Genomic DNA, 144,179 nt, shown 5'->3' with positions numbered 1-144,179 from the left:
TCTACTCCATCTCCTCCAGAGGATATTAGAAGGCACCCAGCGCCTCCAGTTCCTCCGTCTGGCACTCCAGACCAGGATATGCGGAGTGCTTTGTAGTTATTGACTAGCTTGGTAGTTGCTCATGCTCAGAGGCAGAATACATGTGCTGCTGAGAAACCAGTTAGTACAAGAGTTCGTGATTTTATTAATTTAGACCCTCCAGTGTTTACCGGATCAGACCCACATGAAAAGAATTATCCAACCCATGATTTGGAATTGGCTGCAGTAATATATGCTTTGAAGATATGGCGGCACTACTTATACGGCGTCCATGTTGACATATACACAGATCACAAGAGTTTACAATACATCTTCAAGCAGAAAGAGTTGAATTTGAGCAGCGTAGGTTGCTTGAATTATTGAAAGACTACGACGTCGATATATTGTATCATCCCGGTAAAGCCAATGTTGTGGCAGACGCTCTCAGCCGTAAATCAATGGGAAGCTTAGTACATATTGAGGCAGGTAGATGGGGGTTGATTAAAGAGCTTCATCAGCTAGCCAATATGAGAATCAGATTGTTAGACTCTGATGACGGAGGTGTTACTGTACAGAATACATCAGAATCATCTTTGGTAGCCGAGGTAAAAGCACGACAATATGAAGATCCTACCTTGGTACGATTAAGAGAAAGCATTCAATAGTGTAAAAGTATGGCTTTTGGGATCGGAAAAGACGGGGCACTGAGATACCAGAGCCGATTGTGTGTGCCTAATGTGACAGGGTTGCGAGAGAAGATTATGAATGAGATTCATCAATCCCGATATTCCATCTATCCCGGCTCGACAAAGATGTATCATGATGTCAAGGAGCAGTATTGGGGGGATAATATGAAGAAGTCTATTGCAGAATTTGTAGCCCAGTGTCCCAATTGTCAACAAGTAAAGACAGAACATCAGAAACCCGGTGGATTGCTTCAAAATACAGATATTCCGACCTGGAAGTGGGAGGTGATTAATATGGACTTCACTATTGGATTACCTCGCTCTTATCATAAGTTTGACTCCATCTGGGTGATAATTGATCGACTTACAAAATGTGCCCATTTTCTGCCAGTGAAGACAACTTACACAGCTGAAGATTATGCAAAGTTGTATATCAAGGAGATTGTTAGGCTTCATGGTGTGCCCATATCTATTATATCAGACCGAGGAGCTCAATTTACGGCTAACTTTTGGAGGTCTTTCCAGAAGGGTTTAGGTACACAGGTAAATCTCAGTACTGCATTTCATCCGCAGACTGACGGACAGGCTGAACGTACCATTCAGACACTGGAAGATATGCTACAAGCATGTGTTCTAGATTTTAAGGGGAATTGGGATGATCATCTTCCACTCATAGAATTCTCCTATAATAATAGCTACCATTCCAGTATTAAAATGGCCACATACGAGGCACTATACGGGAGGAGATGTAGATCACCAGTTGGATGGTTCGAAGTCGGTGAAACAGAATTATATGGGCCAGATTTGATTCACCAAGCTATTAAGAAGGTGAAAGTGATACAGAAGCGATTGAGGACGGCACAAAGCAGGCAAAAATCTTATTCTGATGTCCGACGTCGTGATCTAGAGTTTAAGGTTGGTGATTGGGTTTTCCTGAGGATCTCACCAATAAAGGGTATTATGCGTTTTGGGAAGAAAGGTAAGTTGAGTCCAAGGTATATCGGGCCGTATAAAATTCTTCGACGGATTGGACAGGTTGCTTATGAGTTAGAATTGCCATCCGAATTGGAATTTGTCCACCCGGTATTCCATGTATCTATGTTGAGAAAATGTATTGGAGACCCTTTTCGAGTCGTCCCTATCAAAGATGTACAAGTTACAGAGGACCTATCATATGAAGAAGTGCCAGTGGCAATATTAGATCGGCAAGTCCGTAAGCTGAGAACAAAAGATGTAGCTTCCATCAAAGTATTGTGGAGGAACAAAAATATGGAAGAAATGACATGGGAAGCAGAAGAGGAGATGAAGTCTAAATACCCTTACTCATTCCAGAATGAAGATAACAAGGATGCTGGTGGAAGACAGGATACATTGGAAGGTGAAACGGCTCTATGAGGTAAGCAATAATTTGAGAATACTCCTCCTTAATACAAAATGGTGATATGTAGATAATGTAAATACGCATAATGCTTTGTGTAGCCTTGTGAAGCCATATGTTGGGCTTAATTACTTGCAAGTTTTGCTAGTGACCATTTTATAGGGGAAAATTGATCGGAAATTTCCATTGGAATCCACGATGATTTAAACTCCCCATAAACCCTTACATTCGAGGACGAATGTTCCTAAGGGGGAGGGTGTTACAACCCATAACCACATGTGTTAGTTCATGCCATATATTAGTTAACATAAATCCAAGAAGGAATTATCTTTGAGATGATAAGAAGTCAATCCTATTGGTCTTAAGTGATACAAGAGTGTATAAGGGTGATTAACCAGTATTAGAAGTTAAACGAATCAAGGATGTTGTAACTCGTATTTTCAGGTAATCTAGCGGTGCTTAATACACTCAAGAGGTCATTTATTAAAGTATTTTAATCATATAATATCCGTATCATAAGTCTTGAAGTCAAACGAGTTATGAAACAAAAGTCGACAAAAGTTGTCGCAACTTAGGTTCATAATTTTACTTAAACATTAGGTCAAATGTTTCTAATATTTTCTCATAATTTACAAGGAATTACAGGGTGATCTACCAACCAAATTAAATATCTATGAGTCTAGCTTCCAACGCATTAAACCGTTCATCAATACGATCTCGTAGTAGAGAGATATTCACGTTTTCGCGAGACTGCGCCAAGCACCTCTCTATGGGGCCCACTAAGGCGGTTTAAGATATTTGGACCTATATAGGATGCCTCCAACCCATTTTAAGTCATTTATTCTCACTATTTTCAGACCTTAGAACCCTAGGAACATCCTCTCAAGGTTCTCTCAAGATTCAAGACCCAAAAAAGGGGCAAACAATACAAATCAAGTGTCGGGAATTCCGTGACGCTAGTAAGTCTCTTGTTCTTCTTGTTGTTGCTCATTTTTGTGTCGTTCCAGCTCGTGTGGAAGGTTGTTTTAAAGGTTTTATGTTCTGTAAATACTCCTTCATGTTCTTAATATCAATCCTAGGTGATTTCAAGCCTTCTAAAGTGATTCTAGTGCCGAAAAACACTAATTGATCGCTAGTTTCACTTTTTTGTTGTTGTGGCAGCATTGGTGGGATATTTCATGGAAATTTAAGGTCAAATTGGAGTTGTTCTTTCTGTATAAAGTAAGGGACCTCTTACTCTATATGTATTTAAGATTATCCAAGTTGCGGCTAAGCCATTGAAGCTAGAACTTGTGAGATATATATCGAAAGGCTTGGTAGTAATGTTATTGTTTTGTGGACTGTTTTGCGTTGTTGTTGGGCTGCGTATTTTACTACTATCTTGTGGAGTTTTGGAGGAGGAAGGGTGTGGAGAAACACCATATATATGTAGGGTTATGGGCTGATAGTTATTCGTAACATTTCCAGGTTGTTTGACACGACTACGGTGGTCGTCGTATGTATGGAGTGATTAGGCTGTGTGTGGACTATTTTGGGTGGCTCAATATGTTTATTATTGATGTTGTTTGGGCTGTTTGGTGACTTTTTTGAATGGTGTGAGGTCTAATATATAGGGGAGGTACTGTCCGTTTCATCGTAAAATAGGTTGTGGTCAATACATAATAGTTATGACACTTAAATGATAACGATAGTATCGTTTCTCTTATTGTAGACTAAGGAGTTTTGACAATTGCATAGCTTGAGATTGGGGCAGTATATACAAGGTATGTGAGGCTATCCCTTTCCTTCTTTTGCACGACTCCAATTGTACATAATGTAATGAACGAGCTTCCAAGATACTCTGCTCTTAGAAGCTAGCAATACTTACATTGTTTTCCCTCTTATGGAACGATTGATGTTAAAGTTGCTTCTCTTATTCTTATGTTATCAATGTTGTTGGTACTTCCTGATTCTTATAAGGTTCATAGTGAAGAGTTAGTCCTAATAACGTGTACAGAGGATACCGACCTTACGTCACTCCGAAAGGTTTAGAATGTGATTCCATGAGTCGAGCATGCATTATATATATGTATCTATTTTACTCTACCGAGCCACGCTATAGTTGGCCGGGTACGACACCTATTGTGCAACCACTGATCAATTGGGTTTTACCGAGCTCCACGTGGCCGGGTACGATTCTACCGAGCCTTATGATGGCCGGGTACATTTTTTACCGAGCCTATTATGGCCAGGTACGATATGATGATGATGATGCCCACAGAGGCGAATGCTTTAAAGGTTTATGTATTTATACATATGTATCATGCATTTCATGTAAGTAGCCCTCAGAGGTACTAAGATGTTACAGGTTGTATATTTTCTATCCTTGCTTACATTACTGATCGTATTTATGGTTCCTTGCCTTACATACTCAGTACTTTATTCGTATTGACGTCTTTTTATTTGTGGACGCTGCATGTCGTGCTGCAGGTCCTGATAGACAGGCAGGTGCAGCTCCCCCACCACAGTAGACTATCCAGTTCAGCGGTGATTGGCGAGATCCCTTCTCCGGACTTGCCTTGGTCTTGGTATGCAATTTTTGTTATAGACATTATGGGTATGTCGGGGCCATGTTCCGGCTATGTTGCAACACTTATGTTCTTTTAGAGGCTCATAGACAGGTGTCGGCTCATGTATAGTTTGGTATGCCTTGTCGGCTAGTTTTTGTTATATAGTCTTTCATAGTAGCGTGGTAGCTCATACCTTATATGTAGTTTATTGATTGTCTGGTCATCCCCTGCTATGTATGTTCATGCCGTCATATTTTATTGCTGGTTGTCCATGATATAGGTCTACCATTTATATTGATCTCGTCAGCCCTAAAAGATAATAATGAAGGTTAGATGAAATGTACGTTGGTGCTCGGCAAGTGTGGTCGGGTGCTAGTCATGGCCCTTCAGTTTGGGTCGTGACAAACTTGGTATCAGAGCAAGTCTGTCCTAGGGGTTGTCTATGAGCCGTGTCTAGTAGAGTCTTGATTATCGATGTGTAGCGCGCCACATTTATAATCAGGAGGCTACATGACATCTAGGGTTGTTACCTTCTTCCTGAATCTAGATCGTGCGTAGAGTTGAGTCGTAAGTGTTCGTCTCTAACATTCACCTTGTCTTTTTTCAGTGATGCTTTCGACTAGGAAGCAAACGATTAGTAGACGGCTTGATACAACAGCGGGAGAGGGTACCAGTCAGGTGCCCCAAGTCAGAGCAGGACAAAGTGAGGCTCAAAGTGAGATGCCCTCTCATACCTCATCTACTCCATCTCCTCCAGAGGATATTAGAAGGCACCCAGCGCCTCCAGTTCCTCCGTCTGGCACTCCAGACCAGGATATGCGGAGTGCTTTGTAGTTATTGACTAGCTTGGTAGTTGCTCATGCTCAGAGGCAGAATACATGTGCTGCTGAGAAACCAGTTAGTACAAGAGTTCGTGATTTTATTAATTTAGACCCTCCAGTGTTTACCGGATCAGACCCACATGAAAAGAATTATCCAACCCATGATTTGGAATTGGCTGCAGTAATATATGCTTTGAAGATATGGCGGCACTACTTATACGGCGTCCATGTTGACATATACACAGATCACAAGAGTTTACAATACATCTTCAAGCAGAAAGAGTTGAATTTGAGCAGCGTAGGTTGCTTGAATTATTGAAAGACTACGACGTCGATATATTGTATCATCCCGGTAAAGCCAATGTTGTGGCAGACGCTCTCAGCCGTAAATCAATGGGAAGCTTAGTACATATTGAGGCAGGTAGATGGGGGTTGATTAAAGAGCTTCATCAGCTAGCCAATATGAGAATCAGATTGTTAGACTCTGATGACGGAGGTGTTACTGTACAGAATACATCAGAATCATCTTTGGTAGCCGAGGTAAAAGCACGACAATATGAAGATCCTACCTTGGTACGATTAAGAGAAAGCATTCAATAGTGTAAAAGTATGGCTTTTGGGATCGGAAAAGACGGGGCACTGAGATACCAGAGCCGATTGTGTGTGCCTAATGTGACAGGGTTGCGAGAGAAGATTATGAATGAGATTCATCAATCCCGATATTCCATCTATCCCGGCTCGACAAAGATGTATCATGATGTCAAGGAGCAGTATTGGGGGGATAATATGAAGAAGTCTATTGCAGAATTTGTAGCCCAGTGTCCCAATTGTCAACAAGTAAAGACAGAACATCAGAAACCCGGTGGATTGCTTCAAAATACAGATATTCCGACCTGGAAGTGGGAGGTGATTAATATGGACTTCACTATTGGATTACCTCGCTCTTATCATAAGTTTGACTCCATCTGGGTGATAATTGATCGACTTACAAAATGTGCCCATTTTCTGCCAGTGAAGACAACTTACACAGCTGAAGATTATGCAAAGTTGTATATCAAGGAGATTGTTAGGCTTCATGGTGTGCCCATATCTATTATATCAGACCGAGGAGCTCAATTTACGGCTAACTTTTGGAGGTCTTTCCAGAAGGGTTTAGGTACACAGGTAAATCTCAGTACTGCATTTCATCCGCAGACTGACGGACAGGCTGAACGTACCATTCAGACACTGGAAGATATGCTACAAGCATGTGTTCTAGATTTTAAGGGGAATTGGGATGATCATCTTCCACTCATAGAATTCTCCTATAATAATAGCTACCATTCCAGTATTAAAATGGCCACATACGAGGCACTATACGGGAGGAGATGTAGATCACCAGTTGGATGGTTCGAAGTCGGTGAAACAGAATTATATGGGCCAGATTTGATTCACCAAGCTATTAAGAAGGTGAAAGTGATACAGAAGCGATTGAGGACGGCACAAAGCAGGCAAAAATCTTATTCTGATGTCCGACGTCGTGATCTAGAGTTTAAGGTTGGTGATTGGGTTTTCCTGAGGATCTCACCAATAAAGGGTATTATGCGTTTTGGGAAGAAAGGTAAGTTGAGTCCAAGGTATATCGGGCCGTATAAAATTCTTCGACGGATTGGACAGGTTGCTTATGAGTTAGAATTGCCATCCGAATTGGAATTTGTCCACCCGGTATTCCATGTATCTATGTTGAGAAAATGTATTGGAGACCCTTTTCGAGTCGTCCCTATCAAAGATGTACAAGTTACAGAGGACCTATCATATGAAGAAGTGCCAGTGGCAATATTAGATCGGCAAGTCCGTAAGCTGAGAACAAAAGATGTAGCTTCCGTCAAAGTATTGTGGAGGAACAAAAATATGGAAGAAATGACATGGGAAGCAGAAGAGGAGATGAAGTCTAAATACCCTTACTCATTCCAGAATGAAGATAACAAGGATGCTGGTGGAAGACAGGATACATTGGAAGGTGAAACGGCTCTATGAGGTAAGCAATAATTTGAGAATACTCCTCCTTAATACAAAATGGTGATATGTAGATAATGTAAATACGCATAATGCTTTGTGTAGCCTTGTGAAGCCATATGTTGGGCTTAATTACTTGCAAGTTTTGCTAGTGACCATTTTATAGGAGAAAATTGATCGGAAATTTCCATTGGAATCCACGATGATTTAAACTCCCCATAAACCCTTACATTCGAGGACGAATGTTCCTAAGGGGGAGGGTGTTACAACCCATAACCACATGTGTTAGTTCATGCCATATATTAGTTAACATAAATCCAAGAAGGAATTATCTTTGAGATGATAAGAAGTCAATCCTATTGGTCTTAAGTGATACAAGAGTGTATAAGGGTGATTAACCAGTATTAGAAGTTAAACGAATCAAGGATGTTGTAACTCGTATTTTCAGGTAATCTAGCGGTGCTTAATACACTCAAGAGGTCATTTATTAAAGTATTTTAATCATATAATATCCGTATCATAAGTCTTGAAGTCAAACGAGTTATGAAACAAAAGTCGACAAAAGTTGTCGCAACTTAGGTTCATAATTTTACTTAAACATTAGGTCAAATGTTTCTAATATTTTCTCATAATTTACAAGGAATTACGGGGTGATCTACCAACCAAATTAAATATCTATGAGTCTAGCTTCCAACGCATTAAACCGTTCATCAATACGATCTCGTAGTAGAGAGATATTCACGTTTTCGCGAGACTGCGCCAAGCACCTCTCTATGGGGCCCACTAAGGCGGTTTAAGATATTTGGACCTATATAGGATGCCTCCAACCCATTTTAAGTCATTTATTCTCACTATTTTCAGACCTTAGAACCCTAGGAACATCCTCTCAAGGTTCTCTCAAGATTCAAGACCCAAAAAAGGGGCAAACAATACAAATCAAGTGTCGGGAATTCCGTGACGCTAGTAAGTCTCTTGTTCTTCTTGTTGTTGCTCATTTTTGTGTCGTTCCAGCTCGTGTGGGAGGTTGTTTTAAAGGTTTTATGTTCTGTAAATACTCCTTCATGTTCTTAATATCAATCCTAGGTGATTTCAAGCCTTCTAAAGTGATTCTAGTGCCGAAAAACACTAATTGATCGCTAGTTTCACTTTTTTGTTGTTGTGGCAGCATTGGTGGGATATTTCATGGAAATTTAAGGTCAAATTGGAGTTGTTCTTTCTGTATAAAGTAAGGGACCTCTTACTCTATATGTATTTAAGATTATCCAAGTTGCGGCTAAGCCATTGAAGCTAGAACTTGTGAGATATATATCGAAAGGCTTGGTAGTAATGTTATTGTTTTGTGGACTGTTTTGCGTTGTTGTTGGGCTGCGTATTTTACTACTATCTTGTGGAGTTTTGGAGGAGGAAGGGTGTGGAGAAACACCATATATATTTAGGGTTATGGGCTGATAGTTATTCGTAACATTTCCAGGTTGTTTGACACGACTACGGTGGTCGTCGTATGTATGGAGTGATTAGGCTGTGTGTGGACTATTTTGGGTGGCTCAATATGTTTATTATTGATGTTGTTTGGGCTGTTTGGTGACTTTTTTGAATGGTGTGAGGTCTAATATATAGGGGAGGTACTGTCCGTTTCATCGTAAAATAGGTTGTGGTCAATACATAATAGTTATGACACTTAAATGATAACGATAGTATCGTTTCTCTTATTGTAGACTAAGGAGTTTTGACAATTGCATAGCTTGAGATTGGGGCAGTATATACAAGGTATGTGAGGCTATCCCTTTCCTTCTTTTGCACGACTCCAATTGTACATAATGTAATGAACGAGCTTCCAAGATACTCTGCTCTTAGAAGCTAGCAATACTTACATTGTTTTCCCTCTTATGGAACGATTGATGTTAAAGTTGCTTCTCTTATTCTTATGTTATCAATGTTGTTGGTACTTCCTGATTCTTATAAGGTTCATAGTGAAGAGTTAGTCCTAATAACGTGTACAGAGGATACCGACCTTACGTCACTCCGAAAGGTTTAGAATGTGATTCCATGAGTCGAGCATGCATTATATATATGTATCTATTTTACTCTACCGAGCCACGCTATAGTTGGCCGGGTACGACACCTATTGTGCAACCACTGATCAGTTGGGTTTTACCGAGCTCCACGTGGCCGGGTACGATTCTACCGAGCCTTATGATGGCCGGGTACATTTTTTTTACCGAGCCTATTATGGCCAGGTACGATATGATGATGATGATGCCCACAGAGGCGAATGCTTTAAAGGTTTATGTATTTATACATATGTATCATGCATTTCATGTAAGTAGCCCTCAGAGGTACTAAGATGTTACAGGTTGTATATTTTCTATCCTTGCTTACATTACTGATCGTATTTATGGTTCCTTGCCTTACATACTCAGTACTTTATTCGTATTGACGTCTTTTTATTTGTGGACGCTGCATGTCGTGCTGCAGGTCCTGATAGACAGGCAGGTGCAGCTCCCCCACCACAGTAGACTATCCAGTTCAGCGGTGATTGGCGAGATCCCTTCTCCGGGACTTGCCTTGGTCTTGGTATGCAATTTTTGTTATAGACATTATGGGTATGTCGGGGCCATGTTCCGGCTATGTTGCAACACTTATGTTCTTTTAGAGGCTCATAGACAGGTGTCGGCTCATGTATAGTTTGGTATGCCTTGTCGGCTAGTTTTTGTTATATAGTCTTTCATAGTAGCGTGGTAGCTCATACCTTATATGTAGTTTATTGATTGTCTGGTCATCCCCTGCTATGTATGTTCATGCCGTCATATTTTATTGTTGGTTGTCCATGATATAGGTCTACCATTTATATTGATCTCGTCAGCCCTAAAAGATAATAATGAAGGTTAGATGAAATGTATGTTGGTGCTCGGCAAGTGTGGTCGGGTGCTAGTCATGGCCCTTCAGTTTGGGTCATGACAATTTAGCATTCGAGACGAGCACCGCACCGCACAGGAATGCTATCGCATTGCCCAAGATTGCGCCCACACCTGATAACTCAAAGGGGCAAATGCGGAAGCATAGCAATCAGCGATGTTGGGAGCCAAACTTGACGAACGGACAGATGTTATCAAGGACCCCGACATCATGGAAGCATCCAGGTCAATGATAGAAAATCTCGATACCGTCCTACTAGACGGCAATGACAACACAAAAAGGCTTATATCGGGCACAACCTCTCGGAACCAGGTAAGTTTCACAAGTTCTTGACTGACAGTGCCGATCTTTTTGCCATCTCCCATGCAGATATGCCAGGCATCCCAAAGGATATCGCCACGCACAAGCTAAATGTCGACCCCCTATACCGGCCAGTACGACAAATAAGGAGGAGGTTCAATGCTGCGATCAACAAAGCTATCAGCGAAGAGGTCGATATGCTGCTCGCAAATAGCTCTGTCCGAGAGTCAAAGTACCCTTAGTGGATCGCCAATGTGGTCATGGTGAAAAATAAAAACGGAAAGTGGCGGATGTGTGTAGATTTCACGGACCTAAACAAGGCATGTCCAAAAGATTCCTTTCCACTGCCACACATCGACCAGCTCATCGACGCAATAGCAGGATATGAGTTGCTAAGCTTCCTGGATGCCTACTCGGGTTACAACCAGATCCTCATGGAAGAAGAAGACCGGGATAAAACCACTTTCATCACTCACCAGAGAACGTATTGCTATAAGGTTATGTCGTTCGGACTAAAGAATGCGGGAGCGATGTACCAAAGATTGTTCACCAAAATGTTCAAAAACCAACTCGGTAAAATAATGGAAGTCTACATCGATGATATGCCGGTTAAGTCAAAAATGAAAGAAGATTATATCGATCATCTAAAGTAAACCTTCGACATATTAAGACGGTACAACATTAAACTGAACCCCGAAAAATGTGCCTTCGGAGTAAGCTCAGGTAAGTTCCTCGGTTTCCTGGTATCACAAAGAGGCATCGAAGTCAACCCAGAACAGATTAAGGCCATTGAAGGAATACTCGAAACATTGAGCAGCAAAAAGCAGGTACAAAAATTGACGGGACAGATTGCCGCCTTATCAAGGTTCATCTCATGGTCATCAGACAGATGCCATAAATTCTTTAATGTATTAAGGAAAGAAACGGACTTTAGTGGAATTCAGAATGTGTCGATGCCCTAAAGGAAACTAAAAGCATACTTGTCTTCACCATCCTTACTCGCCAAGGCAGGTGAGTTCTTCCTAGTCTACCTAGTTGTATTTGAAGTTGTGGTAAGTGCAATTCTAGTCCGAGAAAACAAAGGTATGCAATCTCCAATTTACTATATCAGCAAAACCTTAATTGATGCAGAAACAAGGTATCCCCACCTTGAAAAACTGGCTCTAACATTAGTCGTAGCTTCACGAAAGCTTAGACTATATTTTCAGTGCCACACTATAAAGGTGGTGACAACCTTTCCTCTCAGGAGTATCTTGCACAAACCCGAATTATTGGGAAGGTTGGTCAAATGGGCCATAGAATTGAGAGAGCATGATATACCATATCAATTGCGAACTGCAATAAAGTCGCAAGTGCTCGCCGATTTTGTCGCTGATTTCAATGTAGAGACATTGCCCGAAGTCGAGCAAGAAGCGCTTCATGCTTCACTTGAACATCCCAACCTCTAGGTCCTCTATACCAATGGCGCATCCAACGCATCGGGATCGAGACTGGGACTCGTACTCGAAGTCCCAACTGGCAAAGTAATTCGCCAATCCATACGATGCCCTGAAATGACTAACAATGAGTTCGAGTATGAAGTCGTAATTGCAGGACTGAAATTGGCCCTCAAATATGGTTCTCGGCGAGTCATCCTCCGCTGCGACCCTCAACTTGTTGTGAATCAAGTTACTGGGACTTTCCAGATTAAGGAACAGAGGTTGCATAAATACCAGACCGAAATCCACAAGCTGCTGCCAAAATTCGATGAATGCCGACTCGACCAAATACCCCAAGCACAAAACATCGAAGCAGACGGTCTCGCCAAGCTGACGGCAGCAACTAAAAACATCACCAAGGAGAATGTGGTCACCCTCCTCCACTCATCAATAGACCAAGTCGAGGTACATTCTATAAATTTAACTTGGAACTAGCGTAATTGCATCATATCATATCTGCAGGAGGGAACGCTCCCACAAGATTAAAAGAAGCCAAAAAGCTCTGAATATAAGCGGCCAGATACAGCCTCGTAAACCACGACCTTTACAAAAGGACGTTCGGCGGACCTTTAGCCAAATTCCTTGGGCCGAATCAAACAAGGCGTGTGCTCAAAAAGGTACACAAAGGCCACTGCGGTGCCCATACAGGAAACCGAGCCCTCGTTAGGTGTCTTATCTGTGCAGGATACTAGTGGCCCACTATGAAAAAAGAGGCCATGAAGTACGTCAAGAAATGTGAGCAATGCCAGAAATACGCCCCTATGATATACCAGGCAAGGGAACTCCTACATTCTGTCACTTCTCCATGGCCGTTTATAAAATAGGGGATAGACATCGTCGGGCCCCTCCCAGCAGGGCGAGGTAAGATACGCTTCCTTTTGGTTCTAACTGACTACTTTTCCAAATAGGTGGAAGCAGGTGTGTTCACTCAAATACGCGAACAAGAAGTTATCGCGTTCATCTGGAAAAACATCATATGCCGTTTCGGCATCACCAAAGAAATCAGTTACGATAATGGACCCTAGTTCATTAGGAAGAAGATGACTGAGTTCTTCAAAAAATGGCACATCAAGCAGATACTCTCCACGCCATATCATCCTACCGGCAACGGTCAAGAGAAATCCTCTAATAAAACAATATTGAACATATTAAAGAAAAAGCGTGAGGACATCAAAGGGCTATGAATTGCTACCAGAAGTGCTATGGGCTTACCGCACAATGCCGAAAACTAGTATAGGTGAGACACAGTATTCACTGGTCTATGGTACTGACGCAGTCATACCCGTAGAGGTCGGGGAACCCAGCCTGAGATACTCCAATGAGAGCTGGCCAAGCAACGACAAAAGCAGATTACAAGACCTGGATAAGGTCAAAGAACGAAGGGATATGGCGCATATAAGGATGGTGGCCCAAAAACAACAAGCATAAAGGTACAATAACAAAAAGGCCAAAGTACAACAAACTCAAAGTCGGGGACTGTCGACGCCCCCTTTTCCTTTAACCGTGGGGTCAGAAATCGGGTATACGACATTGGGAGGATAACTCTATTCCCTTTCGAGAATTGGGTTTGGAAGTTGAAGAGTCTCCACCTAATGATTATAGTGCACTAGGACACTTTAAGAAGGGTTTGAGATGAAGAGACCAGAGATTAGGGTAAGGGCTAGAAATTATCCCGAGGGGAAGGTGTTAGGCACCCCTCAGGATCCACAAATGTGGTTCCCGGCCATGTTACAATTGTGACTTTACAAGTAAACAATCAAGACTCAAATAAGGACTTGCATACAATATTGTAATCAGGTTGAAAACTTTTGAAGGTAAATAGAGAGGGCAGAAATTTATTAAGAAAAAGATTTGAATAGTTTTACAAGAAGAGCTGAAAGCAATTAAAAGGGAGGGGGGTCTTAGGTTTATGATTAATATGGATCACTTTAATGCAATATCCAGCAATCACTCCTCAGAAGAGGGGTCGCACGTGATATTAGCACACTGGTCATCATATCCATATTCTACCCTTCCCACCCCGTTAAGATGTTAAAGAGCGTTTAGTCTCGTTTACTTATTGCATGCTAATACCCGTCCCGACCTATTAGTCCTGGGGTATTAGGACTTCTAATCCTAAGAGGGAAGAAAGGGATGGGGCCTTTATGGAGTTTAAAGGATAAAATTCTAGTTTCGACATTCAAAACAAATATCAAATAAAGGGATGAGTAAACAAGCAAACAAGGCTCAAATAAACCCCTTAAATCAGACAACACTTAGTTTAGCATGTCTTAGCATATACTGATTTGGTCTTAAGTTAAAAATTAAGCGGCGAGCGGACTGGTTCAACACATATATTTAAACAGAAAATCTGCATTAGGCAACTCGGATACAATTGTAAGAGATTAAGGCACTTAATTAACATGAGTGGGATTATTGATTCTTTTGAAAATAGACAGAAAAGTTTTGAAGAAAAGGCAAGCCGCAGACTTAACAAAACGACGTAGAATAGTTCCCAGAAGACAAACCATTGAATTGCAGATTATTAGAGAAAGAGCAATTTTAAACAAGTTTCAAAAGAGGCAGATTGTTTAAGGATAAAACGAGTTCGAGCTGCAGAACTTATTAAAAAATGATAAAATACAGAAAAGTGATATGTAACTGAGTTGGAATCGTTCATCAAACTACCAGAAAAGGCAGTAAGTTTCAGAAAGCATGCAAGTTTACCAGAAGATTAGGTTTTAGAAAGAGTTGAACTAATCTGAGAAGAGGCTCAATGGTTCGGAGAACCACTGGTTTTTGTCCGTTAGTCAATGAAATCATTACTGCTTTTAGACGAGTGAGGCAAGTTTGATTTTAAAAAATTCCTATAGATATGATCTCTACGAGTCATTTGTCTTAAACCATGTTACAAACTTGTAAATAGATGTTGATTTGATTAACCCTAAAAATTTGCCTAATATCGTGAACATGCACATTCCTATAGGCACGATATCTATATGCAAGATTGCAGAAAGTTAAATATTATCTCCTATAGGCATGATTTCTATGGGATTGGATCAGAAACATTAAAAAGAATTAAAACCCTAAAGCATGGTTTCTACCCTTTGATGCAGGAAAGTAAAATCCCTCCCACACCCTTTTACTAGATTCCCCAAGTTTGTACAAGTTATTACAGACCAAAAGAAAAGATAAAAATACATCAAAGACCAACAGATGCATCCGAGGAACCTAATTCAATCTTAATGTCTAATAATATATGATTAACCAATTCTGAATCCAGATTTCCAAAGCCTTCTCTTATCCAAAGTGTTTCAGAGTTCCAAGGAATCTCAAGGATTCTCGGCATTGCTTACACCCAGGATACCATTAAAAGAATAGTGCAGTGTGGAAGAGCCAGCCCTCAGGCATCCAAGTTCAGTGGGAACTCAAGGGTCCCAAAGCATGGCTTGCAAGAGGGGGGGCAGAACTTAATTGCTAAGAATGAGTGTAAGTGTGAAAAGGGGTTGGGGAAGTCATAACAGATTGGTGGTCATACCCAGCCAAAAGGCTGGCTGGCACACCCCCTGACCAACCTGTTTAGCCAAACAAATGAGAGCAAGACCTATTGAAGGTCAGACCAAGGTCTGGACAGTGATTAGGACACTGCCAGACTAAGGTCTTAGGCTCAAAGCACACATAAGGGGAAAGGGGAAGTGGGAATTGGTTTGAGTTAAGGGGTTCAAAGAACCCAGCTCAAAGTCATGAGCAGCAATAACAGAGTGCTGTCATGGCTAGAACCATACTCTCATACAAAGAGGAAAAAGGAGAGGGAATTCACATAAGAAAAGTAGCCACAAAGTTGCAGAAACATAGTAAAGAAGAACATAACAGACTAAGAAGTAAACACATAGTGGAGGAGCATTATTTAAATTAAGATTGACATACGAGTTGCAAAGTAAATAAACAGCAGAATAACAGAGTAAGCAGACAGCCAGAAATCAGCAGGAGCAGACTTAAGTCTTTAGCAAAAACACTTGAGAGTTCAAAAGAACTCAAGAATGTATCAGGCAGTAAAAGAGAAGAAGAGCAAAGTGCTCAGTATTAGAAGTAGAGAAAACAATAGTAGAGAAAGTATTGAACTTGTGTCGTGTTCCCTGAAGTTTGAAGTGTGTGTCCCTTTTTATAGTGCAAAAACGAGTAAACAAAAAGGCAAGGAAATAAACTTTTTGCCAATCAAACAGAATCTCCCTTAGTCAACGGGATTTGATTTCAAACGGGAATGAGTAATTAAGGAAAGGAAAATAATGAAAACCTTTCAGAGTAGCATAATAAAGGGTAGGTTCATACAGAGTCTATTTAAGGTAAGAAACTATAGTACACGGTTTTGAAAGAATAAGGAAACAAAGTAATCAAACAGCCGGAAAGTTTTAAAAGCTTTGCATGAACTTAGTCAGGAAAATAGGGAAAAGGCTAAGTTGTAAAAAATCAGTAGCAAATCAATCGAGCCTCAGTAAAAGGAGATTGAAATCAATCACAAGCTAATAGTATCAATTCAAAAAGAACAAAACCCTCGTATATAAGCATGCTAGTATCAAGCAAGAAAGAAAGATTGGCATAAACAGTTTTAGAATCATAAGCAAAAAGGAAAGCAAGTTTCAGTTCAGTCTATGAACTCAGCACAAATTTGAGAGCCTAGGGTTTCTAGAGTAGAACCCTAGAACCAAAAGCTCGAAAAATCCCCAAATAGGGTTTCAGTCCGAGTAGGACACACAAAAAGAGAAGGCAAACTCAACAAGCCTGGGGAACTCTTTCAGAATTCCCTGAGGAAATACACAGACATACATAGCAATCGAAAGCAGTAGAGTGCAAACTAAAACTCAACCAGTTCAGAAGAGATGCCATAGAAGTTTAGGAAGTAGTAAAAGAAGCAAGTTCAATAACCCAAATAAATCCAGTAAGAGTAAACACTTTCAGTAGCAGAAATAGTAAAGGGAAAGGCAAGATAGGCGTATAAACATGCTTATAGAAAAATCAGTAGAAGCAGTAATAGAACAAAGGCAGAGAGACATGCATATTAACAGCAAATCATAAGAAACAAACGAAAACCCCTAAAGCATGGCATGAACACACAAATTCACATAAAGAAAGAAGACGAAGAAGAAGAATCGTTTTAGGATTTTTTGAAAACCCTAATTTGAACAGACTAATTTTAAAAAGGGAAAATTAGGGGAAATCGTTAAAACATCGAATAGAGCATAGATCTGCTACAGATCTAAGAAAATAAGGAAAGAAAAACCTCGAATCAAGCTTTTTAGGGTTTCTCGGAAACCCTAGAGACGAGAAGGCCTGGAATGGTTTGGTCTCTGAACGAGTCTAGGTCATGCTAAGCCTTGTCAAAGCTCAAACATGCCGGAACGGAGCCGCAGAAACCAAAGGAACTCAGGTCGGCGGAGGACCTGAACAAGCCTGTTGAAGATCGAATCCTCGAAGAACCTTGAATAATCATGGTTTGGGAGTGAAGGGAAGAGAGCACAGGCCGTCCATGGCCTGAGAAGCCATGGACTCCGGTGAGAACTAGTCGGAGACGACAACAAAGGCGGCTAGGGTTTCGAGTGTTAGAGAGCATTTAAGAGGATGAGAGAATTCGGGGGCGGCTACTTTGGAGAAATGATTAGGGTTAGGGGCTGGGACAGAATTAAAAAAGGAAAGAAAGAATGAGGATCGTTGATTAAAACAATCAACGGCCAGGATTTAAAGATGGAAAGCGGGCGGGTTAGATTAATTGTGTTTGGGTCGGGTTAAATGGGAATTGGGTCGTCTAATTGGGGATTGCAATTGGGTTTAAAATTGGGATCAATTTGGGCTAGAATTGAAATAAAAGGGGTCAGCTTTTAAATAGCCATTTTTCCCTTTTTTAATTAATAAAATAGCTAAAAATGATTTAAAAATAAATTTAAAACACAGAACTAATTAATAATATATAAATATTAATCCAAAAATATCAGAAATGATTTTATAATTATAAAATGCGGTTAATTGTAACATAGGCCATAATTGCAATTTCATGCAATTAAGCTTTAGAAATTCCGAATAAATTTGTAAAAATATGCAAAAATCATATTAATTATATTTTGGTGTAAATATGATAATGAAATAAGTTATTCGTCAAAAATAATAATTTTGGGAATGATTTTGGATTTTTGTGGTATTAAAATAGGTAGTAAATTGGTTTAAAAATCACAAAAAAAATACCAAAACTCTTGGGTGTGCTTATATATGCACATATATGCTATTTTGAAAATATTTTCGGTATAAAATACATAGGGAAAAATTGGGTATCAACATGGACTACGTACTAAAAGCCAAAACGCAAGTAGCGAACCACCCGAATAAAGGGAAATTAGGAACAAACTGGGAAGGGCCATATAAAATCACAGCAGCAGTAAGCAAAGGAGCATTTCAACTAGAAACAATGGAAGGAAAACTACTACAAAATAACTGGAATGTCGCCCACCTAAAATACTTCCACTTCCGAAAAGAGACGCCGCCCAAGTTGTACTATTTTTCCCTCGCCTGGGTTTTGTCCCAATCGGGTTTTCTCCAGGAGGTTTTTAATGAGACGACGAGGGGGACGTCTCGAGGTTTGAGGTATTGTTCACTACCCCGCCTGCTGATTATATCTCAAGGCCGAGCAATGAAGGGACTAGATATAAAGAATCTCTATTATATGTACAAAATCGACATGTACCGCCATTGTATGAGCAAAGTTGACATGTATCTCCGACATATGAATAAAATCACTCCATTATGTACACGAAATCAACACACGTCTCCAATGCATGAATAAAATCGGCACCTACAACACTCCAACAAATAAAATAGAATGCCACCCTCACGACGGGATACTACTTCGGCACCAGCTCGAAAGTAACATCCCAATGGCTAAGGCCATCGACAAAAGAATGAGTTCGACATAATTCGAACCACGACGTGATACTACTTTGGCACCAGCTCGAAAGTAACATCCCAATGGCTAAGGCCATCAACAAAAGAATGTGTTCGACATCATTCGAACTACGACGGGATACTACTTCGACAACAGCTCAAAAGTAACATCCTAATGGCTAAGGCCATCAACAAAAGAATGAGTTCGACATCATTCGAACCACAATGGGATACTACTTCGGCACCAACTCGAAAGTAACATCCCAATGGCTAAGGCAGTCAACAAAAGATGAAGTTCAACATCATTCGAACCACGACGGGATACTACTTCGGCACCAGCTCGAAAGTAACATCCCGATGGCTAAGGCCATCATCAAAGAAATTAGTTCGAATTCACTCGAAACACGACGAGCTTAAATATTTCTGCAAAGGTTCAGAATAACATGAATGCAGCAAAGGTTACCACCAAATAGACAAAATAATTTTTCATTATAGCAAAAATATTGCAAGTGCCTGTCTTTGCAAAGGGCTCAAAGACGCCCTTACAAAAAAATTGCGAAGAAAAAGCAAATGCAAACCAAATACTGCACATCATTTCCAGTGGCATATACGTCTTCGTACCAAGAGTCGAAGGCAAGTCTGTTCGCATCATCAGAATTAATATCATCCCCATCATACGTGAGAGGGTCGTACCCATATGCCTCACGAGTTGCACGTGCCTTGGCACGTACATCCTAAAGATCTACGCCAGACGCCTTCCCGCCAACATGAAGAGCCTTGTACACATCAAGCTGGGCTTCAGCGTGAACACACAACTCACAAAAATGTTGAGGCACGACAAAGTTAGCCAAAGCATGAGATATAGAAGGCTGCGACTGCCATTGTGCGTCCTCCATTTTCAAAGAAGCCACTTGCTCATTTAACGCGGACAGTTTCGCCTCCAACCCTTGAATATGCCCCTCAAGTCCTGCTATCTTAAGCGCAGACGCCTCCATCCCCTTGGTCCACTCCAACCTACAAACACGTAGGGAGTCTTCTAAAACCGTCACCTCAGAGATAGTAGTCGCCCTCTCCCTCTCGACGTGGGCCAACAATTTATCAGTTTCACACTCAATTCACCCTTAAGCTCATCGACCTCTGTTGTCTTCATATCCAGTTTGGCAGTTAAACTGGCCTCATTCGCTTGGAGGTTGGCATTTTCGGCCACTACCCCCTACTTAGCTCAAGCTCATCTTCCCTGACTTTAAGGGCTGCCTCAAGCTCACTACTACGAGCCACGGCCTTTATAAGGTCCTCATCTTGTTCCTTCAACTCTTTGACCTTACGCGCCAATTGATCCTCCCTCTGCTTGAGCCCTTCACCGAACAGTTGGAAGCCGCGATCTTGATTGTAGATGTCGACCATCGCACGGTGCTTGGTGCGATATTCTTGATACTTGGAAGACATCTTTCCATAGATGGTCGTCCTTCTCCTTTCCAAACGCTCAAGTTCGATCTCCATGATAAAGGTCTAGCACGAAAAATAAAGTTAAAACGAAAGGATAGGCCAAAAATAGTAACAGAAATCCAACGACGAAATGAAAAGAAAGATATTTACCCACAGAGCCATGCCAGAAATGCTCCGAGACAGCTCTGTATCACTCATTGATCTAAGTGCCTCGCTCTCAGGGGAAGCACATAAAGGGGAAAAACAGACGCCACCTGATCACAGGTCGACAACAAGTCGTAGTCCCTAGGAACGACTATGTGTTGATCATAACCCTCCATTCTGACCTCTACGTGAGTGTGACGCTCCAAAAACTCACGAACATCCCTTGGGTCGACGTCCGAGCCTGAGTCGTCGCCCTCAACACACAAGCCCCATCTGATAGTAGATGATGTGTCGCCCTCAGCAGAGCACACAGACTCCCCTCCTTGGTAGACCCCTTATATTCGGGGAGACCTCCCCGCCAAGATGACATCGGCCATAAACACGGGCACCGGTGCCGCCTCCGACGCACCCGTCCCACTCTTACCAGTATCAACAGTCACGCCTTTCACGAGCTCTACCATTCTCCTTTTTCTCAACAAGGATTTGTCCCCATTAGAGGACTCATCCACGAGGTGATGGACCGGTAAAGAAGAGATCTCTTCCCTCACGACCATATCCCGAGAGGAGTCTCTCACCTGTACCGGTTGAGCATGACCTTCACGGATGGACTCATCCAAAGTGAATTGGGTTCCTGCGGAGGCGACTGTCTGGCGAAATGCGGGGACTGGGGCCCTCCGCCTAGAAGCCCCACGGCCTATCATCACAGAGAGTCGTATCAATAGACAATGTCAAACAACCAAAGGGCGGTATAGAGGAAGATACTTACCAGATGATACCTTCGGCCCAAAGCTTTTCACAAAAGCGGACCAATCTCGAGTCTCCACTGCCTGAAGCAGCGAACGGGCTACCCAATCCCTTATACTGGTGATGGGATGGGGTGGACGCCTCATAGCTGCAAAAGAGAGCCACAAACGAATGCCAAGTTGGACACAAAAAAAAGAGAGGAAAAATAGTAAACAAGTTACAATACTTACGATTCTCATTCCACCGCTCCAGGAATCTAGCGGGGTCCAACACAATATGTTCAGTTCTAATGAAGAAATATTTGTGCCAAAATTTACGGCTCACCCGGTCATCAGTTCCAACCACCAGCCCTTTGGTCCCATGGTGCCTCAAGTGCACCATAATACCCCTGTGAAAACTAGGGGAAATAGGTGCAGGAGATGGTGAATATTAACTTCACACCCCGCCAGCTCTGCGTATTTTGTCAACACCAAAAGTATCTTATACGTGTACGGAGAAAGTTGTGCCGGGCAAACCTGGTAGAATCGACAGAATTCTTCTGCTAATGGGAGAAGGGGGAAGGAATGACCAATCAAAAAGGGGTACTCATAAAAAGCACAATACCCCGGTCTATGGACTTCCACGAAGTCCCTTCCCACCGGAACCATCTCGACATGAGGGGGAATGTTATATTTGGTACGGAGAGCGTCTATGTGGGCCTGCTCAGTTTCAGATACTACCGAAGCATGTTCTTTAAGAAAGTCACTTCGAGACATGGGGTTTCTCGGTAGTAACTCATCCACTGTGGGAAAGTTGTGCCATTCCTCCACCGCCATGTCCTCGCCACCGGAAGGGAGTGCCACGGATAGCGGAGTGGCGTCAGAAATCCCCTCACGTGATCAGTGTGTTCTAGGCATTTCTATGGAAGGAGATGTGCTAATGGAATGAGGGAGACCAAGAACAATGAACAAGAAAGAAGAGATGAAGAAAATCGCAGAAGCAAAGCTAAAAATACGAAAGGGGATGATCAGAAGAGAAATGGCCAAACGTTTTTGAAAAAACAAACCCTTCCTCTATTTATAGGGTTGGGTGGCACCAGAATCGAAGCGAAAAGGTTTCCCGTGGCAGCAAAATCAAAGCGACAGCCAACAATCTCTGCCTCGAGAAGATGCGCCATGATGACGCACGGGGAAGTGACGTCACTCCACAGATAGAACACACCGCCCAAGGTATATCAAAGTGCATCGTTCTTCCGTCATCAGCCGAAATCGTCATGGCTTGCAGATCAAATTTCTTCGTAAGCATGGGTGACGTCCGCTTATCAAGGAGCCCAGGTTGTGACCTCGACAAGCGGAGGGACTAACTGTATAGGTCAAAATTTGGGCGACTACGACCGTGACCAAGTGTAGTAGGGAGCGAGGTCCCTACGACGCTGCGTCTTAAGATCGTTATGATGGGTGACAACTAACAGTGGCTAGAGAATGCACGACATTATTAGTCGTACTATTATGATAGGAAACAATAGGAATATGCCTTTCGAATATTTCTTGTGTTGTACCTTTTTTTAGGGTAAAAAAGAGGATTGTCCCCTATAAAAGGGGATTGAACACTCTGTAAAAAAGGAGATTCGTGACTTATCACAATTCAGAGTACTATATATGATTTTTGCTTTTGGCTAAGAACATTTTATGAAATCTTTCTATATTAAAAGTTGTCATATTTACGCTTAATCGTTCGGTTTTGAGGTATTAAGAAACATCGTTCATCTTGTTCATTCTTTACATCTTTCAAGCTATATATGATTATACTTGGCAGAAATTTACTCCTTCAACTCCTTTAATTGATTTAATAAAAAATATTTCAATATCTTTTGGTCAAATACTATACATGGTCTATTTGGCAATTTTTGTTTGAAGAATTTCAAAATCAGTTTTCACATTGCTAAGAAAACTTAATTTCTACAATAAGGGTACAATTATGGGTTACTAGCTAGTCAAAATAACAAAATCTAATCAAAATCAATAGTGATTGACAAATAGTACATATCATTGCATTTATTGCCGTAAATCTAGTTGTGAGAACGTGAGATCATTTTTCTAAAGAAATGTAGTGTACATATATCATGGCATGTGGTCCATGAAATTCATGAATATTTTAATTTAAATATAAAGGGCCAACTAACTTTGTGGTGGGTGGTGAGTTTCGTCCGTTCTTAACTAAAGGTTTCGGATTTAAGCCTGGAAATAAAGTCTTCTTTGATAAAAAACTTTTTATCCTTCAAAATAAGTTGTCGCAACACAAACTCAGATTAGTTGGTCCCCAAAATGGATAAGAAACACTAATGGAAAATAAATAAATAAAAAAGAGTCTACTAACAATATAATGCAACTTTTTGTACATAGCCACCATATATTAATTATCAAAATATTAAAAGGACAAATGATACAAGTAGTCACAGTGCAGAACTTTAAACTTTAAAATCAGAACTGTATTTTATTTCACAAAATGGACTAATGAGGTACAATATCTATATATATAATCATTTACTATGCTTTGGAACAGAAAAAACAATAAGAAGGTGATAAGAAAAGGAAAAAAAATAAAATAAAAAGAAGAAGTTAAGTTGTAATATTCCACTTTGGCAAAAAGTTATCTGGTAAACTGGAGAAATAAATACCTCTTCAGACATTATTGCAACAAGATAAATGTTACTGTATATAATTGTTACTATATCAATAACAAATTAATAAGATTTGCAATGTTTATCTTCAAGCAATCCCATTTACTGTAATAGCCTCTGGTTGATGAATGCCATTATTGATAAGATGCTCGCCAGCACATGACTCAATTTTGCCAAATTTTGCCAAAATTGGAGTCAAGTCTCTAGGGGTCACATTCATAACTAGACCATACTTCATGAATAATGTTAGGGACATTTTCTGTTCCACCTTATGGCCTGGCGCCACCGCGAGGCGGTGGCGGAGTAGCACTGCTGCTGCTATTGATTTCATTTGCAAATAAGCCAAGTCTTTACCTAGACAAATTCTTGGTCCTGCATTGAATGCGACAAATCTAAATGCATCTTGAACTTGGTACTTGTTACCGTCTTGTGACATCCACCTTTCTGGCTTGAATTCTAAGCAATCTTCGCCCCATATGAATTTCATTCGACCAGTTGAGTATATGGAATATGTGATATTTGAACCTGCCGGTACAAATGTGCCATCGGGCAAATAATCGTCACAAATGACATGTTTTGAGTCCTCTGGCACGGATGGGTAAAGTCTTAGGGTTTCGGATAATGCTGCCTTGAGATATGTCAATCGGTCAACTTCCTCAAACACTAGAGGTTCTTCTAACCACTTTGACGTGTCGTTGCCACGTGTCTCTGCTAGGACGGTGCAGAGTTCGATGAGTATCTTTTCTTCCACCCTCGGATTCAAGCTGACCAACCAGAAGAACCAGCTCAGTGCGACGGATGATGTGTCACGTCCAGCTAGGATGAAGTTGAGCGCCACGTGTTGGAGGAATTTGTTCGAGTAGGATTCTTTTTTCTTCATGAACCTCGAGAGCAAATCGTCGTGCTTGGGCCCACCGTCCTGATGATTCAGCAGCTCTAGCTTACGTGTATTGATAACGTCAGTCATGTAATCGTCCACTTGTTTCAAGCTATGGCTTAGGCTCACCTCCATTCCAAGTCCAAGCATTTTCTTCAACTTCCAAACGAACTCGGGCATGATGAACCGGTGCAATGAGGCTTCAGTGGCTCGATCAAAAGACGTAGCAAAGTTATTTTCAGGTAATTCTGGAGAGAGCGTCTCTGGATCTTTGCCAAAAGCCAAGCCACAAATGTTATCAAAAGTGAGCCGAAGCAATAGGTCTTGAAGATCAACCGGCTTGCCCTGAACCTGAGCCATCTCAAGAATCGGGCAGAACCGATTCTTGATGGCTCGGTTAACCCATCGACCCATGGCTTGCCTCAAGGTTCGAGTGGTAAATTCCAGCGCAGCTGTCTTGCGCTGGAAGAGCCACGTGTCACCGTCCGAATTGAAGATACCCTCACCAAGCAAATCATGAAACACAGCTTGCCAAGTAGGACCCTTAGGATAATTATCAAACCTAACCTTCAATATATGCTCTAAATTTTTTGGATCGCACGTGACTGTCACGAGACCTTGCTTCCGGGCTAAAAATGGAATTGCAAATATGCAAGTTTGGTACGTACCGGCACAGGCCCGAAGGTTTTCCGCGATCCATTCATGCATTCGGGTCCCGTTTTCAAGCAGGCCGGGTAAACTTCCAACTATGGGCCACATTTTTGGGCCTTTGGGCCCTTTCATGGATTTTGTGATGGATTTGAACCATAGTAAGTAGGCCGCTACAATTGAAACAATCATCATGCCCGTTGACGCATCCATATCTTCTAACAACACTAATTTCCCTGTCCAAAACATAAAAAGAAAGAAAAATTTGTCAATATTTTTGGATATTTGCAAAAATGGCCTTTGTTTAGGCCACTTTTTTGAAGAATTAACCCAAATAGCCGCTCATTCAATCACTTAAACTCAAAATAGCTGGTGAAAGTATAATATATGCATAATTTATGTATTATATATGTATAATCAATGCATAATATATGTATATGGCTAGAAAAATAAACAATGAATATAGCCGGTTATTTGTGTAAAGATCCCCACTTTTAAATTATATGTTAGCTCAATGGGTTAAATTACGCCTTTAAAAGTAAATGAATTTTTGCAAACAAATTTAATCCATCGGCCTAGTGGAGACATAATTTAAATAATGACCACAAAGAACACAATGTGTGCAAATGCCCCAAAAAACTTTGGTGTTCATAGTTTTTGAAAAAAAAATGATTTTGGACAATGTTGGTGTTATTTTAATTTCCAAAAAACATTTTTATTTGTTTTTCAAGAACATCTTAAACCAAATGTCCTTAAAAAAGAGCAAAGAACTAGAAATGTCATATGCTTACCTGCAACAATGGCTGTCTAACTTGAGAGATCCTAACACTTGAGCTTCAAGAAGATTAATAAAAAAGATAATAACTTTATAAAGGAAATTAAAAAAGCAGAAAATTTATTAATAAAAGCTAAGTGGGGGTAGAAGGGAAAGAAAAGAAGAAAGGAGAAGACCTGTGAGTGACAGAGAAGAAAGAAAATAAAGTGATTTATAGAAGAAGAAGTTAAGTGGAAGAGGAGGTAATAAATGAAGGGGCCGGACTGTTGTTGAAAAAAAATAAACTCAAGAATATATAGACATATCACAGTACAAATATTAAATATATATATATATATATACGTTCATATGCATGATACATGTAAATGTAAGTGTGTGAATGTGAGAGAGGGAGTGTGTGTACTATGTGTATAATCTTTTGATCATATATTGTATGCTAAAACACGGCTTTAAAAGCAAAGAACAATAAATGCCAGCAGAGGTCGTTGGAGAGCCAAAAGAAGACTTACTTAAAACCAGCTAACACTCTAACACCATTAACTCAGAATCACATGCACATATAATTAGGGCGGAGCTACAATATTAGCTACGGGTTCAGACCAACATAGTAACTTTTACTGTAGATCATGTATTTGTATTATGAAGGGGAGCCTTGTTGGCATAACTGGTAAAGTTGTTGTCATGTGACTAGGAAATCACGGGTTCGAGCCGTAAAAATAATTTTTTGCAGAAATACAGGGTAAGACTGCGTACTATAAACCCTTGTTGTTCGGCCCTTCCCCGGATCCCGCACATAGCGGGAGCTTAGTGCACCCGAGCTGCCCTTTCCATATGTGTAAATATTTAATTGCGAACTGAATAACTAAAACGAGCTATATATCGGCTGACCTGATTTACCCCTTATCGTTGGATGACCGGCCCTTTCTTAGAATTGGAGAATTCGACAATACTTCAGAACCCATAAACTTTAAATTCTGACTCTCCGGATAATACAGAGTATTGAGGATGATGCAAATTTCTCCAAAATCCTATTGATACTTCTAATGGCTATTTCTTGAACTTCCCTCATAAATAGTCTCCATTATAGGAAACTGATAAAGATACCTTCTACGACTTTGCCGCTGAACAAATGATTAAAATACAGAGACTTTTTTTTATTATTTTTTATTCTCCTTTACAACTGCAATTGTTATATACAATTCCGGATTTTATGTAAGTTTTTCTTTTTGCTTTTTCTTTTTATGAAAACCAAGAGTAAGTTATTTTTTTTCTAAAATCTAGTGTTGTTGTACTAATCTCTCGCTATGCACGAGGTCCTAGAAACGGCCGGACCAAAAGGGTTTATAATACGCAATCTTACCCTGCATTTCTGCAAGAGGCTTTTTTCACGGCTGCACAAAATTATAAACAGTCTGATGAGAAATAAAAAGTCATTATGAAAAGAAATAAAAGGTAATTTAGTCAAATAACTCGTATAATTAATGCTATTAAGGGATTTTTAATGGGTGAATAAGAACCTAATTAAGACAAATAACATTCATAAAAGATATTTGACTAAATTACTATTATTCTTTCATGAAAAGAGTAATAATCATAATTATATGCCTTCATGGAGTAGTTATAATGCCAAATATGGAAAAACATAATTAATGCTTTCTTAATTTTCTAAAGTGAAAAATTAATATTTTGACAAAAAAAAAATGGACTAAAGTAGGATAACAAAAGCAAGTAAAACACTATGATTCAGCTTGTAAGTTGTAACATGCCAATCGAGTCGTGAAAGCAGTCACTAATGTTTGTATTAAGATAGACTATCTACATTATATCTTTTCCTAAATCATGTGTGACGCGAAATACTTTGTACATCGAATTGTCCTGTATATGCAAGAAATTAAAGAATAGAGAAATAAAATGCAGCATTCACCTAATTTGGCAGGAAAGAGTTTCTTTCTTTAAATTCTAGCATTAAATGAAGAAGAAGAAAAAGTAAATGAGATTAGTTGAGAAAAATATACAAAGACAAACTATATACTTAGAAAAAAAGAATTATTAGTGGTAGTTTTCTTTCTTATTTTATGGGGAAAGATACATGGACCACCGGCACATGTTAAGGAGAAAAAATCAGTTAGGTTTCAGTGAAGAATCCAACAATATATATATTTTTAACACTTTAATGCTTTAAACTCTTGATCCTATGCACTGCTCACATTTTACATTCTTCGTCAAACACACTCAAAATAGAATATTGACAGCGAAAATTAATTTATATCATATTAATTTGGATTTCATATTTTTTTTTCTAACGCAAAACTAGAGTGCATCTTGACGTATTTTTATATCGTTTAATTTCTATGCACTGACAGATAATTCTTTTACACTATAAGGGGTCGTTTGTTTGATGAAAAGTACCGAAATTATTGAGATGTGATTTTAATTAATATGGGGATTAAATAATGACTGTTATATTTAATACATGTGGATATACTTTTATTGATAGTTATTTGGTTCATTGGACTAGAAATGAGATATATGGGATATAATATAAACTACGTACATGTTTGATTTTATGCTAGATAAGTTGGGATAAACTTATATTTCAATTTTTAACCTTAGATTTTTTAATGGACTTTGGAGAAGAGCCTTGAGGAAGGGTATCTTGGTTATTTTTGGCGTTTTAACTCAACATTAGTAATTGCACGATTGTTATCCCATATTGAATTAAGTTGGTATAAAATAATACTACAATTGCGCGGTATAACTAATCCTGGATTGTTAATCATAAAAAAGAACACATGATGAAATAATTTAGTATTTAATCCCTGAATTGTTATCTTTTATCCACAAACCGAACGACTCCTCAAATTACCTAAAAGATAGCTATAGGTAATTGTCTACTATAAATAAGATCAATAAAATATAAGGTCAACAACTATATATAATAACAAGTTAAAATAAATTAATTGTGTAAACTTTTAGTTGAATACTCTTGATCACCATCTATTTTTTTAGGACTAGAATGCTAAAATTAAACAAATTTACAAGCTAAATAAACGAATATGAAAAGTTGAAGTGCACGAAACTTCTTATTAATTAAGAAAAGGCGCTTAATTGGAAATTAAACTTAGACTAGCCTTCTTGTTTAATGGATTAATTATTAGAGATGCTTCAGGAAAACTTAATATTTTTAAGCAAATCCTGATTTTTACCTGATTAAGATATGATTACACAGGCCTAAGACTGATCATTAATCATTGATTAGATTGGAATCCTAAAAGGTCAAAAGTAATCCAATGTTAGTAGGACCAAAACTTCCACGTTTTAACAATCTCAATTCTCAAATAATCTCTATAAGATTACAAATAATAGCAAATGGAGAGGGGGAGTTAGAAACAACCTGTAATAGTTAACCAGTACTATACTAATATGGATAAAAAATAGTGTATTATGATTTCCCAAGCATGCGATATGTACTAATTATTTATAGTAATATATTATCTTTTGAAAGGGAAAGAAAACAAGTAGAAGTATTGTATAGTAACTAATAAACACTCAGTCATTTTGAAGTTATTGAATGTGATTGACGAGATGTATATATGTCACTTTGCTTGTACTTGCAAAATTAAACATGTATATCTTATTATAAAAATGTGTCTCTTGAGTGAATTTAGCATAATCAGAGCTCAAATGTCTCATGTTTTAATCCTATATATGAAGTTATCTTTGTTTGGAATATTTTTTGGTGCAAATTCACATTTAATCTAGTTCGAATGTAGGTATCGAAATAACTAAATAAATAAAACTTAGCATAAGAAAGTGTTTGACTGAAGTTAATGAAGCAAGCTGATAAGTTAACCATAGTTAGAAGGGTTAGTATAGTTAGTATAGTGTTAGAAGGTAGTTATACTGTAGCTTTATAAATACACAATACACGCATGTACAGATAGACGATTGTATCATTTTCTTCTCAATAACGGATTCTATTTCTCTCATCCTCTGAGTGTTGCCTTCTCCTCGAGCTCAACCTTCAAATCCATGTAGCTATTAACGCATCAAATTCATCCCAGAGATCTCTCAATTTGGAGAAGTAGTCAGCAATAGACATGGTACCTTGAGTGAGGGTATGATCTCTCTATGTAGGAACAGAACCCTAGATCCATTTACCTTGTCGAATCTCTCCTTTATGTCGTCCCAAACTTTGTGAGCATTAGAAGCATAGACTACACTACTAAGTAAACATGCATTCATTATCCATGAGAGAACTACAACATTAACTTTCTCCCATTGATCATGAAGTTTAAACTCAAACTTAGACTTAGGAAATCGACCATCTACAAAACCTAACTTGCTCTTCCCTAACAAACGAATCCTCATAGATCTTCTCCATAGCGCATAATTATCTGAACCGGTGAGTTGAAGAGAAATCAGAGTACCCCTGAGTCTAAAAAATATGCCCAACAATTTGATTATCATAGGCTACTTCAATTTCTGATGGGATTAAATAAGTCCTACTCACAATCAAGGAGCCAGATCATGATGATGTCTCTAATTCCTAGTATTAACAAAGCCTACTCTCTACTGATTGATCAAGAGAGTCAAAAGAGTCTAGCTAATTTCACTTAGACCACTGAAACTACTGAAGGCATAGAAGGAGATATATTCTATTGTAATAAGGGCCCAACAAATGCAGGTGAAAACTTCAAGTATATAAAGAATCGGGTTCAGTGTGAATATTGCCATTATAAGGGGCATACAAAGGAGAACTACTACAAACTTCATGGCTATCCATCAGAGTTCAAAGGAAAGAAAAAGGGATAGAGTTCTGGAGTGTATGCAAACAGTGTGAGTAGTCCAATGTTTCTAAATGCTACAGAAGCAAGTACTCAGCAGGTTACTTATGGAACTCATCCAGGGATGCATCAATTCTAGCACGCTCACATGCCACAATTTACACAAACTACTCCTAACAATACTCATGTTGTTCCTTTCTTCACCAAAGAGCAGTATCAACAAATTCTTCAGATGTTATCCAAAGGGAATGAAGAGGGGCCAGAATCATCTACCAAATTAGCTGCTACAGGTACTCTAATTACTCTAATGTCCAATTATCCCAAACATAATTGGATTATAGATATAGGAGCTTCAAATCATATGACTTCACATGCTCTTACCTCTTGCCAAGCAATCCCCAGTTCAGAGAGATGCATTATTCAATTACCTACAGGGAGTGTAATATCTGTATCAGATAAAGGTACCTCATCAGTACTTAGAAATAACAATATCTCTAATGTGCTATACATTCTAGATTTTAAATATAACTTGCTCTTAGTGTCTCAACACACCAAAGAACATCAATGCATGGTTGCATTCTTTCCTACTTCTGCATTTTTCAGGATTTCTATAGTGGTCAGGTGAAAGGGATTGATAAGGAGGACCATGGTTTGTAAATACTTCAAGGATGATCATCACAGTATTTTGCAGTAACACTAAAAAATAAATATGCTCACACAACCAACTTACTTGGTTCTGAAGTAGTATGGCATAGGAGATTAGGCATGCTCCTATTGATGTAATAAGGAAGTTAGATGTTCTTAGTACCTTAAAGACAGGAATTCATTACTTTCCTGTATGTTCGATTGCTAAACAGTCAAGATTGTCTTTTCCTTTAAGTACATTGGTGTCTCAATCTGCATTTGACTTAGTTCATTGTGACATCTGGGGACCATATAGAGTTCCATTTCATAATGGTAAGAGATATTTTGTCACAGTAGTTGATGACTATGTTAGCTACACTTGGATTTTTTTGCTCAACTTCAAGTCAGAAGTTATAGTTGTACTAAGAGACTTTCTAACTCAAATAAAGAACATGTTTTCAACTTAAATAAAAGTCTTAAGGATTGATAAAGGTAGTGACTTTTTCAGTAATGAGTTTAAACAGTTACTCCCCACTCTTGGTATCTTTCATCAAAGTACATGTGTCTACAGCCCTCAATAAAATAGAATTATTGAGAGGAAGCACAAAACTATCTTAGACATGATTAGGTCTCTCAGGTTCCAGGCTACTGTTCTTATAAGATTTTGGGGTGAATGTGTCACCATTTCAGTCTACCTCATCAACAGGTTGCTCTCTAGAACACTTGGGTACAAATCACCATTTGAGTTGCTTTACTTGCATCCTCCTTCACTGCAACACTTAAGGTGTTTGGTTGTCTATGTTATGCAGTATGTCCCAGAGTTGTTAGCAAGTTTTTACCAAGAGCCATCCCTGTTGTCTTCCTAGTATATTCTTCATCTCAAAAGGGTTATTTTCTATATGACCTGAATTCTAAGTGTCTATTTGTTAACAGAAATGTTGTTTTCAGGAAGAAATCTTTCCATTCAAGCATATGTTATCTCCTTGTAGCACTATCTTTCTTATACTAGATCTGCTCTCACCAATTAGTGCCACAGATTTTTCTCCTGTTACTGATGTTCCTCTATATGAGGTTGATATTACATCTGAGGGGGATGCTCCTCTTTCTCCAGTTGTTGTTCCTCATCACACACCAGACTATTCTACAAGTCCTACATATCCTGCAGGCGACCTCTCAAATAATGCAGCACCTGCTGATACCCATGCTGAGGCTCACCTTGATTCTACAAAAGTTCTTAATGTTGCAGAACGAGTTGCAGTAGTTAACTCATTTGATGTTGTGCCTGATCAAGTTAGAAAATCCTCCAGGCCTAGTAAGCCTCCCTTATGGATGCAAGATTATGTGGTGCAGTCAAAAGCTACTAGGTGCTCCTATCATATCTCAGTTTATGTGAGTTATTCTCACATTACTCCCTTATGCATTCAGGTCAATCAGCTTATTCATCATGTTCTGAGCCTCAGTCCTTCAATGAGGCAGCCACTAATCCTCAGTGGGTAAAAGCTATGAAGCTGGAGATTGCAGCCTTAGAAGAAAATAAAACCTGGAGCATAGTTGTTCTGCCCTATGGAAAAATACCAATAGGGTGCAGGTGGATCTTCAAAATAAAGTACAAGGCTTCAGGTGAGGTTGAAAGATACAAGGTCAAACGTGTAGCCAAAGGTTACAGTCAAATGGAAGGGCTAGACTACAGTGAAACATTCTCCCTTGTAGCCAAGATGGTGATAGTTAGGTCCATTATAGCTCTTGCTGCCTCTTAGCAATGGATGATTTAACCGATGAATGTTCATAGTGCATTTCTTAATGGTGAATTGGTTAAAGAGGTATACATACATATTCCACAAGCGTTTGCTAGATAAGGGGAGACTACGAAGGTCTACAAACTCCACAACTCTTTATATGGTCTTAAACAAGCACCACGACTGTGGAATATGAAATTAACAGAGGTACTCCTGCAGGTAGAGTTTAAACAGAGTCACTATGATTATTCATTGTTCATCAGAGGAACCAATAGTGACACAGTTATCATCCTTGTGTATGTGGAGGATCTGTTGATCACATGGAACAATGATAAGTTACTTTGTGACACATGAATAGAATTGCAGAAGAAGTTCAAGATGAAGGACTTAGGGGAGCTGAAATTCTTTCTAGGAATTGAATTTGCTAGATCAAAGAAAGGAATCCTTATATGTCAAAGAAAGTATGCTTTAGAGTTGATATCTGAAGCAGGCTTGGGTGGAGCAAAGCCTTCCCGGAAGACCATTAGAGTTGAATCAAAAACTCACATCTGTAGAGTATGACAAATGCATTCAGAACTGCAAATAAGAAGGTGATTAGGAACTCAAGAATCCTAGCTGCTACCAAAGACTTGTGGAAGGATTCTATATCTCACCATGACAAGACCTGATATTACCTTTGTATTTTAGGTCTTGAGTCAGTATATACACTGTCCCAAGGTGTCACAATAGAAGTTTCTCTTAGAGTAGTGAGATATATCAAAAGAGCACAAGGCTTGGGGTTACTTATGCCTGAAGAAAGTACAGACAAGCCGGTTGCCTACTGTGATTCTGAATGGGGATCATGTATAGAGTCAATGAGATCAATTACTGGGTACTTGGTCAAATTTGGAAATGCACTAGTGTCTTGGAAGTCAAAGAAACAAGTGACTGTGTCCAGAAGTTCAGCTGAGGCTGAGTTTAGAGGTATGGCTTCATGTGCAGCAGGAGTCACTTGGAAGGTAGGGCTTTTTAAGGAACTTGAAGTTAGAATTCAGCAGCCTATAAGTCTAATATGTGATAGCGAGGTTGCGATACAAATAACTACTAATCCTATCTTCCATGAAAGGACCAAATATGTTGATATTGATTGTCATTTTGTTAGGGAGAAAATATGTCAAGGACTGCTGAAGACAGAGTATGTACACACTAAAGATCAGCTAGCAGATTTACTGACAAAGAGCTTGGGGAAATTTCAACATGATTGTTTACCGAACAAGCTAGGAGTGAAGAATGTATATCAACCATCAGCTTGAGGGGAGTGTTGACTGAAGTTAACAAAGCAAGCTGATAAGTTAACCATAGTTAGAAATATAATTGTAGACTGTAATTAGAAGTAAGTTATTACAGTGTTAGAAGGTAGTTATGTTGTAGCTTTATAAATACACAGTACATTCATATATGGATAGACGGTTGTATCATTTTCTTCTCAATAACAAATTCTGTTTTCTCTTATCTTCTGAGTGTTTCCTTCTCTTGCCAGGGGCGGCTCAATAAGTTTGGTGGCCTAAAGCCAAACTTTAATGGGAGGCCATAAAAAAATTCCTATATGTTTTTATTTGAAGTAGAGTTTTTTGAGAATAAAAATTTTAATAATTTTTTGCATATGTCATTTAATCTATCATGTGACATTATGATCTTAGATAAAAAAATCCGAATCAAGAAGTTGCTAACTTTATATCGGAATAATTTTTGATATTTCAATATACGTGTTACAGTGATGGAGACCTAAGAAAAAACAAAAACAAATTAAAAATGAATTTTTAAAGTGTATTAGTACTTATTTTCGAATGATAAATGTACTAATTTCCTTATATAAAATATTTTACTTTTCTACTTTGAAATATTTAGTATTTTCTAGAAAACAATTAGGGCTTCACTAGAAGAATTGTAGTGGGATGGATATGATCTTTCCTTCCTTAACCGGAGGTATTCGGTTCGAGTCTTGAATGAAAAAAGTTCTTTCTAGAGAGCAGTTTCAGCTTTCATGAACTTTACACAGTACGAACTCGAATTAGTTAAGCCTCCAAATCAAATACTGGATATCGAGTAAGAATTAAAAATAATAATTAGGGCTCCTAAAATTCTGGTGCCTAAAGCCCCCGCTTTAATGACTTCACCCGCTGGCCGCCCCTGTCTCTTGCATGTCTTTTTCCTTGCGCTCAACCTTCAGATCCATTGCAGCTAACAGGAAGAAAAACCAGCCATTGCAGTTGTTTAACCAAAAAATAGAATTTCAGTCAAAGTTAGAATTTAGAAGAACGCGGGTTACTAATAATCAAAAGAATATGTAGAAGAAAGTAATTTAGAGTAACCAGAGTATAATCAGGAGAAAAACAAGCGAATCAAAGTATATTCCAAATGTGTCTTGTGTTTACAAGTGACCAGATACCTCCCTTTTATAGGTATCTTGAAGAAATGTGTTTCCTCCAAATCATAATGAGGCTATTATAAATAATTAAAGACATTAAATGCTACGTTACACAATCATTGTAAACAATACAAATTATCTAACGTATCCAGTATTTAATGCCTGTCGAATTTCGTATCTGCGTTCTTTATTATGGTCAGATCCATTCCTTTTGATAAATGATTTAAGTAGGTACGGGCGCTGAATCCTTCAAATGTCCTCCTGTGCCTCTTGACTAATTATAATTCTTTGACTATTTGACCAGTTCACGTGTCTCAACATGTCACTTGCATATATAAATGCAATTTTTCCCAATACAGATAGTCCCCCCATTTTCCATTTATTCATCAATTGAATATTTGGGAAGTGGATTTCATTAAAACGAGAATTGTTGTCACCATTAATGCTATGACAAAATTGACGCTTCAATTGTCACTTCCATTTAATATTTCGTACACGTATCAATTTTCCTTTGGCTCTGCAATTTTTGCATCCTTTTTCAAGGTTTTTACGGTTCCACTATTAATGAAGTGTCAGTTATCATAATTATGGTTTTTCCACCTCCGCACTTTTACCTTTGGGGGTTGCTTATCGGTATAAATATATTTTTTTCCTTGTCTTTTATCACATAAAGTTTATTGAACACTTATTTCTCCAAATCTCTATTTACTTCTTCATTGAATCATTCTTCTTCGATATGTTTTCTCCAAGCCCTAACTCTGAGAGAGTTTCCATTACTGACTCCTTCCCCAATGCCCCTGTTAGGCACAGAAGGGGAGGTAGACTTTGTAGTTTAGGATCTACTCGAGGTGGTTCGTCTATGCCTTCTTCTGGTTCTGGTCCTTCCTCTAGCACCAGAGGTTCCCTTTCTCGCAAATCTTCTTCTAGGGGTAAAGACCATTCTGAAACTTTACGTGAACCTTTAGTAGATGAGATAGTCCCTTTAGAATTGTCTTTTTACCATGACAGGGAATCTCTTAGAAACCAGGTTTCCGCATTAGATCGTGTTGATGCTTACCCTACTTAAATTACAGAGGTTTTGACTCCTGTGGTTCATAAGGACTGTCATTGGAGTAATGATTTTCCCATTATTATCCCTAATCCGAATCAGAGAATTACTTCCTATTTAAATGGATTCTATTTTGTTTACACTTACCCTTTTACTTTAAGGTTTAGACCAGCAATCGACCCAGTCATTCTTGAATTTTTTCGTTTCTTCAATGTCTGCTTGGGTCAAATTGGCCCAATCATATGGAGGGTTGTTGCATGTTTAAGGCATTTAGCCACTAAAGCTGAAGCTCCTTTTACTTTTCCTCACTTGATTCATCTTTACTCACCTAGGCTTTTTCGTAATGGCATTTTTACACTAGTAGCCAGGAGTAAGAGGGTTTTGGTGAGCCCTAAAGATGACAAGGATCGTGGCTGGTATGCTCGATTTTTTGTTTCCCCCACTGTTGGTTTAGTGGGCGAAGATAATGTTCCCTTCCCTGAGAAGTGCAATTTTACACGTAGGTCTTTTATCCTTCTCGTACCTTCTTCTTTCAAGTTTATCAGTTTTTCTAATTTTACTACCCCCCTTTTTTTAGCAACCATAGGAGTTGTGGGGGATGTTCTCAATTTCCGTGGTTGGGTAGATAAATTGCTGAAGATCGCGCCAATGGATGGTAGATCTTGGAAAACACTTTCTAACCGCTTTGGTTGGAAGGTAAAGACTCATGGTAAGAGTTCACATTTTGTTCTTTTTGTGCCTATATTCTGCTTTATTGTTTTAACTTTTATCCTTTTTTTTGTCAGGATTTGCTATTCGAGGGGTTACTGCTGAAGCAGTTGCAGCCTCTCGTGTCTCTTTGGGAACTCCTACTCTTTCGGGAACCCGTATCTCTTTAAAGAGAGCCCGAGAAATAGTCTTGGGTTTATCTTCTGCGAAAAGGAAGGTTGCTGAAAAGGAAAATTCTGAATAAGAGGAAAATGAGAGTTCCTTGGTAACGAGGCCACGAGTTAGGAGACGCATCGTTTCCGATGACGAAGCTGAAGTTTCAGTTTCTCTTACCGAACCTGTTGAAACCCCAATAATAATTCCTGATGATGACGTCACTCCCCACGATACTCGTGAGTCTATCGACCAACTTTTCGTCAGTGGATTTGGTCGTGAAGATGTCGGGCCTGTTTTAGACGAAGTACCTTATCGTCTTTTTCATTACCCGTGCATGTGATTCCTTCTTTACCGGCCCCAGGTATTTTTGTTCCTTCTTCTACTGCTCTTACCTCTTCTCCGGCTCCTCCTTTGACTATTCCCCCTCCTATAGTTCATCATACTGAAACGGGCTCTTCAAGTAGAAGTGCCGCTATGAGGCGGGTAACTATTGAAATTCCTGCTGAGAAAAGCCTTTTGAGAAAGTCGGGTCAGGCGGATGTATGGCTGGAGCCTCTTATTGGCCCAATTGAAAAGGCAAAGCTGGAGAGCCACAGTTCCTTGACTTTAATGAATGATATCGTGCATGCCACTCTGAAGGTATTTTCCTTCTCTCCCTTTTTTACTTTGCAAAATTTTTCATCTTTGAGATTTTTATTTCTTTTCTTTTTTTTAGACTAATCTCATCGGCACAGAGTTGATGAAAAGAATTGCCCCTTTGGAGAAGATAGCACGCGACTCTCAATTGGAAGCAACCAATTGGAAGGGGCAATTTGAGAGTGCTCAGCTTGATATAAAGAGCTTACAAGAGAGCAAGAATATCTTAGAGTAACGAGTACGGGCTTTAACTTCAGAATTGGCTGTTGCAAAAGCTTCTTCACACCAAGCAGAGAAAGACAAAGAGCGTCTCGAATCCTCCTTCTCAGAGAAGCTATCTCAAGCTAGTGAAGAGATCAGAGAATTAAAGGCTCTTTTAAACCAAAAGGAAGTTTACGCTGGGGAGCTTGTGCAAAATTTGACTCAAGCACAAGAAGACCTCAGAATCTCTGCTGATAAGGTGTGTACTTTAGAATGCTCCCACGCCTCTCTTCAAGCTTCCCACAGCTCCGCCTTGGCTAAAAATGAAGAGCTAAAAAATGAGATCGCTGCTTGGGAAAAGGATTATGAGATCCTTGAAGAAAAATCTGTTGTTGAGGCAAGTTGGGCTTTTTTGAATTCCCGTCGTGATACCCTACTTGAAGCTGGCCAAGAAAACTTCAACCTGGAGTTGGAGTTAGCTAAAATCAACGAAACCATTGAAAAGGCTCAACAAACTCAGGACTTTCCTTCTCCCGTGGATGAAGTTCTCGTGGCTGAAGCTCTCACGAATGTTGAAGCTGATACGGGTATCATGACTATTTCAAACCCGATCAAGCCCGTTGCTGCAAGCCAAGTTGAAACCGCGCCTGCTGATGCACCTGCCCAAATTTAGCCTGTTGCTATTGACGTTCCTGCCTCAATACCACAAACTTCTCAGTGACCAGTTTTAATCATTCAAATGATTTTGTTTTTGTTTTGATTATGGAAGATTGTAATCAAACCCTTAACTTGATTTGAGGGTTGATTTTAGAAACGTCAGTCCCCAAGTCTTTTAATGGGGCAATCTAAACAATTTCGTAGTTTTATGACTAAGTTCGAACTTAGTCTTAGATTTTTTTACATATTAAGAAGTTTTTTATCTTAAACTTCTGCTTGCTTTATTCTCGCCTTTATTTTTAAGGACTTACAGAATAATTTGCATTTTTGTTTTCCGAAAAATACTTCTGTTAACCTCATGATTAATTTAAACATGAGTTTTATAAAAGAGGGCCCTTTTATATTCCAATACTTAATGAAGAAGACGTCTCAACTTCATAATGGTATTATCATACGACAAAAGAAATATGAATACACATGTTTCTCTGAAATAATTTTGACAAGTTTTTATTTTGAACCTTGTCTAGTTCCGAATAAAATTTTACATGTATTTGAATTACATCTATAACTTTCTCATAACTGTTTTTCTTGTAACAGATTTAAAAGAAGAATAATAGACACGGGGTTTTTCCTTATGACCCGTTTTTGTACATAGCCTTTACCCTAACTATAGTGAGTCTTTTCTTTGGCCTTAGCTCGTGGCTTTATGACTTTTACTCTACACTTGACTCTTTCAGGCTTGATTTTTCCTTAATCTTCTTTGCTTTCTTTATACACATGTCCGTGTATATTATGTAGTCCCCCAAGTATTTGAGTGTTGAAGTATGAAGCCTCGAGCACTTGATAGTTTCTCTCATTTGGTCCTTTTCCTGAAAAGGAAAAACACACGAGACTCGGAGGGACGATTATAGATGAAGACTGCATAACCCGTTTTCATTTCTATCAGAATCATTATAACCCTAGACCAGGAATTTTAGGTTACTCCATGTGCCTTACAGGTTGTGATTCATCATTTAGTATGGGTTAGCGTTTTGCCTATCATCTAAAATCGATAGTAAAATTTTAACAATTCAAAAATGAAATTTAAAATGGTTATACCTGACCGTGGATTTTCCTTAGAAATAGTATCTCTTTAAATGAACAGCACTCCAATGCGAAAGTAGTATCTTGCCATCCATTGTCTCCAGTTCATATGCTCTTTTTTCTGCAACATCACACACTTTGTAGGGTTCTTCCCATGTTGGAGTTAATTTCCCTGTGTTAGCTACCTTTGTAGACTGAAAAACCTTTTTAAGCATGAAGTCCCCAATTTTGAAGAACCCGAGGCGTGCTTTTCTATTGTAGTATCGTTCTATGACTTGCTTTTGTGTTGCCATTCTTATTAAAGCAGCTTCTCTCCGCCCCTCGAGTAAATTTAGGTTGACACGCATCTCCTCGTCATTAGATTCTTGTGTCGCCTGTGTGAACCGTGTACTTGGTTCCCCTATCTCAACTGGAATTAAAGCCTCAGCTCCATAAACCAATGAGAACGGTGTTTCTCTTGCACTTGTTTTTGCAGTTGTGCGATATGCCCATAAAACTCCAGGTAATACTTCAGGCTAGTTTCCTTTTGATTCCTCTAGTCGTTTCTTTAAATTGTTGATAATGACTTTGTTCGTTGATTTTGTCTGTCCATTACCCACCGGATGATAGGGTGTTGATGCAATCCTTTTAATTTGCTAACTTTGGAAAAATTTCGTGATCTGAGCTCCAATAAACGGAGGACCATTATCACATACGATCTCCTTTGGTACGCTGAATCGACATATGATATTCCGCCAAATAAAGTCTCTAACTTCCTTTTCTCTCACATGTTTGAATGCACCTGCCTCTACCCATTTAGTAAAATAATCAGTGAGAACAAGCAAAAATTTTACCTGTCCTTTTGCTTGCGGTAATGGACCTACGATATCCATTCCCCATTTCATAAATGGTCATGGCGCAATGACCGGATATAATAATTCAGCAGGTTTATGCATATTGTTACCGTACCTCTGGCATTTATCACATTTGGCCACGAAACTTTCTGCCTCCTCTTACATTTTAGGACAGTAATTATAACCTGCCCTAATTAAGGTTCTTACTAGTGATCTTCCACCTGCGTGATTCCCGCAATGACCCTCGTGTATTTCTCTCATTACATACTCTGTTTGCGAAGGTCCAAGGCATCTTGCTAAAGGTCCACCGAACATTTTACGATATAGATTGCCTTGTTTTAAGCAGTATCGAGCGGCCTACCTTCGAAGCGCATAAGCCTTTTTCTTATCATCAGGGACAGTTCAATACTGCAAAAAAGCAACAATTTCGTTCCTCCAATCCCAGGTTAAGTTATTAAAATTTACCTCATTCGTATCAGGATCAAGAACTGAATGAAATAAATGTATCACTAAGGCATTTGCATCATTTGCCACGTCGGTCGCAGATGCGATATTGCTAGGGCGTCTGCTTCAAGATTTTTGTCCCTGGGTATTTATCTAATTTTCCAATCTTGAAATTGTTTTATCAGTTCCCGTACCTTTTCCAAGTACAACTGCATCCTTGCTTCTCTGGCTGTATAAGTCCCCAACATTTGATTAACTACGAGTTGTGAATCACTCCTGATTATAATTTGATTTATGCCAAGTTCCCGTGCCAGTTCTAAACCTGCAATCATAGTCTCATATTCTGCCTCATTGTTAGTTATGGAATGACATTTAATAGTTTGCCGAATGGTTTCACCCGTAGGTGGTACCAATACTACCCCCAAACCTGCTCCTCTCACGTTAGATGAGCCATCAGTGAATAAAGTCCAAGTTCCTGGGTTAGCTCCATTGAACACCTGTAATTTTTTTTCTGCTTCTAACTGTATTCCCTGACTAAAATCAGCCACGAAATCAGCTAATACTTGTAATTTTATAGCAGTTCTAGGTTGGTATGCAATTTAGTATTCACTTAACTCTATTGCCCACTTAGCTAACCTACCTGATAACTCATGCTTATGTAATATGTTACGTAAAGGGTAGGTAGTTACCACAACGATAGGATGACACTGAAAGTAATGTCTTAACTTTCTAGATGCCATGATTAATGCAAGTGCAAGTTTTTCTAACTGAGGATACCTCGTCTCTGCATCTAACAAAGATTTACTTACGTAATAGATAGGTGATTGTTTACCTTGCTCTTCTTGGACCAAAACAACACTTACCGCCACCTCTGAAACATTAAGGTAGAGGAGTAGCTTTTCCCCAGCCTTTGGTTTTGCCAACAAAGGTGGATTTGATAAGTACATTTTCAAGTTCCTAAGTGCTTGTTGACATTCCTCATTCCATTCAAAATGATCCTGCTTCTTAAGGGCTGAGAAGAATTTAAAACACTTTTCTGATGATTTAGAGATGAATCTTCCCAAGGCCGCAATTCTCCTTGTTAATTTTTGAACTTCTTTCTTGCTTGAAATTATGTCATAGATTTCCTCGATGGCTGTAATCTGTGCAGGATTTACTTCAATTCCACGGTTAGAAACAAGCAAAACCCAAAAACTTGCCTGATGCAACGCCAAATGCACATTTTTCGGGATTTAACTTCATATTAAATTTGTGCAAAATTGAAAATATGTCAGATAAGTGTGATATGTGATTTTTTAAGTACTGAGTTTTAACAAGCATATCATCTATATGCTCCATTGTCTTTCCTAAATATTCCTGAAACATTTTGGTGACTAACATCTGATACGTTGCACCTGCATTCTTTAGACCAAAAGGCATTACTTTATAACAGTAAGTCCCCCTGTATGTTATGAATGAAGTTTTTTCTTCATATGACGGATCCATTTTAATCTAATTATAACCTGAATATGCATCTAAAAAACTTAACAATTCGTGACCTGCAGTTGCATCAATCAATTGATCTATGTGTGGTAGTGGAAAAGAATCTTTAGGGAAGACTTTGTTAAGATCTGTATAATCTATACAAACCCGCCACTTACCGTTTTTCTTTGGAACCACAACAGTATTGGATAACCAGTTAGGATAATTTACCTCTCGAATGAAACCAATTTTTAGCAATTTTTGGACTTCTTCTTGAATCACCTGATTCTTGAAAGTTCCCTGCTTTCTTTTCTTTTGCTTCACAGGAGGATATGACGGATTTTCATTTAGTTTATGAGTCATCACCTCCGGTGGTATTCCTGTCATGTCGGAGTGGGACCAAGCAAAGTAATCCATGTTAGTTTTCAAAAATTCAATTAACCTACCTTTCATTCCTTGGTCAAGATTAGCTCCGACATAGAGTTTTTTATCAGGCCATTGAGCGAATAACGACAGGTTCTAATTCCTCTATCGTTGTTTTGATATATTCATTCTCTTCTAGTTCTTGAATGGTATCAGGCCTTGAGTCCACATCTGTTCGCCCTTGTTCAGTTGAGGTTTGTGTTGTGATGTCCTCAACTGCCTTCTGTGATTTCTATTTGCCTCCACTTCTCGTGCTTGTATCTGCAACGGAGTTAATAGCCTTGGACGTATGTTGATCTCCGCGAATTTGACAAATTCCCCATGGCGATGAAAATTTGATAACTTGATGCAAGGTTGAAGGAACAACATCCATTTCATGGATCCATGGTCTCCCCAGAATCATGTTGTAAGCTATCTCCATGTCTACTACCTGGAACTTTGTATCTTTGACGACCCCTTCAGCAAAAGTGGTGAGTGTTATCTCTCCTTTTGTGACGACACTGGAATTATCAAATTCATATAGAGTATGCGCCTTTGGTATTACTCCATCTTCAGCTTGCATCTCACATAGCACTCTTAGCAAAATAATGTTCATGGAACTACCTGGATCAATCAAAACTCGTTTCACATTAGTATCATGCGCAATTAAAGATATTACCAATGCATCGTTATGAGGGATTAATACACCATCTATATTTGCATCATTGAATGTAATATTGCCTTCTTCTAGAACATGCCGCACCCGTTTCCCTTGGGTAATAGTTACTTTGGAAGTTTTGTTAGCTGCAGTATATGACACACCATTGATGTCTTCAACCCCACTTATAACGTTAACAGTTATTTTGGGAGAAGGTGGTTTTGGAGGCTCCTGCCTGTTCTTCATGTAAGCTTGCTTGCCTTTCTCGCTGAACAACTCAGCAAGATATCCTTGTTTTAATAAATGATCAACTTCACTTTGTAAAAATCTGCAATCTGTTGTTTTATGCCCGTGATCATTATGGAACTCGCACCAATTGTCAGGGTTGCGCCTGTTTGGATTCGATCTCATTTTCTTTGGCCATCGAACCTTATCTCCCATGCTTTTCAAAACAGCTATGAGCTTAGAGGTGCTGACGTTGAAGTTGTAACCTCCGATTCTCGTTTTTAAATTTCTATCATCATCCCGTGACTCATAGTTGTTTCGCTCGTTCCTAAATCTTGATGAAGAACCTGATTCTCTATTTCTTGATCTGTCATGCCTTTGATTATCCTGTTTTGACCGCGAGTCTTTCCCCGCAGGTCCCATATAGGGCTCGTACCTATTTTTACCGGATCTTTTTTCGTTCTCTGCATGTCTTGAACATATACTTTCTTCTTTTTGAGATCGGGGAACAGTATCTTCCTCAATCCTCAACTTCGTGCTATACCTGTTATAAACATCATTCCACGTTGTAGCTGGGAATTCTCGAAGTCTTGCCTTGAGTCTCCTCGTAGCTTCCGAGCTTTTTTCATTCAAAATTGCTTGTGAAAGCTATAGCTGCCTAGTTATCAGGTACACGCAGCAATTTCATTCTTTCGCGTTGAAATCTGTCCACGAATTCTCTAATTAATTCTGAATCTCCTTGCTTAATTTTGAAAATATCCTCCATTTTTTTTTCCACTTTTTGGGCTCCCGAGTGTGCTTTGATGAAAGAATCTGCAAGCTCAGCAAAAGAGTTTATAGAATTTTCAGGTAAAAGGGAATACCATGTTAGTGCTCCTTTGGTGAGTATTTCACCAAATTTCTTAACTAATACCGATTCGATCTCCTGCTTAGTCAAATCATTGCCTTTTACGCCCGTTGTGAATGTAATCACGTGGTCTCGTGGGTCTGTTGTTCCATCATACTTTAGAATATCAGGCATTTTGAACTTTTTTGGAATTAGGAGTGGGGCAGCACTCGGCTTCCAGGGTTATTGTGAATATCTGTCCATGTCTACCCCTTTGATTATGGGCGGCACCCCGGGTATCTGCTTTATGCGTTCACTTTGCTCCTTGAGCTGTTTCTGCAAGGTTAGTACTAAATTTTGTAAATCGGAATTAATTATATTACCCGGTTCTCTCTCCAGCGGTTTACTGGGAGTTCCACCGCTGCCTGAGTTAACAAGCCCGGAATGAGGGTTTTTTATAGTGTTATTATTTGGAGAAGGTGTGGGTGTTGCAACAGGTAACTGGTTAACAAGCGCCTCAACAGTTTTGTTGACCTGAGCAGTAATTAATTTCTGCAAAGCTTCATCAACAGCTTCAACATTTTCAAATTGAGCATACTCGTTTATTTGAGATCCATCAGGATTACCCTAACGAGAATGCCATGGAGAGTCCTGCGGAGTAGGAACTTGAATGTTAATATTTTATGGGCCTCCCTGACTTTATTGGTTCTCTTGGTTTCCTAGGGTGTTGTCATTGTTATTCGACATAATTGATGTAACAAGGAAGGTCAAGTGAAAAGAAAATAGATTATCAGATTCCCGGTAACGGAACCAATTTGTTTAACCAAAAAATAGAATTTTAGTCAAAGATAGAATTTAAAGAACGAGGGTTACTGATAATCAAAAGAATATGTAGAAGAAAGTAATTTAGAGTAACCAGAGTATAATCAGGAGAAAAACAAGTAAATCAAAGTATATTCCAAATGTGTCTTGTGTTTACAAGTGACCAGATACCTCCCTTTTATTGGTATCTTGAAGATATGTGTTTCCTCCAAATCATAATGAGGCTATTATGAATAATTAAAGACATTGAATGCTACGTTACATAATCATTGTAATCAATACAAATTCTCTAACGTATCCAGTATTTAATGGCTGTCGAATTTCGCATATGCGCTCTTTAATATGGTTAGATTCATTCCTTTTGATAAATGATTTAAATAGGTACGGGTGTTGAATCTTTCAAATGTCCTTCCGTGCCTCTTGACTAATTATAATTCTTTGACTATTTGACCAGTCCACGTGTCTCAACATGTCACTTGCATATATAAATGCAATTTTTCCCAATACAGACAGTAAGTCAATATCTATAAGTAAATAATGAGTACGTGATGATAATTGAAGTCGATTTGCAGTCGAGCCTCGTGCATTTATAGGATTCAAGTCATATGCAACATTTACGTTCCCTTATCCAAAGGGTAAAAGGAAAAAAAAATCATACAAAAGCAAAAAGAAAACAACAGTAAATTTGTTCTTGAAATGTTATTAGATTATACTTTCCCCTCCTTTTTATCAAATATTCAAAAAATTGAAATGATTAGTTCATTATTAATTTGTAAACGGAAAGAGCTAGGGGAAATATGTGATCAGGATAGCGCAGAAAATTACACTGTATATATAAGGTAATTAATTAATTAATTATATATATATATGTTGAATTCCTTTGGCTGCTCTGTATGTTTTTTTTTTTTGGATTTTCTTGATGAAAATTTTGGCCCCGTCACTATGTGAGGAAATGTATATACATCACTTCTCAAATACTTACGAAACTAACACATTATCTTACCATAACATAATGTTTCTTGTGTGTGAAAGACTTAAGATAAGGAAGAAAAAATAACCATTGTGGTAAGTCAACATTTGTAAGTTATTAATAATGAATACATAATGATTATTGAATTGTTAGTGAAGAGGTTTGTGTGTAGAATTAGAAAATTAGAAGAATGAATGTTAGTTGGCAAGTCACTGAAGTCCAAAAAAAGATCTTATGGAGATTTATATGCCAAAAACTTGTGTCACACGACAATAAAGAGAATGACCAACTTAGTGGCAAAGTCAGAAATTTTATTTAAGGTGTTCAATTTTGAAAGAAGTAAAAAAATTACTCCAATAAAGGGTGTTCAATATATATTATGTACCTATAAAATTTAATATTTTATATATATATATATATATATATAGACTACAGCATAATTTTTCGACGAAGGTTGGTCGGTTGACAAATTGACCACCCTTAGGACTATGTAGCTTCGCCCCTGGTCCAACTAGTTTATAAAAATCAGTTGAAAATAAAATTATATTATTTCTTTCCTTCATCTTAAAGAGAATGATACTGTTACTCTCAGCTAGATTAATAGATATTCCTTTTTTATATCTTTGGGATACTCATTAAGTAAATACTAACTCCTAAAAAAAAAAATCTGACTAAACTACCCTTAATAAAAATTTGCATAAGTATTTATAGTAGCATTCACCGTAGCTCTCTTTTCTAGGAATAAATAAATAAAGGTAAATTTGAAGAAAAAAAGTGCATTCTTTTTTGATTATATAAAAGAATATTTGTTTTGGACCAAAATAAAAGGTAAAAAAGTTACTTGCTATGATCCTGGGAGAAATGAATCTTGAAATTTAAATACAATCAAAATTAAAAAAAATAGAATGACCTCGAAATGTAGTATGGAAACGGTCCATATGCAATCAATAGTCATAGCCACACAAGTGATTGCAAGATTTAAATATTAGACCTAAGTTTGAAAATAAATAAATGAAATTTGGAGTGGAGACCGAGTAAACGTGGTGGAAGCAATTACACCTAACTTTTATAAAGCAATTAATAGATAGATAATTGTCTATTAATTGCAAGAGATAAAATAGTGCACAAAGGTAAAGAAAAAAAGTGAATGGTAGAAGTATGGAAAAGACACCGAATTTATCTGTTATAGCAAATGATTTGTCAGATATGGATTTTAATTTATTATATTTGAATTAAAACCTACCTATAAATTTTGCTATTTAATGGATTCACTTTCAAATAAAATAAATAACTCTCAACGAGAACAACTTATACTCCTCAAATTATCTGTCATGATTTCTAAAAATAATTGTCCAAAATTATTTATCATATTAGAAGTTCAAAATAAATTTAATAATTTTTTTTCTATTTTACCCTTAGTAGTAATTCTTCTTGAGACTACAAATACCGCAATTATGAGGTAATATTATATTGTTCAAATATCAATAAGGGTAAAATAGTCAAAAATACCTCCTTTTTTTTCACAACACAAACAGAGACTTGTATTTTATAATCACTAAATCAAATTACACTGTAAAAGGAAATACTAATAGAATGAATAACAACAATTAACTAGGAATTAGAGGAACAAAGAAAGGATAACCATAAGGGAATGAAAAGTTTTAGACATTAGAAGCATAATAGTGGGATGGTCGAGATGTTTTCACCTTAGACAATTATTTCGAATTTAAACTCCACGAATCAAAAACCTTTGGTATTGAGCACGTTACCCTTCGAAATGAACCTAGCTAGTGCACCACACACCAAAAAAGATATAGTGCAGTGGATGAGCTACTCTTTACTTAATTAGATGTTTCGAGTTCAAACTCTAAGTATAGAAAAATCCTTGATATGAAGTATTTCCTCTCGAATGGAGCCCTATGCGGTGAGAATCCGAATATAACCGGACTTCAATATGAATTATAACGAATATCGAGTAGAAAATCAAAAAAAATTAACCAGTGTAATTCTAAATTAGTCGGACCAGTTGTTTGACTCAAAAGATATTAAAACTTTTTTGAATAAATCAATCAAAGATGAAGGAGTAAATTTTAGTCAAACTTAATTGATTCCAGATCGAAAGATTTAGTAGTAATAATTACATATGAGACGAATGAACTATCAACAATCTTATTAAGATTCGATATTGCCTTCTTCATCGATGGATGAGGAAGGAGGATTACAATTGTTTTTCCTCTTAGGATACAAGAATGGAGCTTTTGTTCTTATTTTTCTTGTCAGAAAGATAGAGAAGCCCCCCCCTGAAAACCTTCTTGGGCTATATATATAGTCGAAACCTCTTGATCCCCGCCGTGATTTGGTACGCTTGGGTCGGTGGTGCGTTCTGGTCGTGACTCTAGGCATTGCTCTTTTCGATGTGTCGAATATCTTGGAGGAGACATGAAGTGGACCCTATTGACTTCCACTACTTGGTTGCTAAAAAAGGGTCGTAGGCAACCTAATCGTGGTGGTCAGATTTTAACCAATACACCAGTAAACTTCGAATATCATAAATTGTGCTAAGTTGGGGCCACCACCATAAGTAATTAGACGGCAATGGATGCAAAAAAGACAGATGGACAGACAACCTGGAAGCTTTAAAAGATGTGGTTGGACAACCTTTCACAACACATAACATTAAACATTAAACATGGACTTGTCTGACTTCTACAAGCTCATCCATTCAGTATAATTTCTCATGTTTTTTCACTGCCATCCGTCGTATAATTCTTTCTTTGTCCACTCCATTAATTATTTAGTGTATCTTACTCTTAAAAGAATTTATTTTATCTTTTCTATCACGACTTTAATAAGATAGAGCTACCTAAATTGATCACGCCTAAATAAGAATTTTGAACAAACCCTTAAAACGTGTGAGTTTTAGAGGTTAATGAAGTAGATGAAAATCAAGAGAGATTAGGGGTATGTTTGATTCAAAGGAAAATATTTTTCTTAGATGTTTTCTTGAAAAATAAATAGTTTTCTTTCTTATTTTTTGGTTTGGTTGGGTAGTTAAAAATATTTTTGAAAAATATATAATTTAAGCAAATATTATATGAGACGAAATAGGTAAGGGTGGTCGGTCGAGGTCTAGGAGCCGGAGTGGCAGCAGCGACTTTTTTTTTGTGGGGGGAGGGGGGGAGGGTGGAGAGGTGGGGATGGGGGCAAGGTGGAGGGTAGGGGAGAAATAGGGCGGGGAAGGTTGAGAAAGAGTTTTGAAAATTATTTTCCATCCTTTTCGTATGGAAATCAATTCCTCTCTTCTAATTAGAGAAAAATGAATTCATGAGAACAATATTTTTCAAAAAATTTAAGCCAACTAAATATAAAAAAATTAAAAAATATTTTTCTTCGTACCAAACATGCCCTAGAGTTCAAATTTCAAAGAAAAAAGTGTACATGGTAATTAATTTTGCCTAAATTTTAATGGCCGGCCAAATCAGTGCGAAATAGTCGGAGTGGACGCAAACTGGACATGCGCACCATCTCTATCACCCTTGGTAAAAATCGTGCTATTTTGTGATATGTTGGATAAAAGTTGGCAATGTTATAAATATATTATATTATGAATGTTCATTTAGTACTCCATTGTAAATAAGCTTCTTGAAGAAGCTTATCCATATGGGACTCCACCGTAAATATGTTTATCTATTTAGTACTCTATTGGAAATAAGCTTCCTGAAGAAACTTATCACTTCGGTACCCGGTTATGGATAAATATTACCCCCGGTAGAAGACTATCCATACCGGGTATAATAAGCTTATCTTTTCAGTACCCAGTTATGGATAAACATTACCCCCGGTAGAAGATTATCCATACCGGGTATAATAAGCTTATTCTTTCAGTACCCAGTTATGGATAAACATTACCCCCAGTAGAAGATTATCCATATCGAGTATAATAAGCTTATCCTTTCAGTACTCCGTTATGAATAAATATTGCTCTCAATAGAAGATTATCCATATCTAGTATAGTAGCAGCTTACACAACAGCTTCCTTTCTTTTATAAATAGAAGAGATTTCAGTTCATTATGTACATCAGTTTGAATTCGAATAATATAACAGTTTCTCTCTATACCTGTCTTTACTTTACAGTCTTTATTTTATAACACGTTATCAATACGAGACTCTGACATCTCGAGCAAATACTTTGAAAGTATTAGAGGTAAGAACTTTCTTTTCCTAAATAATGTCAAATCTTTCTAAACTTGAATTTGTAGCCCTGGTATATCGGGCAAAAGCTACATGTCTTGGGTGCTTGATGCTGAAATTCATCTTGATGCGATGGGTCTGGCAGACACCATCAAGGATAAAAATCAGGCATCAAATCAAGAGCATGCCAAAGCAATGATATTCCTACGCCATCACCTTGATGAGGGCTTGAAAATGGAAGATCTCACTATTAAAGATCCAGTCATACCGTGGAATAATTTGAAAGATAGATATGACCACCTTAAGATGGTCGTTCTTCCACAGGCACGTTATGATTGGACTCATCTAAGGCTACAAGATTTTAAATCTATTAGTGAGTATAATTCTGCTATGTTCAGAATTATTTCCCAATTGAAATTATGTGGTGATAATATTACTGATCATGATATGTTGGAGAAAACTTTCACCACTTTTCATGCCTCGAATATGCTCCTGCAGCAGCAATATCGAGAGATGGGATTTAAAAAGTATTCTGAACTTATCTCACATCTTCTTATAGCAGAGCAACATAATGGGCTATTAATGAAAAATCATGAAAGCCGACCTATTAGTTCTTGTCCATTCCCTGAAGTGAATGAGACGAACTTCCACCAAGCTAAACGTGGAAGAAGTCGTGGCCCCAGTCGTGGTCATGGCCGTGGTCGGGGAAGAAACCCCAATCATGGTAATAATAATGCACCAAAGAAGCCTCCTCACCACCAGTAGTGGAAAAGGAAGGAACAAAAGCATGAAGCGGTGCAAGCGCCAAATGCAGAAAATGCATGCTATAGATGTGGAGGAAAAGGGCACTGGTCACGTACCTGTCGTACGCCAAAGCACCTGGTTGAGCTTTATCAAGCCTCCCTGAAGAAGACAGAGAAAAATGTTGAAGCAAATTTTATTTCTGAAGATAATTTAGACTTCATGCATTTGGATGTAGCTGATTACTTTGCACTCCCAGAAGGAGAAACAAGTCATGTAATCGGTAGTGAATCTGTAGAAATGTAAATATTTTAATTTTTGTTGTTTGTAATAGATAGTATGGTTATGTAATTGTTGTACATAAATAAAAGTTATGCTTTGATAATAATATTTACTATAATATATTTTATTTATGTTATTTTGAAGAATATGGATAACCCTCAAATTATGTTTGGATCAAAGACAAATCATGAAGATATTTGTGTTATTGATAGTGGAACAACTCATGCCATATTCAACGATCAGAAATACTTTTCTTATTTGCATAAGGAAAAAGCAAATATTTCAACAATTTCTGGTAATATAAGTTTGATTGAAGGTTCCGGAAGAGCCATAATATTTCTGTCTAAGGGAACAAAACTTATTATAGACAATGCATTGTTATCCTCCAAGTCCCGAAGAAACTTGTTGAATTTTATAGATATCCGCTGAAATGGGTATCATGTTGAGACAATAGATGAAATGAACATGGAATATCTTTGTATTACAAAGAATATTTCTAGCTAGAAATGCATTGTAGAAAAGTTACCAACTTTATCTTCTGGCTTATACTATTCAAAAATTAGTACAATTGAAGCACACTCTATCGTAAACCATAAGTTTACGGATTCAAATACCTTTGTGCTTTGGCATGGCCGTTTGGGCCACCCCGGATCAATAATGATGAGACGAATTACTGAAAATTCGAGTGGGCATCCATTAAAGAACTTGAAGATTCTTACAAATGACGAATTTTCTTGTGATGCTTGTTATCAAGGAAAAATAATCACTAGACCATCACCAATGAAGGTTGGTATTGAATCCCCTGCCTTTTTAGAGCGTATACATGGGGATATATGTGGACCTATTCACCCACCAAGTGGATTGTTTAGATATTTTATGGTCCTAATAGATGCATCTTCAAGATGGTCTCATGTGTGCCTACTATCATCTCGCAACCTGGCGTTTGCAAAGCTATTAGCCCAAATAATTCGATTAAGGGCACAATTCCCAGATTATCCTATGAAGGCTATTCGCCTTGATAATGCTGGAGAATTCTCATCTCAAGCTTTTGATGATTATTGTCTATCCGTTGGGATAAAAGTTGAACATCCTGTAGCTTATGTTCATACTCAAAATGGCCTTGCAAAGTCATTTATTAAACGCCTGCAATTGATAGCAAGACTGTCACACCTATGAAAACAAAATTATCCACTACTGCTTGGGGCCATGCTATCTTGCATGCAACATCACTTATCCGTCTCAGACCGACACATTATAATAAATATTCTCCGTCACAATTAGATTTTGGTCATGAACCAAATATTGCCCATCTACAAATTTTCGGATGTGCTGTATATGTGCCAGTAGCACCACCACAACGTAGTAAGATGGGACCACAAAGAAGGATAGGAATATATGTTGGGTTTGAATCACCCTCTATTATTCGCTATCTTGAACCATTGACAGGAGATTTATGTACTGCTCGATTTGCAGATTGTCGGTTTGATGAAACAAATTTTCCACAATTAGGGGGAGAGAAAAAGGAAATCAAAAGAGAAATTGTGTGGAAAATTTCATCATTATCTCACTTTGATCCCTGTACCCCTATATGTAATCAGGAGGTCCAGAAGATCATCCATTTACAGAATATAGCAAATCAAATGCCAGACGTATTTACTGATTTGAAAAGGATAACTAAGTCACATATCCCAACAGAGAATGTGTCTATCCGAATTGATGTCCCAGTAGGACCATCTACTAGCATGAGAGATAGTGAACCTAAAGCACGCCTGAAGCGTGGTAGGCCTTTGGGTTCTAAGGATCGAAATCCTCGAAAAAGAAAATCGACAAATGATCAAAACGATACTATGAAGGGATCTCCTGAAGAGACCCAAAATCTGATTAGTTCTGAGATTCCTGAAGAAATCAATGAACCCGAAGCTCATGTGAGTGAGGAACTTTTAATAAGTTCGATCGGTGATGAAATTAATTTAAATCGATCTGAAATAGTGGTGGATAATATTTTTGCATATAATGTTGCACTTAATATTATGCAAGATAGTGAGGATCTTGAACCTCGATCTGTCGAAGAATGTCGACAAAGATCTGATTGGCCAAAATGGCAAGAGGCAATTCAATCGGAATTGAAGTCACTTGCTAAAAGAGAGGTTTTTGGACCAGTAGTCCAAACACTTGCTGGTATAAAACCAGTTGGTCATAAATGGGTTTTTGTGCGAAAAAGGAATGATAAAAATGAAGTTGAAAGATACAAAGCTCGCCTTGTTGCACAAGGATTCTCACAACGACCTGGAGTCAATTTTGATGAAACATATTCACCTGTTATGGATGCCATAACATTTCGATATCTCATCAGTTTAGCACTACATGAAAAGCTTGAAATACATCTAATGAATGTAGTTACAGCTTATCTGTACGGTCCACTTGATAATGAAGTTTATATGAAAATGCCTGAAGCAAAATCTCAGGAAATGTATTCAATCAGATTACAAAGATCTTTGTACGGTTTAAAGCAATCTGGGCGCATGTGGTATAATCGCCTTAGTGAATATTTGCTGAAAGAAGGTTACATAAATGATGTTATTTGTCCATGTATTTTTATAAAGAAAATGGCATCAGAATTTGTTATACTTGTTGTTTATGTTGATGACATAAATCTTGTTGGAACTCCAGAAGAGCTTCAAAAGACAACTGAATATCTTAAGAAAGAATTTGAGATGAAAGATTTTGGAAAGATAAAACTTTGTCTTGGTCTACAAATTGAACATTTAGCAAATGGAATCTTTATCCATCTATCTGCCTATACAAAAAGGGTCTTAAAACGCTTTTACATGGACAAAGCACACCCATTGAGTACACCAATGATTGTTCGATCACTTGAAGTGAATAAGGATTTGTTCCGACCTCCAGAAGAGGACGAGGAACTCCTTGGTCCCGAAGTACCCTATCTTAGTGCAATTGGTGCACTAATGTATCTTGCTAATGCTACAAGGCCTGACATAGCATTTTCTGTTAATTTACTAGCAAGATATAGTTCTTCTCCTACACGGAGATATTGGAACGGGATTAAGCATATATTGCGATATTTAAAGGGAACTCTTGATATGAGTTTGTTTTATGCTAACAAAGATAGTGCAGACCTTGTTGGTTATGCAGATGCAGGTTATTTATCTGATCCCCATAAAGCTCGATCTCAAACCGGCTACATATTTACATATGGAGGTACTATCATATCATGGCGCTCCACAAAGCAATCTATTGTTGCTACTTCTTCAAATCACGCTGAGATAATAGCTATTCATGAAGCAAGTAGGGAATGCGTATGGTTGAGATCAATAATTCATTTTATTCGAGAAAAATGTGGTTTGGAATGTGAGAAAAGACCCACAATTTTATACGAAGACAATGCTGCATGCATAGCCCAATTGAAGGGAGGATTTATAAAAGGAGATAGAACGAATCACATTTCACCAAAATTATTCTACACACACGATCTTCAGAAAAGTGGTGACATTGATGTGCAGCAAATCCGTTCAAGTGATAATCCAGCAAATTTATTCACTAAATCTTTGCCAACTTTAACTTTTGAGAAGATGGTATACAAGATTGGAATGCGGAGACTCAAATATTTGAAACAAGGTTTTCATCAGGGGGAGTAAAATACGCGATGCACTCTTTTTCCCTTACTAAGGTTTTTTCCCATGGGGTTTTCCTTATAAGGTTTTTTGAGGCACCTGACAATGCGTCTTACTAAATATGTGTACTCTTTTTCCTTCACTGGGATTTTTCCACGTGATTTTTCCTAGTAAGGTTTTAATGAGGCACATTATCTTTTAATGAACATCCAAGAGGGAGTGTTATAAATATATTATATTATGGATGTTCATTTAGTACTCCGTTGTAAATAAGCTTCTTGAAGAAGCTTATCCATATGGGACTCCACCGTAAATATGTTTATCTATTTAGTACTCTATTGTAAATAAGCTTCCTGAAGAAGCTTATCACTTCGGTACTCGGTTATGGATAAATATTACCCCCGGTAGAAGATTATCCATACCGGGTATAATAAGCTTATCTTTTCAGTACCCAGTTATGGATAAACATTACCTCCGGTAGAAGATTATCCATACCGGGTATAATAAGCTTATCCATTCAGTACTCCGTTATGAATAAATATTGCTCTCTAGTAGAAGATTATCCATATCGGGTATAATAAGCTTATCCTTTCAGTACTTCGTTATGAATAAACATTGCTCTCAGTAGAAGATTATCCATATCTGGTATAGTAGCAGCTTACACAACAGCTTCCTTTCTTCTATAAATAGAAGAGATTTCAGTTCATTATGTACATCAGTTTGAATTCGAATAATATAACAGTTTCTCTCTATACTTGTCTTTACTTTACAGTCTTTATTTTATAACACGTTATCAGCACGAGACTCTGACATCTCTCAACCTCTACTCTCTTCTTAGTCGTGACATAGCAATTTGACAATGGACTACGGTATTACTACCAACCTCCAATATGGTTATTTACACCCTCGACTATTAAAACCAATTACTACTACAATTGGCCGTCAAATGTGGTTATCCTCTCAAAATTACTCGGGAGCGATTTATGAGTTCAGTAGAAGTCAGTAATTTTGACTCAAATTTTATATATGCATTAAGAAACCACTTAATATATTTAGATAATTTATACATAAGCTATTAAATCAAAAAGTTATTGTCTAGGATCCAAAAAACTTAAAATCCTGGATCCGCCTTGAAATTTACTTTATTGTACAATAGCACCATTAGTCACGGGTCATTGAGTCTTTGTCGATTTAACTCATATCAAAGGGATAAAATAAGAAATAGCTGGATTTACAACTGGTAATTAAAAATTAATTACAGTTTTAAAAGTAATCGAAATTTAGCCACTTTTTTCATATAGAAATATAGACTTAAATAAAAATACCTTTTAAAATCTGAAATTATTCCAGCATAATTTGTTGGAGCTTGAATTATTTATATATGAGATTCTAGCATAATATGCTGGAATTTCATAACGTATTGGAGTTCCAACATAATATGTTGGAAGTTATACACATGAGCTCCATAATCCAGTATATTATGCTTGCATTTTCCGTGTTTCAGCTAGGTACTTTTGTCCAAATTTTATTCCCGCGTAAAGTAATAGCTATTTTTAGTAACTTTATAAATACTGACTATTTTTTAATTACTAGTCCGAAAACTGGCTTGCCCATACTATTTTGACCATATCAAATGTCGTTGTTGCACGCCTGTGTAATATACTCATATTTGCAGAAGTCTCAATCAAAGCATGACTTTATGGATCATTCAGTCACTTCTTTGCTAAACTTTTTGTAATATAACTTTGTCAAATTCTTAATGATAATAATAGAAGTACAGGTGGCAATCAGGCAATGGAACGGAGCAAGAGCAAAACATCACTTTCACTATTAAAAATATAAGAATCAGCGTTGGACAAATTCTATAGTTAAATAGCAAAATTCATCGCTAATTTTACTTATGGCAGATTAACGATAAATTATCAAAAAATTCTGTTAGCTACGAGCCAATTTCATATTTTTCACTTTTGGGGGAAAAATATAGATAATAAAATGGGAGATTTTCTGCCGACGTTTGGACATGCACCACAGCTTAATTCTTGCACCAACGACCTTTTTTCCTTGCAATAATAACCCCTTTCGCAAGTTGCTATTTTTATAGATCATCATTTATTTTTTGGTTTCTTTTTCTATTTTTATTATATTTTATTGACAAGATTTACAACCTCAAATTGAAAGAAATGCCATTAATAGAATCTCGTTTATAAACCACCAACAAACTTAAAACTACGTAGACATTGACTTTCTGATTTTATTGTATTTAGAAAAAATTGACTCACACTTTGATACGATGTACACCAAAAACCACATGAGTTTATAACCACGATTAAGTGATACATTGAGATGATTTTATATATATATTAGTTAGTGATAAAAGTACATATAAAAGACACATATCGTGTGTTTAATAATTTAGTATAACGCTGAGTGTGTATAAAGACTCAAAAGTAGCTGAAAAATCAAAGTCAACACTTGAAGATGGAATGAAGGTGGAAATTACTACTATTATATTTGTGCAATAGGTACAAGTCAACCATAGAATTCTACCTATGTTTCACTCAGAAAACTAATTAAGGGAGGATGCAGGATTCAAATTTAATAGGTTTAATTTTTTAGATTTTTTGCTTTCATTGTATGTAATACCCTATATTTAATAAAGGTGTATTGGTCATTAGCAAATAATAATAATAATAATAATAATAACTAAAAAAAAAAAAGAGGGAGCAAATTACTAAAACAAAATAACTCAAAAAAAAAAAAACAAATAAGTAAAGCAAAAAGGGCCGAAGCCCATTTTGTCAAAACAAAAGAAAGGGCAAACCTTTGGTTGCTGCTACGTTGAAGCAGAAGCTTCAGTTTTGCCGAGAAAACAAAATTTCAAAAGGGAAAAGAAGAAAAGAAGAAAAAGGGTGGAATCAAATCTTGAGAAATCTTAAATACGCATTGGTTTTACGGGTAATACTCGAATTTTTTATCTGTGTTCTTTTCTTCTGGTAATTCTTTTTATCTCATTTCATATATTTGAAGGGTTTCACAAGGTATAAGAAATTTAATACCAATAAGAACTATTCTGGGCAAATTAAGATCCAAACATGAACCCCGATGATTGAGTATTCTAAAATAGCTATGAATTAGCCTAAATAAGGAAATTAACATGAGATCGATATTATGTAATTATAGATTAATTGGAGGAATTTGTACGAGTTGCTTGAGGTGAAGCAGTTGTGTTTCGGCACGAGTACTGTGAGTAATAATCTTACGCAATTTGTGTTTTCATAACTTGCATGATTTACACATGATTTTTAATATGAATATGTTACCGATTATTTTGAGTTGCATGTGGGACAAGTCTTTTACTCGATATGATACCGAATTAGTTATTTGAGAAAATTACTGTTGTTTTAAATATTTTCGTTGTCACTAGATCTGTTTGACCATTTCTTGAATTTACTGTTATCGAAAGGAAATTACATGATTTGATAAATACCGAAATGCCCTGTATTGTTTTAAATTATTTTCTACGAGTATATGCGGATTACAAAGACAAGTATAAATGAGAGTAGATATTGAAGGATCCCGTAGCTAACGGCGGGTTCGTTAGACCTGATGCACCTTGTATTTACCGATTATAGAGTACAACTATAGTCCTCGCTAGTGGGAAGGTAGAACTAGCATACTGTTACCGATTTCCCTCGAGTAGAGACTACCGTTATATTGGACTTCTTGCGAAGAAGTCCACAGTTATACCGATTACATGATTCGTTTATTGAAACCTCCCAAAATGTGAATATTAATATTATACAGTGGTTATCGAGCTTATTACTGAATTGTTAATTATATTTTACTACAAGAAAAGCGTGATAAGACTGAAAATTATTTATTGTTTCTGGAAGGGCATTTTTATGTTGTTTTCTGTTTGATATACTAGCATGTTTTCTGACTTGTCCCCAAATTAAAAACGGTTGTGGTTAAGTGTTATTACTCACTAAGCTAGCGACTCATTCCCCGCTAATTTTTTTACAAAGATAACAATTGACGCAGGCGAGGATCTCGTTAATTAGAGCGCACAGGTTGAGAATTCTTGGTGAGCCTCGCACTTGTTCGCGTGGGCGGAGTTTTATTAATTGTTATGGTCTTTTCTTTGAATTCTTAGAGTCGCTCCATGGTCATTCTTTTAGTGTCATGAGTATTATTTTGCTATTAGCCTTATGTTGAGCATCATTCTTTCTTATCAAAGTCGAAGATAAATTAGTATTTCTGGTTGTTAGTGGGTTGATTAGTAATGGTGAAGACTATTTTGGTTAATTGATAAGTTGTCGATTGTTGAATTGCTATTAGGATGTTTGGTTGCTGATTTGAGACAGGGAAATTTTTTGGGATAATCCAAAAACAAGGGAAACTCTGTCCGATTTTCTGTAAAATTACCGATGAGGCTTACTTGGGAGCACTTGCTCCTAAGCGCCGGTCACAATCCTAAATTGGGTCGTGACATTGTACTATTAAAATTATGGGTTCAGATCTAATATTTGTTGAGATTTTAACAGATTTTTATATACAATCAAACCTCTCTATAACAGTCTCGTTTGTTCCGAATGGAAGTTATAGCAAAATGTTGTTATAGAGAACATATATTATAACATAACATAAAAATTGGTTCCGGAAAAGCTTGGCTTTTATAGAGAAGTGTTGTTATATAGGGATGTTGTTATAGAGAGGTCTGATTGTACATTCTATACTTTGTATCAAAAGTTATGGGTTCAGATGAAGCCATAATCGGTAAGCTATATCCGACCTGAAACCAACTATTAAGGAAATGCAATACATTCTAAGGTATAAATTAAATATTCCAGAATCAACAAAACGTTTTTGTACCAGGGAAAAGAGAGCATTCATGTAAGTTCACATAATTCAAGCATATTCAAAGTTTAAATATTATACAGCGATAAGCATAAGTCACTTATAAGGTATTATTACATGTATTTTTTATAACAAACATTAATTGATCACCAGATAAAACATTTGCTATACTATGACAGATCGCAATACCCTTACCTTGGTCAGTTAGTAGTCTAAATTTTTAACTTGTTAGTTAATTAATTTGATTGTTAGTTCAAGGAATTAACCAAATAATGGAACTTTGATGTGAAAATAACACGGGCTAGTCAGTTTTCATACTGGTAATTAAAAAACAGCCAGCGTTTTGCAAAGTCATTGAAAAATAATCACTATTTTGCTGAAACACTAAAATTTCCAGCATAATATGTTGGATTATGGAGCTTCTGCGCATAAACTTCCAGCATATTATGTTGGAATTCCAGCACACGAAATGTTTCAGCATAATATGCTTGATATTGGGGCTCATGCGTATAAACTTCCAGCATATTATGTTGGAATTCCAGCATATTATATCATATGTAAAAATTCGAACTCCAACATATTATGCTAGAATTTTTCAAAAATTTTAAGAGTGTTTTTGTTCAAATTTTATCTTTATATGAAAAAACGACTAAATTTCAATTACTTTTGAAATTGTATCTATTTTTCAATTATCAGTTATAAATCTGGTTATTTCTGAATTTTTTCCTAGTTCAAGGGATTAGTCAAATAATGGAAGTTTTACGCTCTCTTTACCTTAGTCCACTTCAGCTAGCGCACAGACACCACAAACCCAAGTTGTTAGTACATTGGTAATGAGTCATTAGTATTCAACTCAGCCAAATAGCCCAAACCAAATAATACGTTGCCTCTATCTTTCTTCATATAATATAGTCTTTTATCTGCAGTAGAATTCCAACGCAAATTCAAAGCTGGAAGACTAATTTAGTAGGAAACACAAATTGTTTAATTTGGTATTAGGTTTCTTTAATTCATGTCTAAATAGAGTTTGTAGGAATCAAAACTAAATAAGCTCTTGTAATACTCAAAATAATATGGGAATATAGGTTTTCTAGTTCGTTTTAAGTTAGTGGGTTCTAAATTAATAATTTACATATTTTTAATGAATTTTTTAAGATAAATACTGAGTTCAAACCAAAACTACCGAGTTCGTCCAGACCCACTCCACATACTCAAGCTCCGCCCCCGATGGTAAGGACGCACTGAAGGAAGTGGTAAGGACGCGACGCGGGATGTACGGATTAAGCAGAAAGTCTTGGTATTTGAGGGGGAGTAGGCTAGAGGGGCAGGCAGGCCAACATTCCCTTGAGTTTTGATCCTAATTTAATACCCATGGATTTCTCAATTATCAAAAAATATGCACACATATATATAGATTCAAGATTCATCTTCATATGTATTTATAATGTACTAGTATGAGTAGGGATAATAGTGGCAGTTGGTGTTCATCTTTTGTAAATACAAACATTATACAATACATGCAGGAAATGGATTACTTGAAAGGGAAATAGCAAAGCAGTGTCATCAATAAAAGCGGAGCTAGGATTTTAACCCTTCTGAGTTCGGGATTATAATATATATATATATATATATATATATATATATATATATATATATATATATATATATATATATTGAATTTCTTAATACAAATACAGGGTTTGAACAAAAATTACTGGGTTCGGCCAAACCCGCGACCAACACTGTGGCTCCGCCCCTGTCATCAGCACAGACACTCTAGCTCCTAAACCTTTTGTGTCGAAGGACGGCCTCTGCTTGTCAGAGCAAAATCTATGAATTTAGTTGAACCCATAGCTTCTACACTGCATACCCTCTGTAGAGAACAACAATACAATTTCTTCTTCCAGTATCGTTCAAGAAGATGAAATTCCAGTATCGTTCAACAAAACCATTTGAAGCTAAGAAAGGTCTTAGACAGAGAGACCCATTGTCTCCATTTTTGTTTGTTCTTATTATGGAATACTTTGGTAGGATACTGAGAACTTTAAGCAATGAAAAAGAGTTCAAATATCATTCGAAGTGTGCTAAGATGAGATTAGTGCAACTTGTTTTGCCGACGACTTGCTTCTTTTCTGTAGAGGGGATATTGGTTCTGTTACCAAGTCGTATAGCTGCTTCTTGAAATTTTCTGTTGCTTCAGGTCTTATAGCTAATGTATCAAAGAGTTCAATTTACTTTGGAGGGGTCAAGCCAGATGTCCAACAACAATTTTGAATATTCTTGGCTTTGGGAAAGGTGAATTGCCATTTAGATATCTTGGAGTACCCCTAAGCACTAAGATACTGTCTATAATGCAATGTCAACCTCTTTTAGAGAGGATGCTGGGGCGAATCACTACTTGGACAACTAAATATCTATCATATGCAGAAACGGCCCAAGTTATAAAAAGTGTGTTATTTTCTATACAAACCTATTGGTCTCAGCTATTCGTTCTCCCAAAAAAGGTGGTCAAAATGATTGAGGCAGTATGTAGAAGATTCTTATAGACTGGTGGGACTAAGGTGACAAAAATATTTGACTCAAAAGATATTAAAACCTTTTTGAATAAATCAATCAAAGATGAAGGGGTAAATCGTGGCTGAAGATAATAAACTCTAGGATGATAGTATTATAGAGAAGAGAATTGTAAATATCCTTTTTCATTCAAGGTTCGTGAAACGACATGCAAAAGATCTTTTTTTAGGAATATTCTCAATGTCCCCTAATATGCTTACTCTACCACCGAGGTCTTATTATTTTTTCTCTTACTACAAGGTCGTACCCTTCTAGGCATCAACTCGCAGGTGTTCGGCCGTCTGTCGTGCTCACTGCAGGTCGTGGTCGGTCAAATTCAGACCCATACAGTTAGTCCCTCCGCTCGTTGGGGTTGCGATCGGGTGCATCCTTGATGAGCGGACTCTGCCTTCTTTGGGAGAAATTTGACCTGTAGGGACGTTGCGACGTGACCAACGCGAGATGTCTATCACACTCAGCGAAGCGCTATAGAGTACATGCTACCCGGGGGTGATGTCAGCTTTACATGCGTCATCATTACGCGGATTTTTGAGGTAAGGACTAACGGTTTGGCGCTTTGATTCTTGCGCTGATTTGAGGCTTGCCACCTCGATTCTAGCGCCACCCAACCGTATAAATAGATGAAGGGTTTGATTTTTTGAAAAACTTTAGCTACTCCCCTCTTGATAGCCTCTCAATCTTGTTCATTTGTTCTTACACCTTCTTGCTCTTGTTTCCATTCTTCGCCGGAAGTTTCCTCTTTCTCACTCCCTTTGAGTCACTACTCCTTTAAACGAAACTATGCCGAGGTCCCATCATGCTGGCGAAGAGGTTCCTGAAGCCACCCCGTCATCCACATTGCCTCTTTCCGGCAGCGGAGAAGTGGTGGCAGAAGAAGGTAACAACCCTCTTACGGTGGAGAAGCTACTACCGAGGCATCCCTTGTCCCGAAATAATTTCCTCAAAGATCCGCCTCCTACCCCGAACACCGTGTTTTTTGAGACGAAGCAGGTTCATCTTGATGCCCTCCGTATAAAATACGGTATCCCTGCCCATGTAGAGATGATTCCGGCGGGGGAGGATTACGTTGACGTCCACAAGCCCGGATATTGTGCTTTCTACGAGTATCCTTTCGTGATCGGCTACACCCTTCCTCTCTTCCCTTTAGCGGAAGAATTCAGTAGATTTTACCAGGTTTGCCCAACACAGCTTTCACCGTACATGCTTAAGGTGCTTCTGCTATTGACTAAGTACGTAGAGTTAGCGGAGTCTAGCATCTCGATTCATCATCTTTTGCACCTATTCGCGCCTGGCTTCCTCAGGGGTACCATGGTACATTTGAGACTTCGTGGAACAAAGGGCTGGTGGTCGGAACGGATGATCGGGCGAGTCGTAAGTTCTGGCACAAGTATTTCTTCATCAAAATCGAACACGTCATTTCTGACTCCGCTAGATTTTTGGAACAATAGAACAAAATTCGTACGTGTCGTCGTTCGTTAAGTTCCCCTCTCTTCCATGATTATTGTAACTTTTACTTACTTATCATTTTGCAGTTATGGGCCGTCCGCGTTTCCCTATTGCGTATATCAAGGATGTGGTGGCCCGTCTGTTGCCTCATGCAGCGGAAACTTGGACTTGGCCCGCCTTCGTGTAACATTATGGCCCTAAGGTTTCCTCAGGTAAATATTTGCTTTTACTGCCTCGTTGGTCATGCGATCCTGCTTAACGGTACGACCCTTTGTGATGGCGGGTCGGGGAGCTTCTGACGAAGAGCGCCCGTTCCCGCTTTTAGACAAGCCGTTGCTACTACGGGCACGCGATTTATTTTGTGCGAGTCTGTTCGGGAGGGCCGTCCTCAGCTTATTCAACTGGGAGATTCATCTCGAACTATGGCCATGAGGGAAGAAGCCTCGCTGGTACCGGCCTCACATCCTATTGATGAAACTTATAACGGCGATGAGTCATTAGAGAGGAAAAGGAGGAGGTTGGAGCTGGGAAAGGGCGTGGCTACAAATGCCGATGGCAGCGGGGCGTCCCGGACGGCCCCAGTACCCGTATTTATGGCCGATGCCATTTTGTCGCATCATCTAATATTGGAGGACCTCGTATCGAGGGTGACGACTCGGGTTCGGATATCGACCCGGAGGACGTCAATGAATTTTTAGGTCGCCATACCCATGTGGAGGTTAGGATGGACGGGTTCGACCGTCATGTGGTAGTCCTGGGGAACTATAACTTGCTGCTGAACAGTAAGCAGGTTGCGTCGGCCCTTGCTCCTCTATGTGTCGCTCCTGAAAGCAAGATGCTTGGAGCGATGAGCGACGTGGAGTTATCTCAGAAGGTCGCTGGTATGGCTTTGCAGGTAGGTTCCATTTCCTTCTCTTTTTGTCGTGAGGTTGGTGCGACAGTTGGCATTCATTTTTTTTCTAACTTATGCCCTTCTCTTTTGTCAGACCCTCGTCCTGGAAGTGGAGAGGGAGCGTCGTGAAAGGAAAAGGATGGGCCTTTATAAGAAGATGTCATCGAAGTATCAGCAGTACTGTGCTAAACATCGGGCGATGTCTGACATCTATCATCAGGATCCCGAGTTTCAGGTGTTTAGCGTGGGGCTTAAGCAGCGAGAGGACCAATTGGAGCGTAGGGTAGAGGAGTTGAGGGAGAGAGACAATGAGCTTGTGAGGGCTATCGCCCGTAATAGCAAACTGGAGGTTTTCCTTAAGGCGAAGGAGGACGAGTTCGAGTTGAGCCAGGGGGTAACGGCTAAGAATGTCGATTTACAGTTGAAGGTGGCCGACTTGACCGCCGGGTTGAACGCTAAGGTAGCGGAGATTGACGTTCTCAAGAGCGAGATGAGCGCACTATTTTGTCAATGGAGGATGCTCATAAGCTGGCAGCCACTATTTCTGAGTCGGTATCCTTGGAGGATTCTCTCCGTATTTCCAGATTGGAACTTACTGCGGAGAGGGAAGCCTCTGGTCGTCAAGTCGCAGGGCTTGAAGGGCATGTTAGGGAGCTAGAGGCGGAGTTGGCCGCATTGTAGGGACAAATGGCTTCGTCGAGGGCGGAGGAGGCAAATCGATGTTCTCAGCCTTCTACGTCTCGTGCCTTAGCTGATCAGGACTCGCCCCATCGCTTGTATGAATTGTGGGTCCATGTGGAGGCTCGGCTTGATGTTTATAAGGCTTTTCACGCTGAGGGAAGGGCTACGGAGGCGGAGATTCAGGCGGTGCACGTTGAAGCGCGTGCAGCTCGTGAGTTATGTGGGTATGAACAGCTCACTCCTGACGGGGAAGGTATCAATTCTGATGACGCGAATCACCTTGCTTCGGATTCGTGGTATGAAGACGCTTACCCCGTTGGGGATGATGCGTAGTCTTGGTTTGTATTTTCTTTTGCTTAGGAATTTTTGGCACGGGCCGTACTAGGGCCTGTTTGTAGAGGGAAATGTAAATGATATTTTGCTGCAATGTAAACTTTACTTTTATCGGTTTATTTGTTTGTCGTTTTCTCTTTTGTTTATTGCATATGATATTGACGCCCTTGGCTATTGGGATGTTATTTCGACTGGCGTCAAAGTAGAATCCCGTCATGGTTTGAACGAGGTCGAACCGATATTTTTGTCGACTGCCTTGGCCATTGGGATACTTCGAATTATCGCCGAAGTAGTATCCCATCGTAGTTCAAACGAGGTCAAGCTCATGTTTTGTCAATGACCTTGGCCATTGGGATGTTGCTTCGAACTGTCATGGAAGTAGTATCCCGTCGTAGTTTGAACGAGGCCGAACTCTTATTTTGTCGATGGCCTTGGCCATTGGGATGTTGCTTCAAACTGTCGTCGAAGTAATATCCCGTCGTAGTTCGAACGAGGTCGAACTCATGTTTTGTCAATGGCCTTGGCCATTGGGATGTTTCTTCAAACTGTCGTCGAAGTAGCATCCCGTCCGAACGAGGTCGAGCTCATGTTTTGTCGATGGCTTTGGCCTTTGGGATGTTGCTTCGAACTGTCGTCGAAGTAGTATCCCATCGTAGTTCGAACGGGGTCAAACTCATGTTTTGTCGATGGCCTTGGCCATTGGGATGTTGCTTCAAACTGTCATCGAAGTAGTATCCCGTCGCAATTCGAATGATGTCGAACTCATGTTTTATCGATGGCCTTGGCCATTGGGATATTGCTTCGAACTGTCGTCGAAGTGGTATCCCGTAGTAGTTTGAAAGAGGTCCAACTCATGTTTGGAGATTTGACCGTGTTCCCGTAGGAAGACATCACATGTCGATTAGTGGAGATCTAGTTCTGCACATTCTACAGAGATTAAATTCCGTGCATACAATGGAGATTAGATTCCGTTCATACAATAGAGATTAGATTCCGTTCGTACAATGGAGATTAGATTATCTGTATGTAGTCCCTTTATTACTTTGATCGGAGATCATATCGACGGGTGGAGGTAATGAATAGCGTGTCGCCCCGTAGGGCGTCTCTCTTGCCACCTCGTTAAAAACCTCCCTGGGAAAACTCGATTGGGACAAAACCCGAGTGAGGGAAAAAGAGTACAACTTAAGTGACACCTTTTAGAAGTGGAAATACTTGAGGTGGGCGATGTTCCAGTTGTTTTGGAGCAGTTTTCCCTCCATTGTTTCTAGTTAGAATGCTCCTTTGTTTGCTGCTGCTACAATTTTATACGGTCCGTCCCAGTTTGTTCCTAACTTTCCTTTGTTTGGATCCTTTGATGCCTGCGTTTTGGCCTTGAGGACGTAGTCGCCCACTTTGAGCGATCGCACCTTGGCTTTCTTGTTGTAGTATCTTTCTACTTGCTGCTTCTGGGCTACCATTCTTACGTGGGCCATGTCTCTTTGTTCTTCAATATTATCTAGATCTTGTAGCCTACTTTTTTCGTTATCGGCTCCGTTCTCGTTGGAGTATCTCAAGCTGGGCTCCCTAACCTCGACGGGTATAACTGCATCGGTCTCGTAGACCAGTGAGTATGGCGTTTCTCTAGTGCTGGATTTTGGCGTGGTGCGGTATGCCCATAATACTTCGGGTAGTAGTTCAGGCTATAGCCCTTTAGCTTCTTCGATCTTCTTTTTCAATATGTTCAGTATTACTTTGTTGGAGGACTTGGCTTGGCCATTGACGGCAAGGTGATATGGCGTGGAGAGTATCCGTTTGGTGTGCCACTTTTCGAAGAACTCAGTTGTTCTTTTTCCGATGAATTGAGATCCATTGTCGCAGCTGATTTCCTTAGGGATGCCAAAATGGCATATAATATTTTTCCATATAAAGATGATGACCTCCTGCTCACGTATTTGAGTGTATGCACCTGCTTCCACCCCATGTAGAGAAGTAGTCAGCTAAAACCAAAAGGAAGCGTACCTTACCTCGCCCTACTGGGAGGGGGACGACTATGTCCATTCCCCATTTTATGAATAGCCATGGCGAAGTGACGGAATGGAGGAGTTCTCCTGCCTGATGTATCATAGGGGCATACTTTTGACATTGCTCGCACCTTTGGACATAGTCTGCATCTTGTTTTTCATAGTAGGCCAGTAGTAACAGGCGCGAATGAGACATCGAACGAGGGCGCGATTTCCCGTGTGAGCATAGTAGTGCCCTTCGTGTACTTCCAGTATTCGCCTTGTTTGATGTGCTCCAAGACATTTGGCTAGGGGGACGCCGAACGTTCTCTTGTAGAGATCATGGTTTACTAGGTTGTATCGGGCTGCCTGTACCCGGAGTTTTTTGGCTTCTTTCTTGTCTTGCGGGAGCGATCCATCCTATAAATAGGCTACAAAGCAGTTACGCCAGTCCCAAGTTAGGTTTATAGAACGTACCTCGACGTGGTCTATTGTGGAGTGAAGAAGGGTAACCACATTTTCTTTGTCGATATTCCTGGTGGCCGCAGCTAATTTGGCGAGGCCATCTGCTTCAATATTCTGCGCCCTAGGTATCTGGTCGAGGCGGCATTCATCAAACTCTGGTAGCAGTTTGTGGATTTTCGACCGGTACCTTTGTAGTTTCTGCTCTTTGATTTGGAAAGTCTCGGTAACTTGATTCACAACGAGTTGAGAGTCACAGTGGAGGACGAGTCGTCGGGCGCCGTATTTGAGGGCTAACTTCAAACCTGCAATAACAGCCTCGTACTCGGCCTCGTTGTTAGTCATCTCGGGGAATCGTATGGACTGGCGAATTACTTCACCCATAGAGACCTCGAGGACGAGTCCCGATCCCGAGGCATTGGAGGCTCCATCGGTGTAGAGGACCTAGAGGTCGGTACGTGAGGGAGCATGAAGTGCTTCTGGTTCTGCCTCGGGCAATATCTCCGCGCTGAAATCAGCGATGAAGTCGGCGAGCACCTGCGACTTAATGGCAGTTCGTGGTTGGTATGTCATGTCGTTCTCGCTTAATTCTATGGCCCATTTGTCAAGTCGACCTGATAGTTTGGGTTTGTACAGGATACCTCTCAAGGGGAAGGTCGTTACCACTTTTTATAGGGTGATATTGAAAATATGGTCTAAGCTTGCGAGAAGCTACGACCAGTGCCAGAACTAGCTTTTCAAAGTGAGGGTACCTTGTCTCGACATCTATTAAAGTTTTGCTGATATAGTAAATGGGAGACTGCGTACCTTTAGTTTCGCAGACCAAGACTGCACTTACTACGACTTCAGAAACTGCCAAATACACAAGTAGACATTCACCCGAGTCCGCTTTGACGAGTAGTGGCGGCGAAGACAAATACTCTTTTAGCTTTCTCAAGGCGTCAACACATTCCTCGTTCCATTGTAACCCGTGGTCTTTTCTCAGCACATTGAAGAATTTGTGGCATCTGTTCGAGGATCGTGAAATGAACCTCGACAATGCGGCTATTTAGCTTTTGTGCCTGTTTTTTGCTGGTCAGTACCTTTGGTATTGTATCGATGGCTTTGATTTGATCTGAGTTGACTTCGATTCCCCTTTGTGATATGAGGAAGCCGAGGAATTTTCCTAAGGTTACGCCGCAAGTGCACTTCTCGGGATTTAACTTCATCCCATACTGCCTTAATATTTCGAAGGCTTCTTTCAGATGGCTAATGTGATCCTCCTTCTTTGCCGACATTACCAACATGTCATTAATATAGACCTCCATGGTCTTGCCGAGCTGCTCTTTGAACATCTTGGTAACTAGCCTCTGGTACATGGCCCCTGCATTCTTGAGTCTGAACGACATCACTTTATAGCAAAACGTTACTTGGTGAGTGATGAAAGTTGTCTTTTCTTGATCTTCTTCAGCCATTAGGATTTGATTGTAACCGGAGTAGACGTCTAAGAAGCTCAGCAATTCATGCCCCATTGTCGCATCGATCAGTTAGTCGATATGGGGTAACGGGAAGGAATCCTTTGGGCATGCTTTGCTTAGATTGGTGAAGTCCACACACATTCGCCATTTCCCGTTCTTCTTTTTGACCATGACCGCGTTGGCGACCCATTGGGGGTACTTTGATTCTCTGATGGAACCGTTAGTGAGTAATTTATCCACATCTTCGTTGATTGCTTCATTGATTGCAGCATTGAACTTTCTCCTCATTTGCCATACCGGCAGATAGAGTGGGTCGACATTCAGTTTGTGAGTGGCGATGTCCTTTGGGATTCCTGGCATATCTGAGTGGGAGAAGGCAAACAAATCGGCGTTGTTATTTAAAAATTCACGATACTTACCTGGATCCGAGAGGTTGTGCCCTATGTAAGCCTTTTTTGTGTTGTTAGCGTCATCCAATTGGACGGGGTCAAGATCCTCTATAGTTGCCTTGCAGGCTTCCACGACATCTGGGTCCTTGATGGCCTCTGCTTGTGGGTCGGGTTTAGTTCCCGACATGGCTGATTGTTATGCCTCCACACTTGCTCCTTTCAGTTGTTTGGTGTGCGTGCAATCTTGGGAGATCCGATAGCATTCTTGGACGGTGCGTGGCTCGCCTCGGATACTGAATATTCCCCACGGGGTGGTAAATTTGATCACTTGATAGAAGCTTGAGGGGACGGCTCGCATGACGTGTATCCATGGTCGCCCTATGATGGCGTTATAGGTTGTATCCTGGTTCATGACGTGGAATGTTGTTTCCAGTGTAACTCCTCCTACTAGGACAAGCAGCACTATTTCTCCGGATGTTCGCTCTACTGCATTGTTAAAACCCATTAGTGTTATGCAACGCGGTATTATTTTATCCTCAAGCCTCATTTGCATGAGGACTCGCGGGTGAACAATACACGCGCCGCTTTCGTCGTCTACCATGATTCTTTTTACATCTGTATCAGCGATGCATAAAGTTATAACCAAAGCATTATAGTGAAGGAAAGACAAACCGTCGACATCTGACTTATCGAAGATGATACTGTCTTCTAGGTCATCAGACCATTCGTAGGCGACCGTCCATTTGAGTTTATGCGTGGTGGTGAATTTCACATGGTTGATTACCGTGTCATTGCTACCACCAGTGATCATCTGTATGGTGCATGCTGGCGACGGTGGCTTTGGAGGTCCTTGAGATGGATCGCGTCCTCTAGCGAAGTTGTCCATCCCTTTATTGCTGAGCAGTTCTTTAAGGTACCCCTGGTTCAACATCCTAACTACTTCCTGCTACAGACCTATGCAATCTTCGGTCTTGTGTCCTCTTTCTTGACGGAATTCACAGAGGACGTTTGACCTCCTGGTGCTTGGGTCCGATTTCATTTTTTACGGCCACTGCACCTTCGTGCCTAGCTTCTCCAATGCGTACACTATCTCTGAAGGGGAAACACAAAAGTTATGAGCAGATAACAATGGAGGCATACCTCTTTCGTTTCGAAGGGTTGCGGTGTGTCGTAGCACGACATCCGGATGTCTTAGAGGCAGCGGGTTAGATGTTCGAACATAAGGTTGATGCCTTTCTCGATTGAAACGTGGGGGTTGATCCCTTCTCCCATCATTACATTGATCTCTCCTTGCCTCGGTCTGAACCGACGTTAATCGCTGAATCGGGCCATTCAGATCGTCCTCATCTGCCCTTACCTCGGGGCAATAGGCGTTGTGGATCTCTTCCCATGTGGTGGGGGGTACTTCATGAGTCTGCTGAGCAGTTTTTTGGTTGCCTTTGATCCGTTCCTGTTTAACCCATTTTGAAAGGCTGCTACTGTCATCCCTTCTAACACGTTCGACAGGCTCATCCTTACTCTATTGAATCTAGCCAGGAAGTCCCGAAGTCCCTTGCCCGTTGTTTGCCTGACAGCGAAGATATCATTGACCCTAGCTTCAGCCTTCTTCGCCCCTGCATGAGCGGTGGCGAATTTATCCGACATTTCATCAAATATTGATATTGATCGTGCTGGTAGCTGGGAGTACCACGTCAATGCTCCCCCTGTCAAAGTCTTACCAAACTTTTTTAGCAGCACAGATGGTACATGTTCCTTTGACAAGTCGTTGCCCTTTACTACAGTAACATAATAGATTAGATGATCCTCCGAGTCCGTGGTCTCGTCGTATATTTTCAAGTATGGCGGTATCTTGAAAGTTTTTGGAATAGGATGAGGAGCAGCCCCGTCGCTGTATGGTTGTCGACGAATCGGCCCACATCGCATTTTGGTAATAGCTTAGGGGCGCCTGGTATTTTGTTCAACCCTTTCCTGATGCTCTTTCATTTAATCACGGAGTGTTTTGTTCTCGTTTTCCATCTCTTCCATTTTCTTTAAGATGGCCATGACTACATCGTCATCTGCATCAGTGACATGACGGGTGTTGCTCGTTCGTGTAGTGCTTGGCTCGCTGGTGGTAGCTGCGATTTCTGTTGGTGGTAAGTCTTCGATATTTCCTTGAGGGGTTTTTTCGAGCATGTTGCTCAGAGCGCTTGTCAACCATTCTTCTAGCATCTTTTTGATTGCTGGTGGTGTTTTCCCCACCGTGGACGTTGAGGCTCTCCTTTGGCGCAAGACCGTTAGATCCCCATATGGAGAAGGTGAGATCTCCCCCTCCGGTATAACTCTTGGTGTTGTATTCTCGATGTCTTCTCTACCGTCTTCGTTGAGGGAGTTCAGGAGATTGTTTGAGACATTTACTATCATCTTCAGCCTCGCTTCTTTTTCCGCCATTGTTGGTTTTTATGAGGTTTGAAGAACAGTAATCGTCACTTTCAAGAACCTAGATGAGAACTATGATTTCACCTATAGAAATCCCCATAGACGACACCAAATTGTTTGACTCAAAAGATATTAAAACCTTTTTGAACAAATCAATTAAAGATGAAGGGTTAAATCGTGGATGAGGATAATAAACTCTAGGATGATAGTAATAGAGAGAAGAGAATTGTAAATATCCTTTTTCATTCAAGGTTCGTGAATTTTACAGAGTCTGCCCCTTTTACAAAGCTCTCATTCCTATTATATATTGAGGAATTCCCCTCCCCTAGAAACGACATGCAAAAGATCCTTTTTTAGGAATATTCTCAATGTCCCCTAATATGCTTACTCTACCACCGAGGTCGTATTATTCTTTCTTTTACTACAAGGTCGTACCCTTCTGGGCATCGACTCGCAGGTGCTCGGCCGTCTTTCGCGCTCACTAAAGGTCGTGGTCGGTCAAATTCAAACTCATACAAAAAAATCCTTATTGCTTGGGATAAATTGTGCAGGCCAAAATCAGCAGGTGGGATTAACATGCTAGATGTGCTTACGTAGAATAAAGCTGCAATTGCTAAACTACTTTGGAATGTATACAAGAAAAAATATAAGCTTTGGGTCTAATGGGCACACACATATTACATAAAAGGGAGACAACTTGAGGATGCTAGCATTAAGCAAGCTTCATGGATGATTCAAAAAGTCTTCAAAGCCAAGAAGTATTTGGATGAAGCAGGGTATGATCTAGAAGAGCTTTACACAATGGAAACCTTCTCTATAAAAAAAAATGTATCATGCACTTCAGGATATATTTGAGAAGGTACCTTGGAGGAGAGTCATTTGGAACAATTTTGGTGCACCGAAGTGGATTTTTATATTGAGATTAGCAGCTTGGGAGAGACTATACACAAAGGATAGATTAACAACATGGGAAATATGCATCAACCAAGATTGTTCCTTGTGTTCATCAGAGATTGAGACCACCTCTCATTTATTTTTTAAGTGCCCCTACTCTGCAGCTATATGGGAGAATCTTCTTAAATAGCAAGGCATAAGAAGGTCTACTCTAAGTTGGCAAGATGAGTTTAAATGGATGGCATCCAATTATAAAGGTAAAAATGCCGGTGCACATGTGTTCAGAATGACAGTAGCTGGGAGTGTATATCAAATTTGGAAAGAGAGAAATCAGAGGATCTTTCAAGGTAATTGCAAAAGTACTGAAGCTATTATTCGAATCATCATCCAGGAGATATTCTATAGAGGAAATTCGCAACCTAAGATCATGACACAATTGCAATCCCTTAATTTCTATCATGTTTAGAGTTTTAGTTAGGGAGAAAAGTTATAGGAGATAGAGAGTTCTAATCTGCTAAAACTGTGTTTATAGTATGCAGGTTTTTTTTTTTGATGTAATACTTTCAGTTGGTTAATAAAAATATTTTATTTACCAAAAAAATAAAAAATAAAAATAAAAGAGATAGCGAAGAATCAGTAAATGAAAATGGTGATGATGAGGAAGCTGATATTAAATATCCTGATGAGATTGATCAAGTGCTCGAGCAGCTGGAAGGTGAGGTTTCACCTAGAGGGACTCAGCGTCTTCGCTAATGGTGCAATGATGAGGGAATAACGGAGTATTGGTTAGAAAATGTTGACCTAGTCAATATCAGGAAGGAGAGATTTGCACCTTCTGTATGCAGGATTTCAATTTCAGGAGACGAGAGCAGGGCTGAAAAAAAGTGAAGGACTAAAGAATATAAGAATTAGTCAGTAGTTGCTGTAGTGAATTAGTGTTTATTGTGTAGGAGAAAAGAATGTAAAAACTTGTGAGACATCTTTTACATGTTATGTGTAGATAGGTAGTTCACAGTTCAGCAACTACACACACGGTTTCGAGCCATGTGAATGAAAATCTCTTGGTAGGGAATATTTCCTCCTCGACTTTAGTCCGAGTTAGTCAGGCATTGGGCAAAAGCTGATTCAGAATTTAAACTTTTTGGATTCAGATTGACAACTCATAAGTTTCCTGATTAGGCTGATGTCTAGATGCCAAAGGCCAAAACTTTGGTAAAGCTGATGCCAATTTGTGGCTGTAAAACAACATGACAATAAGTCTGGTAATTGAACAGATTGTATAGGATGCATAAGACAGAGATTTGGTAAAGCTGCTGCCAACTTGTGGATGTAAAACAAGATCACAATTAACATAAAACAGAACTAAGATCCAAATAAAGCTTCCTCACTTCTATCCTTTTCAATATAATATAATATCACTTTATATTCCTTAGATTCTATTACTACTTGAATGCTTTTGTTCTGGTTATTCTATTATTTTGTTGGTATTACTGCTTCTTTGACTTTTTCACTATTGTGTTTCTCTCTTTATTTTGTTGTGATTGATTATGCACGCTTGCTTGAGCTGAGGATTTATCGGAAATAGCATCTCTACTTACACAAGATAGGGGATAAGGTTGCGTACACACTATCTTCCCCAAACTCCACTTGTGAAATTATATTGGGTATGTTATTTTTGTTGTTGACTCATTTAGCACTTTCTCTAATGAGGTGTCTCAACTAGGTGACTATTGAAAACCAGACTATTCAGCAACTGAAGTTTACCATTGGATTTGGAGCATTTATAAGCGAAAAGACCAAAAAAAAAAAAAAAAAAAAAAGACAGTCTGGTACACTAAGCCCCCGCTATGCACAAGGTCCGGGAAAGGGCCAGACCACAAGGGTCTATTGTAATTCAGCATTACCCTGCATTTCTGCAAGAGGTTGTTCCAACAACTCAAATCCGTAACCTCTTTGTCACATGGCAGTAACTTTACCAGTTACGCTAAGACTTTCCTCCCGAAAAGACAAAAAAAAAAAGTTTTCCTATTGACAAAGAGCAGTACCTTTTCTTACTTATCACATGCTAATACTCAAAAAGGTTTGCAGGAACTCACATTATCAACTAACACCATTAGTATTCCTTCTCTTTGTTATTAATATATGGCATAACTTTTATTTGACTCTTGAATAAATATGATATGATCACGAATTTGCAAATACCGGATACCAGGTGAAAACTCAAAAAAGACAATAAAAGGGAGAAAATTCAATGGAACTGTATTTGGGGTGATTTGCCCGCTATTACTTAATTTATAGTATTGGGATCTATTCTAAGCAGTCCCATAATGACAGAATCAAGTGAAAACTAAGAAACAAATCCACCTGTATAGTACAAAACACATACTATAATATATGGTATATTAGTCACAGCAGCCAGCAAGATTTTCTGGTAAAGTAAACTAAGGAGCCCTGAATATCACAGCAATCTCAGACTCAAACAACTAGTGACAGATTGAAATTGAAATAAGCAACAATAACAATAACCCAGTGAATTCCCAGAAGTGGTGTATGGAGAAAATCCTCGTGCCGAGGGCCTGCTGGAAACACCCTCTGTACATTCACTGCAGGGGTAACTGGTAAGGTCTGTGTACTGTCTACCCTCACCAGACCCCACTTGTGGGACTAGGTTCTGGAAAGATAGTGTGTGCGCAAACCTTACTCTTACCCCGAAAATGTAGAGAGGCTGTTTCCATGAAATTGAAATAAGCGAGTCACAAAAACTTAGAAAATGGGAAGGCTGGAAATTGTGACAGTGGAATCATACATAAGGCAGAGTAAAGCAAGCTCTAGATGGAAGATATTGGCAAGCATATTATGGTTTGATATTCCAAACTTCATATGCATACAATTTTTTGCAATGAACTAAAGAAAGTATTTACAGATAAATAAATAAGAATCAGAAATTGAAAACAAGGTAGTTACTAAGTGAAAAAATTCCACCTAATCTACTCTTCCACCAACTGAGACCACTCGACCAATCTCATCCACTTGAAAATTAGTGTAAAAGTTGTCACGCTTACCCTTTCTTTCTATTAGAGTCAAGCCGATTGGGCGTCTTCATTCAAGGGACAATACAGAAGAAGAACGAAACAAAGTGAGAGGCCGGGGCAAGGAAAGCCAAAGCTTGCAAAACTTAGAATCCCCTTACTGAACTCTGCCAAACTTCAACAAATTGCTGGTCTTTTCTTGTAACAAACATTTTGTTCCCTCCAAAACTGAAGTGTGTTATCTTATTACCACAAATATCTTTTGCTCTTCCCATTGAGTTTTTCCTAAAAACTCTATCTTTGGAGCCTAGGAGCCGGAGTGGCGGTGGAGATATTGGGAGGGGGGTGGCGAGGGGAAGGGGTGGAGAGGTGGGGGTGGGGGAAGGGTGGAGGGTAGGGAGGAAATAGGGCGGGGAAGGTTAGTGAAAGAGTTTTAAAAATTACTTTTCCTCATTTTCCTAGGGAAATCAATTTTTTCTCCTTTAATTAGAGAAAATGAGTTCATAATAAAATATTTTTCAAACTACTTAAGCCAACCGAATATAAAACTATTAAAGAATATTTTCCATTCATACCAAACATACCCTAGAGTTCAAATTTCAATAATAATTAAGTGTACTTGGTAATTAATTTTCCCTAAATTTTAATGGCCGGCCAGATCAGTGTGAAATAGTCGGAGTGGACACAAACGTAAAAATCGTGCTATTTTGTGATATGTTGGATAAAAGTTGGCTAGACTTTTTTCTACATAATAGTGTACTTTCAATTTTCAAACTCTACTCAATTCTTAGTCGTCTAGACTCTAGACATGGCAATTTGACAATGGACTAAGCTATTACTACGAACCTCCAATATGATTATTTTCACCCTCCATCTATGAAAACCTATTACTCCTACTAGTGAAGACCGAAAAACTGGTTATCCTCTCAAAATTATTCAGGAGCGACTCTATATTCAAAGTTATGAGTTCGGCATAAGTCAGTAATTTTAACTCATATTAATATGCTTAAATAATTTATACATGACCTAATAATTAAACAAAAAAGTTGTATCCAAGATTCAAAAACTTAAAATTCTGAATCCGCCTTTAAATTTACTTTATAGCACAATAGCACCGTTAGTACGGGTCATTGGGTTTTTCTTGATTTAACTCATATCAAATGTCGTTGTTGCGCACCGTGTAATATACTCATATATGCAGAAGACTCAATCAACGCATTACTTTATGGATTATTCAGTCACTTCTTTCCTAAACTTTTTGTAATATAATTTTGTCAATTTCTTAATGATAATAATACAAGTAGAGGTGGCAATCAGGCAATGGACTGGAGCAAGAACGAGGTCGTTGTTTATAGGGTTAGGGCGAAGAGCATCACTTTCACTATTTAAAAACCCAAGAATTAGCGGCGGATAAATTTTGTAGCTAAACAATAAAATTCGTCATTAATCTTACTTAAAGACGGATTAACGATAAATTATCAAAAAATTCTGTTAGTTACAAGCAATTTTCACATTTTTTCACTTTTTGGAGAAAAATATAGATAATAAAAATGGGAGATTTTCTGCCGACGTTTGGACATGCACCACAGCTTAATTCTTGCACCAACGACCTTTTTTCCTTGCAATAATAACCCCTTTTGCAAGTTGCTATTTTAAAGATCATCATTTATTGTTTGGTTTCTTTTTTTATTATTATTATATTTTATTGACAAGATTACAACCTCAAATTGAAAGAAATGTCATTAATAGAATCTCGTTTATAAACCACCAACAACAAACTTAAAACTACGTAGACGTTGACTTTCTGATTTTATTGTATTTAGAAAAAATTGACTCACACTTTGATACAATGTACACCAAAAACCACATGAGTTTATAACCACGATTAAGTGATACATTGAGATGATTTTATTTATATATTAGTTAGTGATAAAAGTACATATAAAAGACACATATCATGTGTTTAATAGTAATTCAGTATAACATTGAGTGTGGATAAATTTTTTCTATGCCAAATCATGGGATGATAAAGACTCAAAAGTAGCTGAAATATCAAAGTCAACACTTGAAGATGGAATGAAGGTGGAAATTACTACTATTATATTTGTGCAATAGGTACAAGTCAACCATAGAATTCTACCTTATGTTTCACTTAAAGAACCAACCAGAGATGGATCCAAACTTTAAATCTAAGATTTTCAGTATTGAACTCATTATACGGTTAACAATATGGATTTAGGTCTAATATTTATTGAGATTTTATCAGGTTTTTACATATATCCTATAGTCTGTATCGAAAGGTATGGAACCAACTATTAAGATCGGAAATGCAACACATTATATTGTTTAAGATAGGGGTTTTCAAACCGAACCGGAAAACCGCACCAAACCGAAAAATCAAACCAAACCGATTAAAAAAACAGACTAGGTTTGGTTTGACTTGGTTTGGTATTGAGTAAAAAAATCTGAACCAAACCGACATATAAATATATAAATTTTATTTATATTTTTAAGACTTTATAGTGATTTTTCTTTAGAAAATGTAGAAATATTTGGGATCCTTTCATGTATTAACCTTGAAAGCGTAAATTAATGAAAAATTATTGTTAGACGACTAAGAAAATAACTATCATGTGTTACTAAAAAAATTCTCCCATTAGAATATTTTAATAGATCATATATTTGTCAATTTTTTCCATATTTACTAAACATATATTCACTTATCAAAGCTTTATCTATAATTTTAATAAAGTAAGATTGAAATAATAATCATGTAACAAAAAAAATTCGAAAACCCGAAAAACCCGACAAAACCGAACCAATCCAAACTGATATAATTAGTTTGGTTTGGTTTTGATAAAAATCGAACCAACTCGGTCCATGTACACACCCCTAGTTTAAGATGTATCAATCAGCCATCAGGATATAATTATTCCAGATCGCACAAGATGTTTTTGTTGCCATGATCTATATACCCGATATTATCTCTTATTCAAAACAACTTCTGAGAGAGCTTTAGATTGAAACAAATCTTCATACCCAGGCCACATTTTACTATATACACATAGTACCAGGAGTTTGTCCTTGGACAGGGAAAAGAGCGCATTCATGTTAGTTCACATAATTCAAGCATATTCATATTTTGATAAGAGTTTAAGTATTATGCACGGATAAGCATCATTTATAAGTACGTAGTCATATTATATGTAAATTTTTATGATAAACATTAATTGATAACCAAATAAAAAAATTACTATAATATGACAGATCACAATACAAAATCTGTTATGCAATCTGTATTGCTGTAAAATCAATAAAACAATAAACTTTCTGAAAAAACAGAAACAGAAAGTATGTAGAACTAGAATGTCAAAACAAATTCTAAAAACAGTATAGGAATAAATCGAGTACATTGAATACATAGTGTGTCCTTAAGGAAATTATTCCCCTCAAGTACCCGAGGTTCTGGAATATATCCTCCCAGGATAGAACGATTTAACTCATCGGAGTGTTGGTACCAAAAACGCCGATGAACAACGAACCACTCGAAGGCTGTAGAACACATTGAAATTTTTTTTATGTGCAGAAGAAGAAGAAGAAGATTAGAAAATGTCGTAAGTAAAATTATGGGATTGAAGGAATATCTATAGCCAATTTGGCACTGTTTCTGAAAAGGTTGCAAACTTTTCAGAACAGGGAAAGAAAACGGACCGGATCGGACCGGGTCGTAGGTCATGGGTTATTTCGGATTGAATTTTCGTTAATTAATTAAATAATTGAAAAGAATTTTGTCCAAACAAATTAATCAATGTGAAAAGAATTTTGTCCAAGATTAATCAATTAATCTTTGACCGAATCCGAATTCGAGCGAGCGACGACGGCGCTAGGCTTGCCTTCTTCTTAACTCTTTAATAGCTAAAAGATGAGTTTCTCTATATATACACAAAGATTTTCTTTCCTTCTACCAATGAGGGACAAAGTGCATTAGTAAAGTGAACTAATTCAAAATTTCACTTCCCTCCATTTCTTTTCCCACCATTTTCCATTCACACGTATCTATATTATATTAAAAGGAGAGTAGTTTACAATGTGGTTAAGCCAAGTGGCAAGTTAAAATGAAACCACTTGGCAATTTTAAGACAACAAAAAAAATTGATTATAAATGAAAAATTATTTAATGAAAGTAGTAGTCCAAGATTTTCTGTATATTGAATTTCATTCTTTAATAAATCAAAGCCAATTATTTGAGTATTTAAACTAAAAATGTTCTCTTTTTGAGAATCTGTTGGACGTACACAAAGAGGGATGCAACTTTCATTGAGCAAACAAATATATTATAGCTATAGGTATCTTTACTTAAATTTGTGTATAATTCAGTTATGGTAGATATTCTTTTTTGAGAAAGAATCAACTAAAATTTCGTTTTGTATCTTACACATTAATTTTAAGTTGAAATAATAATTTTATATTTAGTACAAGCTTTGTATCTGACCTTATTTGCGAACAATATACATTAATATAGGTATCATATACATTACTATAAGTATTTTTAATTAAATTTTGTGAATAATTTATTCTTTTATAAACTAAAAATGTTCTCTTTTTGAGAATATGTTGGACGTACACAAAGAGGGATGCAAATTTCATTAAGCAAACAAATGTATTATAGCTATATGTATCTTTACTTAAATTTGTATATAATTCAGTTATGGTAGGTATCTTTTTGTGAGAAAGAATCAATTAAAATTTCGTTTTGTATCTTACACACTAATTTTAAGTTGAAATAATAATTCTATATTTAGTACAAGCTTTGTATCTGACCTTATTCGCGAACAATATACATTAATATAGGTATCATATACATTACTATAAGTATTTTAAATTAAATTTTGTGTATAATTATTTCTTTTTTAAACTAAAAATGTTCTCTTTTTGAGAATATGTTGGACGTACACAAAGAGGGATGCAATTTGGATTAAGCAAACAAATATATTATAGCTATAGGTATCTTTACTTAAATTTGTTTATAATTCAATTATGGTAGATATCCTTTTTTGAGAAAAAATCAATTAATTTTTTTTTTGTATCTTACACATTAATTATAAGTTGAAATAATAATTTTCTATTTAGTACAAGCTTTGTATCTGACCTTATTTGCGAACAATATACATTAATATAGGTATCATATACATTACTATAAGTATTTTTAATTAAATTTTGTGTATAATTATTTCTTTTTTAAACTAAAAATGTTCTCTTTTTGAGAATATATTGGATGTACACAAAGAGGGAAGCAATTTTCATTAAGCAAACAAATATATTATAGCTATAGGTATCTTTACTTAAATTTGTTTATAATTCAATTATGGTAGATATCCTTTTTTGAGAAAAAATCAATTAAAATTTCTTTTTTGTATCTTACACATTAATTATAAGTTGAAATAATAATTTTCTATTTAGTACAAGCTTTGTATCTGACCTTATTTGCGAACAATATACATTAATATATGTATCATATATATTATTATAGGTATTTTTAATTAAATTTTGTGTATAATTCAGTTATGGTAGGTATTATTTTTTAAGAAATAAATAATTAAATAAACATTTTTTATTTATTAGTTTTGGTATCTTTATTAAATATTGTGTATAATTTAATTATGGTAGGTATCCTTTTTTGAAAAAGAATCAATTAAAATTTCGCTTTGTATCTTACACATTAACTTTAAGTTGAAATAATAATTCTATCTTTAGTACAAGCTTTGTATCTGACCTTATTTGCGAATAATATACATTATTATAGGTATCTTTAATTAAATTTTGTGTATAATTCAGTTATGCTAGGTATTCTTTTTTAAGAATGAAATAATTAAATAAACATTTTGTATCTTACATTTATATTATATTAAAGAAAATAGTATTAAAAAAGCGGACAAGAGGACAAAGGAGAAGACAAGAAAAATTAAGGTTTGGTGGTTAACAAATTTTAATTAACCACAAAAAAAAGTTGAAAATTAAAAAAATTCCAAAAACTAAAAAATGAAAGATTCGTATCATTTCTTCAGAACTCACACATACAAATTGATTTACACATGCCTTTTTTAAGGATTAGGATTTCATATACATAAAAATTGATTTACTGTGATAGTCTTTCCTTAGAAATCTTTATTTAAGCAACTTTTCTTTAGGGTTGGCTTCTCTACATTGCTTAGGGTTTAGCTTCCACACAAACTTCTGCAAAGTATGACTCCAAACTATAACTATATCAGTGAAATATCAATGTCCAAAATGAGTTGGCATTTGAAGGTTCGTGTTGTTAGATTATGGCACATTCCAGACCGCGAGAAACCAGAAAATTCTAATTCAATTGAATTAATTATTCAAGATGAAAAGGTGCATACTCTTTTACATGTTGTTATTTTTTTCGAGTTGTGATGTATTTTCATCAACTTATGTGTCTTACTAACTTAAATTTCTTTCCACATTTTTTATTTTAGGGAGATCGAATTCATGCAACTATTGGAAGAGCTGTTATGCGTATTTTCAAAATAAAAATACATGAAATGGGATTGTACGTTATGAAAAACTTTGTGGTTGGACCAAACAATCTGAAAATTAAGACCAGCAAGCATAAATTAAAACTGAAAATTACAGGGGTTCTATCAATTTTTGATATTGGGAACAGATTGAGTTCCCGGTTGGTATTCTATTGTTTATATCCATATGACATATATTATTATTGTTTAAGTTCTCACCTCACCATAATCAACCCTTCCACCGGCTTCATCTATGGTTTGAATAGCTGAATTTATCAGCTCTCCGCAATTGACCTGTCCCTTTTCTGTCTTAACTTTGGTTTTAGACAGTGTTAGGCTAATAGACAAAGCCTGTGGAATAGTAGAAAGAGTAAAAAGTTTCAATTACCACAAATGCCAGACAATAATAAATTAAAGAGAGAGCCTTAGCATGAAATCAATTTTTGCATATGCATTGACGCATACATTTTGATTCTGAATAACCTAATGTTTGACATAATTCATGTTCCTTCATCATTGTCTCAATACAAAGGACAACTTTTGAAAAATGTACTGCAATATATCCTGAGCAGTTGCTACAAAAATATTCCCTTAAGCACATTTTTCATATCAAGCAAATTGTATAGCATCATTATTTTTCGTGGAACATTCATATCAAACAAATTGTATAGTATCATTATTTTTTATAGAACATTTACTAGGAGATGGAATGAAAGTTTTACTGGAGTCTTAAAATATTTTTAATGTTTGGTTGTAAAGATGGTATTAATACTAACATATTAAACTTTATGGTATAGATCATTCTTTTTGATTATCCGCGCATCGCGCGGGTACTAATACTAGTTTTGTTATTAATAACAAAACCTAACTCGTTCAGTTAGTCGTCTAAATACTTAACTTGTTAGTTTAAAGGTTTAACCAAATAATGGAAGTTTGATGCTCTCTTTACCTTAGTCCATTACTTCAGCAGAAATTATTCTTCTCCATATAAGAAATTCTTTTATCTGCAGAAATTCAAAGCAGGAAGACTAATTCATAACTGGAGTAAGAAACACAAATTATTTTGAGTTTGGTGTTAAATAGTTTATTTAATTCATGGCTAAAGAGGATTTATAGTACTCAAAATTAAATGCTTTTTAGTATTAAAGATAATATTGGAATCGGTTTCCTAGTTTCTGGTTAGAGTAGCTTTTGTACTTTTATCTACGTTTAACACTCATACATCACGTAGTTACTTGAATTTTGAAATCTTCTCGCCTCAGTCTCCTCTCCCTTCCGTTCAAGCTGAGATGATAACACTCATACATCACGTAGTTAAATTCATATATGTTTGATGTTTTTTTAATGTATGAATTATGCACTTCACTTCTTTTTGCACCTAGAAAACAGTGAACAACACAAAGTTATTGTTGGAAGATATTTTGACGTTTTAGAAACATTCACAACAAATCAGATGTTGTCAGGAACGGCGAGGACCCTCCTATTTGCACCTATGATCTTGTGAAAAAACATGGTTAGTGAGGATTCATATAGCCGATACCAACTTGTTTAGAACTGAGGCATAGTTGTTGTAAAAATACATGTTGGCTCAAACCGCAAAACGTAAACCGCTAGGTAAAAGTCATTGAATCCATTCATGTCCTAGTATTTCCAATTTCTGTTTTAACCACTTAGACAGTCACCATTAACCTTTTGAATTTGAATATGAGGAATCATAGTATGTATAACATTGTGTAAACCATCTTCTTTGGCGTATATATCGACAGCGGCGGAGCTAGGATTGGAAGCTTATGAAGTCGAGATTTTTGTATATTTAGGTTAGTGGGTTCAAAGTTACTTTTATACATATTAAATGAATTTCTTAAGGTAAATCCAGAGTTTGGACCAAATTTATTGGGTTCGGCCAAACCCGTATATCGCATTTTAGTTCCGCCCCTGTATATCGATGGATTCAAGTGGTAAGGAGGCAGCGCCAGGATGTGCGGATTAAGAACAAAGTCTTGTATTTGAGTGGAAGCAGGGTAGAGGAGTAGGCCAACTCTCCCCTGTGTTTCGGACCTGGCCTAATACCCAGAGAATATTTCAGTTATCAAAAAACTCACATGTATTACATATATATAGATTCAAGATTCAACTTCATATTGCATACATAGCACTACTGCACTAGTCTGAGCAGGGAAATAGTGGTAGTTGGTGTTCATCTTTTGCAAAATACACATTATCCAATACATGCAGGAAATGGATTGCTTGGAAGGGAAAGAGCAAAGGAGTGTCATCAGCACAGACACTCCACTTTCTCAACCTTTTACATCGAAGGACGGCCACTGCTGATATTGAATATCCTGGCGAGATTGATCAAGATCAAATGCTCGAGCAGATGGACAGTGAGGTTTCACCTGGAGGGACTCAGCGTCTTCGCCAATGATGAGGGAACAACGGAGTATTGGTTAGAAAATGTTGACCTATTCAACATCAGGAAGGAGGGATTTGCACCTTCTGTATGCAGGATTTCAATTTCAGGAGATGAAAGCAGGGCTGAAAAAAAGTGGAGGACTAAAGAAAATAGTCGGTAGTTGCTGTAGTGAATTAGAGTTTATTAAAAAAAAAAAAAAGGCAGCCCGGTGCACTAAGCTCCCGCTATGCGCGGGTCCCGGGAAGAACTGGACCACAAGGGTCTATTGTACGCAGCCTTACCCCGCATTTCTGCAAGAGGCTATTTCCACAGCTCGAACCCGTAACCTTCTGGTCACATGGCAGCAACTTTATCAGTTACGCCAAGGCTTTCCTTGAGTGAATTAGTGTTTATTGTGTAGGAGAAAAGAATATAAAAACTAGTGAGACATCTTTTACATGTTATGTGTAGACAGATATTTTACAGTTCAGCAACTACACACACGGTTTCGAGCCCTTAGAATGAAAACCTCTTGGTAGGGAATATTTCCTCACCGACTTTAGTCCTAATTAGTAAGGCAGTGGACAGAGGCGAATCCAGAATTTGAACTTTACGGGTTCAGATTTGTATTTCTACCACGTCCCGTCTAATTTAATGGATTCATATTATCCTAAGCTTGCTGATTTGACTGATGTCTAGATGCCAAAGGCCAAAACTTTGGTAAAGCTGATGCCAATTTGTGGCTGTAAAACAACATGACAATAAGTCTGGTAATTGAACAGATTGTATAGGATGCATAAGACAGAGATTTGGTAAAGCTGATGCCAACTTGTGGATGTAAAACAAGATCACAATTAACATAAAACAGAACTAAGATCCAAATAAAGCTTCCTCACTTCTATCCTTTTCGATATAATATAATATCATTGACTCAGTTATCCGCGTATTTTTCTATTCCTTAGATTTCTATTACTATCTGAATATTTTTGTTCTGGTTATTCTATTATCTTATTGGTATTACTGTTTGTTTCTTGGATTTTTTTGGCTACGGCGTTTCTCTCTCTATTCTGTTGTGATTGATTATACATGTTTGCTTGAGTCGAGAGTCTATCGGAAACAGTTTTTATGCTCGCACAAGATAGGGTAAAGTTGCATACACACTACCCTCCCCAGACTCCACTTGTAAGATTATAGTGAGTATATTCTTGTTGATGTTGTTGTTGACTCATTTTGCACTTTCTCTAACGAGGTGTCTCAACTAGGTGACAATTGAAAACGAGACTATTTAGTAACTGAAGTTTACTATTGATTTGGAGCATTCATAAGGGAAAAGACAAAAAAAGGATGGTTTTCCTACTGACAAAAGAGCAGTATTTTTTCTTACTTGTACTGTAACAACAACAATCTAGTATAATTTTATAAGTAGGGTCTGGGGAGGGTAGTGTGTACCCTGCCCTGAGAGTAGAGAAGTTATTTTCGATGGATCCTCAGCACAAATCTTTTCTTACTTATCAGATGTTAATACTCAAACAGTTTGCATGAACTCAGATTATCAACTAACACCAATAGTATTCCTTCTCTTTGCTAATATTCTATGGATGAAAAGCAGCAGCACATAAGACAGTCCAATTTAGTACTACCCTTATCATATATTGGGTATAATTTGGTATGCTTAATATCCAATTTATCATGCAATGGTTTAAATACATTATGATTAGAAAATGGCAGTTCGGTGCACGAAGCATCCCATATTTATGCAGAGAAAGGGCCGCCAGCCCAAGGGAGTGTGATGTATGCAACCTATTATGCAGGATTCGGGAAAGGGCCGTCGAGTGTGATGTATGCAACTTACCTGGTGCAAGCATCACCAGCTGATGCTTCAGCTTTACTATTAAAATTTGTTATTAATATATGGCATATTTTTTATTTGACTCTTGAATAAATAAGATATGATCACACATTATGCAGATACCGAATACCAGGTGAGAAACCAAAAAAGACTATAAAAAGGAGAAAATCCAATGGAACTGTATTTGGGGTGATTTGGCTATTATTGAGATCTATTCTAAGCAGACCCATAATGACAGAATCAAGTGAAAACTAAGAAACAAATCCACTTGTATAGTACAAAACACATATAACATGTGCTATATATGTCCCAACAGCCAGCAAGATTTTCTGGTTAGAATAAGGAGCCCTGAATCTCACAGCAAATTCAGACCCAAACAACTAATGACAGACTGAAATTGAAATAAGCAACAACAACGATAACAATAAACCCAGTAAATTCCTATAAGTGGGGTTTGGGGAGGATCCTCGTGCCGAGAGTCTACTGGAAACAACCTCTTTACATTCACAGTAGGGTTAGGTCTGTGTACTATTTACCCTCCCCAGACCCCACTAATAGGACTATATGGTAATATATACGCAGACTAACCTTACCCAGAAGGGTAAAGAGGCTATTTCCGTGAAATTGAAATAAGAAGTCACAAAAACTCAAAAATGGGAAGGCTGGAAATTGTGACAGTGGAATTATACACAAGGAAGAGAAAAACAAGCTCTAGATGGAAGATATTGCCAAGCATATTATGTTTTGATATTCCACCCTTCATATACATACAATTTTTTGCAATGAACTAAAGAAAGTATTTACAGATAAATAAATAAATAAATAAATAAGAATAAGAAATTGAAAACAAGGTAGTTACTAAGTAAAAAAATTCCAGCTAATCTACTCTTCCACCAACTGAGACCACTCTTAAAAGTTGCCGCGCGCTGATTGGGCATCTTCATTCAAGCGACAGTATAGAAGAAGAACGAAACGAAGTGAGAGGCCGGGGCAAGGAAAACCAAAGCTTGCAAAACTTAGAATCCCCTTACTGAACTCTGCCAAACTTCAACAAATTGCTGATCTTTTCTTGTAACAAACATTTTGTTCCCTCCAAAACTGAAGTGTGTTATCTTATTACCACAAATATCTTTTGCTCTTCCCATTGAATTTTTCCTAAAAACTCTATCTTTTATAGAATTACCAATCAAAACCTCTGACCATAATTCAAGATTTCCTCCTTTACTACAAAATACTTGATTTCCATGACTCTCAATCTTACATCCAAAACCTTCTTTTTTACCATTTGTTACCTTTCTCTGATCACCAAGACAAGTCCAAGAATTCTCACCACCAATATTCCTCAAATCAGAAATGAAAACTTCACCCGAATGCACGCCAACTTTCAAAATGGCGGAAAGATCATCCGAAACTGTACAATCAGAGAAACAATCAACATTTTCCTTTATCTCCCACACTACATTCCCTGACCTTATATCCCAAAATCTAATATTCCCCCTTACACCAGAAGGTCCACTATGCGATCCAGCGGCCATCAACAAGTTATGACTAGAAATCCAACTTAATTTAGTAGCTGGAATTGCTGAATCCAATTCAGCACCAAAGATTTCATAATGTCCAATCTCAGCAACAGGCCTAAAACTATCGTTAAGATCATATATCATAATGCAGTTAGAATTTCTCCTACTTGATTCAAAACTAGTAAACAAGAAATCTTTTGAGGATCCTATTGCTTGTACTGTTGAACCAGATTTAGTCACATTTTCCCAATTTAATGTCTCCTTAACAAACCCTTTACTTACATCAATAATTTGTAATCCTGAAAAATCAGTAGCACCAGCTGCAACAATACTAGGGGACAAAGATAACATAGAATCAATTCCAGCAAATTGAGTCAAAATAGTAGATTTTCTCTTAAGTGACCAATCAAATGAAGTGATTTTACAACCATGAGCAACTTGAACTGAACCAAGTTGAGTTGTGGAAATAGCTGTAGGTGAATCTCTACCACTTAAAGGCAAAATAACAGATTTTTCAAGATCAAAAGGCTCAAACTGAGATGGGTTTGATTGAGAATTCAACAAAAGGTGTTCTACACCATAGAACTGAGATTCAAAAATCAAATCTTGAATATCAAAGGTTTTAGCTTTTGAGGGTAAATTTCCAGTTCTTAAAAGGGAAAGTAAAATAGAGAAAATTTCAGGGTCTCTATCAATAAAAGGAAGGACACCATCATTAAAATTGGTAATTTCAGAAAGAAGGGATTTTGAACCTGATTGCTTTAAGGTCTGTTTGGTTGTTTGAAAAAGCTGACCTCCAACATCAATGGTGATAATATTTGAAGCTGAATCAATGGAGTTTCTTGAAAAATTATAAGAAAGAGGATTAGATCCAGCAAAAGGTGGCATCTTTTTGAGAATTCAGAAAGAATCAGAACCAAATAATTTTTTCAAGAAAATAAAGTTGGGATTTTTGGAATTCAATCAAAGGAAATATAAAGACTCAATTTTTATTGAAAATTTGGTAGTTTAGGTAATCCAAGAATGTTGCTTCAAGAGTATATATAGGGACTTGATTTTCTAGAAAGTTAAAGTTGGGATCTTGGAATTCAACAGACTAACAAAAAAAGACTATTATTTTTAGACTATTACTATTATTTTTAGAAGTTTCGTGGTTGGATGATGAATGAAGAATGGAGAAAAATAAGGGAAAATTAAGTTATTAAAAAATGTGAATTAGCTAAAAAGGGGGCTCTAGAAACTAGAAAGTCAAAAAGACAGAAGCTGGTCAATAATGGCTTTTTGTATTTTTGTTTCTAGAATTTCAAGTAGTTGACTTTTACTGCACGAGGGTTAATGTAGTAGTCCAACTTAGACCACATTTTTGTTTTTATTTTTTGTTTTTTTAGGATTTTTTATTTTTTGGTTTGGGAATGGTTATGAAAAGTAAAGGAAAGAGGATTATATGACTATAGTTAATGATCATTTACTTTTTACTGTTCAATCAAGAATTTGAATAATAGCTAAGGCTAATTTTGAAAAAATTATATTGTATAGTCATTCTTAAAATAATAGCCGAAATATATATTTTTACATATATATATATATGTAAAAATTAATGATCTTTTAGTTTTTACTGTTCAATCAAGAATTCGAATAATACTAAAGGCTAGTTCTTTAGGAAAATTATATTGTATAGTCGCTCTAAAAATAAGAACCGATATATGTGTGTGTGTGTGTGTTATATAAAAAACAAGATATAAATTTTATATACTTTTGTGGCTATCAAATATAAATAGTTTCGGTTGCGAGCTAAACGTAATTTTTGCCCTAGTCTTTTATAATTAAGTTCATCAAATGAAAGTTTAAAAAAAAGTTGAGCAAATAACATTTATTGCCATTCGCGCCAAACCTATAACATCCGATAGCCCAAAATTACAATACACATTTTATAGTTCAAAATAACTCCAGTGGCTAGCCCAAAAGTACTGCTTTCTTCTTTTTTCTTCAGCAATTCCAATTTTTGTTCTGTGATTCCTCGATTGAGCTCTTCAGTTTCTCGATTCTCTGTTTGATCACATCGTTCTCGTGAAGAAGTTGGGATTTCTCTTGCTCCAATGCCGCTATCTTTTGTTTCAGTGCAATGTTTCGTCGACGGCGATCTCCACCGGTGCATCATAATTTATGATGGGTTAAGAGTTCACAAAGTGTTGATGAAGAAAAGTTATTGTTTTTTTTAAAATAGCTCATGTTATTATCCAAAAATATTTTTTCCCGTAAAAGCTTGGTCAAACACCACAAATATCTATAATAAATGTTTCTTTAAAAAATAAATTCTCAAAAGTTTGGCCAAATAGGCTAAAGTAACCAGGGTGACAATATTTGAGATTATATTTGCTTCATGCAATAATTCCTATTGAGTTTAATTTCTATTAAAAAGAAAAGGTTTTTGTTTTTTTACAAAAAAGAAACAATATTGGCGGCGCCCACTCATGTGCGTAGCTCCTCTAGTCAGCCCCCAAATTTTAATGCACAATAGTCATCATGATTCTTCAGTAGATAAATTAAGACCCTTAAATTATATTATATTTTTTTAAATCAGCTTTGATCCAATCTTAATTTTTATTTTAGCTTAAAATTTGCACAGGGTATATTGGAAACAATATCTCTATCCTCGCAAGGTAGGGTAAGGTTTGTGCACACACTACCCTCCCCAGACCTTACAGTGTGGGATAATACTGAGTATGTTGTTGTTGTTGTAATTATCATGATAATACTAAATGTAATTAACTTCTAATAATAAATATTAAAATTTCTGCCAACACATGTTAGTTACTCACAATTAAAAGGTACAACTCATATTTGCATAGCTTGGGGACCAAACAATTTTGGTAGTACCCACTTTTTCATATGCGTAGCTCCTCCTCTTGTCAGCCTCCAAATTTTAAATTTTTAATGCTCTCATTTCTTAGCTGTAGTTTGGCAGCTACATATTCCTAATCACCTATCTTCCTTGTAATTTCAGAAGTTTCTTTTTCCCACAAAATTTATTGAGAATAGAAAAAATTTAACTAGGGTCAGAAAACCATAAAACATCAAATTTGTGACATATATATGGAAGTGTTACAAATCGTGAATTGCACCAAGAATGTGGTTTAACAATCCATGAAATGGATAACCAGAATTGTTATCAATACGCTAGACCAAAATTAAATGCTAACGAAGAAAATAAAAGCTAAGTGACTTCTTCGCATATGCTTAAACGTTGGTGGACAGAGCTACCCAACATATGTGTTTGTACAAAATAGCAAATACCCGGAAAAAGCAAAGGAACCACACAACATAAATCAATCCTTTGGGTACCAGCAGCAGTAGTTCTGTTTCATACTGTTCTTTTCTTTTAGTCTTTTGAGTCTGGTTGTTCAATGCCGTAGGAGTGGCAAACATGTGGGTCGGGTCGGATATGGTTCGGGTTGAAAACGGGTAATGAAAAAACGGGTAAATTATCCGATCCGACCCATATTTAATACGGATAAGAAACGGGTTAACTGGCGGATAATATGGATAACCATATTATTCATGACTTTTGCATATGATCACTTTTGGGATAATTCTTAGTCTCCCTAACTTGAGGAACCTCCAATTTGAGGTTTTACAAATGTAAAAGTTAGACCCAGTGGTTATCCATTGGTTATCCATTTTCTAAATGGATAATATGGTTCTTATCTATAATTGACCCATTTTTAAATAGTTCGTTATACAACCCATTTTTTAATGGATAATATGGGTGGTTAACTGTTTTCTTTGAACCATTTTGCCAGATTAACCCACAAGACTTGGATTGGCAAGCTGGTTGTCAAATTTAAGGTTGGATTATTAATAGTTAGTTGAATTTTGGTTTGAAATTAGCTAGTCTACTATTTTATAAAGTATGGCTTGGATCAGATTTTTAAGTCTTAATCTTATAAGCAAATGGACATTTGCTAATTCATGACAACTTGGTGAAGAAAGATTGTATTCCAATGAAAACTACATGAAGATTATCATCATCATCATCTGCTACACTGTTCTAGCAATTATTTATGTTTTATACATAAAAGATGAAAAAAGCTAAAATGTAGATTCTAACTAGTTAAATGTAAAACTCTCACTGAGGGGAGCAAAACTAGTTTATCAAATGGTAATTCCTACAATGCATCCCTAAGTTCAGGAAGTGCCCAAAAAACAGCCTTCGCATCGGTTCCTATATCAGTCCTGCTGCACTTCAACACCTCATCCTTGTACATTTTGATACCAAGAGTTGCGGTATTTGCTGCTGGTTTTGTTGAAATGTAGGGCAACTGAGCAGCAGCTTATTAGTATGGTGTGGACTTACCAAAGCGATATAACCAGTTAGCTGATGCCGGGCTGCATCATAGGGAAGATCCAGTTATTGCTTGACCCACCCTGCTTCCCGAGAACCTTCTCGTTGGCCCACCAATCAGAGCCAATAGTAGCTTTATCAGGATATCCTCCATCCACATTGTCAAAGTTAAATTCCTTTGAGGATCCAAGAGTGATCGATCTTTGCTTCTGGTGCCTCTGTCCATCTTCTCCATCAGCAGAAGATCCCTCACGTGTTTCACTGGAAGGCTCATTCCCGTCGCACTCCTGTCCATTTGACATCTCAGCCAGGTTTGCCTCTTGTTTAGTGTTACGCTCTACATCCTGGAGAGACATCGATCCAGTTTTCATTAACATCGTTGGCTTCTTTTCCACACACCTCACTACGTCTTCTGCAGTTATCTCGAAAGAAACTCTATGGTCGACCACTGTTAGATCATTTTTCCACCCATTAAGCGGCTTCAAAAGACGAGGAACACCAGAGTTCTGATGATTGAGAAGGAAACTGTCATGATACTTGGGGTATACTGCATCAGGGGTCAAAGTCCCAGATCCTTGCCGTGATCCCCATTCGTGAGGGGCTATCTTCTCCAGGTTCAGGAACTGAGGGCGTCCAGGATTAGACTCACTGTCAAGAAACGGAGATGAGGTTCCAGATACAGAAATGGCTGACCCAGGCGATATCAAATTGCTGACTGGACTCCCTGGTTGAAGTTGATATGATTGAAATTCATACTGAGCAAAAGGAAATCTATTACCAGCATCAACATTTTGGTGATTGGGGTCAAGAAGCTTAGCAAATGGTACCTCAGGCGATGAGGGTGTAGTCAAGTGGACTGACTCAGGTGGAGGGGTAAACGGAGCAGTTGATGGTTCAGTGGTGAATGTAGAGAATACAGGTGGAGATACCAGTTGAGGTTCATGAGCATATGGCCCAATAGCAAAAATCGAGGCAGGTCCACTGGGAGAATATGTAGACATAGAGGAAAGGCATTTCGAGCCAACTGGTGAGTGGGTTGCGGAAGGAGGTTCTGATGGCAAGAAAGAAGCAGGAGATGAGGGAGGGGCAATGAAGGGAAGCACTATAGAAGGAGCTTGAGTTGAATTATCAGCAGCAGGTCTATCTGCCCCAGGGGCTGTTGTTTCAGGAACAAAAACTGCATGTCCGATTCGCTTTGTCTGTTTCTGAGACCCAAAACACCAATACATGCTCCAGCAGCCTCCCCATCTTCGTTTCTGTAGGACCAATTTGAAGTGCAAGAGATGATGAGATCTTCTAATAAAATAAACAAGTAACTTCAAAGCATTATGAAGATGTTAACACACAAAGTAAGTTTCTTCAGGAAAAGACCCGAGAGCAGAGAGGACAGTGAAGTAGAGAAAATAAACAACCTTTTTTCTTGATGCTGTCTTAAAACAAGGATGAGTGCAAATTAATCGTTCCTTAGAATCAAATAGCCAAGGGAATAAAAGCAAAGAATAGACACAAAGAACCTTGGAGATGTTAGCCCTTCAATAGAATTGAACAATCGAAGAAAATCGGAAAACAGATGATCTAATCTAGAGTAATATTCAAAGAGCTGAGAGAAATTATTATTAACCTTTAAGAATTATTAAGTCAGTCCACTGGAAGTCAACAGGCCTGGTCCTGGCTAAGGCAAGATGAGGTTTCTAAGCAAGGAACACCAGACAGCAAAGCGGGAATAAAAACACTTGAATTTGCAAATGTCAAAAGAGTGTTAATCAAAATGAAGGGGATGCAGGAAAACTACCCTGGTGGACTTCTACCTTGCATCCTTAAGGTGAAAGGTTCAAAAATTCCCACCGCCTCATTCCACTTCTTTTCCCTTTTCCCCTTTCCCCTCCCAAAAATATTATAAGAGAAAGAGGGAAAAAGAACTCTACTAAAGTATCATGCACATTCTAACATGCTAAGATCAATTGTAAACGTACAAGAGCATTGAGAAAATTATAAACAAAAGAAAATATTAAAAAAAATACGAGGCACCAGAAAACAAAGTAACTAGTATTTGTACAATTTGTCCAGAACTGACTGGGGAGTATGACTACATGCCAACCTACATCTGTTTCAAGCAGAGGTCGTTTACTTAAGTGCCTCACATGCTGTGGCCTCTTCACTTGGCCTAGGAGGTATATCAACTCGCTCCTTGACTTTGACTGAAACTGGGAAACTGGCTATCATTTCAGCCTCATTTAGCGAAGCTATTCTACAATTGCTCTAATGAATTCAGGGAAGAGTTTTGATATCACAAACATGTACACTTCTAGCCTTTTGGAACATATTTAGACCTGTGAATGAAGCAATTTGAGGTATGACACATTATCATCTTTGAGTAGGGATCTGAGACTAAAACCAGTGAGCACTCTATAAACTGACCGCAGGCTTTTTTGATAGGTAATGTAATTTTTATTATAATAACAGTACCAAGAATTTTTGCTACAACACTCTTTCTGCACCAAAAGCAGAAATCACATAAGCATCTATATTTTACACAGAAATATTTTCATTTTCTTCAAAAATAGAAATGCAGGTGTATTATATTAACTAGTAAGCTCAGTTGTGTAAATTCAACCGGTGGAAGAATATGATATCAGCATTTGTTAAATCTGGAACTTCCAAGATTTCTGCTTGCTTGAAAACGATAAATAACTCGACCCTCTGAATTGCATAACTGTGTATCGCATCTCTGCATCGCTTTAAGCAAGAAGGAACATACCTAATAACACTTTTTGATAGATAGCATTTTAGAACAAGATTAAGAAAAGATTACTACAGTTGACATGGCTGTAGATGCTACTTATGGATGAGAAGGAATGTGGTGCCACCAGAAAAAGAGTTCATAAAGTGATAGATTTTTTTAATTTTGGATTGATTAAAAAGAAAGAAAAAATGATCTATGTATTACATCACTATATTTAGTAGAACTTTTGTTTCTCGTCACGACGAGTCGCCTATTCCACTTCATTGAAAGGGATTAAAAACAGCCATTGCTTTATCTCCTTCTCTTTCTTTCCTCTCTTCAGACATAATTCAAGCATTTGCAACCATATCTCTCCGAGTCCCTCCTCTCTCACTCACTTAGTCCAAAAAGTATAAGTGACACTCCATTGACAGCATGCATATCACAAGGAGTGAAGAACTGAAGCATATTATCCAAACTTCTTAGTAATTACCTGTCTTACCATCACCAATTTCCAACAGGGGGTAAAGAATACTTTTTGTTATGAGGGGGCAAAGAATACTAACACGAACTTTCTCAATGATGACACTTTTCTTTTAGTGAACTGCCATTCCAGAGAGTAATTTCTGTCATTGCGATTTTGTTTTTTTTTTATGACCAAGAAATCCGTTTGGGGCCAACCCTTACGACCAACTGCTGACTTCGAAACTTGGGAATAATGGGCTCGCCCCTCCATCCTTCTCCACTTAAATACCAGGCTTAGTTCGCATGGCGCAAAACGTGTGACCTAAGTCACGAGTCCTTCAACCTTTGCCACTTGAACTAAGCCATGGGGCCTGTCATTGTGACAATTATCTGCACAATTCTTGAAAAGTTCCAAATATTTGCTATACAGAATGTAAATTGCAGATGTATCCCAAATTCAGACAGCGGAGACAGCATTAATACCAATTACAATTTTTCACCATGATATACCAAGAAATTTCCAATTAGAAGATTAAATAACTCACATAATTCTTCACCAAATATGACACATCTCTGTTTTTAATGCAAGGGACAAAAAATATACAAAAGTCCCCTGATCTATGAATCTTCTTTGCAAAGCTTCAATTTTAACAAGCTAGACACCACCAAAACGCTGCAACTAATTTAACTTTGAGATCAAAAATATTAATCACGATCTACAAATTCCAAAAAGGAAACAAAACTGTAACCAGATTCAAATCAAAGCGAAACGCAAAACGATCTATAAATTCCAAAAGACAAAAAAAAAACAATGATTTTTTCGTCAAACACACAATGATGTTTAGACTCCTAAAAAAAACTGTAACCGGATTGAAATCAAAGTGAAATACCAAATGACATTTATAAGTAGCAAAAAATAATAATTAACTGCGACTGGATTCAAATCAAAGCGAAACACAAAATGATACTTAAAATCAAAAAAAAAAATCGTAGACAGATTTAGATCAGAGTAAAACACATAATGATTATTAAATTCCGAAAGAGAAAAAATGTAACTGGATTCAAATCAAAGTGGACCACAAAACGATCTATAAATTCCAAAACATAAAATTTGCAGTAACCGAATTCAAATCGAAGTGAAATTTACCTGAACGTAAGCTTGAGGAACACGATTTTCAACCGAAGCGATCGCAGTAGCAGCAGCGTTTATAGTCTCCAGAGTCCTATCCACTCCTCTTTGCTCTCCGTTCACTCGTCTCATCTTCTCCTCTCTTTTACACAACAAATCACCTCAATTCCTAAACTCCGACGACTCCTCAGCTCTACAACATCGCCAGACCTCACTTTTCCAATCGAAATACCAAAAAAATTTATTTTCTCAGACAAAAAATCAAAGTAACCGAACAAATTTGGAGAAGATGAAGTTGATTTCTTCAATATTCATTCTGGAAAATGTACACACATATATATATATTGTTATATATTTAATATTTTCATATGTATTATGTGTATGTATAGGCCATGGCCATGGTGGCTTTGGAGGTCAAACACGGCAATGACTTTAGCGTGATTTTTCTATAATTGGGAGTTATTATTATTATTAAAAGGTAATTAAAAGGTTAATACAGTGATTGTGAAATGACGATAATGGCCTTCTTTGCAATTTAATAGAGGCAGGATGAATTGGGTGGTGTTTCACCTGAATTTTGCTAGCCACATTTAATGTATTTTCACTTCTTTTTTTTTTTTTTAATTTAAATTTTATTTAAGATTTAAGATTTTGGTTTTCATTATTAAATACTAGGAGTACTACTTAACGTTGTCGAATATGGTTGGTTTCGTTTAACAAAAGAGTTGAATTGAAAAATATATATTGATATTTTATTTGAGAAAAACATTATTCCTAATCTTTGTGAGGGGAGTATAATATAGCAAGAATAATATTTTATTACTATCAAATGACATTTTAAACCGAACAAATTACCAACTATTATAGTGTATTCTGGATTTTTAGTTTGCAAGTAACTAACGAATTCAACACAAGGACTGGCTTCGGCCAGTTACTTTTATCAATCTCTTGACATATATATATTCTACATCTCAATATTTGAAATTTGGCATCACAAATAGAATAGTTTAATTTTTATAAACTGAAATCAATTATGTCTTGAATAGATCAAAAGAAACAATCTATTCGCGTAAAATATTTACACAAAATTTATAATTTATCATAATTGAGTAATGAATTAAATTGACAAGTAACTAAGCATGTCATTAGGATTTGATATAAACACTAGATTAAGTCATTCTTTATATCCCTTTCATCCTTACTTTAATGTAGGAAAAAAATTAATAATTCAATTCAAAATTTGATTTTTTCAAAATAAATAAAATTCTTGATAAAATAAGTTCTACCTACCTTATTCTTGAATTAGGCAACCCATCATAGTTTTTACATGAACTTAATAATGACTTATCTCAATTTTCATGAGACTCACATGATATGAATAGCAAAGTTCACTTCAACCTAGAAAATAGCAAACAACAAAATATAAGAAGAAAATAAAATCTTTGATAGTGACAATTTAAGAATTAAAAGAAAATTATAAAACAAGCAAATCTAGTGAATATTGTGCTACTAAAATATGCTAATCTTGGATTTAAAAGGCAAAATACATAAGTTGGCACCCGAACAATGGACCAAATCCCTGTTACACACTTTCTGTGGACACAAATAATATTACACACTCAACCTTTTAAAAGTGTGTCTAATATACCCCACTTTTTTCTTGACCACTTTACCTAAATATGGGTAATGTCACGCACCAATAAGGTCGCAACACGTGTCATTAACATAAATAAATAAAACAAAAAATATAAAATTATACATATACCCTCATCTTCTCCAACGCTATCTCTTCCACCTCCATCTCCTCCTCCACGGACCACCCAAAAAAATTAGAACACGCAATTCAACCCAAAAATTAGGAGCCCAAGTGATTTAATCCCAGAAAGAAATAAAAACATCAAAAGCCAATAAGCCATGGCTCACACCACCGCATCATCACCACAACAAGGCCATTGTTAAAATAAATGCAACAATGGCAAAGGTAGATCGAAAATTACAACTGCTTGGGTACCATATCTATTGAAGCTTATCTACATCAACAAAGACATAAACAGACTATTTTCATTTATAGCTCTCTTCCAAAATTTTATTTGTCACTTTCATGGCTGCCATCGCCACCACCAACTTTCAGAATAAAAAATTCAGCCTCCTCTTCAAAATAGATTGGAAGCTTGAGATTAATGCAAAATATGTATATTTAAGAGAAAATCAGAAAGAAAAAGAAAAAGAAGGGATTTGGTAGGGGAGGTGTTGGCTTGCGGAAGAGAGAGATAGAGGAAGGGTGGGGAAGATGAGGAGATTGCAGACACATGGCATAAAATAAATAATTAGACAGTATTTTTATTAGTAGACGCGCTTCTATCGTGGTGTTTTACACATACTGAGTCTTGGTCAAAAGCGGTGTGTATTAGACACACTTTTAAAAGATTGAGTGTGTAATATTATTTGTGTCCACAAAAAATGTGTAACAGGGATTTGGTCAATTGTTCGGGTGCCAACTTATGTATTTTGCCGATTTAAAATATGTGCAATAAAATACCTCTCATGAGTGATGAACAAAAACTTTATTATGCTTAGGGGAGTAGTATAAATATTGAGGGTAATTTGGTCTTATTAGGACCACAACAAATTATTAATTTATAGATTAAGTAATAAAGTAGCTCATTTAAGTTACCAAGGGAAACTTTTTGTAATGAGTGCGCACGTGTGCACATCCATTTTCTCGATGGCGTTATTATGCGCACCCTCCTGGTTCTTTCCGGCGTAGGTTAGGCCCCACCCTTGAAAATTCTCGCTCGTTTACTCGCCTTCGCCCCCACTTGAACTAACGTGCACGCTTGGCTCATCGTTTTCTGCATTTTATAAAGTCGCTATTATTACTTGTTTTACTACTACTTATTTATTTATCATAGGCATCAACGAAAAGTACTTGCAGTAAATTACATATACGCCAATAATGATTGTGATGAACTGGTAACTACACATTTGTCCTTATTTAAAAAATTTCTATTCGAATTTTGAGTATGAAATCACTTTTATTTGGAAGAATTATCCCTCAATATAAGATTTTTCGGTAAGAATTCGAGTTTAATCTGTCTCAATAACAATATTGAGCACCGACTTAAAACCCAAAGAGAATTACACATAGGAAATTAAGAATACCTTTTTAATAAAGCGCCATAAAATTTTTGGTAAAATATTCAATAAAGACTGAAATAACAATTCTTGAAGATTGGAACAAAACTTTTCTTTTTCCTTTCTTCCGTTCTTTCATTTCTGGGCTCAATTCCCCTAACAAGAAGTAGAACTGAAGAGAAAAGAATGGAACATTACATTTTTATATGAGTAAATTTCAAATTATGCCTTAAAGTAGAGGAAGAGAGAGAAACTCTCAACTCTCACTAGGACCAAACCAAATGGAAAATCCACCCAAATCAACTAACATACCACCAGAACCATAGGACCCAAATAACATGGAAGAAGACACCCCAAATACATACTCTTACAAGGAGATGCTCATTAACAATCAAGCTACTTCACAAACGGATTACTTCACAACTGAGATAGGAAATACAGAAACTCAACAAAAAGGAAAAGAGAAAATAGACCCAATCTTACTATCCCAGGAAGATAGAAACAGACTCTATGAGCCATGGCGCCACTCAGTCATCATCAAACTATTTGGCAGGCGTATGCCTCATCACCTTCTCCGAACCAAATTAATTAAACTATAGAACCAATCCGAACAGTTAATTTGATTGACTTAGGATGAGATTTCTTCATAGTTAAATTTGGCAAGGAAGAAAATCTGATTAAGGCAATTCACAAGGGAACATGGTTCATTACTGGAAACTTCCTATCAGTTAGAAGATGGGAGCCAAAATTCATCCCACAAGAAGCTACTATGTCCTTCAGTGCAATCTAGGTTCGTCTCCTACAACCACCCACTGAATTCTATGACAAAGAAATCCTTGAAAAAGTAGGCAGGAAAGTTATTAAAAATCGACACTTGTACTTCTGCCACACTCAGAGGTAGGTATGCCAGAATCTGTGTCCAAGTTCCTTTGGAAACACCAGTTGCGACCTCTGTCACCATAGGTGACCACAAACAACAAATTGTCTACGAAGGAGAAAACATCATATGCACAAGGTGAGGAAGACTAGGACACACCATTAAAAGATGTTCTCAACGGCAAAAACAGGCTACTCCATCACCTACAAATGATAGCCCTAGCTACTCCAACTCTAAAGAGAGTAATGATGAAGAAGGGGAATGGAAAACTGTTTCCTTCCCAAAAAGGCGCAAACAAGGGCCACCCACCCAACAATGACCAGCTATAATTTCGACCAGGAATAACAAAACAACCATACAATCGGAAGAAATACAGGTTAGGATATCTCCGGTAAGTTCCTTGACACCAAAACCTTGAAATATGCTTCAAAAACTAACCCAATGCAGGATCCAAACCCAGCCCAAGGTACAAAAAATAATAACAGGCCCACGAATATTCAGAGCACATAAGGTCAACCCACAAAGGAAAAGCCCAGTACCATCATGAAAAGGGAAGCGGGCCCAGAGGAAGAAAGAGAACAAAAAGAAAGGGAGGAATCGGGACCCTTTGCCAAAAACAAAACCAAACAGACACCCCCCCCCCACCCAAAAAAAACCAAATCAAGCAGGCCCACCCAAAACCACAAAGTCAAATAGCCCAAAGGGCCCAGTTGAGAGTCTGACACCCTATCAGACGGAGACCCACCCTAAACCCCACGCCATTAACTCCCTAGAAAGCTCCAATGATGATCCCTACCACAAGGCATCACCCCTACAAACACTCCCTCTACAGATACCCTCCATGGAAACCAAAGATCCAAACCCCAAAAATCCAAAATGGGCAGTTGATTTGACACCAGCAATCAACTCAACCGAATTTTCCCAAAACCCAACACCTAGTGTAACGGACGCAGAAACCAAAGCGCCAAGGATGGGAGACGACTCATCTCCATCATCATCATCAAAACCTACTCATTGCCCTAAAATACCTTATTTATCAACAATCCAAAAAGGGCAGATAAAAAAAACAAAAAATGGAACCCCTCCCACCCCCCCCCCCTTATCTTCCTAATCTCTGTACCACCATCACCACCGGAACATGCACCGGCATCCTAGCTGGAGATAGTTTTCCATGGCCAGGAACTAAGCTACTCATTTCAACTGGGCAACCAGCCCATATCCCTCATCATCCAAAACCCAGCACACCTGGCTAGGGTGACAGAGAGGCCCTAAACAAGGGCTTGGCGATGTTTGGAGCTCAGTTGTGGCAATCGATGGTGCTCTAGACCATCAACCCCTCGCAGTAGCCCATGGACCCACCATCAGTCCACAATATGATACAACAGATCTTCAACTCTCTACCGTTCTCTCCGGATCCGGCAATGGAGGATCCATTTGTGACCCCCTAGTTCAAGGTCCTCCCGCCATGGACACATCAAGGCCCTTCGTCTTTAACACAGGAGAAGCAGAGCTCCTACCACTAGAGAACATCTCGAAGGAGATATCAAAGGCACTGGACATCCTGAAGAGTCACGAGACCCCCTCAGTAAAGGAAATGACCCCACCTTACAGCCCTCCAAGAATAGACTCCTTGTGGCTAGAGGCGGTGAGAGCAGTAGAATTCAGTGTGGACTACAACGAGACCCTCATCCTTCTCAGTCCCAAGAACCTTGCGAGATTTGGATTGAACTTATCCTTACATCAGAGCCAAGGTCTATTGAAACCCCTATTGAATCTAACACTAATGATAAGGTCAATGCCATCACAGAATAGGGCAAGAGAATAGATGCCACCCCAGGGAAGGGAAAAGGCAACGACGAGCAATCCTAACCAAACCCCATTTCCTCAAATGAACTTTATAATATGGAATGTTAGAGGGGCAAACAGTGCCGAGTTCAGGAGACACTGCTTAGAAATGGTCAAAATGCACAAGCCACCACTGCTAGTACTATTGGAAACGAAAATAGCTGACCACAAGAAGCTAACAGAAGAGCTCCAATATGACATGCAAATATAGTTCCCAACAGTGGGTCATTCAGGAGGCATAGTTATAATGTGGAAGGAGGCCTCCCTCCAGGTAGATGAGATAGTAATGTCATCACAAGGTATACTATGGTTAAGGTACTCCCCTCAAACCCCCCTTGGTTATTCTTAGAAATTTATGCTAGTAATTTTCTAGAGGATAGAAAGGCCCTCTGGGATAACCTAGTTGACATCTCCAAAATTATAATGGTAGTTGGTTTGTAGGGGGAGACTTCAATGAAGTCTTAAAAGCTAGGGACAAATTTGGGGGCAACCCCATTAACACAAATAGGAGCAACCTATTTTGGAATTGTCTCAATAGCTGCCAACTTGTGGACCTAGGGTACAAAGGTAGCAAATACACTTGGTCCAACAAGCGCTACAAGAATAGTTCATGCCTCATCCTTTAAAGGATTGATAGGTGTTTTGCCAATAACCATTGGGTAAATGAATACCCATAGGCTAGCATCACCCATCTAGCAAGGACCCAGTCTGACCATTGTCCCTTGCTAGTTAAGCTGGATAATAACCACCCCCTGGCCACCACCAAGCCTTTCTGGCTCGAATCTATGTGGTGCAGCTACCCCATGTTCCAATCCCTCATCAGGGACTCTTTCCCTTCTCACTCCACTCTGATCCCTTCCACCATAAGATTCAAAAAGAAGGTCATCATTTGGAATAAAATAACCTTTGGCAACATCTTCCATAAAAAGAAGCATCTCCTTTCCAGGATAACTGGGATCCAGAAATCTTCTAGCTATCAAACTAGCTCCTTTCTCCAGAACCTGGAAAACAATCTCATTAAGGAGCTTGACTCTATCCTAAAAACTAAGGAAGATTTCTGGAAACTCAAAGCCAGAATTAACTGGCTTGCTGATGGTAAGGTCAACACCAGATTCTTCCACACTTCAACCCTTAATAGGAGAAGGAGGAACAAAATCCTCTCCCTTAAGAAAGAATCAGGATATTGGCATTATGAGCCCCAAGGAATCAAAAACTCAATAGCCACTTTCTTTCTGAATCTCTATTCCACTTCTCATACTCACTCACAAAGAATCAACAACACTTAGAGCCCAATGGGGCCTTCCCTCTCAGAAATCCAAAAAAGCTCTATGGCAATGCCTCTTAGAGATAGTGAAATCAAGAATGTCATATTCTCTTTCAAGCCTTTCAAAGATCCAAAGCCTGATGGCCTACACCACTTCTTCTACCATCTACAATGCACCCCTTGATGAATGAAACACTTCTATGCCTCATTCCCAAATGTCCCCAGGCTTCAATGATCAAGAACTTTAGGCCCATAGGCCTATGAAATACTGTTTACAAAACTGTCACTAAAATTCTAGTGAACACGATCAAACCTTTCTTGCCCGTTATCATTGGCCCTTCTCAGGCTAGCTTCCTCTCCAACAGGAGTGCTTCTGATAATTTCATAATTGTCCAAGAATACATCACCCATTTTAAGAAGATGAAAGGAAAAACTCCTAGCATGATTCTCAAAATTGACCTAGAAAAGGCCTTTGACAGACTTGAATGGTTCTTCATAAAAGAAACCCTCCATGTCTTCAACTTCCCCAAGGCTACAATTAATCTTATTATGTCTTGTGTCAGCTCTTCATCCATCTCTATCCTTGTCAATGGAGAGCATACAAACTCCTTTAAACCTACACGAGGTATTAGATAGGGGGACCCTTTGTCACTTTACCTCTTCATCCTCTGCATGGAAAGGTTATCCAGGTCCATTGAAAAAAGTGTCCAACTCAAGGAATGGACACCAATTAGCATTAGTAGATCTGGGCCAAAGATATCTCACCTCTTTTTTGCTGATGATCTAACACTGTCTGCTATAGCTAATCAGGGAAATTGCAGCACAATCCTCAACACTCTCACAGTTCAATCAGGCCTCAGGGCAGAAAATCAACCTCAGTAAATCCATAGTATGCTTCAGTGCCAACTGCCAACCACACCAAATGGAAACCACCTCAAACACCCTTGCCATCCAGGCATCAGCTTCCTTTGGGAAATACTTGGGTTTCCCAATTCCACAAAAGACCCACGCACAATGACTTCTGATTCATCATTGGAAGAACTACACTGGCAAAATTATTACTCAACACCATGCCTAACCATGTCATGCAATACATAAAACTCCCTTCCAAAACATCCAAAAAAATTGACAAAATCCAAAGAAATTTCATCTGGGGTACCACCAGTGTCAAAAAGAAAATACACCCATTATCCTAGGACACAGTCACAAAATCAAAAGCACAAGGTGGTTTGGGAATTCAGAAGTTGAACTGAAAAATAAAGCAATCCACCCAGGGTTGGCATGGAGACTTTACCAGAACCCACACTCTCTCTGGGCAAAAACTCCAATAGCCAAGCATTGCAACTGGAGACAACCTCCAAAAAAAAAAATCAAAGTCTCATACCTGGCAATGCATCCTCAAAGGGTGGGAAACTTGTATGCAAGCCAAAAGATGGGTTGTACACTCAGGGAACAGAGTCAATTTCTTTAATGATACTTGGATCCCAAACTTTTCATCAATCAGATCCATCATAGAGGGACCTCTTTCTAAAGAAGACATGGCCATCACAGTGGCATATGTCCACAACACTAGGGTTTGGGATTTTTCCTCTATATCACTAGACATACCCCAAAGCATCAAGAACACAATCCAAAATACTTTCATCCCACCAAACCCTATTAAAGAAGATAGAATGATCTGGAGGGGCTATCATTAATGGGATCTTCACTCTAAATTCAGTATACTCCCTTCTTCACAACCTCGAGTACCAATACTGTGAAAACACAAGTAATAATTACCTGTGGATTTGGAAATTAAAAGTTCCTAATAAAATCAAGTCCTTCTTCTGGCTCCTATTCCGTGACAGGCTCCGCACTGGCTCATTCCTCCACCATATTGATATCCAATTAGACCCAAAATGTTGCTTCTGCAACCAGACAATTGAAACATCTACTCATATAATCTTTGAATGCCCCAGTGCCAAATAATTTTGGACAAGGCTTGTCTCTAAAAGTACAAACCCCCTTCCAAGCCAGGTCCCATCCTTCAATAGTAGAGATTGGCGAAACATATGGAATGTCCTTAAAAATAAACCTTTCAATAGCTTTATCAACTGGGAAAAACTAATTCCTTTCTACTTCTGGCAAATCTGGCTCATTAGAAACAATAACCTATTCAACAAAAGAAAGAATGTGGTAAATCTAAAAGCAGCCATAGCTAAAGCAATTGAGTATATTACCCTTTTAGTAAATAGTGCACCAACAAAAAAAGAATTATTTGGGTCAAATGGATACCACCCCCCACCAATTGGTACAAGCTCAATACTGATAGAGCTGCATTAGAGAACCCCGGTAAGGGAGGAGTGGGAGGTGTCTTCAGAAATGCAAGTGGGAACTGGATTCTGGGCTACATGAAAAGTATTCAACATACTACAAATACACAGGCAGAATTGATTGTCATTCTAAGGGGTCTGCAACTGGCGGAAGAAAGGCACCTTGTACCCTTGGAAATCAACACGAACTCCACCGAGGTAATTAGAATGCTTACCAATGGTAACCTTACTTTTTACTCCATCATTTTTGAATGCAGGTTAGTCGTCCAAAGGCTAGGAGACATGGTGGTGAAGCATAGCTACAGGGAGACAAACACAATAGTTGATCTACTAGCCAATGAGGGAGCTAAGAAGACCTTTTTTGAAAATATTTTTGTAACAACAGTTCCTTCGGTGTTTGCTGCACATGCTTTTTGGGCAGACATCACAGAAACTGTTTCATCAAGACAAATTTTAGATTGTAATATTAAAAACCTTAGTTACAATGAGGGTGATCTGATATATCCTCTCAAACCAATGCTACTGCCAACGAGCACCCTAACGGGTGGTTTCCTTTTATAATGAAATGCTCTTTTTAACCAAAAAAAAAAAAAAAAAAAGTAAATTTCAAAGACCTTCCTCTAAATTTGTCTTTGTAGCAATAATTTTCTTTTTTTTTTTTTTTTTTGGGGGTGATCTTCTTGCGTTATGTTTAATGAGTGTTTTACTAGTATGTGACAGATTAAATAAAACATAAGAAATTATATTTCAATATGTCTTGTAAAATTTAATTTTCCGAAATTAACAATCTTAAGATTTTATATCATAATTGTAATATTGCTTTTATACCGTATTCTATGTGAGATAACAATCTGAGAATTATTAATGTCATAATAAAATTAAAAATGTCATCTTTAGACACAAGTCAGAACTAAAGTTGATAAAATTTTATCCAAAATTAGTCACAAGTTTTATATGATATCCTGCATATTTTTTAGTCCAATGAATCATAGATTTAGCAATGAAAATTATATTCCCTATCTTTACATCTTTTCCATTTTAAAGAAAAGTTGCAGAAATCACTTGGACTTATGGTCATGTAGAAATTTTCTAAAACTACTTGTTCACTATAGTCATTCAAAAAGTTTCTATCGAATTTTCTTTTTAAAAAATTCATTCATCTTTTCATTATTTAGAATCACTCTTCACTAGTAAAAAAAATATCCAGATGCTATTTTCTTTTTCTTTTTCAATTTCATCTGCGGTCACAATCTCTCCAACTTCTTGTTGTTGTCACAATTTCTCCATCTCAAAATATTTAGAATAAAAATGAAAATAAAAAGCAAGCTCCTCCTTTTTAGATAGTGATGAATGATGATGACAACTTGGAATAAAGAACCTTTTCAAAACTAATAGCCTTTTCCATCTTTTTAATCAGATCTTTTCACTATGATTTTAGACAGGACTTATAAAGATTTACGGCTACTTTTAATTTCGAGATCATTACAGCTTTCATTAGAACTATAGACTAAGAATTATTTGCATGTTTACTTAACGTGTCATATCATAACTAATAATGCATGTTTACTTACCGATATTAAATAATGTGAAAATTTAATGTATTATTGCGAGATAAATTGTGAAATAAGAATATGTGTATTAATAATACAATAACTAAACTATTTTAAAGATGAAAATATTTTTTCCGGTAGATAATTCATGTATAATGGTTTTTTTATTATTAACCGCCATATAATAATTCATTTATTATTAATTATCGCATAAACGGTTTTTGTATTATAATCTTAACTATTATGTGAACCAAAAGAGTTATGGATAACGCTTTGAAGATTAAATAAAAATTGCCTTATTCTTAATTCACTAATGATGAAGAACAAACATGAATTATGGTCCCAATCTACAAATTGCCCTAATCATAGAAGGATATCTCGTCCTATCATAAAAAAAGAGACAAAATATGAAATCTTTAATTCCCTAGCCTCTTTTTTCTATTTTTCCTTTCATCCTCTTAATTCATTTAACCCAAATGGAGGAATAATAACAACAAAAGTCCAGTATAATTTTATAAATAGGGTTTGAGAAGGATAATGTGTACGCAAACTTTACTCCTATTGTAAAAAGGTAGAAATGTTATTTCCGAAAACCTCTCGGCTCAAGGAAAGATCTAAAGAAGTCGTAGCAAGAAATATCAGCACTCCAATAAGCCAACCGAAAAAGGAGGAATAAGTCTTAGTTAAAGTAAAAAGTGACAGTCCGTGTACAAAGCACTACGTATTCACGTAGAATTCAAGGAAGGGCTATATTCCCAAAGGATATAATGTAAATAGGCTATATTAATACAAATATTATTGGCTGCTTCCACGATAAACATGTGCTTTATTTCCTCCTAATCCTTTTTCTTTATTCTTTCTCTTCTCATAAGCCAAGTGTCAGTAGCTAGAGGTTCTTTAGATTATTAAAGAAAACAACCAGGAGATATTTTTAAAAAGTTGGTGGGAAAGATGAGTATTTAGACCTAAATTTAGCCAACTGATTATGACTAGCCATATTTATTTTATACAGACTCAGTAAACCATAAAAGTAAAGTTTGAAATCTAACCAAAACATTATTTGAGCAAAGTTACTCACTATTCATGATGGTAGAAGATAATATGTATTTCACGAATTAATCGATATGTGAACAAGCTAATTAGACCACAACTCAAAGGTTGATCTTCACAAAATTTAACAAATATATTATGGAAAATCAATTTCTAAAAAGATAATATAAACACAATCCCTCCCCCCCCCCCCCCCGAAAAGTTAATCTATTTTAAAAAAAATTATAAATTTTAATTTCAAACACTTGTTAAAATTTACAAATCTAGATATCACATTTAAAATCTAAAGTACTTAAGTTTTGTGACCAAAATTCAAGTATTAAGAGCCCATTTGGACATAACAATTTTTCACTTTTTTCCAAATTTTTTTTTTTTCGAAATCAGTGTTTGGCCATAAAATTTTTAATATTTACTTGAAGATGAATTTTGAAAAAACTACAAAAAACCGTTTTTCAAAATTTTCACTATGATCACTCACAAAAATTCAAAAACAACCCAAAATTATATTCATTTCCAAATACAACTTTAATTTTCAAATACCATTTTCACTTGAAGAAAAAACATTCACTTCTTTTCTAAAATTTTACAATTCTTATATCCAAACGCCCACTTAGGATCCTAGAATTTGTTTCCTAGTATGCCTACTATTTGCAGTTGCCGTCATTTTTGTCAACTGATAAGAAACAGTTGGAACTTTCTTGTCAAACTGTTTGTATTAAAGAGAAATTTCTTGTATCATTCTGCACTCACTACATTGAGATTTTCTTTCTTTTTCTTTAAAAACAACCTCCACTTCCGACCAAGAGGTTGTGAGTTCGAGTCTACCCAAGAGCAAGGTAGGAAGTTCTTGGAGGGAAGGATACCGAGGGTCTATTTGGAAACAGCCTCTCTACCTAAGGTAGGGGTAAGGTCTGCGTACACACTACCCTCCCCAGACCCCACTAAGTGGGATTATACTGAATTGTTGTTGTTGTTGTTATTTAAAGACAATTATGACTTTTTCAAACTGTATAAACAGGCAAATCGAGACTTTAAGGCCCGTTTGTCCATAATTTTTTTTCTTTCTTTTCCGGAAATTTTTTTCAAAAATGTGTTTGTATGAAAAAGCTTTTTTCTCATTTACAAAACAATAATATTTTTTCAAGTGAAATATATGTCCGAATATAATTTTAAATTTCAAATATAATTTTTAAACTTAACACCAAATACTACTTTTTTTTTTAAAAGTCGTAATTTTTATGTCCATACGCCTACTAATTTACACCCATAAAAAATTAATAATAACCTCTAATTTTGAATCATACGAGTTTAATTAAAACAGTGTTCGTTCATCTTAAAGCAAACTTGACATAATTGAAGCGAAATCCACCCTAACAAATACATTTTGACCGTAACAAATTTTAAACAGGCTAATTATCAGTTAAGTAATTCAAAAATTCAATTTAATTTAACCCTAATTTTTTCTCTTTTTTGCTAACGGTAGCGTCTAGGTTAATTACAGACTTAGATTATTTCATAGAGTATGCAAGATTATATGTAAACATTGTTGCCCTATTGACACAATACAACCTGTGATTTGTCTAAGAATATTGGTTTTAAAGCTTAACTTTTTATTGTGATGGTAGTGTCCGAGCCAATTCGCTTGCACCAAACTATTTCACCGGTTACCTGCTACCTCCCAGCAGCACAAGTACTGGATAACTCTACCTACCAAGACTTAGGCAGATGGAAAGAAAATCACATAGTATTTTGTTGCCATAGCTACAATTTGACAGTTAATTTTAATTATCTTCAAGGGGTATCAGCTTATTGCATATACAGTTAGACCTCTCTATAACAGCATCCCATATATATATAACATCACTTCACTATAGCAGCCAAATGATATCGGAACTAATGAAACTATCATAAAGAGGTTTGACAGTTACGTTTAATTGTCTTCAAGGGGTATCAGCTTATTGCATACACAGTCGGACCTCTCTATAACAGCATCCTCTATATAACAACCCTTCACCATAAAAGCCGGATTTTTCTAGGACCCAATTTTTACGGTATGGTATAATATATATCCTCTAACCGGAACCAATGAGGCTATTATAGATAGGTTTGACTGCATATACATTGATTCTTAACAATAGATATTTACATACATAAGGCAATCTAGTGGAAGTTGAGAAGGAGAAGAGACTGATGCAAGAATGCAAGTATAAAACACATTTATTGACTAAACACTGAACGTTAAACTGAGTCTGTGATCTGTTTCTAAATGTTTTCTGAAACCCTTAATCATTATAGCCTGTTCAGAATAACAAGAACAGTTTAGCTAACCGGAAAATGAAGAAAAATTTAAGCTGCTAAGCTCTTGGATGCAATTTCGAACACGTTCTCTGAGAGTCCCTCAGTAGACAAGATCATCTCCAATTGTTCCTGTAAATATAAGCTATTTGTTTAGTCCTTTGACTTCTAGGCAAACACGACACTCAAATGGAAGTTCCACAGAAACTTGAGACATATGGATGTATGATGTTTGAGCAAGCCGATACTAACCTTAGCAAGACTTTGTCGTGTTTCATCATAACGCTTCCACCTAGAGAACGCTGACACCATTCTTGAAGCCACCTGCCATCCAGTAGAAAAAGGAATTTTAACATACTCTCAGGCTACTGTAAAACTGTCGTTAGTTAAATTGCTGGATTGAAGTGAGGAAATCCCGCTAAGTTTTGTCATATCTAGTTTCTGCTGTTGTATACTTATATTACATTATTGTTAGTGTGCTCAAGGGGTGGAACTAGAGTTTAGATTATGGATTTAGCCGAATACAGTAGTTTTGGTCCAAACCTTATAGTTGTCTTAAGATATCTATTTAGTATGTACATAACTTATTCAGATCCTGAACCTGTAAACTTTAAATCCGGGCTCAGCCACTGTGTGTTAACTGTTGTTCCAAAGAGACCAAAATCAAATGAATACTAGTGTTTTAAGAGACCTGTGGATTTATCTTGTCAAGCTGCACCACTAGTTCCCCTAAGAACTTGTAGCCGGACCCATCCTTGCAATGGAAATTGACAGGCGACCCACAAAATCCTCCAATCAATGAATAAACCTGCATTTGTTCAAAAAATAAAACATTACGTCTAGTAATTGACATAAACTAGAAAGACATAAAACTAGAAATTGCACATACCTTATTTGGATTACGCAGGTCAAAGGCTGTATGGTTTAGAAGTTTCTTGACATTCTCAACATTACCCGGCACGTCTGACATAGCTTGAAGCGCAAACCACTTGTTCACAACCTACGGAAAAAAGAGCGAGACAAAGATTTGTTCAAGCTTATCTTGTTCATATCACTACAATACTGCAAAACATGCAATGTAATACCACATGTTTAATTGAAACTAGAGATGAATAATTTAAGTTACAAGGAGGTTAATCAACAATTCGAAGGCAAGAACAGGGCCGGAGGACAATCAGTCCTAACGCAAGAGAATTGCAGGTTTCCTTTTATGGGGCCCAAAGATGATATCAGGTCGAGGTGCAGGCAATAGAAGCATAGAGATGTTACCAAGAAGTCATCCTGCCACTTGTTGTAGAAATCAGCCAAAATCTCTTCACGAATTGCAGGTTGCTGATCAATAGCCACCAAAGCTGAAAACTGATCTGTCATGTTTGTGGCATTTCTGTATTCATTCAATAGAAGTTCTGTAATTTCCGGGCCTTCAAGCGATCCAAGATAAGCTGTAGACAAAATAAGGACAGTGGAATTGCAATTTGTCAAATATGAAGTTCTGAAAAACACTGTGTCTAGAAAGATAAGAAGAAACTAAACGAGAATACACATGAAACGGACCAAGAGCAGTATTTTTAAGAGCACGCCGTGCCATATTGTTATGATCAAACTCATATGCGCCAGAGCTCCTGTTGTTTTTAGCCTGCAAAGTATGTTACAGGTTATATAATTATTCTTTTTTCATTAAGAACGTGTCAAGTGAAATGAGAATCAGCACTAAGAAAAGTAACACTGGCATTACAGTGATAAGGAGCTCCTCTTTCAATTCAGAAGCCAGTTGCTTCCTGATGAAAGTCCGGACTGCATGAACAGCATCTGGGTCAGCAACTGTCATCATGTCCATGATTTCTCCTACACCTGGCAAAGTTATTGCCTTTGCAATGAATTCCTGAAAGGATACAACAAAACCAATTAGCGAAACCTTTTTCTTCCGACATGAAACACAAATTTCTACAAGAAAAGACCTGGGGCAAGCACCTTATCCAAGCTTGAGTCGGTGAGTATGCTTTTGATCCCCTGCACAAACTGAGGGTTAAGAACCAAAGCCTTATTCTGTTGGAAATCTGCTACCAAGCTGAGCATCAGCTTCCTTGCCAACACTTGTCCCGCCTCCCAACTAAGGAACAGATAACATTAGTCCTTGATTATTTCGAATTTGTGATTAGCTAAAAGATATTGGACGATACAAACCGGTTAAACTCATCAGAATCATGAGCAAGAAGGAAAAGCAGATCACTATCAGTGAGATCAGACTCAAGCCGGATGGGAGCACTAAAGCCTCGTAATATAGATGGTGTTGGCTTCTCAGATATGTCATTGAACACAAATTCCTCCTCCTTCTGCATAGTACAAGCAAAAAATCCTTTATTACATCCTTCTTAGAAGTTGCATAAGCATAGTTATTTGATCAAACTTATCATTTGCTATGCAATGAGACTAATCTACAATTTGCAGAACATAAGCCAATACTGCTGTCTGAGGTTTATTTCAGTTCCCTAACCATCAATTGAAACAAGAGAAAAAAATTATGGTCTACTTTCTACTTAGTATTAAATAAACTCAAAATTAGGATATTGTACGAATCCGTTCAAGACCTTTACCAACTTTAGCAATCTTACATAAGCTAGTTGTTTTATTGGCAATATCAATAATTAAGTTAATGATTGACATTAGAATTTAGAAGTAACCTTTGCTGTATTTCTTATCTTCCCAGGGAAAAATTTATAGAAGCCACACGCCATGTATATAGTTTAATCAAGTAGAATGCACTGGAACAAGTCCATCAAAATTCTAGGCTAACCTTTGTTATGCGGAGAACTGTAGTGTGCACATTTTGACCACTGCTTGCAAAACTCTCCAATTTCCCATCATGATAAACGGAGGATAGAGGCATGTCCTTGCCACTAGAATCTAGAAGACCTACTGCAACAGGAATAAACATAGGTTCTTTTGCTGACTGGCCGGGGGTTGGAGGCACCTCTTGACTAGGAAAACATCAGATGAAATATGTCAGCCTAAACCAGAAAGGTTTGCAAATCTTAACGAAAAATCCATTCTATGTTTTTACCTAAACTTGAGGGAGAAAGTGCGGCTTTCAGCACTATAATTAGTTGCAACCTTCACTACAGGTGTCCCAGCTTGTGAGTACCTGCAATTATGTTTCATTTAAAAGCTCAACTTTGAGAGAATCACGAATTTTAGTTCGAATGGCAGGAAGGAAGAACCAGTTACCATAACAAGAAATTAGCAAAATCTGCATTGTTGGCATCTCGCATGGCAGCAAAAAAGTCTTCGCATGTTACTGCTTGACCATCGTGCCTCATGAAGTATAAATCCATGCCCTGAAAGGAAAAGGAGGTATATCAGATTTTCAAGACTGTCAAAGCGCGGAAATCAATTGTCTGTAACTACAAAAAATAGGCAAGACATTATCATTTTCTTACTTTTCTGAATCCTTGGCTCCCTAACAAAGTTTTGTACATCCTCACCACTTCAGCTCCCTGATAATGAAAAAAGTGAAATAAATCGACAGTGAATCAAAACATTCCCTTACACATGCATAAGCACGAAAGGATTGCAAGCACACATAAGCTCATGGATGTGGTGGCACAGAAAAAGGAGGAAAAGAAAACAGGAGGCACGAAATGCAGCATGAGGTGGCAAGAGAGGAAGAGAGTTACCTTCTCATAAACCTGCAAAAGGGAAAATGGAACAAAGGAACACCAGTTAATAAATACCCTGGGAGACGAGAGATACCAGCACATAAAGTTAGAACATTGATAAACAGTATCTTACCGTAACTACATGTTCATGAATCATCCAAAAAGCCAAACCAGCCCGTCACAACCAAACATCAGTAACAAGAAATATCATCAAAATTGGCTCAAAAGAAATTAAACCTCCTCTCAATGTAGACAATTAATTGAAACTTGCCTGTGTAGAAGTTATCCATCTGTCAACAAAAAAAGGTGGAAAAGAAGAATGAGCAAACTTTCCAAGCAGGTGGCTCAAAGAAGGTGGGGGCCAGCATTTCCTAAACAAGAATCATCCATATTAAAAGAGATTATTGGCACCTTTATATAAGAATGCGGCCGCACAGGATGAGCCATTGGACCAGAATCCTAGAAAATCAGGATAACAGTTAGCACATGTAACTAGTCATCCACAATTCAGTCGCTCATTCTGGAGCATATTGATTTGGCAATCCATGTATAAATATAAGAAGCAGGAATATTATAATGACAAGAACATGAAAGAACTCTTTGAAACCTGTGGGTACTGATACATTCGAAGCTTTGAAACATCAGCAATCCTTTTCACGGTACGGCTTCCCATATCAGATGAGAACTCCTGCACGAATCATTCAAGAACTTGTAAGTTAAAGCTACCACAAAAATGTTCGTGTATCTATCTTCTCAAGGAATACATCCGACCTGATCACGGAAAACAGTAAGTCCTTCCTTTAAGCTGAGCTGGAACCAGTCACGACAGGTAACTCTGCATTGAGCTCAATAGTTAATATAATATAGACAGGAGAATACTATCAAAGTATACAGCAAACAAGTACACTTCCTTGTATCCAATTGTAAAAGCAGAGGAGTTGATTTCACTAAAGAATCTAACTTTAAAGTCTTTCTTGAAAGAAACATATGAATTTTATTGCTCATCAGAAGCAGCAGCAATAAGGAGCTAATTGTTTACAGAGAACAGGAAAAAAAGGCATATAACTCCTGAAGTGTGTTGAGGAATTCGAGTAACACGTTCATGTTATATAACATCATCCAATTTGCACCAAAGCAGCTAGAAGATACGAATAGTAATATAATGGAAAATGTTAACTAATATATTAAATAGCTTTTTATTCTGTGAGAAGGGGGGATTCGGTAAATGACAAACCTGTTGCCTGTCCAGTTGTGGAAGTACTGCAACAACGACAAGAAATGGTAATTTATTCAGTATTTCATGAATCTGCATACAAGATAAAGTTTATGAATTTCAGTAGCTAATGAAAGATATCACACACCTCATGTCCAATCACACCCAATATTGCCGCATAATCAGCATCAGTCGCAGTTTCTGGAGATGCCAGGACAAGCTTGGAATTGAATATCTGTTGAAAACAAAGTCAAGGCAATTAGGCTTAGTTAAGAAAAAGTCATAAATAGAACAATGCAATGCAATAACATCTCAAATATCATACATTCAAGCTCTTGTTTTCCATCGCTCCCCTGGCAATGAGATAAAAAACAGGTTATGATCATAAAATAAAAAATTTAGGGGGTGACAGAAAAATGATAATGTGAAGAAAACAGAAAACTAACATGTTAAAATCAGGAACAGCAACAATATTAAAAAGATCCAGGTCATACTCCAGACCGAAAACCTGTTAGAAAAATTTAACAAAGAAAATTGCCATAAGACCATCAGACAACAGAAGATATCTAACTTGATGTTTATCAAAAAACTGAAAAGCTCACATCTTCATCCCACTTCATAGCTGCCTTCAGCGAATACATTGCATGTGCTGTCTTGGGCAGATCTTGTGCAGGGGTCCAGATTCTCAGGGAGACATTACGGCCTGAACGGGTTATGAATGTATCATCTCTGCTCTCCAACTGACCGGCAACCAACGCAAAAAGATAACAGGGCTTCTTGAAAGGATCCTCCCAAACAGTAAAATGTTTTCCTCCCTGCACAAAAAAAAAGTGAGAAGAATAATTTGGAGTGGCATAAGGGTTACAATAAAACAACTTTCAGCAAATAGTACAGCGCGATCCGAATGTACCTCTAGATCTCCTTGCTCTATGAGGTTTCCGTTTGACAACAATACAGGGTACAAGGATTTGTCTGCCTCTATGCGACAGGTGTATTTAGCCATAATGTCAGGGCGATCCTAATGGTAGAAACGATTTCCATTAGCAAGCATTCAAGGAAAGACGATAACAGCCTAGAGGACAAAAAATGGCATACCTGATAGAATGTAATTTTACGGAAACCTTCAGCCTCACATTGGGTACAGAAATTCCCTGATGACTTGTAAAGCCCCTGAAGTAAATACGATAATGTCAATACTCTATCTAAGTATAGAAACCATTCATAGTGTTACTGAAATTTGAAATTCAAGAAAAGATTGCAAATAAGACAAAATCCTGCCCTCCTATTTCACCTCTAAGGACGTGTTCTTCTGAGGATATATTTCTGTCACAATCTCTAAGGTGAATTTGCTACTTGGAGGAGATTTAAGAGTCAGGTGGCGTGAGTCCAAGTGGAAATCTTCTTCCTGAAGCATATTAAGTGTATATTATGAGCAAAAGTAACATCAGCTGAAATATGTGTAATAAAAATTTATGTACATCTTCAGACATTGAACGAGCACGACTTTGATAAGTACCTTCAATGGATTGCCATTGATCTTAATCGATTGCAACTTTAAATCTTGCCCATTTAGCACAAGTGGGAAAGACTGACCTGTTCAAGATAAATTGGCAACAAAATGTGAGTTCTGGAATAAATACAACTATTGAAAAACTTGAGAAGCTTCAATCAGCCAACACAACAAAATGCAGAAAAAATGTATTATGGTTGAAATATAAACAAATCCAAAGGAGTAACAAGATTTACCTTCAACTCTGGGGCTGACAGCAATTTTGGAAGCGACGAACGTACTTTCCTCACCCAGTGAGAATTTCAGATCCACCTAATAGTTATTTGATTTAGTCTCATAAAACAAGGAGAAAAATCCAGACCTTTACCTAGATTAAGGTCAAGAATCAAGGATATACCGTGTCAAAATAGTAGTCAGGTTGTTTGTAATCCTTCAAAAAGATTTCCTTTGGTGCTTCCATCTTGGATTCTTCTACTTCTTTTGGCAGAGGTTCAGTTGCAACTGAACAGATTAATCTCCGGTCAATTCTACTAGGTTGCTGGGAAACATCCAAACATACGAAATAAACGTCAGCATAAAAAAGTATTATTGGCAAAATATGCAAGTACGTTATAATCTGGACATAATTGCTTACAACCAATGGAAAACGTTGGATTTGACACCTCCTCCAATGCGAAACCTAGTTGCAAAAAGCAGGAAGACTGAATATAGGAAAAGAGAAAAAGATGCACAAGACAAAGCAAGACAATGCATTAAAAACCAAAAGGAGATGAGTAATGCATCTCGCAGAAGCTAGCGAGGAAATATTCACAAACCTCCGAAGTGAGGTATTGTTTATATCTACAGATATTCCTGGAGCGCCCAACTGAAGTAACACGACAACTTGCCTGAAACTACAGAGAAATAATGGAAAGTAATGCTTCAGGCGACAACAAGTCATTAAATGCTAAGTATCTTACATTAACTAAATATACATCAAAAGCAGCATTAACGCATCAAAGAAGCAAAACAGAGAATCAAACACCTAAAGAAAGGCTGAAGATTAAAATAATTGAACTACAATTGTGGGCGAAATACTAGAACCAAATATAAGTACTTCATATAAAGCCAGAAACCTAAAAGGATAAGCTTTTCCTAGTGCCAAAGAATCGGTACACCTCAACGGACTTAGTTGGGAAACAGCAAAATTGATAAAGCTGGATGTATTACTTGTTCAGCTAGTATAAAACATGACAAAGAAAAAGAACAAAAAATACACACTACACCTATGTGACTCTCAAATAACTTATACCACTTTCAAGTTGTGAATTATTTGCTTATACAATGAAGAAAAGGGAGTTGGATAATCACAGGAGCATTGGAGATCAAACCCAAGAGACATGTCTTCGACAAACTTGAAGCCTTGCACGGTAGAACCAACCGAGCCATCGGCAAACCACACAACTCCTAAGCAGTAATCTACTATTGATAATAATAGTTAGTTCAATAATCAAGATTCTCATAATTTCCCCATAAAGTTTAAATCTTTACAGGCAAACCCAGCTAGTTCAGTAATCAATATTACCAAAAGAAAAAAATCCCTATAAAGATCCAATCTTTAGAGCAACCCCAGTTAAAAATTCCTATAAAGGTTCAATCTTTACAAAATATAAGGCAACCCCAGGTAAAAATTACTTATAAAGATTCAATCTTTACAAATAACAAGGCAAACCCAGGTGGCTTAAATTTGGACAGCAAACAAAAAAACCTTCAAATCAAGAAAAGACTACTACTACCCTAGTAAACTATGAGAAGCATTGGCTCTTAAAAGGGTGTGGGAGATAAATGGATAATCTAAGAATACGGACAAGATAAATCAATAAAAAGGACATTTAAAATTAAAGATATTACCAGAAATTAATCAAAACAGATTTATTCAAAATTAAGCATTAATAGTTTACCTCTGTTGATGATCCAAAAAGGGTCGATCAGCAGAGCAAGAACACCAAAGAATATATCGGTAAAGATCAAGATATTTGTGATCTGTGAAGTGACTTTTGGAAATTATATAGTAGTATCTTTTTATAGTGGAGTACTAGGTATTTTCAGTAAAATTCAGGTTTTTTGTTTTTCGACAAAATGGTCCCATAGGTCAGCTAATTATAATACTACTGTGATAAGATTGGTTTTTTTTTGCGGTTGGTTTTTTTCTTTTTCAAGTTTTTTGGGCAGGATTTTTGTTGAGGAAAAGAATGTAGGTTTTGAGAAAAAAAAATTATCTAATTTGGTTTAGAGGAAACAAATAATATGGCAACAAATAATGGGCAATTGGCCTAAAGAAATTTAATTAATCATATTTTAATTCATCTAATGAGATATTATGTTATTTTGATTTTAAGTTATAATTACTATATTGAAGTAGGTAACTTGTATCACCTAGAAAAAACAATTTCGTCAAAAATCATGGCTTTCGCTCCTTAATATTCATGGATTCATTGTGGTTATCAAAAAGTTAAAGAACGAATAATGAGAACAAATATTGATGTGATTCTTTGAGCTAAAATAAAGTTGATATTCATTTGATTTCATCGTATTTGCATTATACTTATAATTTTATGAAGATTACGGTAATACAGTACTCAAAGAAATGTTATCAACATCTTCTCGTTAAATAATATGAAAGCTCTAAATATAATCAGTAGCGTACTCAGAATTTTGTGCAAGCGGATTCAGACAGAAACTAAAGTCATCGACATCATTTGACAATAAAAGCAATAAAGGTATAACAATAGAGTCTTCCCATCGGCTTTTTATTTTGCTTCATGCCCTCTTTGTTCTGTTAAGCTCTTAAAACAAAAAAAGTGAACAACATATCTGTTTGCTTTTCCAAATTTAACAATTTATTGAACTTTTTTTTTTTTTAATATTACGTTACAAAATCAATTCAATCTATACCAAAACATCCAACTCTATTTATTGATTAAATCTAACAAGTGGTGAAATATTCATTATAATAAATAATTTATTAAAAAAAAGATAACAATAGAATAAAAATAAACTAAAATAGATTTATAATTTTTATAGTATAAAAAATCCGGAACTATGATAGTTAGCTAAAGTAAAACAAATAATTAAGAAAACAGTAAGGAGGATATGGCAAAATGAGAATAAGCAAGCAATGAAATGTGAGACTCTAGATTCTAGGGGCACTTGCATCTATACCCATTTTTTGGATCACGTTAAATTACAAGCGTACTCACTTTTTCGCTTAACTTCAGTATACGGGGCTGAAGTAGCAAAAGTAATCACGCAAAACTTCAGCATTCTAGTAGACGGGACTGAAGTAGCAAGTATGTTGAACCAAGTGTGCTGAAATTTTTGTTTGTAATTGTTGAACGTAAGCATAGTAGCTGAAGTTTTGTTCTCTATTTGCTGAAGTTTTTGTTTGTAATTGCTGAAATTTTTGTTTTTGTGAAGTTTTTGTTTTGTAACTGACAAAGTTTTTATTTTTGTAACTGGCGAAGTTTTTGTTTTTGTAACTCGCGAAGTTTTTGTTTGTAACTTGCGAACATCAGACTTCTTAGAGTTGAAGTTTTAACTGACTTTCCATATGATTCGATGTCAATTTGGTTTGATTGGATTGCCTCCTTCAAATGGTGTTAACTTGATATTCAAAGGAAGTATCCTTTAAACCTAGAAGCTATGAAGTTTCTCTGTTGGATACTTTTCCACTGCCACGGGTTGCCCATTTAATTTCTTCTCATTTATTTGTTCACGTTTAACCTTTTTCAATCTTATTGACTTACTGTGGGTCTTGAATACCTTGTTTTTCTCACGTCTTTTGGAATTATAAAACAGTTTGACAACATCACCAAAAAATATTTGGTAAGGAAGCTTTGAATTTCTTCTAATGGAACTATCGGATTGAGGGCGGATATAACGTTGAGGAGGAGAAGGAGGAAGAGAAAGGAGACTAAAGTTGTTTAAAAAGTGGGTACAAGTTAAAACTTTTTAAAAAGATATTTTTTAAGAAAAATATATACTTTTAAAAAACTGATCAAACCAGTTTTTAAGCACTTTTAACTTGTGAAAGTGTTTGGCAACTAAAAAAGGGCTTAAAAAAATAAGTTGGAAAACCCAACTTTTTCGAAATTGGCTTAAAAGTCATATTGCATTGACCAAGTATATTACATTATTATCTCTTATAATTTTTTTTAATCCCAAAATTACCCCTAGTAGAAACCCCTAAAACATTCTATCCTTTTCTTTTTCTCCATTCTTGTTGCAACCTCTGCGTTCTTTTTCTCTTCTTCCATAAATTTCCCCAACTTCAGCTCCAGATTACTTTTTATCTTTCTTCCTTTTTACTTTTGAGTGAAATTTTGAGGTGGTATGCACTAAAGTCAAATCCAACAATTAAGGAATTTTCGCTATATATTAAAAGAGAATTATTCTTAAGCATCCAACTACATTGGCTAGAAGCAGAACATATGCGAAAATTTCTTAAATGTGGCTTCCATATATTTTGCATTTTTTATGATTATTTGTCAGCAATCCATACAAAGTGAGAATGTTTTAGGTCATAATGCTTCATTTAATTTGTTGATTGTTGCAAGAGATAAATAAGTAGTACTTGCTCAAGTATTAGTACTTTTATGAATTAACAAGGATATTTCTGTCTTTTTAACAGAAAAAGTGTTTATCAGCACTTGTTTATCAAACATTTCAACGATCTTTTTTAAGTTTTAACATTTTTATCCAAACAGGTATCTACTTGTTTATAAAAATAAGTCCTAGCATTATAAAGTGCTTTTAAGCACTTTACTTAAAAGTCATTTTTTAAGTCAATCCAAATGGCTTTTAATGTATTTATCCTAAATTGTGTTTCTTAAAAAAATAATTTTCACTTAAAAATAATAAAAAAAGTTATGAAGCGAGTTCAACTGAACCCGCTTGAACCAACTTAGGTCTGCCCCTTAATATAACCATTACAAAACATGTAATGCATTTCATGAACTACGACAAAAGACCAATACTAAAGTTTTATAGCTTTTAATTTGTTGTCCCGGTCATAATTTTCCTACCCTCGAAGAGAATTGGGGAGAGATTATGACACAATATCGTAAAAATAGCACGGGGTTAGTCAGTTTTCAGACTGATAATTGAAAAATGTCAGTGTTTGCAAAGCCATTAAAAATAATCGCTATTTTGCTGAAACACAAAAAGTTCATGCATAATATGCTGGATTTTGGAGTTTATGCGTATAAATTTCGAGCATATTATGTTGGAACTCCAGCACATGGAAAGTTCCAGTATAATATGTTGGATTGTGGAGTTCCGGCGCATAAATTTCCAGCATACTATATTGGAACTCCACCACATTATGCTCGAATCTCATATGTGAAAAATTTAAACTCCAACATATTATGCTGGAATTTTTCAGGATCTTTACGGGTGTTTTTGTTAAATTTTTATCTTTAAATAAAAAAGTGGCTAAGTTTCTATTATTTTTGAAATTGTCGCTACTTTTTAATTATCAGTTGTAAATCTGGCTATTTTTAATTTTTTCCACAATATCGCAGTTCGAGCCGCATGCTCTAATTCTCTGAAATACGAGTCCAACCCGGTTCATTAAATTGCTCTTTGAGAAAACTCGACTAGAAGCTACAACTAAAGACAAATTGTCCATAAGTTCAACTTTAACGGGAAGTGCACAGACAACTATTTTTAGGGTTGTTATTGAAGGATTAGCCGGTACTTATTTTGTCCTAAAAATTTGAATTAAAAATTTTAATTTAAGATAACTCGGGATATATGTATTCCGAAGAATTGAACAAAAAAACTGAAATTCAGTATTGGCTAATTCCTAAATATCATCCTTTTAGAGTGGCTACCTGGTGTGTTTAAGTTTCTTTACTTTTGGGATTTTACGAGCCTACGAGGGATGGAAGAAGGAAGGAAACTCTTTGTTCATTTTTGTTTAGTTTAGAATTAAAAATTGTTTTACTTTTTCCTTTTTATTTAGTTAACTATTTTCTGTGATTTTTTACTTTTCGGCCCCACGGGTTAAGTCTAGAACATGAGGCTGACGGATTGACTGGGCCTGGACAGGAAATTCTCCATTTTAAATGGGCCGGAAAAATCATAGCACAACTGGGCTAGTCTCACCCTCACTGGCTAAGCCCTAATATTCGTATCCTAGACCCGTAGAAATAATCCTGGGCAACATTCGGCGAAAATTAATTGTATTTGTTAGTCAAAAAAGTGTCTAAAATACATATCTTATATGTATATAATACATATATATACAAAAATATATATTTTATTAGCTATTATTTTTTTATTTTAAACGACTAAAATATATAGAGTATTTGTTTTAATAATCCTTATTATAGTATTCTACACATTCACCTTTTCAATGGGGTACTGAAAAAAGCTATTACAAAATTGTTCTATCATCAACTTTTAACACTTTATAAATTAATTCCAAAACCAATCTAATTATTAGTTATACTTAAATAAGAAATGAAGAAGATGGGAGAAAAAAAAAGGGAAGGAAAACGAAAAAAATATGGTAGACTATGCTTGAAATAATGAGACATCCCATCCATCACTATTTCACTTCAGATAGAAATTTTTTTTGACACTTTAAAATCTGTTTGAATTATTTCTTTTTGACGTTTAATTCCTTTTGTTGACCAATTTAGACGATGCTTGAAATAATGAGACAACCCACAATTGGTCCCATGCTCCCATTTAAATAATATATTCCATATGTTCACAAATTTAAAATGTGTTCATAAATTCAGCGATCGAAAAGATAACAATTTGAATCGTAAAATTACAAGTGCAAACGCAGTAATATGTTGACTATTATTACTTAGATGATTTTCTATATTCACCTATTAACTACTTCTATATATGTTAAAAAAATAAAGATCTAAAATCTTGTGGGAAAATATTATTTCAAAAATCTTTTTAAACAAATAAAAAGCACCTATAAAATATACTCATTGAATCTAAAACAAAATATATGATGTGCATACATTTTTGGATTTTATATTATTTAAACCAAAATGTCAACAATCTACTTAAGTTCTTCTTCTCAAATTATTTTATTTAGTTTTAAGCAATTAAAAACCACTTTAAGATAAGATCAAAGGACATCATTGTCTCTAATTTAGTATTACAAAGAGAAACATGCTGGCATGTTCAACTCTTTCAAGGTTGTTGCCCTTTTTTTTGGTTGTTTTTTTCTTTTTCCTCTTATATTCATTATATAATTCATATCTAAAAAAGATAGAGATGATGCTAATATAAATGTAAAATAAACTTTTGCTCCCCTCTCTAAATAGAAATATTAGTAGTTCTTTAACTTACAATGATAACTTCTTTTCTTCTTTTTTTGATTGTTATAAAATTTTCATAAAATGTCTTAACTAATATTGTATTCAATATGATCCATATAATATATCTTATTATCACCAAGGGATGTAACAAAAATATTCTACCATCCTTAATTAGAGGTTTCAAGTTCAAGTCGTGAAAATAGCAAAATTTCTAGTAGAAACTTAAAAAAAACACATTACGCTTTCGCTATGCGGGATGTTTAGGGAAGGGCCGGACCACAAAGGTCTATTGTATGCATTCTTACCATGCATTTCTGCAAGAGGTTGTTTCCACTGAAATGCAGAATAATACTGCGTACAATAGACATTTGTGGCCCGATCTTTTCCGGGACTTGCGCATAGTAAACTTAGTGCACCAAACTGCATTTTTTTTAATTTCTACTAGGAATTTCGATATTCTCCTAAAAATAGACTACATAGCTATAAATCTAAATTAGTCGGGCCAGTGAACTCGGGATACTAAATTCATCTTGGATAATACTGGGGAGGGGGTCTAAATGTATCTATATATGTTAAAAACAAAATAGAGTTACTGAAAGAGTAATAAGTTTGTCTTTTACTGTTTAAAAAATTACCACACATGGGTTTAAGAACTAAGCTAGAAAACAAAGTAACAAGCAAAGGTGGATTAGCCTCTCTTGGATTATGTAAAAGTTTGAAAATTTTCAAACTAAAGGAAATAAACAATTCAAGAAGCATATGCTTGATTGATTAAACCTAAATTGTTTAATGGGTAGGCTACCTTGGTTTTGCAAAAATACCCAAACAAGAAAAAGAAACTGATTCTTTTTATTTTTTAATTTTTTGGCTGATTATGGGTCTAATTATGAGTAATGAAAAACTGTGCATTAACCTAATCATCCTTCTTTTAACACTTTCCAGGTGGATTCCTAGTGCATGTGCATGCCTAGCATAAATTACATTTCAAAAAATAAAACAATTTTAAGTAAAATAGTTAAACCCCCATACCCCACCTCACCCCACCCCACCCCACCCCACCCTGCCTAGTCTATTAGGTGTATTTTTCATTGGACTGAAGAAATTACGAGTTTCGTCCAGTGGATACTTGTTATCTCAAGTTCGTGTTGGTGCTAAGAGGAAATAACTTAGAATAATTAAGATTAAAAGTTCTTTTTGATAATACATGATACAATATAAGAAATTTTAATGAAATCTAACTAGAGCAATCTGGCTCTACAAAAAAAAAAAAAAAAAAAAGATTGAGTTAAGTGCGTTTTCAATATAATTTTTTAAATATGAATTATATCTGTTTGATGAAAATGCAAATTTGTTTTATCTCATGAAATATAAAGAGGATGAAAATATATTCATTTTTATATGTTCCAGAGGTGCTATATCATGAATCCTTTAATTTAAGCATTATTTTCAGTTCTTATTTGTTCTCAATAGTATTTTTTTAAAGGATTTTTTAAATTGTAGTCTCTGGCTTTTCTCGTTGCTCGGTGGGAAACATGTTGCATAAAAGAAGACAATAGTCAAATCAAATAATATGTACTTTAAGAACTTTATGATTCACCAAATACTAATAAGAATGTCAATAATTATTTTCCTCGTCCACTTTTAGAGAATCAGAAAATATGGAGAATGTCCATAATTATTAATCGTGGGTCCAAAAATGAAATTAAATAAATAAATTAATACTTAAACCTAAAGAAATTTGTGAATCTATCCACCAAACAACATAAGAAGCCTTTGTTAATGATTATTAACACACTGTTCTCGTAAGTTGTCTGCACGTATGTAGGCCTACTTTGTTGCAGCATAGAATTGTCAAATTAACATTGTTAGTAATAATTATATGATCAGATTATCGGAATATATATGAAACCAAATATATGAATTCTGATACCAGATTTTATTTGGAAGAGCAATATGTGAGAAAGATGATCAAAGTCATTCATTCCTGTGGTTTCTCACATGCAAGCATGTGACCATAAGGACTAGCAAAAGAGTGTTTTGGACTGATGTTGAAAGATCTATATGTAGTATCATTTTAGTCAACTCAATAGACCTTTTGAGATAGAGATGTAATCTAAATATATCAATGAGACTTTGTAGAAGAAAAATAAGGAGGTTCCACGGGTTCGAGCTCCGTGTATGATATTATTTTGTTAGTGAATATTTTACCCTAAAATAAAATATTTTTGGCACAAATTCGAATTTAGTTGGGCCTAATACAGATAACGGACACTGTGTGATTAGCCCGATGCACGAATTATTCCACGTTCACACAGGGTCTGAAAAAAGACCACACCTCTAGAACTAGGAGGTGTGATGTAGGCAGCCTACCCTAATGCAAGCATTAGTGATTGATTTCACGACTCGAACATGTGACCTATGATGAAAGCATCAATGACTGATTTCACGGCTCGAAACTGTGACCTATAGATTACGCGTAGAGGTGGCAAAATGGTTAAAAGAAAACAGTTATCCACCCATATTATCCATCAAAAAATGGGTTGGATAATGAACCATTTAAAAATGGGTCGAATATGGATAAAGAACCATATTATCTACTTAGAAAATGGTTAATCAAATGGATAACCAATAGATAACTAATGTGTTTAACATACATTTGTAAAACCTCAAATTGGGGTTCCTCAAGTTTGGAAGACTATGAATTCTCTCATAAGTGATCATATTTAAGAAGCCATGGATAATATGGATATCCATATTATCCGTCTCAAATACTGGTCAGGTCGGATAAGTTATTCATTTTTTAATTACCCGTTTTGACCCACTTATATCCAATCCGACCCGCCAATTTAACACCCCTAATTACGCGTACATTGTGTGAGAAACATAAAAAAAAAAAAAAAAAAAAGAGGCCAGTGAAGTATGATCAGTTTCATATATAGCTATGTGATTGGTAGGTTGAAGCCTGAAGGTGATTGTTGTGATTGTTTCATGAGTGGTCTTTTTCTTTTCATATCCCTTCTACAAGTTTTCATCTCATATAGCAAAGTTGCCTAACTTAGCAAGTGAATTAATAGAACAATTTACTTTACCAATTCAATCATTATAATTTGCATGCATGAATATGTTTTGTTTGAGTATTCCCAATTATTTTTGTAGGTTATTATTAATTCTTTTTGTCTTGATACAATATTTTGTCTTATCATTTTACTTTAAGAGTTCATCATCGTATATAAAAGTACAAACACACATTATACACATTATGATGTAATATCTTACATGAATACCTACAACTATCATTCTTTGAATAAGTTAACTGCACTTTAAATTCGAGTCGGAATAAGAGTTCTATATATGGAAATAATTAGTATATTATTATGTATTTACATTGTATATTACTAATAATAAGATTTATAAAGTTATTAATAATCGTTAGCTCGAAATAACACCCCTACGGCCAAGGGCCTCACCAAAGAGAAGAGTTCGACCTCGTTCGAATCATAACGGGTTAACATTTCGACGTTAGCTCGAAATAACACCCCTATGGCCCAGGGCCATCGCTAAAGAGAAGATTTCGACCTCGTTCGAATCATAACGGATTAACATTTCGACTTTAGCTCGAAATAACACCCCTACGGCCAAGGGCTATCGCCAAAGAGAAGAGTTCGACCTCGTTCGAATCATAACGAATTAAAATTTCGATGTTAGCTCGAAATGACATCCCTACGGCCAATTTCCATCGCCAAAGAGAAGAGTTTGATCTCGTTCGAATCATAACGGGTTAACATTTCGACGTTAGCTCGAAATAACACCTCTACGGCCAAGGGCCATCGCCAAAGAAAAGAGTTCGACCTCGTTCGAATCATAACGGGTTAACACTTCGAATTAGCTCGAAATAATACCCCTACCGCAAAGGGCCATCGCAAAAAGAAAAGTTCGACCTCGCTTGAATTATATGGACTAACATCCCGGTCTTACTCTCAATAACGCCTTTGCAGCCATCGATCGTCGTCAGATATTTTTTTTACTTACTAAGAAATTGATTTCGCTACAAGCCCCAAGTTCGACCTCGCTCAAATATATATGAAAAAAGCGACTTCACCCAAATCAACAACAGTTCAATCCCCCTCGAATGACTCAAGTCAAGACTGACTTCGTCCAAAATGACGAATTCGAATACAACCTCGTTTGAGTCAAAGATGAATCTGCTTAAAGCGAAAAATCAAAATTTAATCTCGCCCAAATATGTGAATCTAATGAGACTCCATTCGAACTCACGCGACAAAATCCTACTCGGTTCGGCTAAAATTGGTTTCCCTAAAAAAGTCAGGAATTCACCATAGAAAAATCCGAAAGTCTACACCAAAAAAATGTGTAAAGCAAGGGGAAGGGAGAGAAATACAAAGGACGTACAACGATGAAAACCCCTTTTATTTAGACAGTTGCGCGAACGGCCGCAGATTATACACGGCCAAAACTGGCCCAGTACAAAAAAAATATAAAGAAAAGATAAAGCAAAAAAACAGACTAAGGTAATAACTTTTCACTCGGCGTCATCACCGCCATCCTCCCATTCAGTATCTCCAGGAAATTCCTCATCAATTTCGACATCCTTACCGGCCTCCGGTGTCGCAAGATCATAGCCACAGTTAACACTCGTGCCTTCGCCCGAGCTCCTTCATGAGCGACCTCAGAAATATTGCCCGCCTCCCACAAACTCTTATATATGTCCCGTTGGTCTTCGGCATGGACCCAGAGCTCGTGTAAATGGCAAGGAATAGCGGCGGAGGCAGATTCGACTTGGGCCAACAATTGTGCCTTTTCGGCCTCAAAAGTAGCGACCCAATCTCCCAAGTTTGAAGCTTCCCGATCAATTTTGCCAATGCGCTTTTCAAGCCTCACCTCCCTCAGCGTAGCCGTAGCCCTCTCAAACTCCTGCTCGGATTGAAGGACGCGGATAGTGTCCTCCAACACCGTCGCCCTCCCTGAAGCCGACACCCAAGCACTCTCGGCAACTCTCCAACTCGGAGACCTTCCTCTCCAGCTCGGTTAATTTCCCCACCTACTCCGCACTCAAAGCCTCAACTTTGATGGCATTTTGATCCAACTCGAACTGCAACGACATCACCTTCGCCTGAAGATGCTCACACTCTGTGGTGACCCCTTTTCCCAACTCAAGTTCTTCGTCCTTTACACGAAGTAGCTCCTCGAGCTCGCTATTCCTGCGAATAGATTGTATCAACTCCTGATCCCTCTTCTCCAGTTCATCCCCGAGAGATTGATTATCGACGTTCGCCCTAAGTCGTTCGTGCATCTCACGGCACTTGTTGCGATAACACCGGTACTTCTCCAGTATCATCAGAAATGTTTTGGCCCGAGTGTCGGCCCTGTGAGCACTTTCAATCTCCAGCATGTACGACTGAAAGCCCAAAAAAGAAAAGAGTCGGTAAAGGTCAAGGTCGCCAAAAACAAAAGGAACATAAAAAAGAACAAAGATGAGAAGCTTACCCTCAGACCTATAGCGGCCACTTCATGCATCAAATCAACATCACAGACGTTCCGAAGAACCTCACACTCTGCGGCAGAGCACAAAAGGTCAAACTACGATACCAAGTCTTCCGTGTCCCGCAGAAGGTTAATCTCCGACGGAATCTCAAGTATACAGGACGGACCTCCTCCTCTTACCATCATGTGGGTGAGGCCCTCCTCGAACATTCTGACATCATCAGGATCAAGATCGGATTCAGACTCATAGTCGTCGACCACGAAACCCTTTCCCCTTTCTGCGCCTGAAAAAGAAGCACGACTCGGTCCGGAAGATGAAGGCCCGCCCAAGGTGACAACAACAGCCTCGGGACCCCGACTTCCCATCACAGTAGCTTGTTGATCAATCACAGCAGCCGAAGCCTCTATCGCCGGGTTGGTCTTGGTCGTCGGGTTTACCTCTGCGGCTGGGTTAACACCACCACCCATTTCAGACACCGTCAGAGAAGGTCACACTCTGAATACACTACGGTTGAAGAAGCCATTTTAGACTCAACTCGTCGTCTCTTCGATGGACTCTCCCCGTCCTCAGCATGGGAAGATTCACCCATTGAGTGGGCAGTAGGAGTTGGAGTCTCAGGTTGGGGAACAATTTCCATGCACACGACTCTGGTTGTAGGTTCAACTTGAGTAGCCCTCGATGTAGGTCGGGCAGCAGGCGTCGGTGCAGGTCGAGCAGAAGACGTCGGTCGATGGAATGTGAGCGGAGGAGCCCTCGTCCTTCACACTCTCCCTGTTAACAGTAATGGTCATGTTAGAACCAGTTCAAATTGCAAGGCGAAAAATAGAGAAGCTACAGCAAGTCGACTTACCAGTAAGAGGCTTGGGCCCGTATTTCTCATAGATGGACACCCATTCGTGAACCCCCACCGTATAGGGGAGAATGGCATTCACCCATTCGCAAATATCGTCAATAGGCGTAGGAGGTAGTCTCTCGGCTGCAAAAGTAAAAATGATTTAACAATATTGTCTAAGGAAAAACGGTCGACCACCACTCTGACAGGAGATAAAAAAACTTACGTGCAAAGTTCCACCTCTCAGGGAACCCTGTCGAGTCCATCACAAGGTGCTCGGTCCGCACATAAAAGTAGTTTTCCCAGAAACGACGATTGGCTCTATCTTCCATCTTCACCACCAGACTCTTCGTTCCTCAATGGCGTATGTGGATCATCGTGCCTCGAATAAGTTGAGGGGCAAAAATGTTGAGCATATGCCCTAGAGTGATCTCCCGACCGGCAAGCTTCGCAAACTTGAGCAGCATGAGGAACAACTTGTATATGTATGATGAAAGTTGAGCCGGGCATACTTCGTAGAAATGACATAAGTCTACCACCAAGGAAGGGAAATGAAGCGTATACCCGACAATAAAAGGGTATGCGTAAAACGCACAATATCCTAGGCGGTCAAAATATACACTATCATCTCCCACCGCCGGTGACATCTCAACATAGTATAGAATCCCCCATTTGGTCTTAAGCTCCGCAATCACCGCTTCATCCATAATAGAGGAAACATGCTATGGTTCCTCTCTGGCAGGGCTGTTAAAATCGGTCCATAACTTCCCCGGACGGGGCAATATTTCGGCCGCGTTGGAACCCCCTCATCCTCCGCCATCGCCACTCCTCCGGGAGCAAGAGCATCATTTTCCGGCATCGGGACTTCGGCAAGTCTGTCAGCGCGGGAAGTACCAACCATTTGTCTCGATTGAACAGAGTGAATGAGCAAGGGGAAGTAAGAGGGAAGACAACGACGTCAATTTCTGACTAACAATAGAGTGAACTAAAAATTTGAAGTATCAGAGAAGGTAAGACTCGCAAAATTCCTTTGATAGATCGGAAAGTGTGGCAATATAATGGTATTTCCCCCTATTTGTAGGAACATAAATGTCCCGAGCGGGAAACCCAAGAGTCACCGATCAAAACTGATAGGGCACAAGAAACGGTTCAATCCATAAGGAACATATGTCATAATGATAGTGACTACAAACAACGTTTTGAATCAACACAATGGTTCAACTCCGAACGGATATAACGGTCCAAGGGTATCATTGAAGCATCACGCCAACGCCTCGATCTAAAAACCTCGCTCAATGCATAAACATTCAGATTTCTCCTAACTTTTGAATCGACAGAGTTCTCCCGTCGAACCCGCTAAGAGACGACCTCGACGAACGGAGAGACTAACTATATGGGTCAAAATCTGACCGTACTGATTGCATGCAAGAAACGACAGGGGGCCGACCAAGCTGGGATCCCCCCAGGTGGCGAAATAGCAAAGAACACCTTGGCCATCCTTGGGGTCAAATCATCGAAAGCATACGCAAGTCAATACTGTGCTCGAGTGATAACGAAAGGGACAATCGTAAGAAAGCACGTTGGTAAAAAACTATTGAATAAAAGTTCTAGGAACTATATATATATGGGGGTAAGCTCAGAAAAAGGGGGGACTTTTTCAAGAAAAGGAGACAACAGACATGGGAAGAAAAACAAAGAAAATAAGAAGGGGAAAGAAGAATCTCTCGCGGACGAACAGTTGCTTCATTTTTTTTCCTCTTTACTCCTTCATTTACAACTTTTTGGGGCTTCAGATGTAAGCTCATCTCTCATGTTTGATGTAAGATTATCACATCAATAAATCTAATATGTTCCTACCTTTCGTTATTTCTCGTTGTATGTGTTTGGATCTAAAGTTAATTATGTTTGGCTAAGATTTATGATAATAGGTGAATTGGACTATAATTAGGCTCTAAAGAACCACCTTCTTGTATAGTTTTTATGGTAAAAAGTGATAACAAAATGCTCTGATTAGTGTTTTTCATGCTTTGCAGGCTATATACAATAAAAGTAGTCTTTGGAGTACTTTTGGATCAATTACGGAGAAAAAGAGGCCAATCTTACAATATCCGCTAAGTGCACCATGCGAAGGCAGCAAAATCAGAACTGGAGATGGACTGTCGCGGTCCCGGCGTAACCGCGGTCGGACCGCGGCAGAAGGCTGTTGCGGATTCTGAGAGGCTTGTTGGCCGCGGTCCTGGCGTAACCGCGGTAGGACCGTGATAGGAAGCGGAAAATTGAGGGACTGAAGTGCAAAAACACGGGGCTTTTAGCCCAAAACCCTATATTAAACAATAGAACTCGCCCAAGGGAGGCATGAAATGTTTTTAGAGTACTTTGGCAAGAAAAACAAGTGTGAGAGATCAACCAAAACATTATATTTTCTTCTTCTCTTTATTTTTCTGGTAATTGTGATCATGAATATTTTCATAGTTTATTTATCCATTGTCATGAGTAGCTAAATCATTTGTCTAGGGTTTTGATGGAACCTATTGAAGGATAAACTTCTTGATTATGTTAATATAGTTTGCTAGTTTAGTCTCTATTTGTCAATTATGTGTTTGTTATAGTTAATTGACAGGATCCTCAATTAGCTGTGCCTATTTAGTGTGCATAACTCGGGAGAGAGTGCATATTTAGGTGATCATTGAACAACACCACTCCCAAAGTATAAGAGGGATCTATAAATGCGAGTTTAAAGGCAGAATTAGGGATAACAAAGTCTTGGGTGCAATCTAAAGTATACTGTAATAAACAAAGCCAGCTAGCGTATTTCGGGAGAGTGCGTCTAGTAAATTATCATGATTACTCGGGAGAGATTCATGGTAAAAAGGGTGTTCATGGTTGATAGAGATGTGTTGGTAAATCTATATGAAACATAAACAGAAGGGATTCCATCAATAGGGGAAATCACTACCTTAGAACCTTCTCATTATTGTTCACAACTTAAGCATATTTAGTTTACAACTGTTTATTGACTTTCAATCTTAGTTATTAAATATACCATCAACTGTTATTCACAACGTTTGGGGAAGTTGATTCTAAAGAATTTAGTAAGTCAAATGAAAGTAATTGATAGGTTAATTCTCTGTGGATTCGAATCTGGGCATAAATACTCAGGTTATATTTGCAACGTCTGCATTGTCCTTTTATGAGGCATAGTTGGGCGTGATCAAATTTTTGGCGCCGTTGTCGGGGAATTAACTATGTTATCAATTACAATTGAAAGAAGTACAAAAATTCTTATTGTAGTCATTTTTTCTCTATACCCAATTTTTACATTAAAATTTTAATGTTTGTTGACTTGGTTGCACAGGTGCATGCCTAAAAACTCATCGAGATCTGGTAAAGTATTTGAAGCATTATCAGATCCCGAGAAAGTTTTCAAGGCCTTGAATCGGGATAATCGGAAAAACAAACAACAACCAACAACTACACAATTCGAAACAGTCATGAGGGATCACGAGGAAAACCCAACGGTACCAATAGTGCCAGAGGCTGCTCTCTATGACTGGGCATAACCCACAGCTGAAAATCTGTCCACAACCATTGTAGTTCCGCAGATACAGACTGAGTCATTCCAAATTACGAATAACATGTTGCACTTGTTGCAGAACAAGGGACTATTTTCGGGGTCGCAAGTCGAAGATCCTCAGCAGCACTTGAAGAACTTCCTCTCTATCTGCAAAACCCAAAGGCAGCCCAACGTAACTCCTGAAGCAATCAAGCTGTTATTATTTCCATTCTCAGTGACAGGAGCTGCCAGACTTGGCTAAACTCACTTCCCATAAATTCTATAACAACTTGGGATGAGTTAGTCAGGCAATTCCATAACAAGTTCCACCCACCCAATAAGACTGCTCAACAAATTGATGAAATTTTGAGTTTTAAACAAAGACCAATGGAGACACTGCATGAAATATGGGAGCGCTTTAAAGGGATGGTGGTTATATGCCCGCACCATGGTATTCCAGATTTGATGTTGGGGCAACGATTTTACATGGGATTGTCAGATAGCATGAAGAACATTGTTGATGCTTCAGCTGGTGGAGCATTTTTGAGCAAAACATGGAGAGAAGGCCAGAGTCTGCTTGACAAGATGGCACAAAATTCGGGATGGACAACCAGGAATGCACCGATCACTCCAGTGGTTCACTCAGTGCCCTTAGATCCATCCAACTCTATGGCTGAAAATATGGCCACCTTATTGACACAGATGAGTATACTCACCAAAAAGGTGGAAGAGTCAGGGCAGAAGCAGCAGGTACACATCATAGATACTACCAATGGGGGTTTGTGCGCATCTTGCATTAGTCAGCCAATCTGTCACCAATGGAATGCAGAACATGATCATCACCACTACCCTGAAGACATGAATTATGTGTCTAATTATGGAGGCCAGAGACAAGGTAGTCAGAATTGGGGCCAGCAAAATCAGCAATACAGGCCGGTCCATCCACAGTTCAACAATGGAAACATGGGAGGTATGAGACCCCCTAACAATATGGCACCTTACCCAAGGCCACAGGGATATAATAATCAGAATCAGCAGTAGGGGTATCACCCTCCTCAACAGCAACATGGTGGAAGGCAGGAAGATGGGTTTGCTAGACTTGAGGCAATGATGCAGCAGGTTAATGGGTCTAATGCAAAGATTAATGAGAGAGTGGATGCACATGATGCAACAATCAAGAATATTGAAGTGCAGGTGGGCCAAATTTCTATGTCTCTGAACAATCGTCCTCATGGGACGCTACCTGCAGACACCCATATAAATCCAAAAGATCAAGGCCCAAAGTTGCTGATGGCGGTAAGTCTACGTAATGGCAAAGATCTGGATGTAGAGCAAGGGAGGGCTCGAGAAACTAGACAAGCTGAAACATTTATACCAGTGCCCATTGAGCTGGATGAGTCAACGAAACTGACGGAGGTGCCAGTCCAGCCTTCCCAGGAAGAAAATAGCATTCAGAATGCGACCGAGAAAGAAGCTGAGACAGTCCAGGAACCAGTAGTTGATGTAGCAGCTGATAATGATCAATACCAGTTGATTGGGAAGAAGAGACCTCCTGCACCTTTCCCTTAGAGGTTGGCTAAGTACCAAAAGGAGGAACAATACAAGAAGTTCTTCGAAATGCTGAAACAATTCCAGGTAAACATACCATTGATTGAAGCTTTGAAGAAGATGCCTGGGTATGCAAAAATGATGAAGGACTTGATATCCTGAAAGTTTGATTTCCAAGACTTGGCCACAATTACTCTTACTCAGACATGTAGTGCAGTGGTGACTAGACCAATTGCAGAAAAGCTGTCTGACCCCTGGAGCTTTACAATTCCATGCACTATTGGTAATTTTACTTTTGCTAAAGCACTGTATGATCTAGGAGCCAGCATCAATCTTATGCCCCTAGCGATTTACAAGAGGATGGCCATTGGAAGAACTAGACCCACCTCTATGTTGTTATAGCTAGCTGACAGGACAGTGAAACGACCCTCTGGTATACTGGATGATGTGCTAATTCAGGTAGGGAAATTTGTGTTCCCTGCAGATTTTGTGATCTTAGACTGCAGAGTGGATGAAGAGATTCCCATAATTTTGGGAAGACCATTCTTGGCCACAAGGAGAGCTCTCATTGATTGTGAAACCGAAGAGCTCAAGATGAGATTAAACAATGAAGAGATAACATTCAATGTGCAGAAATCTATGAGGCGACCAAGTGAATTCGCCAATTGTTCTCTTATTGATGCCGTGGATGTAATCGTAGAGACTGATGATGAGGTGCTAACCATTGAGGACCCCATTGCTGCATGTTTAATGAATTTGGATGAGGTGAATGGAGAGGAACTGGCGGAATGGGTGTTAGCATTAGAGGGTAGAGGGTTCTAGGATAGAACTCTAGAATTTGAGCCCTTGCACTTGGAAAATCGAGAGATTCCTCCAGCCAAGCCATCTATCGAAGAACCACCAAAGCTAGAGTTAAAGCCATTGCCCAAACATCTCAGGTATGAATTCCTTGGACCTAACTCCACATTACCTGTTATTATCTCATCTAGTTTGTTAGATGTGCAGGCGCAACAACTTTTGTAGGTACTTAAGGAGTGCAAGACTGCCATTGGGTGGACCATGGCAGACATAAAGGGGATCAACCCCGTCTACTGTATGCACAAAATTCTACTGGAAGATGGACACAAACCTTCTAGGGAACACCAAAGAAGGCTGAACCCTAACATGAAGGAAGTGGTGAAGAAGGAAGTAATAAAGTGGTTAGATGCGGGAATTATCTTCTCAATCTCTGACAGCAGCTGGGTTAGCCCAGTTCAATGTGTACCTAAAAAGGGTTGCATGACGGTAGTTAAGAATGATAACAATGAATTGATCTCTACAAGAACAGTCACGGGCTGGAGAATTTGTATAGATTATAAAAAGCTAAATCTAGCCACCCGGAAAGACCACTTCCCACTTCCCTTTATTGATCAGATGTTAGACAGACTGGCAGGGAGGTCACACTTTTGTTTTCTGGACGGGTACTCAGGATACAACTAGATCTCCATTGCACCGGAGGACAGAGAGAAGACCTCTTTCACTTGCCCTTATGGCATTTATGTCTTTCGGAGGATGCCCTTTGGCCTATGCAACGCACCCGCCACATTCCAACGGTGCATGATGACCATATTTACTAACATGGTAGAGGACATAATGGAGGTGTTCATGGATGACTTCTCAGTGGTAGGGAACTCATTTGATGAGTGCCTGATAAATCTGACTCGTGTGTTGAAACGGTATATCGAGACTAACTTGGTTCTGAACTGGGAGAAGTGCCACTTCATGGTACAAGAAGGCATAGTCTTGGGGAACCGGGTGTCAAGCAAAAGAATTGAGGTGGATCGTGCTAAAGTGGATGTAATAGCAAAGCTACCTCCTCCAACTTCAGTCAAAGCAATCAGAAGCTTCCTTGGGCATGCCGTTTTCTACCGGAGATTCATAAAAGACTTCTCAAAAATTACCAACCCTCTTTGTAAGTTGTTAGAAAAAGATCACCCTTTCTTGTTTTCTAATGATTGCAGGGTAGCATTCGAGGAGCTAAAAAAGAGACTGGTCACATCACCTATCATTGTTGCCCCCAACTGGGAGCAACCATTCGAACTCATGTATGATGCAGTGACTACGCAGTGAGGGCAGTGCTGGGACAGCGGAAGGACAAGCTGATGCATCCAATCTACTATGCTAGTAGAATGTTGAGTGGAGCCCAGCTGAACTATACTGTGACTGAGAAAGAGATATTGGATGTGGTGTTTGCTTTTGACAAGTTCAGATCATATCTGATTGGTTCTAAGGTAATTGTATACACTGATCATTCAGCTCTCAGGTCCTTGATTGAGAAGAAGGAGTCTAAGTCGCGCCTGATTCGTTGGGTGTTGCTGCTACAAGAATTTGACCTTGAAATTCGTGACCGTAAGGGCACAGAGAACCAAGTCTTGATCATCTATCACGACTTGAGGGAGTTGAAAATGCAGTTGAGGTTGAAGATATTCTGGAAACCTTTCCAGACGAGCAGTTGCTCGCTACTAATCTTGAAGAAGCGCCATGGTATGCAGACTTTGCAAATTACCTGGCCTGTGGTATAGTTCCATATGACCTTTCATCTGTACAAAAGAAAAAGTTTTATCGTGACTGCCGCATGTATTATTGGGATGAGCCTTACCTGTTTAGAATTTGTGTTGACAATATGATCCGGAGGTGTGTCCCCAAGATAGAACAATCTTCTATTTTGCAGGCTTGTCACGCATCGGCTTATGGAGGACATTTTGGAGGGGTCAAGACAGCTGCGAAAGTGCTTGAGGCCGGATTCTTTTGGCCAACAGTGTTTAAAGATGCGCACCAATGGGTAAAGGGCTGCAATGAATGTCAGTGGACCGGGAACATTTCCCGTCGCCATGAGATGCCCATAAACCCAATTCAAGAGGTGGAAGTGTTTGATGTCTGGGGGATTGACTTCATGGGTCCCTTCGTCAGCTCCTATGGCAATAAGTACTTACTTGTTGTTGTGGATTACGTGTCCAAATGGGTAGAAGCTGCAGCGTTGCCCACTAATGATGCAAGAGTGGTGGTGGGGTTTTTGAAGAAGAACATATTCACCAGATTTGGGACACCAAGAGCGATTATCAGTGACGGAGGCACTCACTTCTGTAATAGAGCTTTCGAGAAGTTGCTTGCAAAGTATGATGTACGCCACAAGGTGGCTACCCCTTATCACCCGCAAACTAGTGGGCAGGTTGAAGTGTCCAACAGAGAGATAAAGAGTGTGCTAACCAAGACTGTGAACGCCACAAGAACTGATTGGGCGAAAAAGTTAGATGATGCACTCTGGGCCTATAGAACTGCTTTTAAAACACTGATTGGTATGCCACCATATAAGTTGGTGTTCGGGAAGGCCTGCCATTTGCTAGTGGAACTTGAACATAGAGCGTGGTGGGCACTGGAACAGTTGAATCTAGACATCGAGGCTGCGGGCACAACGAGAATCACAGAATTGCATGAGCTCGACGAGTTCAGACATCTTGCTTTTGAGAGCACAAGGTTGTACAAGGAAAGAATGAAGAGGTTGCACGACAAGAACATTGTGGAGCGAAATTTCAATCCTGAAGATATGGTGTTCTTTTATAACTCACGATTAAGGCTATTTCCGGGTAAACTCAGGTCACGATGGTCTGGACCATTTAGAGTGGTCGAAGTTTTCCCTTCAGGTGCTGTCGAGATTGCCACAGAGAAAGACTCTCATACATTTAGATTCTATGGGCAGAGATTGAAACTATAGTGGGCATGAGCGAACCAAAGGAAGTGTCTGAGCTACACCTGACTGAACCACAGAGGTCGAGTGAGCCTTAAATGCGCTCATCTGCGTCGTACCGCGACGTTAAATCAGGCGCTACGTGGGAGGCAACCCATGAATGTATTGTAAGTGTAATGCATAACTTCATAAAAAAAAAGTAGCAGGAACACGCCCAGACCGCGGTCCCAGCGTAACCGCGGTCGGACCGCGGTCAAGGACCTCCTCTGAAAGAAGTCTATCGCGGTCCCAGCGTAACCGCAGTCAAATACCCCCTTTGAAAGAGGTATACCGCGGTCCCAGCGTAACCGCGGTAGGACCGCGACAGACCAGTGCGGGCCAGCGTAACCATTGAGCTTGATAATGAGGATGATGCCCCAGCACCCATGGCACCATCCAGGAGATCCTATGATGGAGTCGGATCCTCTCGGTGACCCCATACTGGGGCAGGATTCTCTAGATCACAGTCCAGCCGACCCATATTGCATTCTTTGGAGGAAGAGGTGGCAGATCTTCGCTCCTTGGTGGATGACCTGCATGTGCGTATGGATGCCATGTCTCAGCAGCAGGCCATGTCTGAGAGCCAGATGATAGCTTGGTTCCGTGCTTTGGGGAGGGCTTGTCATGTGGATCCCAGCACCGTCTCCGACTCCGAGTGATGCTCAGGGAAGTCTTCTTACCCTTCTGCACTTTATTTGTGTTATGACATGGGGACATGCCATATTCTTTTTGTGTGGGGTGGGAGACTTGCTTTAGTGGTGTATTGTTAGTGTACATATACATTGAGTATGTTGTAGTTCTGTATCTTTGTTGTTGTGTATAATTGGTTGTACTCACCTTAGAAGTAACTGACTTGGCCCAACGACGGACACTTGTCGACGGGTCTCTTGAGGGTCAAAGTCGGGTTTAAAAAAAAATAAAAAATGTAGGAGACTCTTCCTGAGGACGGACCACTTGGACAGTACTCTTGAGGGAAGTAGTCCATTTAGATTTTTTTTATTTTATTTTTCTTTTTAGGTAGTGTAGTAATTCCTCATTGGTTTTTCTTTTGACCACGGTTCTTTTCCAAGGGCTTTTCTTGAACCGGGTTAGGTAGATTTCTCTTTAATATTTTTAGGACCCTTAGGACTCTATTGGACTAAGATGGGCGAGGGCAAGAATGCAACCCGTAATGTACACACATGCAAATAACTAAAATGAACTTAAAGGTGCGACGTCTAGGCTCGTTTGTAGACTCGTAATTTTATGCCTTAATTCTGCACACCTTGTCTTTCTTGAACGCTCACATGAGTGTGTTGACAAACTAATTCAGAATGAGTTACATGCCAAGTGTGTGTGATATAATACTTGTATTCTGTGCTTGCATGTGATACCTAGAACTTGGGCTGTGTGTTTGCAAAGCGAAATAGAAGTTGTTTGGCCTTAGAGATGATTGAAGCATTTCCCTGTGTAGCCTATATAATTATGAATTCACCTGTACATATTGCCATAGTTAACCCCTTCGAGCCTGAAGCCTGTTCTTTGATAACCTTACAATAACCTACATCCCCGTGTTTGAATAGTTTGACTGTTTGAACCTGTACCTTCTAGAAGCACTTGAATCGTTAAAGAGCATATAAAAGTCAAAGCGTGGGGTAGTAATGGAGTGGGAAAAGAAAAATCAGGAAAATACTTGAATGGTGCAATGGCTGTTAAAAAAAAAAGAAAAAAAAAGAGGCCAGTTGCACCTAAAGAAAAGTGGGGGTAGCCTATGAAACAAGTGTGGAAGAATGATTGGGTTGAACATGGAAATTGGAATAAAGGAACGATTGTATTAAAAGTGCTTAGGGAGGTTAGTCACTATATCCAAATATATCCTACCCGTCTCTTAGCCTACATTATAACCAAATAAAGACCTCTTGATCTTGGACTGAACAACTCGATTAGTAGAGTATTACACTAAGGGCAAGCTTATAGTGTATCTGTGTGGCATGTGAATGTTCTTTGCTGAGAGTGAGTGGATTCGTTCTATCTATAGTTCCTTGTTGCTTAATTTTATGTGTGTGGAACTTCTCTCAGAAATGTGATGTGAGGGCATGTCACTCAGGAAGAAAAAGCAAGTTTTCACCTCTGTTTAGAGTAACTAGAGTAAACACGAGTGTGGCATGGCATTAGAGTCTTCATCTGAGGTGTGGCTGTTGCACTGCTTAGATTGTTCTTTCATAATGGCGGGTGTGACATAAACTGGGTAATGCATCGAACGATTAGGCCTAGAAGTGTGGTTCAACTTACTCGAGGACGAGCAAAGATTTAAGTGTGGGTGTTGATAATAGGTGAATTGGACTATAATTAGGCCCTAAAGAACCACCTTCTTGTATAGTTTTATGGTAAAAAGTGATAACAAAATGCTCTGATTAGTGCTTTTCATGCTTTGCAAGCTATATACAATAAAAGCAGTCTATGGAGTACTTTTGAGATCAATTACGAAGAAAAAGAGGTCAATCTTACAATATCCGCTAAGTGCACCACGCGAAGGCAGCAAAACCAAATGGACTGCCGCGGTCCCGGCGTAACCGCGGTCGGACCGCGGCAGAAGGCTGTTGTGGATTCTGAGAGGCTAGTTGGTCGCGGTCCTGGCGTAACCGCGGTAGGACCGCGATAGGAAGCGGAAAATTGAGGGACTGAAGTGCAAAAATACGGGATTTTTAGCCCAAAACCCTATATTAAAC

General features: G+C 37.8%; 4 protein-coding genes, 1 long non-coding RNA gene and 1 other non-coding gene across 11 annotated transcripts; 1 reads left to right on the top strand and 5 right to left on the bottom strand.

Moving 5' to 3' along the window:
• Positions 1-23,826: 23,826 nt before the first annotated feature.
• On the bottom strand, positions 23,827-26,529 carry LOC107811390 (cytochrome P450 86A22). The gene is made up of 2 exons (XM_016636313.2): positions 26,357-26,529; positions 23,827-25,801 (listed from the first exon to the last, which is right to left on the bottom strand). Exon 2 carries the CDS (start codon positions 25,776-25,778, stop codon positions 24,129-24,131), a length of 1,650 nt encoding a protein of 549 aa, XP_016491799.1. The 5' UTR covers positions 25,779-25,801; positions 26,357-26,529; the 3' UTR covers positions 23,827-24,128.
• A 32,152-nt stretch (positions 26,530-58,681) lies between these two features.
• LOC142171534 (uncharacterized) lies at positions 58,682-76,415 on the top strand. Its single transcript, XR_012701180.1, has 3 exons — positions 58,682-58,826; positions 59,052-59,114; positions 73,911-76,415. It is a non-coding gene; the product is annotated as an uncharacterized LOC142171534 (long non-coding RNA).
• Positions 76,416-89,019: 12,604 nt separating this feature from the next.
• Positions 89,020-90,504, bottom strand: LOC107814828 (BTB/POZ domain-containing protein At5g41330-like). Its single transcript, NM_001325934.1, is given in 1 exon segment — positions 89,020-90,504. A coding segment is annotated over 1 exon segment (1,392 nt). The 5' UTR covers positions 90,468-90,504; the 3' UTR covers positions 89,020-89,075.
• Positions 90,505-93,556: 3,052 nt separating this feature from the next.
• On the bottom strand, positions 93,557-98,635 carry LOC107814830 (uncharacterized protein At1g76660). The gene is made up of 2 exons (XM_016640295.2): positions 98,256-98,635; positions 93,557-95,177 (listed from the first exon to the last, which is right to left on the bottom strand). Exons 1-2 carry the CDS (start codon positions 98,367-98,369, stop codon positions 93,951-93,953), a joined length of 1,341 nt encoding a protein of 446 aa, XP_016495781.2. The 5' UTR covers positions 98,370-98,635; the 3' UTR covers positions 93,557-93,950.
• A 13,834-nt stretch (positions 98,636-112,469) lies between these two features.
• On the bottom strand, positions 112,470-121,059 carry LOC107814831 (puromycin-sensitive aminopeptidase). 6 transcript variants are annotated; one of them, XM_075234006.1, is made up of 31 exons: positions 120,885-121,056; positions 120,295-120,402; positions 119,760-119,837; positions 119,579-119,623; positions 119,342-119,482; positions 119,181-119,256; positions 118,951-119,027; positions 118,726-118,839; positions 118,530-118,604; positions 118,345-118,452; positions 118,037-118,249; positions 117,881-117,942; positions 117,760-117,787; positions 117,583-117,669; positions 117,456-117,481; positions 116,993-117,056; positions 116,829-116,909; positions 116,588-116,680; positions 116,003-116,059; positions 115,791-115,900; positions 115,627-115,707; positions 115,360-115,543; positions 114,750-114,898; positions 114,537-114,675; positions 114,301-114,447; positions 114,120-114,201; positions 113,835-114,007; positions 113,455-113,565; positions 113,257-113,373; positions 112,818-112,889; positions 112,470-112,697 (listed from the first exon to the last, which is right to left on the bottom strand). In XM_075234006.1, the coding sequence occupies exons 2-31, from the start codon at positions 120,370-120,372 to the stop codon at positions 112,617-112,619; spliced, it is 2,949 nt and encodes a 982-aa protein (XP_075090107.1). In that variant the 5' UTR covers positions 120,373-120,402; positions 120,885-121,056; the 3' UTR covers positions 112,470-112,616. The 6 variants fall into 6 exon arrangements, with proteins under 6 accessions (XP_075090107.1, XP_075090164.1, XP_075090208.1 ...); XM_075234063.1 differs by having other exon boundaries at positions 119,582-119,623; XM_075234107.1 differs by lacking the exon at positions 120,295-120,402 and having other exon boundaries at positions 119,582-119,623; positions 120,885-121,059.
• A 15,449-nt stretch (positions 121,060-136,508) lies between these two features.
• LOC142165258 (small nucleolar RNA R71) lies at positions 136,509-136,615 on the bottom strand. The gene has a single exon (XR_012696132.1). It is a non-coding gene; the product is annotated as a small nucleolar RNA R71 (small nucleolar RNA).
• Positions 136,616-144,179: the final 7,564 nt, after the last annotated feature.

Source organism: Nicotiana tabacum, chromosome 1 (assembly GCF_000715075.1).
Source record: "Nicotiana tabacum cultivar K326 chromosome 1, ASM71507v2, whole genome shotgun sequence".
Lineage (NCBI taxonomy): Eukaryota > Viridiplantae > Streptophyta > Magnoliopsida > Solanales > Solanaceae > Nicotiana > Nicotiana tabacum.
Note: the sequence above shows the minus strand (reverse complement) of the source record. Positions and strands in the feature narration are given on the sequence as shown.

Coding starts and splice junctions, on each gene's coding strand:
- LOC107814831 (XM_075234006.1), bottom strand. CDS start 120,372: ATGGCTCGGTTGGTTCTACCGTGCAAGGCTTCAAGTTTGTCGAAGACA. Junction 117,482..117,582: donor TGGGTGTGATTGGACATGAG/GTGTGTGATATC, acceptor TCGTTGTTGCAG/TACTTCCACAACTGGACAGG. Junction 115,708..115,790: donor TTTGCTAATTTCTTGTTATG/GTAACTGGTTCT, acceptor ACATAATTGCAG/GTACTCACAAGCTGGGACAC.
- LOC107811390 (XM_016636313.2), bottom strand. CDS start 25,778: ATGGATGCGTCAACGGGCATGATGATTGTTTCAATTGTAGCGGCCTAC.
- LOC107814830 (XM_016640295.2), bottom strand. CDS start 98,369: ATGAGACGAGTGAACGGAGAGCAAAGAGGAGTGGATAGGACTCTGGAG. Junction 95,178..98,255: donor TTCCTCAAGCTTACGTTCAG/GTAAATTTCACT, acceptor TTGGTCCTACAG/AAACGAAGATGGGGAGGCTG.